This window comes from Eublepharis macularius, chromosome 3 (assembly GCF_028583425.1).
Source record: "Eublepharis macularius isolate TG4126 chromosome 3, MPM_Emac_v1.0, whole genome shotgun sequence".
Lineage (NCBI taxonomy): Eukaryota > Metazoa > Chordata > Lepidosauria > Squamata > Eublepharidae > Eublepharis > Eublepharis macularius.
This window is the reverse complement of record NC_072792.1, coordinates 83390805-83534983: the sequence shown is the minus strand read 5'-3', so window position 1 is coordinate 83534983 and position 144179 is coordinate 83390805. Positions and strand designations below refer to the sequence as shown.

Genomic DNA, 144179 nt, shown 5'->3' with positions numbered 1-144179 from the left:
AATAATGAAGTAACGGATGAGGAAATAAGCAAGGCAATACAATCTGCAAATCTAGGAAAGGCGCCAGGGCCAGATGGACTTACGGCTAAATTTTACAAGACAAGGGCCAATGAACTGGCACCATTCCTAAAAGAGGTGATCAATGGAGTTTTAAAGGATCAACGGATTCCAGGTACTTGGAATGAAGCGAATATATCACTGATCCCTAAAGAAGGCCAAGACTTGACAAACGTGAAAAATTATAGACCTATATCGTTACTCAATAATGACTATAAAATCTTTGCGAAGATACTGGCGGAGAGACTGAAGGGGTGGCTTTCGGAAATTATTGAGGAGGAACAAGCAGGCTTTTTGCCAGATAGACAAATCAGAGACAACTTGAGGACAGTGATAAATGCTATTGAATACTATGACAAGTGTTGTGATAAGGAGGTTGGTTTCTTCTTTGTTGATGCTGAAAAGGCATTTGATAATTTAAACTGGGATTTTATGTTTGCCACTATGGAAAAGCTACAAATGGGAGAAAGATTCATTAGAGCAATTAAGGAAATTTACAGAGACCAAAATGCAGCAATTGTGGTGAATGATGAAGTGACTAAGAAATTAGTTATAAGTAAAGGAACAAGACAAGGTTGCCCGCTGTCTCCGCTGTTGTTCATTTTGGTATTGGAGATTCTGATGATACAAATACGACAAGATGAAGAAATCCGTGGAATAAAAATAAAGGACTATTCTTATAAGGTCAGAGCATTTGCGGATGACATAATGCTAATTGTGGAAGACCCAATGGAGAACATGCCAAAAGTGATAGATAAGATTAAGGAGTTTGGGGACTTGGCAGGTTTTTATATCAATAAAAAGAAATCAAAGGTATTATGCAAAAACATGACCAAGCAAAAACAACAATTGCTAATGGAAATAACGGAATGTGAAGTAACAAATAAGGTGAAATATTTGGGAATTGAACTGACTGCAAAGAACATAGACTTATTTAAAAACAACTATGAAAAACTATGGACTCAGATAGAGAGAGATCTGATCAAATGGAACAGATTGAATTTGTCATGGTTGGGAAGGATTGCAGCAGTGAAAATGAATGTGTTACCAAGAGTAATGTTTTTGCTACAGACAATACCAATCATCAGAGACTCTAAGCAATTCGAAAAATGGCAGAGGAAAATATCAGACTTTGTATGGGCAGGCAAGAAGCCTAGAGTGAAAATGAAAGTTTTACAAGATGCAAAAGAAAGAGGCGGAATGCAACTGCCCAATCTAAGACTTTACCATGACGCAATTTGTCTAGTGTGGTTGAAAGAGTGGATGACGTTAAAGAATAAGAAATTACTAGCTTTAGAGGGATATAAAAAAATATTTGGTTGGCATGCATACCTATGGCATGATAAAGTAAAGGCGAACTCGAGGTTCCTGCATCATTATATACGGAGAAGTTTATATATAATCTGGAAGAAGTACAGAATCTATTTACAAGAAGGAACCCCTTTGTGGGTAATTCCAAATGAGGTGATAGACCCGAGAGCTGTTGATAATGAGCAACAATGTTTAACTTACAAAGAAATAACTAGAACTGAAGCATCTAAACTCAGAATAAAGACTCAGGAGGAACTATCACCTCATTACGACTGGTTCCAGTACAGACAGATTAGAGATTTATATAATTCGGACTCTGTAAAGGGAGGTATACGAATAGAGAATTCGGAACTAGAGCAGACCCTTCTTAAAGAGGACAAGAAAAGAATATCCAAGGTATACCAAGTACTGTTGAAATGGTATACTGAGGATGAAATAGTTAAAGTACAAATGGTGAAGTGGGCCATAAACTTCAATAAAGAAATAACAATGGAGACATGGGAATACTTGTGGAAGACTACAATGAAGATAACGACATGCACCAGCATTAAAGAGAACATTTACAAAATGATTTATCGTTGGTACATGACACCAAAGAAGATTGCGCTAGGGAATTTGAATACTTCTAATAAATGCTGGAAATGCAGGAAGCACGAGGGCTCCCTCTATCATATGTGGTGGACTTGTGAGGTAGCTAGGAAGTACTGGGGGGAAATAATAAGAGAAATGAGTGAGATTTTACAATTTCAAGTAAATAAGAACCCAGAACTCTTGCTACTAAACTTGGGAATGGAGGGAATTCCAGCCCATCATAGGACGTTGATATTTTACATGACGGCTGCAGCTAGACTTTTGTACGCGCAAAAATGGAAAGTACAAGAAGTGCCAACTATTGAAGATTGGATTTACAAATTGTTGCATATGGCAGAAATGGATAAAATGACAAGAAAACTGAGAAATCTGGACTCAGGACAGTTTAACACAGACTGGGAGAAGCTGAAACAATATTTGGAGAAGAAATGGGAGGTGGGAGGAGAACTGTGGCAGTTTGAGAACTATTGAAATACAATAAAAGCAGAGGGGGGTGACTTTACCGGGGGGGAGAAGAGGTAAAAATGAATTTCTAAGCAGTTATGTTATTAGATTGATATATATAGAATAATAAATAGAATATTGATAGAAAATAACTAATCATAAGGGTTAACTATAAGGATCGACTAACTAATAATATTTTCTTTTTGATTTTGTACAATGTACCAAACTGAATATGGTAATATGAAGGTATATATGAGTCAAATTGATTGATATCATATATAAAATATTAATGTAAACTAATATAACTAAAACAGAAAGAAGAAGATAGAATGAATAATATATAGAGTATAAGTTAAGTTGGTTGATATATATGATTGTATGGTTTATATAGTTTATATAGTTTATGTTATCTAGAAATATTTGAAAACGGAATTATGGGATAAATTGTTTATCTATTATGGGTACAGAGTATTAAAAAATAGTCAAAGAAGTATTGCTTAGAATAAAAGGAGAATATATATTTGATTAGATAGAGGAATATATAAAGAGTAAGGGAAAAGGGACAAAGGGTTGGAAAACTGTTGGAAGTCAACAAAAAGGGGGGGAAAGGGAGGGGGTTAGAAATTGGTAAATGGGAGAATTGATTGTAATGTGAAAATAATTGATACTAACCCAATAAAAAAAAATTTCAAAAAAAAAATAATTTTTAAGTCAAAGAACTGAATCGTGAGGCTTGTTGCTTTGAACAGTTTTCTGTGTTGAAACACATTTCAAACCATGGTAGTATCTGAGGTTATAATATTCCTCATTCATGCAACCACTTTTGTGAGTTCTACATTTACTTGCTGCAGTGCAGTTTCTCTTTTTTAAACAACTGCAGTTGTTTGATGTGCCATCCAGTAAAGCATCCACATGCATTAAGTTCATTACAAGCAATAGGTTTTGGAAATAGTGACATAACCGTGGAAATGGGGGTGTTGCCCTTGCTTGATTCCTGGTTCCTCCCAGGAAGTACAACATAACCAACTAGGCTACCTCCCATAATTCTTTCCCATATTCGGTTGCCAACCTTCAAATGTGGCTTGGAGATCTCCTGAAGTTACAATTGATCTCCAGGCAACAGATATCAGTTCCTCTGGAGAAAATGGCTGCTTTGAAGGGTCATTACACCCCACTGAGGTTCTTCCCCTCCCCAAATCCTGCCCTGCCCAAGCCCCACCCCAGATATTCAGAATTTCCCCAAACCAGAGTTGGCAATCCTAGTACCTCAAGAAGTTCCTCAAAATCAAAACTCCTATGCTGCTTCCACATGGCAAGATTTCTCCTCAAGGCTTTCATTGCTGCTGCAAATGCAGGGGCCAAGGGCATCACAACCTTCACAAACCTCCATCTCTTTTCCTGACTTTTCCCTTCCAAAATTGCTCCTCAGTGACTCTGCATTGATGGTGGTTAGTGTAGACTAGACATGGGCACGAACCGCATTACAAACTTCAAAAACCCACGAAATTGGCAATCGCGCAATTGCGATCCAGCAGATCGTGATTGTCCACGGCCAACCAACCAGCATTTGGAAGAAGCCTGGTTCGGTGTGTTTGGCTGCAGTTCGGGAAGCCAGACAGTCAGGCGCCATCAATCAATTCCCCTGGAAACGGAGCTGGGGGAATGCCTGAATTCTGTCTGTGCTCCTTCTGTCGCCCTGGAAACCCGAATGGAAGCCCAGCTTACCTTGATCGGCAGGTCTTCCTTCCAACCATGGAGCTGCAAAGCGGTTACAAGTTGGGAGAAGACACCTGGGGGAGGGAGGGGGAGGGGGTGTTCTGTAATCACAGGCACTCCAGTCTCATCCCTGCAAACCCTGATAGGCAGCTCTGACGGCCAAACACAGACCTCCTGTGTTGGTCTATGGGACCTCAGCTTATAAAAAGCATTGCACTCCCAGGTTGAGTTTCACTTTAAGCAAGCAGTGGAGTGCGACAGAGCTGCTGCTAGCTACTTGCTAGCCTTTGGGGAGAGAGACAGAGTATAATCAAGCTTGGATTTTGGGGATAGGGATCTATCTCCTCTGGTTCCAGGGCTGCTGCCAGGCCCTGGGGCCAAGCTCAGTGGACACCTCGGCTGAGGGCTCACATAAGTGCCTGATCTGTTCAGGTCTGTGGGAGTGGTGGGCTAGGGCTCTAGTCCCTGCTTCCCTCTGGTGCCAGGGCTGCTTCCAGGCCCTGGGGCCAAGCTCAGTGGGCACCTTGGCTGAGGGCTCACAGTATTATTTCCAGTGCCTGATCTGGTGGTCAGGCATCTTGGTGTGCTGGACTAGGGCTCTAGTCTCAGCCTCTGGTTCCAGGGATGCTGCCAGGTCCTGGGGCCGAGCTCATTGGGCACTGTGGCGGAGGGCACACAGAGTCATCTCCTTTCCTGTCCTCCTTAATTCTAGTTTGGTGGCACAATGAGTCTTCCTGTTGCGTTGGCCACCAAGGGTGGCTGTGGGGTGAAGTGCAATGACAGTCCTTCTGGTTCAGTTGTGGAAAGTAGTATTGGGTGTGGCTCAGGGGCAGCAGAGAGTCCTCCCACTCCCCACAATTCACCTGTGGGGGCTGTGGAGGAGGCCAAAGAGGTCTTTCCACAGGGGGGAGAGAATCTCTCTCAACATTTTGAGGAGGGGGTGGGCAATGGATCCCTGGAGGAATGGTATGTGTGTTATGAAATCTCCCTCCCGTCCCCATCCCAAACTCTTGGTGGTGTCCCCGCCTGCAGTCCACCCCTCACCCCGTCGTCTGTGGCCAGCTCCACAGCGCAGCCTGTAACCGTTCATCCTCATTCCCCTGGGACAGTTAGCGGTCGATGTTTCAATGCCTCCATATGGAGGCACTTTCGGGCCCTTCCTGATGACTCCTGTTTGGTGTGGTGCCGTGCCTGTGATGTCCTGGTGCGCAGGGGCAAAAACCTGAAGCACCTGTCTTTGACGGCCCTGACTTGGCACCTGAAGAAGCACCACCTGAGCCTGTCTCCCTCCTCACCCAGTGAAACATCTGTTGGGGGGAGAAAGGGGGCAACCAGCTCTTCTCAGCAGGGGTCAGTGGGAGGGTCACTTTGCCCTGAGGGTGATATTGGTGGGAGCAGAAAGCTCCGGCAGGCCGCGCTTGCGGAGGTTGTCCCCTTGGGGTCTGGGACAGCGCTGCTTAGAACCTCTAGACTGATGGCTTAGGAGGTGGGCCTTCGCATCTTGGCAGAGACGATTGCCCTACATGGCTTGCCCCTGTCCAGCATGGACTGCATGGGCTTTCACAGGCTACTAAAACATTTTGCCCCTTGGTTCTCCATGCCGTCGCCATGCACCCTTGCCCGTCGAGTCCTGTGGGTATCTCAAATAAGGGCTGGCACATTTGGGTCAGATTTAGCCAGGTCCAGTCCCACTGCTAACAGGCTTCTGAGACCTTGATAGGCCTTCCTGGCACAGCCAGATCATCATGACACCTCATTTCTGTGAAGGCAGGAAAGTGGGTGAGGCTGGAGGCTGGAGGCAGCCTCCTTTGGGCACTTGCACAGCAGCTCAGGAACTGTTGCACATGTAGTTAAGCCGCACGGTGCCCCTACCCATCACAAACTCTGAGCCCTCTGAGCAGGGGGGAATGCGTCCTTCGACTCATGTCCTTCCTGCAAAGGCAGGAAGGTGGCCAATGTCATCTGCTGCTGCTACTGTCCCATTTCTGTCTCCCTCTCTCAGGAACCACTCGCTGCTCAGGAACCACTCGGGTGAGGACCTGAGGTTGCTAGGGGATCTTTCCGCTCCACCTCCATATGTCAGACAGAATAAGACAGAAAGACAGATAGAAAGATGTGTTGAAAAGCAAAAACAAAACCATTGGAAAAAGGATGGACACACGAGCATACTTATAGATGAAGATAGAGAAAGGAATGTAGAAAACAATATAGTTATAAAAAAGAGGAAAAAAAGACAGCTAGAGATGGAAAGAAATAATAAGGGCAGATATATACATAGAAAGAGATAGTTTCAGATAAATAGTGGTGGAATCACATAGGAAGAAACAGAGAGAGAGAGAGAGTTGCAAATAGACAGTGAGAGGAAGATACAGAGAAACAGATAGAAAGGGGCACACAGATGTCAACTGTTCTAGAACTAGAAACAGAATGCGAATGCAACAAAGAGATATAGAATTGAACAGAACATGACACATCCATGGAGAAAAGGATTGAAAATCAAAAACAGAGAAAGAGACAAACGTTTCAGAATGTATAAGTAGAATGAACAATATGATAGAATGTATGTACATATATTAGAGAATGTCTGTTAACAGTGAGAGAGTGGTATATATTGGGAGAATTGAATGTAGAAAACGATAGAGATTGAAATAGAAAGAGAGGGGACATCACCCTCCTTCCGGCCTGCGCCAGGAATAACTGCACACTCCTGTGAGGCCAGGCAGTTGCAGGGGTATCTGCCCACTTACCCCCCAGAACTGTGGCTAGATAATGTCCTTACTCCAGACTACCTTCTGCAATCAGACAAAAGCCCATTGTTTTGAAAAGTTTACTGAAGAAAGAATTCATTATAGTCCACGGGCCTAGATACAATATCCAGGCTGGTACACGTGTATTGTTACGAATGACAGACAAAGCATGAGTTACAAAGTATCAGAACCCAGCAGGCCCAACCTCCCCCCATAGTTCTCAAAACAATCCCCTTGAAGCTGAGAAAGTGAAAGTTTCCCAAGGCTGGAGAAGCGATAGCCAAAACAATCCTCTTCCGTGAGATAGCTGCTGGGAACATCTTGGCACCTGGGAACAAAGCACTTAGAATACTGAAAGAATTAATATGGAGTCTCTTCGGTTACATACATACACTTCAACCCTGACATTCTGCCTCCCCTAAGATGCCCCTCCCCCAGGTTTGAGCGGATACCGAGTATGAAATGTTCTGACACGTCTGGGTGCATGTACATGTGAAGAGTGCACCCATTCATCAAACCCAGAGTCAAAGTCTTTCCATCTGATAAGGTAAAATAACTGGTTCCGTTTAAGTTTAGAGTCCAAAATTTGCTGTACTTCGTAATGGGTTTGATAATCAATTAAGGTTGGTATGGGAGGGGCCCGAGCATGCCAGTGGTCTGTTGCTGGTGCTTTTTTCAAAAGACTGATGTGGAAAGTATCATGAACGTGGCGCAAATTCTTTGGCAAATCTAAGGCAACAGTCACTTTGTTGATTACTTTTCTAACCGGAAAGGGTCCCAAAAATTTCAAAGCTAGCTTGCGGCTGGTTTGCGTTACTTTCAAGTTCTTGGTGGACAGGTAAACCAGGTCTCCTGGTTGCAAGTTCCATTCGGCTGCACGATGGCGGTCTGCGTATTTTTTGTAATCCTGTTTGGCTTTGTCTAGATGCTGTTTAATTAGAGTCCATTGTTGAGCAGCTTCCCCCCACCAATCTGAGACGTCTTTGGCTGTGGAAGTAGGAGGGGGGAGCGCTTCAAACGGGAAGGGTTTGAAGTGAAAACCATACACGACCTTAAAGGGAGTCTCTCCAGTAGATGCATGTACACTGTTGTTATAGGAAAATTCTGCGAGGGGGAGCAAATCGATCCAGTTGTCTTGTTGAAAGTTAATATAACAGCGGAGGAATTGTTCTAGTATTTGGTTAGTTTTTTCCGACTGCCCGTCGGTTTGTGGGTGATGACTTGAACTTAAACCTTGCTCAATGCCCAGAATTTGTAAAAGCTCCCGCCAGAAGTTGGCAACGAATTGTCCGCCGTGATCCGAAATAACCTTCGATGGAAAAGAATGTAGTTTTACAATGTGTTTTAGAAAGATATCTGCTAGTTTTCTAGCTGAAGGTATAGTGGTGCAAGGTATAAAATGAGCTTGCTTGGAGAATAAATCCACTACAACCAAAATACAGTTGTGACCTTTGGAGGGGGGTAAATCAGTGATAAAGTCCATGGATATTGTTTCCCATGGTCTGTTTGGAGTTTCTAGAGGTTGCAATAGTCCTGGTGGTTTGCCTTTGCGGGATTTGGCACTGAGGCAAATGGGGCAGGACGCTACATATTGGGAAATGTCTTTGCGCATGCCCGGCCACCAAAATTGGCGTTGTACTAAATGAAGTGTTTTTAAGTACCCATAGTGTCCTGCCGTAGGGGCATCGTGACAGCGTTGTAAAACTTCCTTTCTTAGACTTTTGGGTACATAGAAGCGGTCTCCCCAAAGCTATTCTCCTTGTTCAGATTGTTGCAGTTTGTCTTTGGGCACGTTCCCCCCCTCCTTTTCCACTTCAGCTTTCAGTTTTAGTCTCCACCCCTGATCTGGTTGAGGGGGTTGGGTTGTGCGGCTGCGCGTGGTTACCACACCCCCTAATTGCGTAGGCGAAAAGACGGTGTCTATTGTCTCCTCCCTTTTGCTTTTGTGCTGGGGCATGCGTGACAGAGCATCAGCGAGAAAGTTAGTTTTGCCCGGTAAAAAGTTTAAAGTGAAATTGAATTTAGAAAAGTATTCTGCCCACCGCAGCTGTTTAGCATTTAATCTCCGGGGGCTGCGTAAGGCTTCTAAATTCTTGTGGTCTGTCCATACCTCAAAGGGATGACGGGCTCCCTCTAACCAGTGTCTCCAGGCAGCAAGTGCTGCTTTTACAGCGAAAGCTTCCTTCTCCCATACATTCCAATTTCTTTCTGCTTCAGAAAATTTTCGGGACAGGAAGGCACATGGCTTAAGTTTTTCATCCTTCCCCCTCTGCCAAAGTACGCCTCCAATCGCGGTGTCGCTGGCATCGACCTGTACCACGAAGGGGCGATTCTCATCGGGGTGTTGTAGGACGGGTTCAGAAACAAATTGCGTTTTTAGGTGGTTGAACGCCTTCTGGCACTCTGACGTCCAGCGTAACTTGGCACCAGGTTTTTTGGCTTGCTCTCCCTTGTCTTTGGTTTTCAATAGTTTGGTTAGGGGAAGCGAGATTTGGGCAAAGTTCGCTATGAATTCTCTGTAAAAGTTGGCAAAGCCCAAAAAGGATTGTAATTCCTTGCGGGTAGAGGGTGTTTGCCAGTTTTGGACTGCTTGTACTTTGCCCGGGTCCATTTTCAAACCATCTTTGGAGATGCAATAGCCTAGATAAGTGAGTTCTGTTTTATGAAACTCACATTTGGATAATTTGATGGGCAATTTGTTACACATTAGAGCGGTCAGAACCTTTTTCACAAGTTCTACATGTTCTTCTTCAGATTCTGAATAAATTAACACATCATCCAAGTACACTACTACTCCTTGGTATAAGAATTCATGCAGTACTTCATTGATCATGGACATGAAAACTGAAGGGGCCCCAGCCAGGCCAAAAGGCATAACTAAATACTCAAACTGGCCGAGGGGCGTGTTAAAAGCGGTTTTCCATTCATCACCTGCTTTGATACGAACGTGGAAGTAAGCATCTTTTAAATCCAATTTTGTAAAGATCTTACCTTGTGCCACGACGTTGAGTAAATCTCTGATGAGTGGGATGGGGTAGGCGTTGCTGGAGGATACTGCGTTAAGCCCCCAAAAATCCGTACAAAGTCTTAATCCCCCATCCTTCTTTTTAACGAAAAGTACTGGAGCCGCATGCGGACTGTTAGCAGGTCTAATAAATCCTCTTTGAAGATTGGTGTCAACGAATTTACGAAGTTCTTCCCTCTCGTTAGGGCTCATGGGTCTGCCCTTGGGCAAAGAGGCGCCTGGCAATATATCCACTGCACAGTCCGTCCTTCTAGGGGGAGGTAAGGAATTGGCTTCTTCTTCAGTGAAAGCTTGAGTGTAAGCTCTGTATTGTTTGGGTATTTGGTTGATTTCTTCTTGAGTGAGAAGAGCGTGTTCAGTGAGGGTAGGATTGGTCCCCCAGTTTTGATTCCAACGGTGATTTTTACAAGTATCATGGGTGAACGTGATACTCCCAGCTGCCCAGTCTATGTAGGGGTTGTGATCCCACAACCATCTGCTTCCCAGAATCAATGGATATTTGGCGGTGGCACTAATTACAAACGATCTCACTTCCCAATGTTGCCCCATGCCTGTTATGATTGGCGCAGTTTCAGTAGTGACCGGATTCATGTTAGTGCCATCCATTTGTTCGAAAATAACTGGAGTTTCCAATTCTTTAATGGGAAGTACTAATCCATTCACTAGGGCTGGTGCAATAATGTCTCTAGAGCAGCCCGAGTCTATAAGAGCTTGAACACGGATATGCATTTTTCTATCTGGATTCACTAACGTTACTGGAATGAAGAGTATGGACCCTTGCGGTCTGTTCAAAGTGGGAAATGACTGAGGTTTGATCTGTCGTTTGGGTCCTTTTACGACAGATCCATTTCGTTTCCCGAGGTAGGACTCTCTGGATTTTCCTCCCCGGTTAGAGCTGTTGAATCATAGTCCATAATTTCTTCTAGCTCTAACCCTCTTTCGGGAGGATTTCTACGAGAAGCTCCTCTGCCTCTTGTTGTTCTAGGAGCTGGTGTCGAACGCTGTGGCGCTGGGTAGGCTTCGGGGGCTGGACGTCTTAGTTGGAGCGGAGTTCGTTGCACAGGCCGGTATGGACATTGCGCCGCAAAGTGACCGCTTTGGCCACACTGCAGACACAAACCTTGTTGCCATCTAGCATCTCTCGCTCCTCGGGTAGCATATCCAGCACCTCTGCCTCCCCTAACGAGAACTGAGGAGCGCCTTTGACCCGCATGTTGTTGTTGTTCCACTAAACGGACTTCTAGCATGCGGTTTTCTACTTCGCAAGTTAATTGAATCCACCCCAGTAAGGTGGGAGGATTATCTTGCATGAGGGGTCTATCCAACAACTTGGGGTTCATGCCTTGTTTGAACAGAATTATTTTGGTCGATTCCTCACACCTTGGGCATTTGGCAGCAAGCTGTCGGAATTTTGTAACATAGTCTCTGGCCGACATGTTGCCTTGCCTAATGGACTGCAGTTCTGTTCGAGCTCTTGTCTCCTCTAAAGGGTCTTCATATTGAGCTCTCAGTGCATCCACTAGCCCTTGAAGCGTATTTAACTCAGGGGCCCCTATATCATACAGGCCTACATACCAGTCTGCAGCTTTTCCTTGGAGATGAGATCCCAAGTGTTCGATTTGACTGGCTTCATCTCCGAATAGATGTCCCCATCGATTGAAAAATTGCAGGGCTTGTACTAGGAAAAAGCCTAATTTGGAAGGATCCCCATCAAATGTGGCTTCTAACTTTACCCATCCCATGGGTAATTCTTGCTGCCTGGCCGCGGGAGCCGGTGCCGGGTAATAATCAAGTGGTACAGGTTGCGGCTGAGGTTGAAACGGAGGCTGTTGAGGCCTCGGCTGTGGTAGCTGTGGAGGAGGGCCCCCCGGAATTGGACGTAGCAGGGGGGGTCCCCTTGGTGCAGGCAACATTGGCGCTGGTTGTAACGGTGCCGGCTGCCCCGGTAAGGGTTGGACGGGGGGCGTACCTCGCGGCGCAGGCAAGAGCGGAACGGGCTGCAGCGGGGCTGGGGACGCCCCTCTAGGCACGGGCAGAAGCGGCGCTGGTTGCAATGGTGCCGGGAGTGTCTCTCGTGGAGCTGGCAGCAATGGCACTGGTTGAAGTGGTACGGGTTGTACTGGGTGAGGAGTGTCTCTTGGGATCGGTTGTCTTGGGGCTGGAGTCCCTCTTGGCCCAGGCATCAGTAGCGGTCGAGGAGTAGTCCCTCTTCCAATCGATCCCGGTATCGGAGAGAAACGCGAGGTGGCCCCTCTTGGTAACGGCGCCAAAAGTCTTGGCAGAAAAGGTTGCCCACCTCCCTGGGAAGTTGTTGGTGGAATGTATGGCAGTGTGGTGTCGGGAACTTCTCCCAGAGGACGTTCTGGGGTACCTCTCGGGGTTGTCGGAGGTTCCTCTATAGGTATTCCCCCACCGTTTCCGTTCTCTTCCGCTTCTTCCTCTGAGTCTGGCTCGGGGCAGGGATTCTCCGGTTCAGGGCAGGGGTCTTCTGGTTCAGGACATGTATCCTCACCTAAGTTTGGATCTGTCGGCTCATCTGGTTGTTGCGGATGAACAACGTCAACCGGAAGCGGTTGAACTGGACCCCCCACCTCAGTCCTGAGGATATACTTTTGTAGGTTAGACAGGCTCTGCTGCAGGCTTGCTGGCAGCTCCCGATTTTCTTCCGAACTTCCAACCACAATTACGGATAGTAGGTGAACTGCATGAGCCAGACTCTCTTCCATGCCTGTCAGCCTTTCCTCTAAGATTTGCACGCGATTCATATTTCTTTCAGTATCGGGATACTGAGGTGGTTCCTCAGTGGCTTGCGAGGTATCCACATATTCAGTGTACGATTCCGCACAGGCAGCCCCGGGCCAAGGCTGTATCTCTCCCATACCTTGGGTCCCTGCACTCTGTTCTTCCTGGGACCTCCCTGCCAAGATCCCTTTCGCTAGTCCCGTAACCGCTGAGATTCCAGCGTCAATTGCTACGGTCCTGCTTTGTAACTGTATCCACGAGTGTTCACTGAAGTCTTGCTGCCCCGACCACGGGGTAACTTCTGCATAGTCCCACTCCACCTGGTCGGCTTCTCTATTCCAGTAGTACCAAGGTTGGCTACTAGGATGCTCGGCAATTGCTCCCAAACTCCGCCGACCGTCCATCGGGGGTTGCATGAACACGGTGCTTGCCCTTCTTTCTCTCGCGTCCCACGGCCTCGCGCCCCACTGCGTCGGAGTCGGCAAGGATATCAACGGATCTGCTGCAGCAATGGGCCGGGTATCCGTTGTGCTGGGAGCGACTGTATAGATCGTAGTAACAGCGGATCCTCTTCCCCTGGGAACAGGTCTTGTAGGTTCCAGTCCTTGAGAACCAGGGGAAGCATATGGATCAAACAAAGGGTCCCTGTCGGGAACGACTTTGGTATCCGTCTTCTCCGGCTTAGGCATTGGAAAAGGGTGATTCGTAACAAAAGGTCAGAACTGTGGCTAGATAATGTCCTTACTCCAGATTTCCTTCAGCAATCAGACAAAAGCCCGTTGTTTTCAAAAGTTTACTGAAGAAAGAATTCATTATAGTCCACGGGCCTAGATACAATATCCAGGCTGGTACATGTGTATTGTTACGAATGACAGACAAAGCATGAGTTACAAAGTATCAGAACCCAGCAGGCCCAACCTCCCCCCATAGTTCTCAAAACAATCCCCTTGAAGCTGAGAAAGCGAAAGTTTCCCAAGGCTGGAGAAGCGATAGCCAAAACAATCCTCTTCCGTGAGATAGCTGCTGGGAACATCTTGGCACCTGGGAACAAAGCACTTAGAATACTGAAAGAATTAATATGGAGTCTCTTCGGTTACATACATACACTTCAACCCTGACACACATGACAGATCCTCTCCTCCCCATCCCTTCCGGCAAGGCAGGAAGGTGGGTAGTGTTGGCTGCTGCCACACTATTCCTCAGTGGGACCCTCAGGTCAGGACCCGTGGCTGCTGGGGGATCTTCCCACTCCCCCTCCAAATAAAAAGAAATAGGAAGGGGCAGGTATACATAGAAAAATATAGATTCAGATTGATATTTGTGGAAACACTGGAAGAAACACAGAGAGATAGAAAGTAGCGAATAGACAGTGAGAGGGAGAAACAGATAGAAAGGGGTACACAGAAGTCAACCATTCTATAAGTAGAAATAGAATGCGAATGCATCAAGGAGATATAGAATCGAACAGAACACCATGCACCCATGGAGAAAAGGATTGAAAATCAAAAACAGAGAAAGAGACAAACATTACAGAATGTATAAGCATAATGAAAAATACACTAGAATGTATGTACATATATTAGAGAATGTATGTTAACAGTTAGAGAATGGTATATGGTTGGACAACTGTATGTAGAAACAGATAGAGATTGAAATAGAAAGAGAGGGGATATCACCTGCCCTCTGGCCCTCGCCGGGAATAAACGCATGCTCCTGTGAGGCCAGGCGGTTGCAGGGGGATCTTCCCCCTCCCCCTCCTCATGATGACATGTTCTCTCCCTCCCATCCTTTCCGGCAAGGCAGGAAGGTGGGTACTGTCAGCTACTGCTGCACTGTTCCTCAGTGGGACCCACGGGTGAGGACCCGTGGTTGCTGGGGGATCAGGCCTCTGTCCGAATTACATGTCCTCTCCCTCCCACGCTGGGAATACTAGCATGCTCTTCTTTGGCCTGGTGGGTGGGTACATGGGGGGTGCCACTGGCAAGCAGCCAGACCCCCTGAGGGGAGGTGGCTCGTCGCCACCTCCCCATGCCCGCCAGGCCCGGCGGCCGCCGTCATAACCCACCATCTGGCCTGCACCAGGAATACCAGCGCGTTCCTGCCGCCAGTGAGCAGCCAGAACCCCCACCCCCTGAGGGGAGGTGGCTCATCGCCACATCCCCGTACCTGCCAGGCCCGGTGGTCGCTGGCAGTACCTACCGTTCCTGCCCTTACTGGGAATACCAGCGTGCTCCTCTTTGGCCTGGTGGGTGGGTACATGGGGGGTGCCACCGGTGAGTGGCCAGACCCCACACCCCCTGAGGGGAGGTGGCTTGTTGCCACCTCCCCGTGCCCTCCTGGCCCTCCGGCCGCCGGCAATACTCACCATTCCTGCCCTTACTGGGAATACCAGTGCGCTCCTCTTTGGCCTGGTGGGCGGGCACATAGGGGGTGCCGCTGGTGAGCAGCCAGACCCCCCACCCCCTAAAAGGGAGATGGCTCATCGCCACCTCCCCGTGCCTGCCAGGCCCAGCGGCCGCCGTCAAAACCCACCTTTTGTACACTGGCCCAACGTCAACCGGTGGTTCTAATTGTATCAAGTGGGAGTTTCCTGGGGGCCTTGGATTGGAGAGGGTATAACTCCAGGATCCCTTTTGCAATCTTGTCCAAACGGGTGATGGCTGTAGGAGAGCCTGCAAAACACTCCCCGGGAGTATGGGCTAAGTGCAATGGGGGCCGTTCTGCACCCCACGAACTGTGAATCGCGAACTGGTTCGGCAACGGAAAATGTTCATTGCAGTTCATGATCTCGGGATTGTCGGCGGCACCGAACCACGAACTGCAGAGTCGTTAAATTTTTTTGGTTCGTGCCCATGTCTAGTGTAGACATCACAGCTGCCACACTGACTTGCCCTCTTTTTATTGTTTTCACACATGTTCTGTAGTGCTACTGAAATAGGTCCTTCCAGCTGAAATACTGCCTCTTTTCTTTATCTGGTGTACAAAGAAATCACTGCACATGGAGATGAAAAGAACTAGTTGCACAGTGAATTCCTACTCTCCTTCCCTTGTGCATTATAATGGGTCTATTAAAATTTGAAGACTACTATTGCAATTACTGATTTTTTTAAAAGCCCTCAGGTGGGGAAACAAGAAAAAAAGGTGGGGGACTGATGGTAGGAAAATGGTACTTATGTGGTCTCTGGCCATTGCAAGACAGAAAAATGCTAACATGCTTGGGCTGTGTTCTTTCTGAAAAGAGCAGAGTAAAGCAGGTTTGGGAAACTGCATCAGTGATGGGGACTATTTTGAAACAAGATAATCACAGCATGATGACATGTGGAAGCTCCAAGAAATGCTCTAGTTTGGAAGTCAAGGTGGAGAATGATCTCTATGCAGGTCTATGCATTTCCAAAGAACATGTAATTCAAATTATAAAAAAGATGGTTTTTCCTACCAAGTTACTATACTATGCAGAGAGGAACAAAGAAATAAAGGTTCTCTAGAAACCAGAAAGTAATTGTAATATTCTGAGTCCTGATTTAATCCAAGCATCTGAGTTCACTGTAATTCAGATTTTCTAGGTCTTCATGTGAGAATTCAGCTTGGTAAACAGAATATTTGTACTCAGTGAACATAAGAACATAAGAACATAAGCAAAGCCATGTTGGATCAGGCCAGTGGCCCATCCAGTCCAACATTCTGTCACACACAGTGGCTAGAAATCCAGTGCCATCTAAAGGACTGTCAGTGAGGCCAGGACACCAGAAGCCCTCCCACTGCCTTCCTTCCAGCACCAAGACAACAGAGCACCACCTCCCCACAAAGAGAATACCATCTATCTCCTGTGGCTAATAGCCACTGATGGACCTCTGCTCCATATATTTGTCCAGTCCCCTCTTGAAGCTGGCAATGCTTGTAGCTGCCACCACCTCCTGTGGCAACGAATTCCATGTGTTTATCACCCTTTGTGTAAAGTAGTATTTTCTTCTATCTGTTCTAACCCGACTGCTCAATAATTTCATAGAGTGCCCACGAGTTCTTGTATTGTGAGAAAGGGAGAAAAACACATCTTTCTCTACCTTCTCTAACCCGTGCATTATCTTGTAAACCTCTATCATGTCTCCCCTCAATCGTCTTTTCTCCAGGCTAAAGAGCCCCAAGCGCCTCAATCTTTCCTCATAGGGAAAGTGTTCCAACCCTTTAATCATTTTAGTTGCCCTTCTCTGTACTTTTTCCAGTGCTATGATATCTTTTTTAAGGTGTGGCGACCAGAACTGTACACAGTACTCCAAATGAGGCCTCACCATTGATTTATACAGAGGCATTATGATACCGGCTGATTTGTTTTCAATCCCTTTCCTAATAACCCCTAGCATAGCATTAGCTTTTTTTATGGCAGTCGCACACTGTGCTGACGTTTTTAGTGAGTTATCTATCATGACTCCAAGATCTCTCTCTTGGTCAGTCTCCGCCAGTTCAGACCCCATCAACTTGTATTTATATTTTGGATTTTTGGTTCCAATGTGCATTACTTTGCACTTGGCTACATTGAACCTCATTTGCCACATGGATGCCCACTCTTCTAGCCTCGACAGATCCCTTTGGAGTGCCTCACAATCCTCTCTGGCTTTCACCACCCTGAACAATTTCGTGTCATCTGCAAATTTAGCCACTTCACTGCTTAATCCCAATTCCAAATCATTAATAAACAAGTTAAAAAGCATTGGACCCAATACCGACCCCTGTGGCACCCCACTGCTCACCACCCTCCACTGTGAGAAGTGCCCGTTTATACTCACTCTCTGTTTCCTATTAATTAGCCAGTTTTCAATCCACAAGAGGACTTGGCCCTTTATCCCATAGCTACTGAGCTTACTTAGGAGCCTTTGATGAGGAACTTTGTCAAAAGCTTTCTGGAAGTCAAGATAAACAATATCTATCGGGTCTCCCTTGTCCACTTGTTTGTTCACTCCCTCAAAGAACTCTAACAGATTGGTGAGACAAGATCTTCCCTTACAGAACCCATGCTGAGTTTTCCTCATCAGCTTTTGGTCATCAATGTGCCCACTAATTTTATTTTTGATAATAGTTTCCACCAACTTACCCGGTATTGACGTCAGGCTGACTGGCCTGTAATTTCCCGGATCTCCCCTGGAACCTTTTTTAAAGATGGGGACAACATTAGCTACCTTCCAGTCCTCAGGAACAAATGCGGAGTTTAATGACAGATTACATATTTTTGTGAGGAGATCTACAAGTTCACACTTGAGTTCTTTCAGAACTCTTGGATGTATGCCATCTGGGCCCGGTGATTTATGTTTTTAAATTATCTAGCAGTCGCATAACCTCCTCTCTCATCACCTCAATGTGACTCAGGTCTTTCAAAACCCCTCCCAAAGTCAGTGCTTCCATCTAGCAGGGTTGGTTCCATAATCACTATTGCCTGGAATGAATAAATAGGGAATGAGGGCAGGGAATGTGTGAACTTCAGGGACTAGATGTAGATCTGGGTTCCGTCCGGGACATGGGACAGAGACATTGCTGGTCGCCCTCACAGACGATCTTCGTAGACATCTGGATCAAGGCGGATCGGTGCTGCTGATATTATTGGATTTGTCGGCAGCGTTCGATACAGTTGATTATGATCTTCTGACTCACCGCCTCGCCGATGGGGGGATACAAGTGACTGCCTTATAGTGGCTGTCTCTTTTCTCCATGGTCGGGGACAGAGGGTGGCACTTGGGGAGAAATTGTCATCCCACCACCCTTTGGTGTGCGGGGTCCCGCAGGGAGCAATACTTTCTCCTTTATTGTTTAACATCAATATGTGCCCCCTTGCCCAGTTGTACAAAATGCAGCGGCGCGTTATTATGAGAGTGCCAAATAAGGCGCATATAACACCATTCTTACGTGAGCTGCATTGGTTGCCAGTGGAGTACTGGATCAGATTCAAGGTTCTGGTATTGACCTATAAGGCCCTGTGCGGACTGGGACCAGCGTATCTACAGGACCGTCTCTCCCCATATATTCCCCAGAGGACACTGCGATCAGGGAACAAACAGGTGTTGGTGGGCCCTGGCCCCAAGGAGGCCTGCCTAGCCTCGACTAGAGCCAGGGCCTTTTCGGTCCTGGCTCCCACCTGGTGGAATGCTCTGTCTGCTGAAATCAGGGCCCGGCAGGACTTACTATCTTTTCGCTGGGCCTGCAAGACAGAGTTGTTCTCCCAGGCATATGGCTGAGGCTGGGCCTCCACTGGCCTGGAAAAAAGGAGTGTATAAAACCCTCCCTGTGAAGGCTGTTCATCATCTTGTTTTAAATGTGTTATTTTTAATGAATATGAATTTTTAATTGTATTTTAATTGTATTTTTAATATGTTGGTATCTGCCCTGAGCCCGTTTGCAGGGAGGGCGGAATACAAATTTGTTGTAGTTTGTGCTCTGTTTTGATTATAAACTATTTAGACTATCAGAGATCAGCACAGAAATTGGCATGATAACTGTTTGATTAGGGAAACAGCAACAAAATAAGCAATCGTTATATATATATATATATATAGATGGTCACCTTAAGAGTGCTTGGCAACATAAATCACAGCCTACTAGAATAGATAGGCAAGACTATAGTATTGTTTGGAGCATTCATTCTACTGACTTAAACAGATTTTTAAAAGTCAGTGTCTCTCTGAGAACTCTGGAAATCTCTCTGAGATCTCTGGGAATGGTTCACATGGTACAATATCAGTGACAAATCTTGAATGAACAGAAAATTCTTAGCACCTTCCCAAGTATTATTTAAAGTCTCTCATCATAAAAGTCTCTCATTTCTGGTAAAACTGTATCCTCATTTCAAATTGTTCTCTCATCTCACTAATGAATGGTAAAATGTATCCTGGGTAGAGATGTGCACTTCGGGTTTCTGATTCAGGAAAAATACCCAAATCAGACCCGATTTGTAAAGATTCGGGATTTCCAAAATGGCCCGAGCATACCTGGGCCATTTTGGAAACCCCGAATCAAAGATTCCTGAAGCTATTTTTATAGCTTCGGTAAGATTCGGGGCAAGGGGTTGAAATGTCCCTCTCCATGCAGCAGGAGGGAGAGGGACATTTAAACCACAGATCAGCTGTTTGTCGGGGTTTCCGACAAGCAGCTGAGTACTTTGAAGTGAAGGAGGATCTCGGCACAGCTTGCCGCCACTGAGATCCTCCTTCCCTTCAAAGTCCCCCTCGCTCCTCCAGCTGGTTGGGGTGCTGAAGGAAAACCCAGCCCCCTGAATCACTTCAAAATGCTCCGAATCTTTACGGAGCATTCCGAAGCGATTGAAATACCCGAATCCAAAGCGGCTTGCTGCTTTGGGTTTTGGGTGTTTCTCAATGTTTTTTTCTGCTTTGGGTAAACCTGAAGCAGGAAACCTGAATATTTTCGGGGTGCACACCCCTAATCCTGGGTCCTTATATCATGCATTCCTCTGCTCTACATTTTTGACTACCAGGGAAACTCACAATGTGACTTGTAAATACCCAGGGTGTTTCTATATGATTCCACAAAGGAAGAACTCAAGGATATGCCAACCAAGACTGCTGAAGCTTAGCATTGTTTCAGGTGGGTAGTAGTATTGGTCTGTAGTAGAAGACTAAGATTTGGGTCCAGTAGCACCTTAAAGACCAACTAGAATTTCCAGGGTACAAGCCTTTGAGAGTCAGAGGTCCCTTTGCCCAACAGAGGGAGTGGGGAAAGGAAGTGCTCCTTATAATCCAAGCAGAGAGTAGGAGGGGTAATGTAAATTAGAGTTTCAGGAAACTAGCTATAATACATATTGTAGTCAGCTTGATAGAGCCTAGGTGCAAAGTGCAAAAAATTAGCATCTATAATGCAAGAAAAATCGTATGTTCCAATTCAGCTCTGGAGGATCCATTGTTCCAAATTTGTAAATAAACTCAATTTCGGTAATCTTGTGTTGTAATTTTCCTTTGAAGTTTCTCTGCCTGAGAACTGCTAATCTTAGGTCAGCGATGGAATGTCCTGACAGACTGAAATGCTCTGCCAACGGTTTTTGAACGTTGTGGTTTTTTATATCAGATTTATGTCTATTCATTCTTTTGCAAAGGAACTGACCTCTTTGTCCAATACAGTGAGTTGAAGAGCATTGCTGTCACTTGATGGCATATATAACATTGGAAGATGAACAAGTCAATGAGCCTGAGATGGTATAGCTGGTGTTGTTAGCTCCAGTGATTGTGTTGTTGGGAGTGAATATGGGGACAGAGACGGCATCTTGGTTTATTGCAGGTCTTGGTCTCAGAGTTCATACCCATATTGGGAAGAGCATTGTTGTGAATGAGGAGATGTTTAAGGTCTGTGGGCAAGAAAAGGTTTGCCTCCCAATGCCTGTGTGAGAACAGTATCATTGTCCAGCATATATTGCAGGTCATTAATGACGCATTGAACTGGTTTGAGCTGAGAGCTGTATGTGACTACAAGTGAGGCTTAGCATGTCAATGTGGGGGAGGGTAGGAGACAAAGTAAAAAAAGGTATAAGATAGGAGAGAGAGGACTTAAAGTGGGGGTGGGGCAGGAGTAAAAATGGAAAGCTGGAGATGGAGAAGTGAACAGACATACTGGGAGGAGACTCTGCTGGAGGGAACAGAATTAAGTTGGAGGAGGAACAGGGGAAAAGGGAAAGCAAAAGGATGCCATGGTGATGGGGGTAATGGGCCTACACACACTGTCAGGAAGGGAAAGAAGAAAAGCAGGAAGGAGAGAATGAGTGGGAAAATGAGATCCCTCCTGTGAGATCTTGCACTTCCACTGCTTTTTCGTTATGTTTAGGAATCTAAAGACTTTAAAATAACATAAAAGATCAAATTAGTGCCTGTCGTTCACTCTAATGGTTTTAGTGACAGTTTCTCAGAAACAGTATCTCTACTTATTGAAGTTAGATTGTTTACATTTGTTGTTTTAGGAAATTGATATAATTTTGATTAACTCCATCTTCAATGAAATCATATTGTCCATTCCTCATGGAAAATTTATTTCAACTATTTAAGCATTATTTTATTTCCAAAATTTGTATGCCATCTTTCTGCCCAATCAAGGCCACCAAGGCATATAAAACATATAATACAAGCAATTAATACCAAAACTAAAATACATATTAAAAGGACATAAAACAGTAATTAAAAGATAGGGCAGGAAGAAGGGATCATTGAGGGACTGTCAGAAGAAACAAATAAAAAGTCTTCACCCACTGATGGAAGACAATAACAGGGGAAACAGAATAATATCCCTGGAGAGGAAGTTTCGTAGTTTTGATGCCATAGCAGAAAAAGCCCTCTCTTGGGTGGGCACCCACCTAATCTCAGAAGGCAAAAGCACTGGAGGAGGGCCTCAGAAGATGACCTTAGTGGCCAAGTAGTTTTGTGCAAGAGCAGGTTGTTGTTCAGATATTATTTTATTATAAGCAAGATTTTTTACCTTGCTTTTCTGTTCTAACAGGACCACCAAGGCACTAACAAATTTAATACATATAAATTAAAACCTCATCTTAAAAGCCATTAAAACCAACACACAAACAAGTAATTAAAACAATTAAAATAAATACAAAGCCCATAAAAGCAAAGCCCATACAGTGCTTTAAAGGTCAACACCAGCACCTTGAATTGGACTCAGAAACAAACTGAGCCAATGTAGTTGAGCTAAGACAGGAGCGATATGGTCCCTATAGCCCACTCTAGTTAACATCCTGGGTGCAGAGCTCTGTTCCAATTAAAGTTTCTGAGCACTTTTCAAAACTATAATGCACTTCAGTAATCTATAGATACTAGGGCGTGCACCGCAGTGGCCAGATCTTTTCTCAATGATGGCTCATTGATGCTGCCATAGCAGGTTGTTCACATGCATTAAAACACGGGAAAGTGGTGTAAGACACCACATATACTCCCAATATATCCACTTGTTACACAGTTTTAAAATCTGGTTTTTAAACCTAGTAAGTATGATAACATTCTTTATTCTCATTCTAAAATATTAGCTAGTGTTTAGTGTGTTAAAATCTTATCTGGTGTTTAGATTCTAGCATAGTTTTCCTAAAGTGGGAACCAACCAGAGGGAAGAAAAGAACCGTTTATCAATACAGTTTATTAGCAGTGTTCCTTGCACACTAAATGCAAGCACTTACAATCAAGGTAAGCTCAGTCCAAGTTTGATGTTATGCTTACAAATGCAATAGTGCAAACACAGATAATGAGCTGGGGTGGTACCCAGTAGCAACACAGTTGGGCTTGGATGTGGACCAACTAAATGTTACATGCAAATGCACATATAAGAGCTTTTTGTTTTAAGAAACAGCTTCTGATAACTGAGAATAGAGAGGAAAGAAAACAGAAAGAGAACACAACCCTCACATTTCCTCAGTTCAAATCATATTACAGCATGCTTTCTCCTCTTCAGGTTTTCACCTATATGTTTGCAAAGGCAAAAAACTTTCCAATAGTCTTTGAAGATTTTTCTTTCTTTCTCCACCCAGTGTATTCACAGGGTTGCCGTGAAGATAAAGTGAGACAAAATCATACACATGAACCTTTGGGGGATGGGACAAAACATGGGAATGACCCACAACACACAGTGAAAAGAACTGGCCCAATTATTTGAATTGTTTTTCTGCATCTATAATTTGAATGTAATATTCATGTTGACCACAATGGTAATTTTTAAAAATCCACTTTTCTGCCACTTTGATAACTTTCATAAGTGACATATTATAGGCTAAAAAGTGCTCTTAGCATCACTTATGAAAATGCTCTTATACACATCCATTTTAGGCTTGATGGGTCAAATATGGTTCCTTTAACCTTCTCACTGAATTGTTCAAAGTAATTTATTCCTAAGTAGCTCCACTAAAATCACTATTTGAAGCCTGAATGGTAAGCAAAGGCACCAGTGATTGCCAATTTAACTGAGGCTTTTATTAAATAAATCAGGGATGTCGACCTTCTGGAGAGCCCAACAACTTGCAAAGTACCATGTCTATACAGAAATTTCAGACAGCTGTGTTGTCTGCATAATGGTATAGTGGTTAATAGCAGCAGGAGTCTAATCTGGAGAACAAGGTTTGATTTTCCACTTGAAGCCAGCTGGGTGACCTTGGGTCAGTCACAGCTCTTCCAGAGCTCTCTCAGCCCCACCCACCTCACAGGATGATTGTCAAGGGGATAATAATAACATACTTTGTAAAGCGCTGTGAGTGGGCATTAAGTTGTCCTGAAGGGTGGTATATAAATCAAATGTTATTATTTTAAAAGGCTGTTGACCCAGTCATTTTTCCTTGATTTAATATTCCACTGCCCAAACACAAATCTATAACTTTAAAACAAATTATTTAGCAAAATACCATCCAAATTAGTAAAACTTTTTAATGAGTATATAATTGAAAACCATCAGAAACGTAGGGACCGGGATGAACCATAACATTTTTTTTTCATTGCTCCTGATTTTTTTTTAACACTGAGCCAAAGTTCTGTAAAGTTAGATCAATATTTTAATGATTTTTAGCTGCCCCCAATAAAGGTATGATACAGCCCCAGTTTGCAAATGATTACTATGGATGCCAAATGAATAGTTTTGGATTGTATTTGTATTTACACTAACCACAGTCAGATACGATATGTTTACTATGATAGATTCAGGACAGGGCTTAAAGGATAGCCTTTGCATACCCGAAATGTACTATGCAATTTGCTGTATCAGCATTATATTTGATCTTAAATAACATCAGTGAATAACATCAGTCTGAATCTAGCAACCACCCATTCGTTTTTTAAAAAAACTTACCTGCTAGGAAATGGAAACTTTAGTTGGACTTTGCTTTAGAAAACAAAGTTTTATTGTCTGTCTATAAAAAGTCCATTTTAAATTAAATATATTGTTTGCAGAAGAGAAATTCTTTAGCCATTCTTGCAAAGCTATTATGAAGAAGCAACTGGAGCTTTTTTCAAGCTCGGCAATGATTAGATCTAATTTCCTGTAAAACTTATTTTTTCAGTTAGTTAAACTATATTGAGGTCCTTTGGGATGTGAAGCTGCATTTGATTACATCTTATCAATGTTTAGCAGATTTTTCTCCCAACTAAATAATTTAGTTTGTTTAGGTTACCCTAGGAAAGTCTAATGTTGCGCATACTACCTTTGGAGGCTTGTGTGTGCAGTTCCATGCAGTTTTAGCTGCATGGAAGAGTCTGCCTTCACTCTTACCATCACCCCCCATGATAATTTTAACCTGATTAAAGATTTGGCTCTTTCAATCTTGTACTGCAATTTCTATGACACTTGAATGCTAAGAAACTTCAGTCAGGGGCCTAGATAAAGAGGTAGTAATGAGGAGACCACCAACAGACTCTGAGCAATGTGACACGGCCTATGTGAAACTCAGGCTGAGCACATCTTGGCTGTTCTGAGAAAACAAAGGGAATTTCCGAACACTGTGCCCCTACAATGGGCGAAATGCTCATTTGCATTTGAAGGTCTATCCTTCACTTTCTGTTCCACACTGAAGAGCACCCAGATGTTAAGTACCAGCACATAGGCTTGAACGTCTATTAAGCCTTGTTCTTCTGAGAGATGCATCTTAGCTTTATAAAATATTTTCTAGTCTACAAATACAGAAAGCTAAATGAATGTATAGCAGATCTTCAAATAACCTATCTCCAAAAAGTAGTGACTTTATCCTGGGAACAAGTCAATCTACCAGCGATTCTGTCATTTATTTAGAACAATGTAATGGGAGGGGGAGTGGCAACATGTAGACAGACAACAGAGTTATAACTTATATAAAAAGACAAAACCACATATTTTCTGTCATGCTAATGTGATGCTTGCCTCCTGGCCTTCCTGCTGTGAGGCTCTACCATGAAGAGCCTTAATGTAACATACGTTTAGTTAATCTGAGGGCTAGGCTCAAGCAAGCATGGTATAACCTATAGAATATATGTGAAAGGTGGAGGCACAACGAGGTAACTGTACACTGCAGTCTCTAATCACAGGAAGTTTCTTGGCTGCAATGACAAACTAGTGTCATAGCTGCAGCAATACAGGAAAAACTGATGAAGGTTCTAGGGAGCAGCTAGAAGTCAGCATGTGTAACATCCACTTTCTCTGCCTCCTCATATGGGGCCTGAGTAGAAGGAGAGAAGGCCGATACTGAGAGAACTCTTATAATCATAAAGTTTAAAGTTTGTTCAAAGACTGAGTGCATTTAATATAAATGGCCTTTGAAATATTCAATGCAGCAGCTAAAGCAAATTTCTTTATTATTTCTGTAGCATCATCTCAGTTTACAGTTAATTTCTCATGGTAACCCTATGGAATAAATTTGTTTGTTGTGGAAAGGGGATTCTTAGGTTTAAATCCTTGGTCAGCTGCTTATGCAGATTGACACTCTGATCGCCTTGGAAGATGGGTGCAATAAGAATACTGAGACCGGTCACAGGCAAGGACCTACACAAAGCCCAACTAACTGGAATTTGAACCAATGATGACACTTCACAGTCAAATCACGCAGCACCTTCATCTCAGTTTTTAAGATCCAGCCTATGCTTTAAAATAATAGCTCTAGCAAATAGTATTTTCCTTTCATTTTCAAAAATATTAGTAGTGTTTAATCTAATGAAAACATTAGAAGTTGAAGTATTTAGATAAAATGATACACTGATTTTAATGCATTATTTACACTTCTATCAATGAAACTCTTGCTTATATACTACTTATAAATGGCATTCCCCATGTACCCATTCACCAGAATCTGCTTAGCACCTTACAAAGCAAAAACAAAATTTACATGATCATATCGAAACAAAAAAAAAATCAAAAGACCAAGTCTTTAAGCTGCCTTCTGGAGAGAGTCAACATTTGTGGCACTTGAAAGGAAAATGTGGCAGGTCAGTTTCAAAGGCTTGAATTCAGCAGCTATATTCTTCCTCTGTGTTTTCGTCTGGATTCAGAAGCGTCCAGTTTTAGTCTAGAAGATAATATTGTATACAGTGGAAACAAACTCGACACAAGAGAAAACCTTCAGTCTGAACAAAGCAAGACACATGATACTGTAATGGGTTCTGCTCCTTCTCATTTCCTGCAATCAATTTGGCTCCTTTCCTAGAATAAGCTACTTCGTCATTGTCTAGTCTTTGTTTCATGGTTTACATTGCAATCCTAAGAAGAGTTACTCCAGTCTAAGCCCATTTAAGTCAATGGGCTTAGACAAGAGTAACTCTGCTTAGGACTGCACTCTTAGGGAGACTTCTTGGGACAAAATTTTATGAACCCCCTGATCTAAAGACTACATAGTGAAACATGTTGTCCAGAAATGATGCCACCGGCATCAGAGGACAGGCGTTCCAGTTACCATCATATTTGCTGAATAACCAAAGCAGCACTGCAACAGCTTAACAGGACGTGGACATGCCTTCCTGTTAAGACACAGATAATCGGATGTGAAACAAATAGACAGCATAGATCTACAATATGCACAGACTCAACTAAACTGTCATGTGGGATATGTGCCTAGAAGAACATCTGGCTAGACACTCCCAGTTCATTAACAACATGAGAAAGAGATCTTGAAGCTAGTGATCTGCTTTAATGTAGTACCTTCTTGACATTAGGTACTTGTTCTAGGCATTGGAAGAAACACTGTGATGGGCATTTCCATTCTGGGATTCATTGGCTTTGTAACTGGCCTGTGCATCATTATCAGTATCATCTGGGGATTTCAAGTCTGCCTTTTCCACCGAGTTGCTGGATGTCACAGGTTTGCAGACAAAACAAAAACATTTGAAACATACAAGCAATCCTTCTGAAATATTAGATGAAAAAAGTTTTTTGCATGGGTGGCAAAACTGGTAGAACACAAGCATAAAAAGGACAGCTATGCAATAGCCAATCAGGAGCTGCAAGACCAGCAATGGAGCACATACATACATGTAGACATCAGTCTTATACATATACCACATCAGCAGAAGAAAAGCATTCTCAAAGAATCTTAGTATGTAATATAAAGCCAGCCTGTACCAGCTCTGGGATTTGTCAATTAAATCTGAATCACCTAGCTTCAGCTGCACAGCAGACCAGCAGAACATATTAATGCCAGCATACAAAAAAGTGAGAAGGCCTAAGACAATGGTAGTGCCTACTTTACTCAAAGCCTTCTCTATGTTTTCTGGCAAAGCACACTTACTTTGCCAGAAGAGAATCCATGGATAGAAGAAAAAGGCAAAGAAATTGACAAGCACCACAGGAAGGATCCAGATTTGAAGGACTGAACTGAAGAGGACGAGAACAATAACCCTGCTAGCAATCTCAAAACTTCGCCAGAGGAAAATGCAGAGGTAGGCAGCAGGTTTCACACTGATGTCATAATCATCGTACTTAATCTTAATGGCCAGGATGTTGCAGCGCAGTGCTCCGTATACTATCGATAGGAGAGAAAGTGCCATGAAGATACCTGGGAAAAGAAAAAAAAATCAATCAGAGCTTTGCAATCAGCACCACATCACAGACAGAAATAAAGAGGCCACTAAACTGATAGTCTTTAAAGCTCAACTCATTAAATGCCAAAAACAAGAATCCCAACATGCCTGCCTAAAGTCTTTTGTTAGAAATGAGGAGATATAAAAAAAGAAGAAGAAATGAGGAGATATGAACTTGGAGATGCAACTCATAATGTTGTAACCAACCACTTTAGGATTCAAGAGAAATGTCCTGCCACTCTCAGCAGCTTCAGAAATGCTCCATGGGCTCGATTGCAAAATTCTTTCCTTTGGCAGTTTATTTTTTTTTTAGTGCAAAATCACCACAGAAGTGGTAATTGAGAGTAAGAATGGTGCAGGGGGAGGAGCAGCTTAAAAGTTTCCCAAAAAGTAGGTATGGAAAGAGTTAACCAGCCCCCCGTTCTTCTGATTTCCACTTGTAGCCTCCCAAACTGCTTTGTGCAAACCACTGAGGAAAATAATTATTTGGTTATCAAATGGTTTGATTCTCACAGACCGGTGAAATGACAACATTCTACAAAGTTCATAGAGCTAATGAGGTATGGCAGTCTGAACGTTGGACTAGGGATCAAGGGCATGTGTTCAAATACCCACTCTGCCATGAATTCTTTGGTGATCTTGCGGCTCTCATGCTCACAGTCTAAACTCCTTCATAGTGTGGTTTGGAGTATAACATAGAAGATAGTTTTAGGTGGGTAGCTATATTGGTCTGCAGTAGAACAGCAGGATTTGAATCCTGTGGCACCTCAGAGATTTTCAGGTGAGAGTCAGAGCTCCCATCCCCAGACACGAGGAAGAAGGGAGAATCATGTGCATAGCCTTGAGGTCTTCTGATGAAGGGTGGGATGAGAGAAAGACAGAGAATGCTGTAAGGGATTGAGCTGGCAGGCAGGGAGACACTTGCCACCTGGGGGGTAAAGTATAAGATAGATAACAAAAGGATCTTCTACCCACTACAGACTTTACTTTCATTACTTGCACTAGGCACAGTACATTGTGTCTTTCTCTAGAAGTGACACAGTCAGTATAAATTAGTAACAATAAAGAATCTGATTTTAGAGCCGGTAATCTCAAAATCACCAAACTCATATGTGCATTGTAAACAGGGGCAGTCCTTCCAGGAAGTCCTTCCTGAATGATTGCCACAGGTGGAGGGGCACCAGCCAGCCCCCTTTTCACCCTGCATTACAGTCTGCTATGGGAAGTGCAGCCTGGGAAGGTACCCCTGGCCCTAGTGGGTAGCTCATGGGTAGCCTATTCATCCCCTCCCCACTCCGGCAGGAGGGCTGAGGGGGTGGGCCCTCTTTCCCATCCCATTCTCACCTCCCTATGTAGGCTGGAGAGGAAGGTGTGTGATGGTCTCACCTCAACTCTTCCAGTTTGTGTGTGTGTGGGAGGGGGGGGGGAGAAGTCCAGACTCTTTCCCCGTGGTGTGTGTGTGGGGAAGGAGTGCGCGTGGCAGGCCTCAGGCTCCAAACAAAACGAAACGAAACAAAACCCTGGTGCTGGCCCTGATTGTGAAAAGCAGAAAGGTTGAGATGCTGTTGCCAATCTTTCTACATGACCATCAAGCGATTCATGGTACAAATGGATTAGAACTGCCTTTCTGTTTTTCACATCTGTATGACAAATGTAGAAGGGCTGAAAAGAGTTTGAAGCATGAATTCAGTCTCAGTCTAAAGGTATCTCAAATCAGTTTTTGAACTTGCTCCATTAGTAATAAAGCACTATATGGCTGCAGCCGAGAATTGGTAGCATGCCCATTAGAGTTACACATGATCATTTTCTTCTGTGAAAAGGAAAAACTTTGCAGGAGTGCACTGAAATTAACATTAACATATCTTAATGAACTATAAGGAAAAGCATTATATGCAAAAACAATGCAGAAAAGATATCTAAAATATATCCACATAATTTCCCCTTATTCTCAATTCTTTTCCAACATAAAATATCTGAACTGCCCTTACTGAATGCACAGGAACATCCCATAAACGGTGATTTTTTTAAAAAAAAATGAATATAAATGTGTCTGACTCAGCCACAAACTCTTAGCCTTGAATTTGTTATTTGGTATCAATTATAAGTGCCTTAATTTAACAGGTGCTGGGCAAATTAATCTCATATTAAAGATGCAGATGAGAACAAGGTCAGAACAGCTAACAAAGATGGCACAAGTTGCTTTGCACAAGGATGCCTCCCAAGTAAGCATAGAAACTTCATCTGCTAATCTGGTTCCAACATCCAGTCTTTTTCAGGACAAGGGGCTAGCAACAAGGAGCTAGGTTACAATTATTCCCAGTTCACAGATGGTAAACTGAGGCTGACAGAAAGTAACATCCCTAAGGGAGCCAGGATTTCTACTCCATTCTTGGTTCTCCTGTTCTTCCTTCTTTCAATATACATGGATACATAAACACAACATATTAATTGTATTCTAACATTAAGGAGTCAGAAGTCTAACACTTAGAAACTATAGCTGAAAACTATAAATCCACCCTTTCTGCAATTTTTCCATGACAGGAAATGCTTAATTCAATACAAATAATACAATTAAAAAATCCCCCCACCTCCCAGGGTGTTTTGTTGTGGGGATAATAATAACGTACTTTGTAAACTGCAAAGTGGGCATTAAGTTGTCCTGAAGTTGAGTGGGCGTTGAGTTGTCCTGAAGGGCGGCATATAAATTGGTTGTTATCATTATTGTTGTTGTTGTTACAATCCATTCATTTTGTTTTGATTTCTTAAGGGAAAGTGCTTACTAGATGCCAAAATAGTCAACCTTCAGTCACATTATATCGTGTAGCCATCAAGCCTCCATTTTGTTGACCTTTTTCATTCCCCCTCCACTATACTCCAGGACCAGCACATCTCTGGAACTAACAAAAAGGTGGGGGTTACTTCAGCATCTTAGTTAATGGTGTTTTCTCCTGACACACCAGTAAGGTAAACCCTTAGATGGGTCCCCTTCCTTGGATGATGGACCAATATCCTCTTGTATTGAGGACAACCCTCTGAAGTTGGGGAGAGGGGACCTTTGCGTAGTAGGTAATTTATCAGGAATATAGAGAGCACGGTCTGTGACAGGAGTTTTGGTAGCATGATGACTTAACTGCCTGATACAAGGGCAGCAGACATTACATGCAGTCTAGGCAGATATTGCTGGGGAGGAGTCAGAGGTCATGGTGCATGTAGGGGAATGTAGTCATGTGGTCTTGGAGGAAAAATTTAGGTTACTAGGCAGAAAGTGGCACCAGGAGGAAGGGTTTAGATTTGTTAGGCACTGGGGAGCTTTCTGGGACAAGCCAAATCTGTTCACTTGAACCAAAAGGGAAACACACTACTAGCACTTAACTTCAACAAGGTGGCAGAGCAGCTTTTAAACTAATCTCAGAGAGAAAGCCAACAGGAGATGGGGAGCCTCTGGTTTGGGACAACTCAGTCCAAAGGGACGATAGTGTAAACACTCAGTGTAATATTTGAAGGAGTGCAATAGAACTTGGGAGTGAGAATAGGTTGGCAAAGGAAGGCCAGATGCAGAGAAAAGGGGCCCAGGCTGATGAGACTTGTTGGGTAGGGAAATGTATTATAAGTGCTGGAAGCCCTTGAGCCATGACGGGGGAATCTGGTGCTAAATGACCATTTCGATCCAGCGGGTGTCTCAGAAACATCATGAAATGGGGAAAATCAGTGGGATATGGTCATTCCTGTGTATAAGCTCTATTGAGATGGGGGGTGGAGGTCAGGGAGGGTTGTTTTAGAGGAGGTGCTGCATTGTATATCGAAGAGAGCAATATTAGGGGAATGAACCCAAAGCAATATGGGTAGAAATACTGGGTCTTATAGGTTACTTAAAAGTGAGGGTGCTATCTCCCCCAGCTGATCAAACTCTTGAGGCTGATCTTGAGATGGAGAAGTAAGAAAGAGAGGTGAGGAAAAGCAATGTGAGGGTGACTTCAACTACCCTCACATTGACTGAGCAAACATGTGCTCGAAACATGCTATAGAAATAAGATTCCTAGATATCATAAACGACTGCACTGGAACAGTTGGTCACAGAGAGCCAAACTCTCTGTGACAGAAAACTCGTGCCCACCACGGTTTGCCATTGCTATTTTAAAGTAATTTGAAAATGTCATGAGGGCTTGATCCTGATTAGGCCTGCAATGCAGAGCTCCCCTCCATGCCTTTTAAAGTGACAAAACCACCATGGGGTGTAACACGCCTCTCCCCCAGGAAGGAAAGACTTCCCCTTTCTTCCTTACTGGGAAGTTTTCCCATATAGTAAGAACCCATCACACCTCCTGCCAATCAGCTTCTTTCTGAGTATAACCAGATTTTCCTAACCTTCCCAAACCTAGGACAACCATTCCTTTTGTATTCCATTCATTCTCACCGCCTGACCCTGTGGCTAGAATTCTTGCCCAAATCATGCTCTGTGTGCCTGGTTTTGTCTCATACTTTGGATTTCAGCTTCATTGCTATAGTCAGTCCTGCCTTCTTTGGTTGCTTTTGTGTGCTTGGATTCGTATGTTTGAGACTTTGCTTTTGACCACTTGAACTGTCACCAAAGAATACTGTGGAGGATCCACACACATATCCACATATAGGACAGGCAATCTCTGTTCTCCCCTCAATCTCTCTCTCTCACACACCTGCTTGAGAAGTATGTTACACAACACTTTTATGGGGGGTGGGGCGGTATTCATTGCTGTTGCATGCTTGATATTGGACATATTCTTGCCTAACCAGATATTAAAACCTAAATCTAGAATTGGACTGAAAGACAGTATAGGAAATGTAGTTTAGTATGTAGGCCCATTCAAATGAAACACGTGTCCAACATACACATGTATAGGCTGGTTACCGGAACGATGGTAAATGAGAAACACTTTGCAAATTATTCAGAAGTGCAAAAATGTAGATGTGTTAAATATGCTTTTGCTTTCCAGTCTTCTTGGTAAGTGAAGGAAGAATTGAGACATCTCGCACACAAGATACAAAATTCCAAATGCATGTGGAATTCATGCGCCTCAACACACTTCCTCTTTGGATGTTATAACACAAACAGGAAAAGCAAAGCACAAGAACCTCTTGCACATCCTCTTTTTACAGTTCACCTTACATCCATAGCCACTTACACTTTTGCCAGGGCGGGGGGGGGGGGATTGATCCAGCTAGCTTGCAACTGTTCCATTTATTTTAGTGCTTAGCAACCATCCATTTATTTGCTATCTTCAGGAAGCTTGCTTCACTAACCCATTGAAAAGCCAGCTTCATAGCCATTACAGTGCCAGCTATTTCAATGTACTCAACAGATCTCTTATCATTCAAGCCACACAACCTTTGGCCATGAGATTGAAAGGGCTGGAATTAATTTAAGACCTCCAGGTAAATTGCTAGTAAGATTTCCAGCACATATTTATTCCAGTCGAGGGTGCCTTCAAAAGCTCCTGCATATATATCTGTCCATGTATCTAAATTCTCAACAGAAATCAGGGCTTGCTAAGCATTACTTGAGTATTTTATATGCACGTCTGCTACAAGACATATTGGGGTAGATCCAACCAGCTTTTCTGCTAGTGAAAAAAAGAGAGGTTCCCTGCTGCCCACCAAAAGAAGGCCATGCTGCAATAATGCAATCTGATTGGACAAAAGACATGTAGCAAAGAGAGACTGTATTTAAAAAGCTGGCTGGAGCCAATCCATTATGCCTTTGCTTCTTCAGAGAGGCATTTTTAGTCACTGAGACCCAAAGTAGAGCATGGGAGAGAAATCCCCTTCAGGAAGCTTCCCCTCCCCCCCATTTCCCCCCTTTTTTTGGGGGGGGGGAACTGCACTAATCAAGGAATCACACATCAGTGTAGAGTGCTGCCTCACATGTGACACTACGTGTGTGATGGAAGGAGCGGCACCAGCCTTCACAGTACAAACTGGAGTGAAGCCCAATGAGTATATCAGTTGAGGTAATGACTCCGAATTCTCCTAAAATAGTAATTCTTTTTGAATGCCCCCTGTAATGGTAACCAACATTTAAGTGTTTCAAAACAACTATATCAAATTCAAATTTACATCTGACATTTTAGACAGTGAAATACAGCACTTTGGAGGCATTTTGCTATTACTATTCCATGTTATGATTTCCTGTCATGTGCTGCATCTGATAAAATTTTTAATTACAATTAATCTCTGCACATCTGAGACTGGAGATTACATGATTTAGTTTATCATTATGTTTTCATCTTGTCCTTCCTCTATGGAGCAAGAAGCAGTTGTCCCCCTCCCATTTTAACATCACAACAACCCTGTGAGGTTGGTTAGGCTGGGAGACAGAAACTGGCCTGAGACCATCCATTCCTCTGAGCTTTGTGGCCAAGTGGAGATCTGAATCCCCATTTCCTTGCTCCAATACCAGGCTGCCAAGTACCTGCAGAAAAAAATGTCCTCTCCTTAATGGGATGTTCTTTATGAGGCAATGTTATTCACCTCCATGCCACAAGAAGCCACAGGAGCCCATTTCCACACATTAAGCCTCTGTTAAAAATTGGCTGCTTCGTTGCTTTTTCTGCAGTTAGCAGTGAAACAACCCCCTTGGATCCTTATTTTTAACTCTTACCAAAACAGAAACAGTGAGAAAGACACACATTTATGACATACTTCTAGCTGCTGTGATCTCCTGTTGCAGGACACATATATACAGCTGAAGCGTCAGTTGAGGTGCAGAGCCCAGGAAAGCTTGGATCACTGATGCTCTACTAAATGCAGACCGATGCGTAAACAGCTTGCCCTCTGCCTGGCCCACTTCTCTCTCCACTTCTTCCGAATGACCATCTCTGGGCATCTGCCGCTTCTTGGTGATGCTGACATAAGGTTCTTCCACTCTCCCTGCATGAAAATAAATATAAAAAACTTCCACACACCTGGAGGGAAAGAGAGAAGGAATTACACAAGGTAAACTCATACACGCGTCCTGATTGTTTTAAATAGCACCTCTGATTAGACAGAAGTGAGTTTCTCTACCTGCCTAGATGGTATGACTCTACACTCACAGGCTAAGGATCCTCTTCTCAAAGCAAGGAGGCAGGCACCCAGTGCACTCGTCCCCCTGCATGTAATGCAGCTAGAAGAGGAAACAACGGGGAGCAGAGGAACTGGGAGGTGCTGCTTCACCTTTTCTTCTAGCTGCTTTTCCATGTAGAGGCAGAGAAGTAGCTGATGGGAGGAAACAATCATCCCCCTTTATTCCCATATTGCAGATTCAGGAGGGGAAGCCTGAGGCTTATACTAGCATGCTTAAAGCCACTTACTGAGTTTATGGCAAATGAACTGGGAACTTCCTGCTTTAAACACTGCTTGAGAATGTGCTGGAGTTCACTTTTGTTTACAGTGGATTCTGAGATCTCATGGTGTTATTTGCCTCCAAGTTGTAAACGTGTCTACATCTTGAAAGGGACAAAGTACCAAACATGAAATAGCCTCTAGGATTATGAATTATGTGCGTGGAGAATATATTATAAGAATAAATAAAATGCAACAGGATCATACAGAATATTCTGGTAAAGCAAAGGCCAAGATGTGTCCTTGCATGTGACCCACAAGAAATTAAGGGGGGGGGGGTTCCAATATTGTTCACGCACTCAGTATAGTAGCGTAAGCAAACAGGTGGAGTGCACACACACACACACACCCTTCTCTTCTCCCTCCCTTCCCACAGAGATAACTTCTATGTATGGGCGTGCCATAGCCATAGCTACAGGTAGCATGCAAAGCTGCACAACGCAACTGGACAGATGCCCCATATCACAGCTACAATGGATTCCTAAATCGCTTTGTGCTCAGAACCCAAACCAGTCAACAAGGAGGAGAACGTGCCATCTTGGATCGCGCGCAGCGAAGGGCCACCTCTCCCTAGCCAGTGACTCCAGGTTAAAGGAAAGCGCGAGTCATCTGACGACCTCCGGCCCGGTTCTGCTATCTCGCGCGGTTCGGCGTTCTGACGCGTGACAGCCCCCCCCCCCCGCGCGGAATCCAAGCTCAGGCCCGCCCCGCCCGCCGGTGCTCCGGGATGCCGCAGGGCTCGGCCCAGGAGGCGCCCACCTGACAATGGGCCCCAGCTGCAGGATGTGGAGCAGCAGCACAAGCGGCCTGTCCCTGCTGAGGTCGCGGTGGATGAAGACCAGGCTGAACTGCACCAGCACGCAGGGCAGCAGCGCGAAGAGCAGCGTCAGCGACTGCCAGATGCGGTCGCCGGCCGAGCGGTAGGTGCTGCTCAGGTATAGGGCCGTCGCAGTCTCGGCCACGAAGAGGAAGAGCGAGGCCAGGACCGAGCCCGGGAATTTCATCGCCCCGCCGGCCGCAGGCTGCCCGCCCGCCACACAGCCACCGCTTCAGCTCCGCCGGCGGCCGGGCAAGGCTGGCCGCACACCAGCGCCCATCGCTAGCCGCTTTCCCACGGCGAAGGCAGCCGAAAGGCGGCGCGGGGAGACGCCCGCTAGGGGGCAGGCTTGGGAGAGCTGCGGCTCCGGCCGCCCAATGGTCTCGTTCGTGGTTCCTGGAGGAAGGCTGCGGCCGAGCTGGGGGAGCGGCAGCCCAGGGACGGTGCCGAGAGAGGAACCGTCCCCCAGCCAGCGTGTAGGACTCGACCCCAGGGCCCGGGGATTAGGCGCCCTGAGCTGGGCGTGGTTGGCTGATCGGGTGTGAGGACACTCATGCAGCTGGGGAAATGGCTTCACGTGTACACAAGACATCAGGAGTAGGATCAAGTACGGATCAAGTTGTTCTCCCATTGTGGGTACATATGCACTGCCAGGGAGCCAGTTTACACTTGAATATAAAACCTCACAGAAAGTAAGTCACTTGAGCCTCCTCTGTAAGTCGTGTAGAGAGACTTGTGTTCAGAGCCTTGGTCAGCCCCGCATATATTCCATGTTAATTTGCAAAGGGACCAACAATCCTGCCTTTGCAGCCACCAGTCCTGGCTAGCTTTTCCTCCTGAAAAAAGTCTACACCTTTGACAGGCAGACATCCATCAGATACCGTTTGCCATTTTTTATTGTTGTTGTAGTGGTAAAGGCCACACGTGTCCATTTCTGCACACATTTTAGTAACCCTGTTCCCTGTCATAAAATGGGTAGGGTGGGTGGACCATGCATAATGTCTTTGGGAGAAGGGGAGAATACAAATACAATGGATGAGGAAACATACAGTATATTATGCAGCATGGTCCTAAGCACAGGTATTTCTCAAATGTAATCCCACTGAGTTCAATAAGACTTACTAAATGTGTTTAGGATTGCAGTTTTTCTAATTTTCCAAAGCCAACAAACATTGAAGGGTGGTCTGTGTGTGTGTGTGTGGGGGGGGGGAACCAATCTGGTCTTCCAAGGATGCTGCAAAGTTTTGACCCTGGCTCCTGGTGCCTCCCCCTGCTTTTCTACCCGAGTTTCCAGCTGCAATGCTAGCATAGCTTTTGTTAGTATCAACATAAGTATCAGAAAGTAGCAAGGAAAGCTTTTGAGTTCACCAAAAGTCATTTCTAGAAAGCAGGTTGTACTGGACTAGGTACCAGATTTCATCCTGTTAATTGTTACTAGTTGCTGCTAACCCTTAGCTGACACACAGCAGTGTGTGGCATAAAATGCAAACTGTGTGTGGAAGCTGCTTCGCAGGATAAGCCATTCCTTTGAAGAACCCCCACACAATGGTGCTCTCACATTATTCGCTAATACCAAACTACAAAAGAAGAGGAGGTTGGAATATTATGGTAAAAGTGCTAGAGACACATCATGAGTTGCTTTCTAAGAACAGCTGCTGATTGCATATATAAAATGAGCCTTGTTGGCAACAAGAGCATCTGCACTGCTTCTTTAGCCAGGTCCAGCCATTTTGTGGGTCTCCGTGTGAGAAACTAGAGCATGAAATACCCTTCAATGATTTACCCTGATTCAGAGATGTATATGTATATGTACAGCAGAGAACATTACAAGTAGTGCTCCACATTCAGCTATTCAATGGATTAGGTCCAGCAGTGCCTTTTTTTTAAAAAAAAAGAAGGTACTTTTGTCAGTGAAAAGGAAATTTCCTTCCAATCTTCTCCTGTTGTATCTGTCAAGTTCCCCAAAAACAGGGAACCCTCAGGAACAGAATGGGATGTAAGTGGGGGTCTGGGAGGAGGGAATACATAAAAATCCTCCCTTCTGCCAGAGGAAAATCACCACTGGATCCAACACATGTCCCTATTTTCCAAAAAGGTGTCAGTGCCACCCTAGCTTGAGAAGTGCTATCCATTCAGCCTTAATACAGCAAACAGAACTGCAGACACAGCCCTCAGCTCTGGATATGCAACTGTACCACTCATTTCACATACATACTTCCTGATCCAGCAGTGGATATCTACAGGATTCCACCCTGGCAGAAATGGGCTTACCTGGAAGTGAGTAAGTGGTTGAAAAATGTATTTGCTTATAAAGCACAGCTGTTGACCTCTTTGTCTGAGGCACTCCTTTATCCCAGACTCAGCTAAAGCAACCGGAACTGGGTATGCTTTGTCAATTTGACTGCAGTATTTAAAATGTTGGGTGCTTCTGTTAGTTGTGTGTAGTTCAATATTTAACTAACAGTCCTGCACAAATGAGAGAAATGATGGAGAAGTTGTTGTGATTGGCAACTACCACCACATCCTCCATTTTCTCCTTATAACAACCCTGTGAGGTAGGTTAGGCTGAGAGTGTGTGACTGGCCCAAGGCCACATGGTGAGTTTCCATGGCAAAGTAGGAATTTGAACCTGGGTATCCCAGATCCTAGTCCAGTACTCTAACCACTACACCACATATATACTTGAAGGGGGAAAAATCTGCCTTGTGAAAGTATGTTTTAAAGCTGTGTTTTGGTATTGTTTTGGTATTATGTTTCGGTATTGTCAAATTCAATGACTTCTACCACCATAAGTATTATTGGTTTTGTGGGACGATTTCTACCCTGAAATCTTGTTTGGGGTAGAAATTATACCCCACATGCTATATGTATTTTTATTGGAATTGTTTGAGGGATAATATTTTTATCTATTAAATTCTAAACAAATTATACAAATTAACTATTAAAACCAGACTGTTGATGAGATAACTGGAATATGGATTTTACATATCTCTGCCAGCACATTTTCTATGGCTCCAGCCATAGATTTCCCAAGCCTTTTAATTTTTATTTTTTATGCCTCAATCATTTTTCAACTATAAGTGGTGTAAGTATCCTGTTCATATATACACTGTATACTCATCAGGTAATACACTAAATGGATACCATATCTCTCCTTTGTACAATAGTCAGTAGGTACCTCATATGCCTGTGGAACATGTTCATTTAAAAAACAGGACTGGTGGCAGGGATCATAAGAAGGAAAAGAAAGCATTGGTAGGATGTGAGAGTAGGACTGACTACATCTGCCTTCCTAGGGTTTTTTTTTAGAATAAATGCAATGTCATGCAAAAAAAAAGACAGAAATCTGTGCACACCACAGCATTAAACAACTCTTTCAAGATTCAGTGGCTGGTTAGTACATTGCATCTTTTCTGTAGTTGCCATGGATATGGAAAGAAGCTCGAAAACATTGTCACAGTTGACTGTAAACTCCTAAAATAAACATGTTAAATATGCTGACATACCATAATCTCATAGGTGCATTCAACATTACTTATGACAGTTAGGTGTGGACATTTTTTGAAACTGGAATAGCATGCTGCAAATTAGTTCATCAGACAAACTTTACCATATTTGATTAGCACGATTATGGCGAGTGTGTGGATCATGGGATGAATTCACTGGGGCAGCAAACATCCCAAACCCCTTACAAACTGGTTGGCAGCTGAGCAGTAGTGTTTTTTTGCTACTAGCCTTGATCTCTGGGCAACGGCGTAGTGTGGGTTTGGAGTGCCTGGGGCAATTCCTGGGCTCCACACATGTGCTCACAAAGCGTGTGCATGCTCCTGGGACTGCACAATGACGTCATTGGAAGTGATGTCATTGCACAGGGCGCAGGAGCACTTCTGCAATTCGGGCCACTCACCTCCCCACCCTCATCAGGCAGCCCTCCATGGCAGCCACCTACGCTGCTGCCAACAGCTCGGCACGCTCTTCAGCTGCAGAACGGCCAGCTCAGCGCTCATTGGTGCAGCAGGCAGCCAGGGCATCGAAGGTGGCCTCCCGCAGAGTGCAAGCTGTCCTTGGCGTGGCACCCCGTAGCATCTCCTCAAAATTATGCTCCCAGGGCGACTGATCCTCTTGCCCCCCCCCCCCATGCTACGCCACTGTCTCTGAGCATGATTAACAGATAGACCACACACCTTGGTCATTCTGGATCTGAGAGGGAGTGTGTATGGAGTGGAGCCCAAAAGGGAGTGTTTCATAAGCAGTTGAAGTAAAATATACCATAAAAGATGCAAGTGTATTTGCTGTTAACTGTAGTTTCTTGCAGTTTTCTTTCTTTGTTGTGTGAGCAGTAGGCTACTTGGCTGTGGCTAACTACTGATGTGGAGCGGGGAAGGAGGGGGAGAGAATACAGCTCCTGTGTCCCTTCACGAAATTGTATATGTTATTCAGCAGACATGCACAAAGGCCAGTCACACATGTAGATGCACGGTTGCCCTGTAAACTCTGATGAATGGCTCAGCGAATACTCAACCTGATCATCAATTGGGGCGGTGGGGGGGGGGAAGGATATTGGCAACTGGCAACTGAGACACAATCTGAACACATAAGAGTTTGGACATCCCTACTGGACGATCGTCCAATGCATGGTTTCTCAGTCTTTTTGGTAGTAACCCACCAGTCCAAATTTTGTGCCCCAAGCAAACTATGACCTTGTACCCATCTAGTGCAGCATCCCATTTTCTTCAGTAGCCAATCAAATGCTTTTGATAAACCAGCATATATCACACAAAGGAGGCAGCACTATGAAGCAACTGAACTTCTGAAGTACACTGCATATAGAGGTTACATTCCAGCCTTTGACCACCCTTTGCTTCTCCATTGTTCCCTCTTCCCTCCAAGATTCTAAGGAACTCACTCTAGCAGCCGTCAGGAGATGTTTTACTTGATTCCTTATCTGTTATCATTCATATGCAGTGCAGAAAGAAATACCAACTAATATATGGAAGATACTGTTTCCATAGTCAGGTATCAGTGCAGGTAAATCACATGTAAAATGGCCTAGTTTTCAACATTTGTATCATATAAAAGGATTAGTGTGGTACAAGCTGAGAAAGCTCCCCTAGTTTCCATCTAAACATGGTTCTTTTATCATTGGGTAAGAACCACCATGTATAAGAAGTCAAATGTGCTCACCAGCTGTTTGTTCAAAAATGCTTAACACTGAGCATTATATCACATTTAACTGCCTTCAGAGTGCCTGAAAGGTAGACCTTTATTAGTGCTCTTTTTGTTAGCAGAGAAAAGATTTAATCCACACATCACTGATTGGCTGACTAGGGAAATTAAGAGGTCTGCATTACAGCAACGAAGTCAATCCGTAGAACATGCCAGGTGTGGGGGGAGAAGGTGTGATAACAAAGGAGCAATTTAGTATTGGTTAAAACATTTGTGTTATAAAGGCTGTTTTTAAAAGTTTTATTGGCAGCCTTAATGGTGGAGGAATAGCCATCTATCTTGAGAAAACACCTTAACAAAAAAGAGGCTTAATGAGTCTTCCTCTGATTGAAAGATTCACAAGGCTTCCCCCCCCCCACCCGTCAAATACTTGTGACTGGGGTACTCTCACTGTTGTCTCCTCCTCCACCAGCTGGACCAGAGCTGGAATTTGAGAAGGCACATGGAGGGGGGCAGAGGAGATGTGTGAAGTTGAGGAGCTGGTGTGGTACATCTCCTACAGCAGGTAGGGGACCGTGACTTTCTATGAGGAGCTGGGAAAGAGGTCACGCTGTTGAGGGAGCAGCACCAAGATGAAGTCCACATATGTGCCTCTTTCTCCTCACTTTTGTGCACACCTAAAAGAATTTCCCTCCACTCTTCACACGCTCCCCACTTTTTTTCAGCAACAACCATAAAGTCAATCCTTGCTGGATGACTTTTCCCCTCATTATTGTTGCAAAGGGAGGAAGAAGGGAGAATGTGAGAAGCTGGCAAGGAGGAAGGGGAGAGAAAGCAAGTGGCACAAAGGGCAGGCGTGGACATTAGAGAGGGCTGGCCTGTGACCCACTTTCAGAGGCTTTGCAACCCATTTTTGGTTCATGACCCATAGAATGGGAAATGCTTTTCCAGTGAAGCTTTCAAACCATAGCCATATTATCCGCCATCTTTCAACTTTTGTAGACTCCTCTGTCTCCCTATGCTCCACCACTGTAGTTATACTCATGTGAACAGGGCTTTCAGCAGGTGCCACCCTGCAAATGGGCAAAATCAATGGCTGCCTGTGGACAAGCATTCTCTGTGGTGGACCACCTTCTGGAATAGCCTGCCAGGTTCCTCTCTCCTGGCTTTCTGCAAACAATACAAAACTGGACTATTCAGGAAGGCTTTCTTACACAGGTGATTGGGTTGTGCTGTAAGAAAATGGTTCAGAGAGTTGTGTTGGTAAAGGATTAAGAACTATAAACTATATCACTTTATACTGTCTGTTGCTGTAAGTATGCTCCTACGGGATAGTTCCATGCTGTTTAATATGTCTCTCATCAATTTGCTGATGTTTTGTTTCAGCATTGTTTCTCAGTTCTGTATTGTATTTCTGCTTGTTTTCAAACTCTGCCATTCTTACCCTACTATATTTTTATTGAATGTCCCAGCTGATGTTTGTATTGTTCCCAGCTGATGTTCATAATCTGCCTTGAGTTTCAGTGAGAAAGGCAGACTATAAATAACATAAATAAATAAGCCCTCTTAGTGTGAACTCTTTCATATCAGGAAGTGGCAATTAAAATTACACAGGAAACTAGAAAATATATGAAATGTACCACAAGATTTTTCCATCAGGAAAATTAGAAATGTCTTCCAAACCATATAATTGAAAAATACATTGTGTCATGGAGTCATTCACAGAGAAAGTGGGACTGATTGAGAAACAAACTGAATGTCATTGTTAATAAATACTGATTAGCCACAACATATGTGGTTAAGTTTTAGTTTAATTAAAGCAAAAGATCACACAGGTTTTATATAAATAACATGGATATATGGAGAGTTCTTTCATGGCTAAGCCACGATTTTTATCAACATTTTAAAAGACTAAAAAAAAAATCTAATCTCTGTCTCTAGTTTTACAATATAAAACTAGTACAATAAACACACCTTGGAATATCACAGTGTTCAAAACATTATTATGTGACTTTTTTTTTTAATCATAAGGTACTATTCTACAAGAATAAATTCAACTTGATTCTAAAGAGACTCTACCAGGTTCTGGCAGTGAGCAGGTTTCACAGCTGAAAATGCAGACATTAGTTATTAATGATATGAATAACATATACTGAAATAAAGGAGCAGAGATTACAAACAGCAAGTACACAATAATATCTGTTAGCAAGCAAAATAGGGTGACTCACACAACGAGGGGGGTCTTCCTGGCATGATTTCTGACATCATCATGCCTCGAGAGCGGCATCATGGTGCGATGACATCAGAAATTGCGCCAGGAAAACGCCCTCGTTGCGTGAGTATAGCGCTATGCCGAGACATGCAGAATCACCCTAAACCAGCTCCAGTTCCCTGGTTCTTGTATATACATTACTTTAAGACAGACTTGTATAAATGTTCACCAAACAAGGACCTGGCCCACTCCATGGACCTATTCATGTATATTTGCAAGCAGTCCCCCAAGATCCAGTGGACTTCAGTGGGACAGAGGGCTTGATTATATATCCATTTCAGGAAATTATGAAATTCCTATTGATATTAATGGTGGTCCCAGAAAGCAGCACACTAACAAGTCTAGATTCTCCACAGTACTGAAAATTTCACCTCAGCGTGTGCTTAACTCTAATTAAGGTGGGCTTAACTCTGATCAAGCACATCATCTTTTACCACAAGTCAAGCTCTTTTGTGGATAAATGTGAAGGTCAACAGCATTTTTGAGAACTGATCCTGTGAGGAACAGCTCCAACTGTAGAATCGAGTCCATAACTGCTGTTCCCCTTTCTCCCCGTCAGGCATGGCAACAAAGATTAGATATGCAACTTTATGTTTAAGTTTTCTTCTATGTGAACCATAATGGTTAAAGAACTTTTTCTTTAGTTCCTGTTCTTTTTTATGCAATTTCTCCTGAATTTCAATAAGAAAATATTTTTGGTATATCATTATATAACATTATTTATGAAATATCACTACATTATAAAATATTTTTGAACAGCAATCAGCATTTTACTTTGCAAAATAGTTTTTAATTAAACCTTATCATTTATTATATTATATTGCTGTCATTGATCCTATCTGATAATGTATGTGAAAAATAGGGAATTTATCATTTTAAAATCAGAAACTACCTTCCATTCTAAAACAGCTACTGCTTATATATATAAGTTTTAAAATTTGACTTAAAATATGAATTGAGTACACAGCAGACAATTAAAAATAATAATATAGTCTGATTTTCCTCAAATCACAAATGTAAGATCTTCAGATACTGTAGATATACTTTGTCCATTTAAGCACTGCCAGAAATTGATCCTTTTCCACGAATTTTTTCAATTAACCTATTGAATATACATATTGATAGCAGTAGACAACTACTGTCAAATTTAGCACAAATTAAAAATGATTATTTAATACAAATCCAGTACAAGGATAAAAGACTGCTTAATTGATGTTGAGGCATTGTTCAAGGCAATCAAATGCTCAAGTGCAGTATACATAGTATAAATAATTTTGTAATAAAGCATAATCTGTGCTATTCTGTAGGAAAACATTTATGTCCCTAAGGAGCTGTATTGTTTCATGGGTCCTGAGTATTGCTGGATTATGGCTTTGCACTACATTTTTTTTTCTCTTAGGAACATTTTTGGTTATTTTGTATTCTTAAATTGTATTATCAACAATTTAGCCAATCTCATCCCTGCAATATGGCTGAATCCACATTACCTCAGCGCGTCCCGGTGTTGCACTAAATGTTCGCTAAACACCCGGAAGTATAGCGTCTTTCAAGCGCAATTTCGCGCTTGAAAGACGCTATACTTCCGGGTGTTTAGCGAACATTTAGTGCAACACCGGGATGCGCGGAGGTAATGTGGATTCAGCCAGTCAGTGCAATTCATGGTTTGTGACATCGAACTGGGACAGGAGTTGGCACATCTTGTTCTACACACAGTTGTTGGCTCAGCTAGCCTAAGGACCAGAATTTCACATTTTACCGCTCCAGCTAAGATTTTTCTGTTATGCTATAAATGAATGATAAGCAGCTTAGTAGCTTTATCATTCCTTTAAATGTTTCTTTACAGATATCTTCAATGCTTTAAAGTCCAGCAGATAATCACTTTGAATGCATTATATCAGGGAACTGAAAAATACACATGCTACTGAACTTGCTGATCTTTTCAAAAGGATAATTGCATATGTGAAAAACTTGATACCACAGCATAAAGATTTCCTGTTCAGTTACATCTTCTAAACTTACACTGTTGGTCTCATTTATCTGAACATTTGCGATTGTAGATACAAAATTCTGCTTCAGTCAATAATTTGGACATATTATAGACAGAAGATGACTTTTTGCCTTGGCAGAAGAAATAAGACTCTCTACACCAAGTAAGTATACTGAAGTAACATGATGTAAATGGTTCCCCTTCTCCTTCCTCTCTAAAATAGTACATGGGACAACATCAAAATGCAAAGATCAAAAGGGATAAGGTGCTTACCCAGCTCCAAAGAAGACTTGAAACATTTATAAAGAGGGTAGGGTATAGGGGGCATAAACAAAGCTAAGATCACAGTATTCCTAGCATATTTCACAGTTATAGAAAAAAGAATAGGCATTTGCTAAAACTTACAAACCAGTTACTAAAACTTATAGCTAGGCAATAATACTGTTATATTTACTTGAACTATCTTACAATACTATAATCTGAAGAACACTGCTCAAAGTCACAAAGAGTAGCTCCTTAAGCTGAAATCACCAATATACAAGATATACACACCACAAATAGGAGCATAATCTATGGCAAATATAAACATTCTCTTTTCTTTAAGAAAGCATAATTAAATATTATACTACTAAAATTTTGTATTTAAATACACATACAAGTAACCCAGCACAATTACAGATTTAATTTGGGCTGCAATCCTAAACATATTTTCTTGGAAGCAAGTGCCATCAAACTCAGATTTATCTCCAAGTAAACATGCATAGGCTTGCACTCCAGACCCCTAAAAGAGATCTTGCCTCATGTGAGTCAGTCTTTGCAGTTTTAGGAAGGTCAGTGGAGTTCTTATGTTGCATTTTATTAACACAGTACTGTGACAAAACAGAATTGTATATTACATTGTGTCAAACTGTAAGGTTCTCTATATAAGTTAAGGCAATTTCCCCATTACATTTCCTAGTGGGCAGGGGTGATCATTACATTATTGCATAAAGGAATGGATCTTTAATCTCCATGCTGTTTTTCCTCAAGACCTTAATTCCAATTCTAACAAGTTTTTTAAATATATAATTTGGGTTAGATCATAATTTGAATTAAATAGTGAAGGGTCTTGATGTTATTCAATTGATGTTTTTTTTTTAAATTCAGAGAGTGTGTCCTATGCAGGGTATGAAAAGTGGAACTTAACTCAAAGTTATGTATATTCAACTGCCCCTTTTCAATTGTATTGTCTGGTTGTCTGTTAAGGATCCCATTTTCAGATTGGTTATGCCCCTGTCCCCTCCAGTCAATTGACTCCTTTGCATATATTCTCTTGCAATGTCCTTACATGTGTCAGTTTAGGCTAAAATGGATTATGCCATGCCTTGATAAATGGACTATGCTTCCTCTAGCAACATTAGAGCAAGAAGTTCAATACCTCTTAGAGGATTCTGATCCTAAACATACGTATTTTGTTGCTTGATTTCTAGAGACTGCAGAGAAGTGCCAAAGGGAGGTGGATTTAGATATGGGCTTTATTTAAACTTTCCAGTTTTATTGTTCAAGACCTTGGTCTAAGAATAGGGGGATGAAAAGAAAAAACAATGGAATACACTTGCTGCAGAAAACAATAAGAAACAATTAGCTGGGGGATAAGAAACTGAAATTAAATTTGAAGTTTGGATTAAGATAGTTCCCTCTTCATATGATCAGCTGCAAAATCATTGTGTATGTTTGATTATACTGACTTACATTTTGTAAGCCACCTTGAGTCCTAGCAAGAAAGGTGAATTATGAACAATGTAAACAACAACAACAACAACAACATCTGATTTATATACCGCCCTTCAGGACAACTTAACACCCATCTAGAGCAGTTTACAAAGTATGTTGTTGTTATCCCCACAACAATCACCCTGTGAGGTGGGGGTGGCCGAGAGAGCTCTGGAAGCACGTGACTGACCCAAGGTCACCCAGCTGGCTTCAAGTGGAGGAGTGGGAAATCAAATTTAATATCTCTTCAAAGCAATTATCAGAGGGCTTGTTCAGGCTTTTTAAAGAAATTGTTACTTGGTATATAGCTACAGCATTATAAGAGTATAACAATTTATCTACCAGTTCTGCTGAAACCCCAAATTCCATTAAAAAGCATCTCTAGCCCCTTTTGTTATGGAGATCTAAGGTGAAAGGTATATCTCTGCAACAAAAAGGGCCAGAAACTATTTTTAAAAAATGAAGCTGATAAACGAAAGCTGGACGCATTAGTACAATTCTATAATGCTGTGGTGCTATGTCAATTGCTGATTTTTTTTAAAAAAGCCCCCGAAGGCCCTCCAGTGGTAGGGAGAAATGGCAGCTGCAGGGAAGTTGAGGCAAGGCAAATGAGGGCAGGACTGCAAAACTGTGCACCTTCTCATCCATATGGCCTACAAATATGCTGAGTACAATCTTTTTAAAAAAAGTACCAAAGCTGGTTTGGAAAAGATTACAACAAAGTAGGGTGGGGGCTGGAGACAAAGAAAATGGATCATTAGGTATGATGTGTGAATGTCACCCCCCCCCCCCAAAAAAAACCCTGCTTTGGTTTGGTCACTAAACTGGAGCAAAACCTCTGAGTGTAATTAACCTCAGATGCATAACATGAATGGAAAACAAGAAAGTTGATGGGTTTAGAAGACTCCAACATGTGAACATGATGGAAAATGTTCTCATATCAGTTACTACTGAAAGCATTCAAAGATTTTAAAATCAACAATGGGAAAGCCATTGTTGATGTTATAAAGTCATGTTATTGATTATTGACATCATAACATCATGATGTTATAAGGTTATAATGTCATTATGTTTGGTTTAAAAAAATTCCCTGACACAGGACAGCTGTGCTCCGAGTAGACATTTTTGTTTAGGATTTTCACACGCATGTGCGCCAGAGCTGGGAGGTAGAGGCTGGCACAGAGGCAAGCCAACACAATGAGATAACAATGGCATTACGATATTATGTCATAAAGTTTTCTTCATAAAAAAAGGAAGCATCTTGGGAAAAGAGGGGGAAGAGGAGGAGGAAGGGGAGGGAGGAACTGAGAGGAGGATGAAGAGAGTAATCAGTGAGATGGCCTGCAGAGAAGAGGAGGGGGGCAGAACAGAGAATGGAGGGGGGAGAAATGAATGGAAAATTCTGCATGATTGAAAAAGCTGATTCAAAACTGCATCAAGAAAAACAAGGGGAATAGGCACAGTCAGAAAATCTGAAGAGAAATCTTGAAAATGAAATCTGAAGGGAGAGTTAAGACTCCAGAATTCAGAAAAAAACCCAAAGAGGTACAGGGCCAAAAGTGGAGAAAATCGCCCATGCAAAAAAGGTCTGCTTAAGGAACAAGAGATGGGAAACAAGTATGGCTTCAAGGTGCTGGAGACAAGAGACAATGGGAAAAGGAAGCAAGGAGGAAAGGAAAACCATGAGCTCAAAAGGAGAAGGAACTGTGTGTGAATAGCCCACTGGGTGTCTAGACATGCATGTGTGCAACTGTCATTTGAAATTCTGTAGCCTTACAACCTGACTCTTGATGCATTTTTGCATGAATAAATGAATTTTATGAAGAGCTACAGAATTTCCTACTTGCCTTTTCTTGTTTGGGTTAGGAATAGGATCTAAGAATTTCCTAGCAACTTTCACAGTACACATTCCCATCACTAAAAAAATGTCCTAGAAGCACCAGATATGGTTAAAGGAAAAAAAAAAGGATGGCTCCACACATCTGTTTTGCCAATTAAATTCAAATCCTAAGATCAAAAATGGATGTGTGCACACCTGGCAGAACTACATATACAGCTAGATTTCACTTGGCAATTTGCTACGTCTCTTCCCATTGCAAATGAGCCACACTGCTGATCAGGTTTCTTTTTTTAATAATTGGTTTGCCTCTCTCAAGCTGTGGGCATTAATGCAGTGCAAACCACCAGAAAAATACTGGCTTCAGTTCTCACCTTGGGTGCGTGTGTCACTTTGTATTGTGGACTTGTTTTGATGGGAAAGTTTAAATTACAGCATACTTAGTGATTCATGACCGGGAAAACATGTTTATCCCACATAAGCACTTGCATTGAAACAAATCATTTATAACAAAATAATTTAACATTTAATACATATAAATAACACTTCGTATCAATACATTTTCTTTTGCCTGCATCCCTAAAGTCTTGAAGCATCAATATAAAAACATTTTAATTGTTAACTGCTTAACAATGTACATCAAAGATGTACAGTAGGGCTCAGTTCACATTCCTTATAAATGCAAAATGTTCTTTTACAGCAATCCTAGTTCCATAATAACAACATTTCTTAAGTATCACTTGTTAAGTACCACTTAAGTTCCACCACATCACTACTATGGAAAGCAGAACCTAGTTCAAATATTTTTAGAAAGGAAAGCTTTCTAAAGCCAATAGAATAATTCAGCTCAGGAAACAATATAAGGAGTGTCAAAACTGGGCTAATGTGGTACACCAACTTCATCCACTTGTCATAAATCAGAGGGCTGCAGATATCTGAGCTTCCTATTCTCTTCTTAAGAGGAAAAAACTTCAAACTTGCACAGTTATTTTTTACTGCATGTAAGGAGCTGCCATAGAATGATATGGGGAACTCAATTATACCTGAAAATCTATGCATTCAACCAACATGGATGATTGGGGGGAAGGCAGGAGGGCTTTTTGCGAAAGTGGGGGCTGAAATTTATTTTTTTGATATTGGTTGGGTATTGATATTTGTTGGGTATTAAGTTTCACAACTTGTCTCACTTTTTTGATGCCTTGTAATTTTAAAAAAAATGTTAGGGGGCTAAAAATATGGAAATGGCCCAGGCTGACCCTCTGAGAAGGTCCGGCAAGCCATTCTGCATGCTAGCTAGATAGCCATTCAGTTTAACTTTTGCTGTTTTCATATTGCCATCTTAAATGTAATGGTGATATGGAATACAAAGATATGTTTTAATATGCTGTGAGATCATTGTCAATTATTTAGGCTGCAATCTTTACCAATAAAATGAATGAGCATTTGCTACTGAGTTCAAGGGGACCAAGACTGAACCTGTAGAGCACAGTCCTTCCTCAAGTGGGCACAGTTCCCATGCAAGGAGGGATACAATACAGCCTTGGTTTCCCATCAGCCCTGAGCAGATGTGCAGGCAGACTGCCTAATCTATGGAATGGGAGTGAGGTATGTGAGTACCTCCATTCAATCCTCCCCTCCCACTTAGTTTTAATTGACATGACCCCTGAGTACACATAGCTTGCCCTGCTGTGCTGTTTGGGGGAAAGAAACATGCTCTGTTGAACCCTGCAGAGGTCCTTCCATGTGGAGGAGTGGCATCTTAACAGGGAAGGATTCAAGTCATTATCTGACAGGTGCAATTCCTTTTTGACAACTAAACCAGCTTGGCACTGATGTGGTTCAGTTTCAGGTACCAGATTATAATGTACACTTTTCCCTAGGCTTTAAATTTTTTTATCTGTGCAGCTCGTCTTTCTCTCTCTTGTTCATGGATAATTATAGTTTCTTTACTGTTCATAGAGGGATGTTTCAGTTGTCTGCCAGCTGGTCACTTATTGATATAGTTTAATGTGCTGTAACAAATGATTGTTTTAGTTTTTTCCCAGCTGCTTTAGAAGCTTTTGGGTGACAGGCAAGACAGAAATACTTTTAATAAATGCATCATTAAATAAATTAAATAAACATAACATTTATTTGTGTATCACTACAGCATGTACAGTAGCTGTATGATCAAAACTACTGAGGCACAGACCTCTAAAATCAATGAGATGTGCTCTAGCATGATGCTCTAATGAGCAGAATGAAAATTAAAACAGGAGGAAGAAGGAAAGGATCATTTGTTACAGGTCCAGTCTAATCACACAGAAGAGCACTCTGCAGGATAGGCCACAAAAGTTAGTAGCCAGTCAGTATACTTCCTTGCTTACTGTAAGTAAAATTATTATCTTGTTCACCATTGGAGAAGTTTTATCTTAATACTTGTCTTGCTAGCTTGTTTAGTATCTGGATACATGGTGTTTTTTATTTTTAAAAGTTATTGACTCATTATTTAAAATACGGTTTTTAGCAACAGTCATTTACAATTCGATCGTGTTTCAAATAGGCTGCAGTAATATGCATTCACAATAGGGGTATCATCTTCCCCCTGGGCTGGAAGATCTCATGCCCCCGCTGCCCATTGCCTGCTGCTGCTCTGCTGGATGGTGGGGTAAAATGCCAGGGAGAAATACGGGTGAGGTGATGGGCAACCCTGGTGCAATAACATTGCTTCTTGCATGACCTGGAAGTGACGTCATCATGCTGAGTAACCCTTTAGCATTGATGAGTTAATGCTAGAATGTCACTCCTGGCACAATGACGTTACTTACAGGTCATGCCGGAAGTGACATTGTGCCAGGCCTCCAACCAGAAGTCCCGGCCTCTCCCCATCTCTCACCAGTCGCCAGGCTGTACTGGGCGATCTTAATTCACACTTGCTTTTTAACACTGGCAATAGTAACATTGACAGTAATGCTGGCAATAATAAAATTTTCTTTACCACTGGCAATAATTTATTTCTAAAAATAATGATAGAAACATAATTCACTCTCCATACTGTCACTGTACTGTTACTGATCTGACAACACTACCTTAAACAGAAGTCAGTGGACTTATAATTCTGTTCAGGAGGGCACTGTGACTCTTCTGTGTTGTTTTTGCTTCCCCCTTATTTAGGAGACTAGTTTGTAAAGGATTCTTAAAAATAAGTTCTATCCTTCACCTGATTTACTTGGAGAGACGGCTGTATTCAATTCTTGTTTACAAACGTGAAATACCATGTAAGTGGGGGTCATATAGGCCAAAACTTAAACAACAGTTCTCAAGTAACAGTTCTGAAATGTTAACATAATGGCTCCCTCAAAAATACACACCAAAAAATTGTTTAATCTTTCCTAATGAATTTCATAGTGAATTCAGAGACTAAATGGAATATATTGTGGCATTTATCCATGTTTATTTTGATTATGTATATGGTCTGGCAATCCATGACTGGATGTCTAAGAAACTGTCTCCTGAGATCAGGAAAAAGGTTTTACCAGCAGGGAGACTCTTATCGTATCTCAAGAACGGTGGGTTCGATCCAAAGGTACCATTCCTGTAGCATAAAAACACTTACTCCTGTGCAACAGCACATCTCCCAGTGGAAAAGGCCACGTTATTTTTGATAATTTTACCCCTCCCTCTGCTGACATTCACTTTACTTTTGACCCCAAGGAACAATATTTCAGGCAACTCAGAGGCTGTAGCAGGAGTGGGGAGGTGAGAAATACCAGCTCCAAAAGCTTTGCTCTGTCTGAGTGATCTGCTTCCAATCCTGTGGCATTAGAGGCAGGCTTTATTTCTAAAAGTATTAACTACACAACTTGTATGATAATTAAAACTGCTTGGTTTAGATGCTTCTAGTAAGCGTGGTAGTACATACAGAAGAATTAATACATCAAAGATGGATAACTTTCTAAACATATTGCTTGCCTTCCCCTAAAGAATTTAGCTAGTTGATTATTAGTACAATCCTAAACTGCACCCTTTCAAGTCAAGGGTGTAACTCTGCTTAGGACTGCATTGTATGGGTGTTATCCTAGAGCTCCATGCAGCTAACTGTGGCTCCTTTGTTTGATGCAAGAGGCTCTTCTGCCAGCAGAAGACCCTAGGGTTGCCAGTGTTCGCTGGGAGTGGGGGATCCCCTGCTCCTACCCTCCACCCCCACCCTCCTTACCTGGCCAGCTGGGGGGGGAGTGGGGGAGCACTCCCGGCTGGTGTGGCATGCTCCCGTGCTCCACAGTGGGCTGATTTGGGCCCCGAACGGGTTGAATCAGGCTTATCTGGGGCCTCCCGGGAGCACTTCTGCACTCCACAGCACATCACATTGTGCCTGCTTGGGGCAGAAATCAGCCTGCTGCAAAGCATGGAAGCAGTCCAGGGCCCATCATGCTGCCCTGGCAGCGCTCCTGCGCACTGCAGCAGGCTGATTTCAGCCCCAAACAGGTCTGATTCAGCCTCTTGCAGAACACGGGAGCACTGCCAAGAGGGCCCTGGAGAGCTCCTGTGCTTCACAATGCGCCAATTTTGACCCCAAACAGCCTGATTTGGCCCTGAATGGGCCAAAATTAGCATGCTGTGGAGCGCAGGAGCACTCCCAGGGGCGGAATGAGGCCTTGTGTGCCATCATCATGCAGCCCAGGAGCGCATGCGAAGACAGCAACCAAGGTGAGTTCCAGGTCTCTCACCTCCTGCCTGGAGGGGACTTGGTGATCCTAGAAGAGCTTTTTTTGTCAAAGCAAGGCTCTTTGCATAGGAGACTGTTGACCAAGTGGGGTGTCAGCGGATACATTCCTATGTTTTAGATGCCTCTTAAAAATCATTGTCATTTTGTTCCCCAGTTGAACAATCCGAAAATGCAAGTTAAAGTTTGTCTCCTTAACAAATCCACATCTTAAAGACAGAATACTGTTTTTTATGAAACAAACATTTCAACTTTTCAGCTGATATTTGTCCTTATGAAAAACAATGCATCCTTTCCTTTGTTTAAATTTTCTACTTTTTAAAAAATTTAACCACATGCTCCCCTTTGTAAAGACTTTTATCTGCTCCCCCACCCCCAGCAATGTTAAGGCAGGCTCATTAGTGGTAACTCTGAAACAGATGTATTATTTTTAAATAGCCTTCCTTAATAGTGAAGTGAAACTGCAAGTGGTTGTCCCGTCATGGCATTGGAAAATCTTTCTCTTTACACAAAGACACTGAAAAGAGGGAATTCAGCCTGGTTAGGTTGTAGCAAGTCAACCAAGAAACACACCATCCCAGAGAAGCCTTCAAACAGACTGTAAACACTTTCCAGCATGCGTGAACCAGCCTTAAATTCTTCAGTGAACAAGAATTCAGCAAACCTATGAAATAAGCAGAGAAAAAAGCACACATTCATAAATGACTAGGTGCTATTAATTGCTTATTTTAAGATGATTTCCATTTAGTTCTTAGTTCAGAACAAACCTTAGCAAATTACATCCTCAAACATGAATGGAATCCCGTGTTCATGGCATCCTACATATTCCTGAGTTTGTGTGAATGGAATTATGCACAATACCTGCTCAGCCATGTAGGCTGATGGTTTTCTGACCACCTGTGTTATCGGCCACAAAAAGAACTTAGTCCAGTTATGCCGAATGGCGGCCTCAGTCATCACCTGCATCACCTACATCGCCACCACACCTGTAGATCCCAGTGCTTCATGTATTTTTTGGAAAGAGCACATTGTGGTTTGTTTGGTGGGATTTTTGGAAGATTTTTTTAAAGTCAGAGTTTCGCAAAAGTCAGCTAACAGCCTGGCTCTACTTTCCCTACCAAAAAGTAGTAAACACAACGACCAGGGAAAAAAGGCCGGATAGTGGAAACTATAAACTGAAAGTCCAGGAATACACAATAAACCAACCGTTCTTTTGTCTATTTTTCTTTTTTATATATGCTATATTAGTGCAAAGGTGCAAAAGTGCAAAGTGCAAATGAATAAATACAATATACAATAAATACAATTGAATTCCTTGTTTCTTCTGTCCAAGTCGTTATGATGATACCTGAATCAATGTCCAAAAGGGAATATAATAAAAGCCCACAATGGGGACTCGACAATGAGCAAGCGGAAAGTCACAATGTTGGAAGGGGGGGGGTTTACCCCAGTCCAAGCTGAAGGAAAATCCAAAATGTGCCGACGGGATTATGCGTGCATATTATACAATTCCCGTTTCGTATATATCATACTTCTTCCTGGGCACAATTAAAGCTGGAAGGTCATCAATTTGCTAATTGCTCCAATGTGACTACCGACCATATTCTTCTCAATTTTAATACATAACGAACATACCTCTAATGACACGGACAAGAAACATACAAGAAATGGACTCAATTTTTATTCATTTGCACTTTGCACTTTTGCACCTTTGCACTAATATAGCGTATATAAAAAAGAAAAATAGACAAAAGAACGGTTGGTTTATTGTGTATTCCCGGACTTTCAGTTTATAGGCTCTACTTTCCCAGCAGAGGACTGTGGCTGGGGCCATGGGGCCTGGAAGACAACCTGTCCGGCGACGCTGGCCTTTTGTCCACCCTGACCACCAGCCCTGCAGCAGCAGGCACCCCCTTTAGGCCCTGCAGCACAGCCTCTGGCAGTACCTCAGTTGCAGGAGCCCCTACAGGCCTCCAGGCCTCTCTCACACTTAGGCCAGTTGCAGCCGACACCCAGGCACAACTCTGGGGAACAGCCTGCAGTCACTCAGCAGACTCACCTGTCTCCTGCAGTTGCCCAGATGGCTCCACTTCATCCAGGCTCACAGGAGGTTGCCATCAGTACAAGTCAGGCAGGCGCAGGCCCCAAGATGCCAAGAGAGCCACTGGGGAAGGTTCAGAAGCAGCAGGGACGAGCCAGGCAGAGAGCAGACCAAATGCCCCACCCTAGGTGGGGATGGAGTGGGTGGGGCCAGGAGACTGCAGAGTCTACCCAGCCCTCCTATCAGATAGGCTGTGAGCAGGGCCAGTCAGGGAGATGGGATGACGATTGGGGGCAGAGCCAGGGAGGTGGGGCCAGGGGAGGCCTTTAAATTCAGGTTCCTGTGAAGGCCGAGGAGGATTTTGCAGGGAGAGACAGCTGGAGCGTGCTGCTACTCCCAGGGCAAGAGAAGGAACAAGGTGGTGCAACCCCCCTTCCCTGCCCATCTGAGGCCGGAAAACACCTGCCTGGAGAGCTGGTAGGATGGCAGGCTGTCAGGAGAGGGCGCCAGTGAGGGAGGATCCTCACACAACCCTTGTTATTTTAGTGTGTTAAGAAAGCATTGGTGCTCTTGTTAAGTGAATACAAGTTGTTTGTATTTCTTGTACAGCAGAAAATGCCAGGCAAAGGGTGGTGGTGGATGGATTACATTCCACCATCCCAGTTTTAGATTCTGTGTCAGCTTGCCTGGCAGAATGGGAGTTGGGGGCGGGTGGGGGAGACAGTACAAAGCAAGAGGGGGCATCTTCAGTTTGACTTGATATAGCCTTCTATAGATTATTTGAAGCCAATGGATAACATAACCCTGTCCCAGATGCGTTTTCTGCAAGGCTCACAGGCATAAGTAGCAGCTTCTTTTGGCTTCTGTTCAGACTCTGCTGTCTAGCCCTCCGTGAGAGACCATGCAGTTCCAGCCAAAAAGCATACAAACCCAAACTGCCTGATAGAGCAGAGTGTTTCTGCTTTAGATAGTACAGGTGGGTGGATATGGAGATTTTACTTTGGCTTCATTAACTATTCTTGCAAATACACACTTTAGTCATTGTCACAGAAACATGCTACTTCTGCCCCATTACAGATCCTAACACCATTTCATCACACTATGGATGCACCCAGTTACACATGCAATAACCCGTATCAGGACAGGCTATGCGAAAATGCAGTTATGGGAATTCTGATGACTCTACATGGTACGGAATGCTGTGGCTTGATTACTACCAGGGCTAGACAGAGCATGCATGTTACTCCCACTCTGCGGTCACTCCACTGGCTGTCTATCAGTTACCAAGCTCAATTCAATGTTTGGGCTATCTCATACAAAGCCCTTCATGGCCTTGGTCCCTCATATCTGCAGGGGAAATGGCCATTTAAACCACCCCTTTACAACCCAAACGAACCAATAGACAAGTTTGTGTAAGTTCGTGGAAACGAGCTTCCACGAACCAGCCTGGTTTGTGCATTTTTTGGGGTTGTAATTCGATTTGTGCCCATCTCTACTTCAGAGAGATCTTTTGCTAAAGGGATAGAGACAGTCAATTACACTCCTGTATATTGTCTGTTGCTGGAAGTATGTTCCTACTAGGTAGTTTCTGTGTTGCTTAACATGTCGTGTTTAATTGCTTATGCTTTGTTTCAGCATTGCTTCAGCTTTGTATTGGATTTCTGCTTGTTTTCAAATATCTGCAATCCGTATGCTATTGCATTGTTTATTGAATGTCCCAGTTGTTGATCATATTGACTTATGCTGTAAGATCAGCCTTGAGTCTCAGTGAGAAAGACAGAACATAAATAACGTAAATAAATATATCATAATCAAGAAGAACAAGACAAGAGCTGTTTTCAGGCCTACAGCTGAATCACCAAAAGATCCTTACCAAAGTCTTTCTAGATGATAGAGCACAATTACCTCATCAACTTCTAAATAGGAATTGATCATCATCAATTCCGTTTGGTGAACCAGTTTGGTGTAGTGGTTAAGAACGTGGTTAAGAGCGAGGGACTCTAATCTGGAGAGCTGAGTTTGATTCCTCACTTCTCCACTTGAAGCCAGCTGGGTGACCTTGGGCTAGTCACAGTTCTCTGGAGCTCTCTCAGCCCCAACCACCTTTCAGGGTGTTTTCTTGTGGGGATAATAATGACATACTTTGTAAACTGCTCTGTGTGGGCATTAAGTTGTCCTGAAGGGCGGTATATAAATCGAATGTTATTATTATTATTATCATCATCATACAATATATAAATAAAAACCCATTAAACAAAAAATGAACAGTTATAACTAGAGATGGGCACGTACAGCAATACGAATTAAAAAAAGCCACGAACAACCCTATCTGCTGTTCACGAACAAGCTGTTTGTGAGGCCCCATTCTAAATGAACAAATGGTAGTTGCAAGCCTTGTTCGTTGCGTTCGTCAGCCGTTCGTCAAGCCAGACAGTGTGGCACCTTTCAATCAATTCCTCTGGCAACATGGGCATGGACTGTCTGAACTCCTTCTGGCTTTCCTTCTGGCTTGTAACAACGAACAGCGTGTTCATTTCCCCCCCATTCATGCCCATGTCTAGTTATAACCATCAGCATTAAACCCAAGAGTCTGGCAGTAGAAATAAAAGAAAGGCTTCCAACATTTGTCTTCCATCCATCAATCTTCTAGTTATTCTAGACAATTTAACTGATTGACAAACATTCTGGATCCATGCTTCCATAGGCTTTTACTATTTTGCCAGTTCTTCACTATTATTATTTTTGCAAAGATCTAAAAAGATTAAAATTAGGATGGCTTCTGCATGGTTTATCTTCTCCAAGTTCAATGCTTAAGGGAATATGAGGTTCCCATGGGGCATTCATGCTCCTCTGGAGCTTTCTCTGACTTTTCTTCAATCTTTCTTAAACCTGCTTTGCTCCAAAGTTTTGGGAAAGATTGTAGTAAAGGCAGTATAGTTGCTATGTAGGTGGGGAAATTTAGATTATCTGGTCCACATGGCCCACAATCTGCTATTTCCTCTGCCAATCCCCAGGGAACTTTTTATTTATTTATTTTTAAATTGGCATTAGAATATTATGATATATATTGTTGTAAGATCAGGTTTAGCTGGTTCTTTGAATTCAAAGCTTTCATTTTTTTAAAAAGGAAGTCTCTAGCCCCTTCCATTGCAGAGATATGAGGGGAAAGGCCTACATTCACAAGGGAAGGGGCTAGAGACTTACTTTTTTAAAATGAAAGTTGGGAATGGTATATTGCTATTGCAATGGTATATTGCTATAACAATATTCTAGTGTCAATTTGTTAAAAAAAACTGCAAAACCCTGGTGGCCCAGGGGAAAGGGTGTGGTTGCTGCTGGGGGATTGATGCAGGGAAACTGTCAGGAAAACTACCATGTGGAAGTCACATGGCTGCTGTGCTTTATCTGCAGCCACACCACCAAAGAGGAAACCACAAAAAACACACCTATGTCTATTTTAACAGTTAGTACATATTCTCTTAGCATTCCTAAGAACAAAACATTAGCTTTATTTGGGATCTTAGAGGTCATCATATATTCAGTTTCTACAACCACTTTAATCTGAATTTTTTTGACGAGAGGATACCACATATGATGGAAGTCTGCTGAGGTTATTAATTCAGGCTGCAAGTATAGCTTAGTGTCAAAACCCAAACCAGGGATGGAGGGATTGTAGAGGGGCACGCACAGGGAGAACTCCTTGCACATGTGTGGAGTGTGCATGCATGCTCTGGAGCACTTCAGCGTTAAACCAGGAATGATGTCATTCCCAGGGTGACACAGAAGTGGAGGGTTGTGCACAGGGTCCATTAGATAAAAATCAGCCCCCAAAACTAGTGTTCAGGGCCAATTTTCATCAAATCGGCCCAGTGCAGGGAGGGGGAGGCTTCACTTCCTTGTCACGTTGGGAATATCATTCCTGGCACAACAAGCAAGTGCTCTGGATGTCAGGTCTGACTATGTTCTTTGTATGGATTAACCAAACAGACTCCATTTTAATCCTGTCAGTGTTTTAAGCTCTTCTCTTGCAGGTGACAAGCAGCCCAGTAACAGTTATCTCAAAGAAGAGGAATGTTATGACTACAGCCTTTCCAGCCTTGGGAAAGTTTCACTCTCTCAGCCTCAAGCCGTTTGTTTTGAGAACTATGGGGGGAGGATGGGACTTGCTGGGCTTTGCTATTCTGTACCTTAACTTTTGCCTGTCATTCGTAACAATACCCGTGTACCAGCCAAGATATTGCATCTTGGTCAGTGGACTATAATGGTTGTTTATATTCAGTAAAATCTTTTGAAACCAATGGACTCATGTCTAATTGCAAGAGATAGGCTGGACTGCAACTTTTAGTAAGCCACAGTCTGACACTGGAATGCACAGTGGGGCTCTGGTCCCATTCCCCACACCTTTCCCCCTGCCAGCCAAGTAAGCGGTGGAGGAGGTGGAGGATGGGAGTGGGGAATCCCCTGCCCGACCCAGGGAGTGGGATCCCTAGTCAAAGCCAAACTGATAGAAGTCCAGAAAGCAGTTGCCGTCCAGTGGCATCAGTAGCTACAGTATGAATGCTTGAACAACAACCTTACCCCATAGCAAAGACTGGAGGCATAGTAGCATTTAGCTAAAATTTAGCCACAGGAAAAAAAGATATGCATTTTCCCCCAGAGCCATATAACTGGCGTTTAGATTATCCTGCACCCCTGAATGTAAATAAAACAATTAAAGTCTGGAATATTTATTGAGTTATAAAGTGATAACAACTACTAATTTAATGTGCATTCAGAAAGTATACTGAATGATAATTTCCCTCCTTTTCTCTGTTTCACATAGCCCTTTTTTGAAACCAGTAAACCCCACCAGTACTAACCTTTGTGCTCTGTAGATGTATTTAGAGTTTCCAGTTAGCCTGTACAGGAGCAGGAACACATAAGCACTGCCAGCCACCCCATGACATATCCCAGGTCCTTTCTTCAGTAGCCCTTTCTGCCAGGTCAGTTCTCCACACCGGATACAACTGTCTAGATATTGGGGCTTCTTGGACACCAAGTATGCTTTTGCAAACATGTATGCAATTCCTACAAAAAGAGCAAAGAAATATAATATGAAGAAAGAGTGTGTGAATAGATATGAATTCTCCTCTGCATACTGCTGGATTTAAACTATCTGATAAAAATTAAAACCCATTCCTTTTAAAAGTCCACCGCTCTCCACAAAGAAGCCTCATTTTGTGATCGGATAAACGAACTTCCCAGCTACCTTCACTAAGTTCATTTGACTCTTTAGTCTGATCCCCTATTGCTTTGTAATGGTGATTGCTGTTACTACTGCCACTTCTCTGATTTATTCTCCATAACTCTGAAATATTCCTTTATTTCTCATATCCTCCATCAATTGTCCCCCTGCCCCAATCTGGTAGCTACTGCTAAAACATTTTTTTAAACCAACAAGAGGACTCCTCCAGGGACTGAAGACCAACACCGAACGAATAATCCCAGAGTACACAATATGAATTATTACTACAAATTTTATAAATTTTTATAAAGTGCTATAAGTGCAGAAGTGTCTAAATTCATAAATACCTATATATACAATAAATGCCAATATATACCAACATTTCCTACAAAATATTTGTAACAGTACAATTTCTTACAAAATATTCATAACAGTTAAATTTTTACAACAATCCAAATGATGGGAGAATACACAAAGGTAATTAATTTGTCAGTTCATTTATATCAGTTCATTCATAGCGGTGCACGAAGGCACTCACACCAATCAAAACAGAGGCTGGAGCTGTAGAATAGCTTGATGGAATTTATGACGTGTCAGACCATCAGGAGAATACCGATATGGTGGCGTGAGACTGTTTGAAGCAATTGCTATAGAAATATGCCTGTGAAGAAGTGGTAATACGAAACGGGATTGGATGAAATATGCTGGCAAAATCCGTAGGCGTGGCAATTGACAACTTTACAGCTCTGCAACTTCTGTAAACCTTACAGCTTCACTGCTTCACTACTTCATAAATTCCATTAAGTTGTGTTTCATTAATGATGGCAGCCTTGTCAGTTTTGGGGGTCAGAATGGCATGCTTGCACAGCCTGTCCATGGACTTCTCTATGATAGTGATGATATCAGGGTATATCGTGGCTGTTAGGTCTGCTAGGTTCATCACTACTGTGCCCAGGCCTGCAGGACACAAGACTTGCTGGTACTTGGCCACTGCTGCTCAGTGCACCGCACGAGTACGATGTGCATATTTCTTTGCTGCATCTCGAGTTGCTTCCTCCTTTTAGCATTGGTATATCTTGCACAACATCTGCCAGGAGGCTTCTTGGGGGCAGTAAGAGGTGATGGCTGCAAGAAGTGTGAAGTGGAGTTGGACTGAGGGAGGGGAGGTGTGGTGGGCCTTTTGGCAGGTTCATCTGAGAGGTTCACATTGAAATGGCCCCTAGAAAGGTTGTGCCCCATGAACATTTAAAAACAGCTGCCATACTGACTTTTATATAAAATCCCTTTTCAGGAATCTTGTACTGTCTTTCTTCAACTGTCTGCAGTTTCCTTGACCTAATTTTTACCTCAGAACACAGTTCCAAAGCTGACCCATCAGCCTGCCAGCCACACCGGAAAGCCAGGCCCCACAGGGAGATTGGTAACCCTAGAGGGGAGGTGTATTTTTACCTCAGGACACATTCAATAACTGGGAATCATTAAATGTGTCCTAAGTACTGCATGTGTCCTGCATACTGTTTAATGTTGGGATGATGACCAATCAAGGCTGCATATGCAAATGACCTCAGGGCAGAGTGGCTGAGTTGGTAGTTGGCAGGGGGAGGGGGATGAGCAGCCTCCCAGACACACAGGGAAGCTGTATTCCTATGGGAAAACACATTTTACCCCTTTTTACCCCCTTAGGAGGCGAATTTCTTAAAATCCCCTTAGTGAGCCTCTACACCATAAAAGGAACGTCCTCCCCAAACTTCACATTTCTAGGTCCAGGGGTTTGGGCTGGATGTTGATGAGTCAGTCAGGACACTTGCCTTTATATATATAGATATAGGTATTTATGAATTTAGACACTTCTGCACTTATAGCACTTTATAAAAATTTATAAAATTTAAAACATTTTTTTTGCCAAGAACAATGGTCTGTTACTTCGTTCTCATTTTACTTGAATATACTACGGTCTTTAGCACAATCATTCACAATTAGTTGGATCCTACAGTTCCATGACCTCAAGGTGGGGATTCTTTCTTATCCTTTCCTTCCTCCAGCAGACACCTGTGAGTGCTGAAAATGCTAATACTGTGGATTGAAGGGCCCATCTGGGCAAACAGCTATGTAGCATGGGCAGCTGCACTGAGGAGGGGGAAGCTGGTAACGCTTTGCCTCCGCCCTCATGCTCCAATGGAGCCTCTTCTGTGGCAGGTGTAGGCTACACCCTCCTGTTCACCATTCTCTCCACTCTTGTGATTTCATAGGTTTAGTTTCCATCTGTTGTGCCTCCATTGTTATTTTTGTAATCTGTTTTCATATGGATCTCCTCTTGAGTAAATTCAAGTATTCAGCTGACCTGATATTTATGCATGTGCTGAATTCTGCATTATAGATTTTTTCTTGATATGAGTTCTTTCTCACTACATAATTCTGTTCAAATTCAGCATGTCAAAAGAGGAATCTCATTTTTTCCCTCCCATGTTATGCTTTCATTTGAATCTTGCACAAACATCTTGGATTTATCCTTAACATTCTTCATGACCTTTCTTCTCCCGCTCATCTGTCTTTTCCCCATTTCTATATTCATTCTTGTTGTCTTTCCCTCAGTGATGCTTACTTGCCCTTCAGGGGCCTATTCTTTAAACTGGCTCCATGCCTGCCTTCCTCTGTGCCACCTTTCATTGCTGGAACTTGCTCTGCAATCTAATTTCTTTTCTTCCCAATGTCACATTTAAACCTTTGTGCAAATTCTTTCACATTTGGCTTTTCTAATGACTTGCCTTTGTCCCTTGGTTCCTCACAAATTTCATTCCATTCTATTTACGTTTTGTTAAGATTTCTTTTTTTCCCATTCCTCTCCCTTTTTTCTTCTTCTAATTATGTTGGCCTATGTTGCTTGGAAGCTAAATAAACTGTACAAGAAAAGATGAAGCGAGAAGGAAGGGCTGAATAAATGATACTGGAAAATAAATTGGTAGCAGATTTACAAATGTGACTTGAGACTTTGGTTACTTTTACTTGGGGGGGGGCATAACCCCATTTTGCTCTCATTGCCTCTGCACAGCTGCAGGCTTCTGCACAAGGATCATCTCTCTGCTTTCCCTCATGCCCGTTAGAACCCTATAGTGGTACATCTACTGCTAAAAACAAAAAGTCTGCCAGTGATGGAGGAGGAATGGCAGTTGTAAAGGGCAATGGGGAAGAAATGGCACCAGATCCACAGAATCTCATCCACACTCTACCAAAAATCACTTTGAGTATGACCTTTAGGAGAGATGATACCAAAGAAGTTTTGGGAAACTGCTGAGCACAGTTGGGGGAAACCCCTCTAGGTGCTATTGCCAGGGAGGGAGTGGATTGTGGAGCAAAAGCTCTGCATGGAAGCAACCTTTGTGGAAGAAATGGGATTTAAAGGAATACTTCAGTATGTGCTACCTGCCTTTCTGCAAACCTATGTGCTGCTTTTACCCTTGATATGCAGCAGTGTACAATTATCCTTGCAAGTGCACTATGATAACACACACTATTTTTACATTCTGACCCCCACACAGGAACCAATAGTGCATGCAAATACTAAAGGAGAAGAAAGAGTATCTATTTACGTCTGAGATTAGACTCAATTACTTCTGGGAGCTACAACAATGCTGCTCCTTTCCATACCCCAAGGGTAATGTTGGAATCCTCAGACCATCCTCAAGGCAATGATGGTGGAAGGAAGAACTCTAATGGGGCTCCTCCCATGTGGTCCAAGGCTTTTTACATTACCCTAGTGGTGCTAGTGGTGTGGGGTGGAGTAGCTCTGAAGCACCTATCATGATGCTGGACTGACATAAGAACTCAGTCTCGTGGCTGGGATCTTATAACAATTTAGGCTGATTTACTGGGTGTCACAATTTCTGGAGAAATCTAATCTGGCCTAGTGATTTACATATTAGAGTACTGTTGCCCACCCTTTGTGATGCTGCCCTTGAAAATTTCTCAGACATTTCAGCTTCAGGGTCTAATTTGGGGCTCTGATTTTGACCTTTAAAGCCCTAAATGGATGGGGACCAGATTATCTCTAGGATTGCCTTATTATGTACATACCTACCTAACCACTGAGATCATCCAGAGAGTACCTGTTATGTTCCCGCCCCCCCCAACCTTCTGAGCTGCTGCAGGTGGTTAAAGAGAACCAGGCCTCTTCCATGGCTGCCCCTTTATTATGGAGTTTCCTTTCCAATGAAGTTTATTTTGCCACCATCTTTGATAGCCTTTCAGGAGGTGGTAAAGATTGTATTGTTTAAATGGGTTTTTAATTTTGTTGAAACCTGTTCTTGTGCTCTGTTCAGGATAATCTATACTATGGTATTTTTCTGTTGCTGAATTACAGTACTCTTATAAAAGTAAGAACTAAAACTCTTCCCCTGCCCCTCCGCCAGACACTGAAACGTTTTAGTAAATAAATAGATAATTGGAAAATGGCATGACCTGGGCCACTAACATTCTATCCACACTTACTTTGAAGTAAGTCCTATTGATTTCAAAATAATTTATTGTCAATAAAAATATATACTTCTGCAGCCTAGGCACTTAATTTTCACACCAATTTTCTAAATAACTATATTTTCAAGTGTACATTTGTCATTGTTTCTGTGGTTTGATGGGCATATTCCAAGATTAATTTGACATGGCCCCAAACTAGAAAAAGCCAAAGCCAGTCTATTGTTTTCTTTGTCTCACTACAAACTCATCTACACCTCTAAACCAAAGGAACAAAAGATTGGTAAATTTTAAGTTCCTTCAATATGGACCCAAAAGACATGATGCTGAAGAGTTGTGTTTGATTATGCATACACAGTATACAGCTCTTTCTGTTCAGGGCTGCAGTGCTGTGGAAGGTCTTAATGACCCCTTCCCCCATTTCTGTGATAAAAAATGCCCTGGTCCCACCTCAGGATAGGATAGTTGGTTGTTATTGTGGGCCAGAAAAGAAAATACAAGCACAATATCAATGTAAAGGAAGAAAAGAAATTTGGAAAAGTCAAGTACAATATCAATGGAACCCTAGGAAGAGAACCCTTTTTAGGTCTATTGAAAATGGGCTTAGAATAGGCTTGCCAGCCCCGCACTGGGGGCAGAAATCCACCAACCCCAAGTGGTGTTGGGAGAAATTTTTAAAAGATGATTGTCAGGCCAATGATTTGACATCACATCCAGAGAAAACCCAGAACTGGCCGCAGTCCTCTCTAGGAATTGGTGGAAATTCAATGATTTTACCAAAGAGTTTCTGGCAATTTCTAGACAGGCATGATATCACTTTTAGGTTTCCCCTAGAAACGCAATCTTAGAAGGGCATAACCTTTTTTAGGTTCGAAATGTATGGTTACCTGTATTTTCCCTGGTGGTGGAGAGAACCCTCAAGTCAGAGTTGATTTTTGACAACTCCTGGTGGAGTTTTCATGGTAAGAGACTAACAGAGGTGGTTTATTACTGCCTGCCTCTGCAACCCTGGTTTTTGTTGGAGGTCTCCCATCCATTTACTAACCAAGGCCAACTCTGCTTAGTTTCTGAGATCTTAGGCTCACCTGGTCTATTCAAGTCAGGGCGTATTTTTCCCTACTACAGCTTAAAACAGCAGGGGGTGGAGGAGTTCTAAACTTTTTCCAACACTGAGATTGTAATCCAGACTTGGCCCTTGCAGCCACTTCCTGCAGCCCAATTTCATATCCAAACAGGGATCCCTAACATTATGTTTCTTTGGGCCCTTACAGGGACGTTACAACAATATCAATAAGCTACACTGTGTTCATGTATGTTCACTGCATTGCTTCTGGATTTTTAATGTTTTCTGTAACAATGGTACATCCAAGTGTTCTGAAAGCTCCCTTTATTGCCTGCTATTCCAGTCACTTTAATAATTGTAAAAATATTTACAGAAATATGTCACATTTTTAACATTAAAAATATGACTGCCTCACATAAAATGTTATAATCAGATGAAATCTGGCTTGGTGCTATTTTTCTTAGTAAATTTATATTCTCTGAAACAGGGAGCAAATAAGTTATAGTATCAGACATTGACTTCACAGAATCTACACAAAGAAAACCTGGAGCTCCGTGACACCAGTGAACAAGCTCATTTTCCCGTTCAATTGTCTCTCCTAGTTCTGGAGGCCAGTTGGAATTTTGTTCTTGATCCATAAGAAAATCAACACTCTGCCACACTAGTTCTTGATCAGCAGGTTGGAGATATTCATAATAAGAGAGCAGCATCTGTAGGATGGATGAAAGTCCATGAGCAGCCCCTGTGAAGTACAGAAATAGTTAAAATAAATGGTGTATATGTTGAATTTTCATGGAGTTTGGCTTTAGGAGTGAAAGTCAATATTTGTGTGTGTTGGGAGACATAGCTCTCACCCAAACAACAAGCCATTCCATTTAAAACATTTATTTTATGCCAAATTTACTGTGTGATTCTTGCTTTTCGATATTTGCCAAAATCAGGGGAGCAGGGATTGCTCACCTATCATGTGTACATCCCTCTGTTGAACGTTTCTAGATATGACTTTTCTAGTGCTGTACAGAGCAGTTCTTACAGAGCAGTTTAGAGCCTGGTTTGTGGTAAAGATTAGGGATGTGCAATTTGGGTTCGGTATTCCTTTAAAAATACTGAATTTCATCTGATTCGGTGAAGTTCGGTATTACCAAACTCAAAAGGGAATATGAATCATACTAGGAATTCCTGAACTCAAGTATACTGGATTAATTTGGGTTAATTCAGTAAACTTCAGTAACTCCGGCTAAGCTGTTCCTTTGCTGTTCCTTTGCTACAGAACAGCAAGGAAATACTGTTTTCTGCCTTTTTCCCAGATGAGAGGGAAAGGGCGGAGTGAGTGGCCAATCCTTTCAGGAGCTCTCCTTCTCTAGTCAATGTGATTCACTAGAAGGAAAGTACCTTTTTAAAACTGCCCTGCAAGGCGTTAAATAGGCAAGTGTTAAAGAATTTTTAGGCCCCATTTCATAAAATCTTATTCTAGCATACAGAATATGTAAACCAGCATACAGAAAATGTAATACCAGCATACAGAATATGTAAACAAGTAAGAAGACGTTGCTCCAGTGTCAAAATCTTGCCTCTGAGATATCCTGCTTGTCAGTGGGTGAGACAGGTCACTGAGCAAAGTATAAACATTTTTTTCTGTTTTGGTTATTCTAATTAGATAAGTAAGATTTCAACCTTGTATGCATTCTTTCCTTAAGAAAATATCAGATATATGGCTCCAGCTTCTCAAATGTTTGCATAATTAATCACTTAAGCTTTTCACATGTTATGTTTTCTGGGAAAACGCATCATTCTGACAAGGTGTATGTGTCAGTTTAACTGGGATTTATCCTAACCCTCTTGCGGGGAGGGCGGAATAAAAGTCTAAAACAAACAAACAAACAACCTTTGATCTTTTATTCTGTAAACAAATAGCAATGATCCTGCAAACAAACATTATTGAGGGTATATCATATTCTGTGATCTGACTGGTCTTTACACTTTTCTCCATGAACTGGAGGAGGTGTCATGGGTTTATCAATATAAAATAAACCCATATTTCTTTGAAAATTACTGCTTTGATGTCTTGATTTGTGTGAAGTCAATGGCTGAAAGGGGATAACAAATTAAAATACAGCATATTATATATCTATAAATTGAATGTTGTCATTGTCGTTGCCGTTATTGTTATAATAATAAATTAAATCCTCTTTCAGCAGGCTTGCCTCAGAACAGCCTCCATTTTGTGTAGTATGTACTCTGACTGCCTGGAGAGATCTGAAACACTGCCTGCCTGCTGCTGTTTGTTGGCTTTCTCTCTATGGTCTGGCCTGCTTTAGACTCGTTGACTGGATCCTGCAGCTCAGTGGATTCTGGCTGCTGCCTGCTGTGACCTGCACCTGGAAGACTTCTACTGCTGCCTGGTTTGAGAGTCATAGACTCACTGGTTTTTTTCTGTCTTTGCATGGAGGGGGTTGGCCTGGTGTCTGGGAGAAATACGGTTTGGGAAGAAGGAAAAAGTTTTTGTACTTGGAGTTTTAAAAACTAATTTTTTTTGCTGTGTGTATGGGTGCTTTCTTTGGGCTTTTGTCCATGTGTGGGTGGGTGGGGGGCTTTGATTTGAAGTTGGTTGTATTTAATGTTCATTTGTCTGATTGTTCTTCTGGGAGTGGCTTTTTTGTTCTATCTTATTATAGGTGAGTTTTTGTTTGATATTTCCAGTTAATTTTATTGTTGGAGCTTGGGGTGCTCTTTCTTTATAGTGTTTTTTGACTTGGCGCTTTTTGTTGGCTTCTGTTTTCTGTTCTCACTGAAATTTGATTTTGTGTTCAATTGTTGGTTGTTCTTCCGAAGGGGGAGGTGTCTGCTGGGGGTGCTTGGATCAGTTCGTTAACTTAAATTACCTAGTGGTTTTTGGGTATACTATTAATTTCTGAGAGGGTTGTGATTGTTTAAAAAGTTTTTTAGATAGGCTAGTTGTTCTTCTAAAGCAAAACTTAATTGGTAGCTTTTAGGGACCAAACAGAGGTTTTTTCCCACTTTAACAAGCTTGTGTAGGAATTGAGAAGTGTTCAGATTCTAGACAAATTCTATAACTAAATAGGCCGCCACTTGTGATTTTTTTTTTTTGCACACCCCTAGTAATGACAGCTTAACAGATCTCTTCTGAAATCTAGGTAGGTCTTTACATCAAAAATCTCCAAAACTTTGCAAATCAGAAGTGATTGTATGGGCTTGTTCTCTAGACTGGTTTTTCAAGTTCTTCCCTGTATGTTCAGCTATTCTTTGCTGATATCTTGAATTTTGTATGTCTATGAACTGGAATACTGCCTGCCTGTCACCTAGAACTCTCTATGAAACATTTAGTGACATCTTAGGAATCCCTTCCTCTCTGGTTCTGCTCTCCTTGTTTTTTGTTATTTTTGTTTAAAACCAACAACAACAACAACATTCAGTTTATATTCTGCCCTTCAGGACAACTTAACGGCCACTCAGCGGTTTACAAAGTATGTCATTATTATCCCCACAACAAAACACCCTGTGAGGTGGGTGGGGCTGAGAGAGCTCCAGAGAGCCATGACTAGCCCAAGGTCACCCGGCTGGCTTCAAGTGGAGGAGTGGGGAATCAAACCCAGCTCTCCAGATTAGAGTCCCACGCTCTTAACCACTACACCAAACTAAAATATATTTTATGTCTTGAGCCTCTTTTTTTCCACCTGGAGATTAACTGGCACTCAGTGAACATGGTCCTCTCCCAGACTGGATTTGTGAACGATTGCAAACCTGGGCTTTTGTATCAGTGCTTATGTATACCTAAGCAATCAATCCTACATTGAGGAGCAGGCCAGAATTCTGGCGTCCATTGGAGACACTCTACACAGTTGACTGAATTCACATAGTAAGCAGCTCACATACATTATGGATGCTAGATGAATCACCACCATATGAAACTGTTTTTCAGTGGCTTCCACATGAGATATGTAATATTTGAAAGCACAGACAAATGGAAAGTAACAAGCAGAGGCATTTACAAGGGGGGGGGGTTGTAAAAGATGGATAATTTATAATACCATAAAAAGTTAGGAAACTGCATATACTTGGCATGACCCAATGAAACACTGAATTTAGCTTACAGGATAGTATCGTCAATGGGAAATTAAAATGGTCTGTTTTCATTTCCCATAAAAGAGCCTTTATGCATTTGTTGTGAGAATGAGTGGCCAGCTTTACTCATTAAATATCTTTCTGCAAGGCATCTGCTTTCTTACAGTGGCCACTGTAATCTGGATGGCAAAGGCTGTCTTGTAGGGAACCAGGAAAAGGGGATCCTTCCTTGGAGCAGGGAGGTGGGCTAGGTGTCTTGTAGTTCCTTTCCAATTCTACAATGTAAAATTATTACTGGAATAGCCACTTGATCATTATTCAACTGAAGAAAACCAAGCCAACACATATTAACTACTTGATGTTTGTGTGGTATTTCTCTAGTTGATATTCTGGTCCTTGACCCTGAAACATTTAAATAAAAATGAAATAATATACATATTTGAAAATAATTGGAATTCTCCTTAGGGTTGCCAACTACAGATTGTGAGATTCCTGAATATTTTGGTGGTGGAGCCTGGGGAGGGTGGGTTTTGGGGAGAGGAAGGACCTCAGTAGGATATAATGACGTATAGTCTACCCTCCAAATCAGCCATTTTTACAGGAGAACTGATCTCTGTCTTGGAGATCAGTGGTAATACCAGGAATTCTCCAGCCACCTCCTGGTGGCAACCCTAGCTCTTTCCTAGTGAGAGACCTTGACCTTTTCTCTACTCACCTAGATACTCTGTTCCATAGTAAGAGTACATTAGTGGAACTGGCTTCCTCTTCCGCAGTGCATACTGTTTGCCAGATTCTAAAATTGCCTGACAAATTGACTTGATTTGTGCTGGAGTCAACACCTAAAGAAAAACAAAAACAAAAACAGAGAGGTATTCATAATAATTTCCTAAAATATCCTGTAAGAATCTAATGATTTTTCATTTCCCACACAAAGCCACTATGGTTGCCAATAGCCCTGGAGAAAAATGTCCAGTCCCTTTAGAGGCTTAATGTGAGGAAATGAGCAGGTGAATCTTTTCATGGCATAGCATCACCTATATACAGTATAAGCCTCTATTAAAGAGATAGTATATTTTTTTCCTCTTGGCAGTTGATACCCTGTGAATCATCCAGGAATCACAAATGTATTACTTTGAGTGCTGACCTGTACCTGAAAACTTGTATTAAAACAGGCTTTGAAACATTTATATGAAACTCAGGTCCACTTGTTTAGCTATACCTTTATCCCTCGGCCCTGACCATGGCTTTATCTCCAGTCCAAGCAGACTTCCATGTCTTTCAAAACAGCTGAACCGACTGCCAAGCAAGACTCCATGTCTGATTCTTCCTCCTCACTAATACAATGTCCTTGAACACTGGCCATTTTCACACTGCTTACTGGCTTTGGAACATCGCACCAAGCTCCCGGAATGACAGCGTCTTCCTGGCGCGATTTCATGTCAGAACTCTTGTACGAATTCGCGCCAGGAAGACACTGTCATTCCGGGAGCTTGGTGTGATGTTCCAAAGCCAGTAAGCAGTGTGAAAATGGCCTAAATGTGTAATCAGAACTAGTAAGGAAGGAAGTTCTTAGGTGATGGGACCTGGAATCCTAAAAATCCTTTCATGAGAGTAAGCCCCACTGAATAAAGTGCGGGTTACTTCTGAGTAGACCTGTTGAGGATTGCTCCTTGGATCTTTAGCTTGCAATATAAGGTAGCTGACAACTTCTGAGCTTGTCTTTTCATTGTATATTTTTAACACTTTGGGTATTTATTATCCAGCTTCTTTTCAGTAGGTTTTTTTATTTATTTATTGGACTGCAATGCTGCCTCTTAGCCTTAAAGCTTTCCAATGTAACTTGGAAATGTTTCAAAGAAGCTATGTCATTAGGCGACTTCTGGTTCGGGGTAATGGAGAGACCGACGTGATTCGGAGCTCCGGATCATCTGTGGTGCTGTTTTTTGGGCTGGTGGGGCTTCCAGATCGCCCACAGCCCCCGGGTTTTAGTCAGAAATCCGGCAAGAACGCTTTTAGCCCTGAGAGTGAAGGGTCTTCGCGGGTGGGAGGCTCTGAATTAAGGGCTTCTCCCCCAAGCCTTGAGATCCTCCTCGGAGAAGGGCGGTCAAAATCTCTGCAGCAGCTTCGGGAGTCATTAAATTGACATAGGCTCTTTGTTCCCCGAGCCTCGGGAATGGATTTGAACAGATTTGGACGTTTGAAGCAGTGAGTACATCCCAAGAAGTCTGTATTAAGTTAAGATTACTATCTCCCCCAACGGACCGTTTTACTGAATAAAGACTTAAATTTTAAAAGAACTAAAGACTGAGTTACCAAGCTGAAAAAGTATATTAAAAGACTGAGCAATTTAATTGGAGTTTTAAGAACGAGAAAAAGCTAAAAAGAGCTAAGAAGAATATTGTTTTGCATACCTGTGGTTGGGAAGATAGCGACGCAGTGGGCGGATCGTGGGAACTGGAAGGTGTGCCGTGAGACAGGAAGTGGAGAACAATAGACGGAGAGGAGATAGAGAGAAAGAGTGGCGAGGGAGGTCAGGAAGAGCAGGAGGACCCGGAAGAAAAACAAAGATGGAAGAGGAAGTGAAGTACCCACCATTGAAAGTAAGGGAAAGGAAACGGAAGTAGAGGATTCACCATTGAAAGTAAGGGAAGATTATCAGTGTGACTGTATTACCATAGAGAAAGATCGCCCAACATTTTGAACCATAGAAAAACATTGCTCGACATTTTAAGGGCAAGGGAAGCCTCAATTGCCATTTTAACTGAGGGCAAACGTCAAAAACTTTTGATATATAAAAATAGAGATTTGAATTAAAAAGAAGACGGAGCTAAGAAAGAGAGCTGATTCGTGGGGACCTAAGGCAAGTCTGATGGCCTCCAAAAAAGAAAAGGACTGGCAGGCTGCTATTGAAAATTTGGGTAAGAAAATAACAGATGGAAATAAAGAGATTCGGGAGATGATACAAAAATTACAGCAAAATCTAAGGACGGAAATGAAAGAAGCAATCAAATCGGAAATTATGGAAGTTAAAAAGGAGATGGAGGCAATAAAAACAGATTTACAGAATACTCAACAAAAGGTGCAAGAAACGCAGCAGTTGGTGCAGGATGGGGAGAAAAGAACAGAGGCTATACAGAATGAGACCATAGGTATGGGCGAAAGAATAGTGATGATGGAATGCAAAGCAATGGACAGACAGATTCGCATGAGGTCGGTTCCGGAAAAAATGGATGGATCTGCCCTTAAACAAGTAGCTGAAATACTGGCAAAATTTTTGGGGCAAACAGAGGCGGAAATGATGACTCATTTGGATATCGCGTATAGAGTCAATTCAAAATATGCGGAACAAAAGAACTTACCAAGAGATATTATTGTCCAATTGACCACAAGGAGAATGAAGGAGGAAATTATTAGAAGACACTTTGAAACTCCACTGGAGGTAGCCGGGACACGGATTCGAATTATGAGAGAAGTACCACGTAAAGTACCCCAGGATCGGAAAAAGTACAGAGACTTAACACAAAAGCTAAGGGCAGCGGAAATCAGATATAGATGGGAGCTACCGGAAGGAGTGACTTTTGAATTACAATCAGGGAGACAAGTGATCAAATCGAAATATGCAATGGATCTCTTTCTGATGGAAAATGGAAAAGACTTTCCTAGCTCAACCAGATTATAATTATGGAGTACAAATTAATTTCATGGAATGTTAATGGACTTAATTCACCCTCTAAACGTAAAGCTGTGTTACATTGGTTAGCTAAACAAAGAAGTAATTTGATTTGTCTACAAGAAACTCATATTAGGGATCAAGATGTTAAATATTTGATTAACAAAAAGTTAGGAAAACAATTTGTCTCGACAACAAAGCAAAAAAAGAGGGGAATTGTTATATATATAAAGGAAGAGCTACAACCCAAATTAATTGTGTCTGACAAAAATGGAAGATACCTGGCTGTGGAATGTTTATGTAATGTAAAGAAAACTATGGTACTTGGATTATATGCGCCAAATGGCTCCAAAGATATATTTTTCAAAGACTTACGAGAACAAATGGAGCAGTGGACTTATGACCAGGTAATTATAGCTGGAGACTTTAACGGCATGGTAGATTTGCAATTGGATAAAAGTCTATCAACAAGTAAAGTAAGGACGGGGAAATTACCGGAGTCTTTTTTTGAAAATCAGGAACAAGAAAATTTAGAAGATGTTTGGAGAAAATATAATCCTAAACTGAAGCAGTATACTTTTTTTTCATCTAGTCACCAATCTTTTTCGAGAATAGATATGATCTGGGCATCTAAAGAACTGGTAGTGTTTACAAACAAGACTGATATATTACCAAAAGTTAGCTCGGATCATAATCCAGTGATGTGGAGATTTGGAATGAAACACAAGAAAAGGAGATGGAGAATTAATGAGGATCTTTTGAGTGACCCAGAATGTGTTGAGGTGTTGAGAAAAGAAACAAAGTTTTTTATTCAGTCTAACGTGGATAAAGAGGTGCCAATGCACATGGTCTGGGACACATATAAAGCCGTAATTAGAGGTGTTTTGATGGACTTAAATGGCAGAGAGAGGAGGAAAAAAGAAGCGAAATTAAAAGAGATACAGGAAAAAATTATTCAAGTTGAACAACAATTGAAAAAGAGACCAGGTAAAAAGAAATTGTTGTATGAAATAAAGTTACTGCAAGAACAGATTAGAGCTATGGAAAATAAAGAAGTGGAGTGGGAGTTGAAGAAAATGAAGCAAAGAACATTTGAAGGAGCTAATAAACCAGGGAGATATTTGGCGTGGCAATTAAAGAAAAAGAGAGAGAAAAGAGTAATAAGTAAGATTACAGAAGAGGGAAAGGAACTATATGATCAAGGATTGATTGAGAGAGCATTTTACAAATATTATGCCAAGTTATATCAGAAAAAAATAGTGGATCATGAAAAGATAAGAGACTACTTTGACAGGATTGACCTACCAAAGGTACCGGAGAAGTTGAAAGAGAAGCTTAGTGCTGAGATATCAATAATGGAAGTGTTACAAGCAATACAAGCTACTACATTTGGTAAAGCTCCGGGACCAGATGGAATTACTGCAAAATTTTACAAAGTGATGGCAGAGGACTTGAAACAACTGATGCAAAAGATGATGAATAGAATATTGGAAGGGGTCGAGATGCCAGATACATGGAATGAGGCTAATATTACATTGATACCGAAGGAGACATTAGACTTAAGTAACGTTAAGAATTATAGACCAATATCTTTAACTAATAATGACTATAAAATATTTGCAAAGATACTAGCAGAAAGACTTAAGACTTGGCTAGTGGAATTTATTTGAGAGGATCAAGCCGGCTTTTTACCGGAAAGGCAAATAAAAGATAACTTACAAGTGTTGTTGAATGCTATTGAGTATTATGCTCAAAATCCAGGGAAGCAGGTTGGTTTTTTCTTTGTGGGTGCGGAGAAAGCGTTCGACAATTTGAACTGGGATTTTATGTTTGCAACAATGGAGAAGATGCAGTTGGGAGAGAAATTTATACAAGCAATAAAGGCAATATATAAAAACCAATCTGCAAATATAATTGTTAACTCGGATGTAACCAAAAAGTTGGAAATAAGAAAAGGAACAAGACAAGGGTGTCCGCTTTCCCCTCTTCTGTTTGTAATGGTACTGGAGATTTTACTTAGGCAAATAAGAGAAGACAATTCAATAAGAGGATTGAGGACTAAAGGATTTGAATATAAAGTAAGAGCTTTTGCTGATGACATGATGGTGATAGTGGAAGGTCCAATAGAGTGCATGCCAAAATTGATGAAGAAAATGAAGGATTTTGGAGATGTAGCGGGTTTTGTAATTAATAAGGTGAAGTCCAAAATACTCTGCAAAAATATGACTAAACAACAACAAAAGGAGCTGATGGACAAGGTGGAATGTGAAATAGTAAACAAGGTTAAGTATTTGGGAGTGGAAGTGACAGTGAAGAATATTGACTTATATAAGAATAACTATGACAAGTTATGGCAACAAATAGAGAAAGATATGATTAGATGGAATAAAATGAACTTGTCATGGTTAGGTCGTATTGCAGTAATTAAGATGAATGTTCTTCCAAGAATGATGTTTCTACTACAGACAATACCTATTGTTAAAGACAGTAAACAATTTGAGAAGTGGCAGAGAACGATGTTAAACTTTGTTTGGGCTGGAAAGAAACCCAGAGTTAAAATGAAAGTACTCTATGATGCGAAAGAAAGAGGAGGATTACAATTACCAAATTTTAAATTATACCATGAAGCGATATGTCTGGACTGGGTAAAGGAATGGATGACATTGAAGAATTTGAAGTTGTTAGCATTGGAAGGATATAATAAACTATTTGGATGGCATGCATATCTATGGTATGACAAAGTAAAAGCAGACTCTATGTTTCTACATCATTATGTCAGAAGAAGTTTGTTTGCTGTATGGACTAAATACAAGAAATATATAGAAGAGACTATACCAATGTGGATCATCTCTGCGGAAGTAGTAAATCCAAGAACAGAATATGCAGGGGAAGACTGGTTGACTTATAAAGAAATTCTTGAGATACAGCAGAATAACTATATGCTTAAAGGTAATGAAGAATTGCCATTCCAATATGGATGGTTTCAATACATGCAGATAAAAGACCTATATGAGAAAGACAAAAGAAAAAATGGTTTTAGGCTACAAAACTCTGAGATTGAGGAGTGTTTGCTTCATGGGGGGAAGAAAATAATTTATAAGATATATAAGATATTATTGAAATGGTTTACAGAGGAGGAAGTTGTTAAAGTGCAGATGGTAAAATGGGCAATAAATTGTAATAAGGAAATTTCAATGGAAGCTTGGGAAAAGGTTTGGAAAAATGTAAAGATTTCAGCATGTACCACTGTGCGTGAAAATGTATATAAAATGTTGTATAGATGGTATTTAACACCGAAGAAGTTGGCCAATGGTAATAGCCAGATGTCTGATAAGTGTTGGAAATGTAAACAGCATGAAGGTTCATGCTATCATATGTGGTGGACTTGTGATAAGGCTAAGCAGTTCTGGGGGGATATAGTTAAAGTTATGTCAGATATTTTACAAAGGAATATAAATAAAACCCCGGAATTGCTGTTATTATGTATGAATCTAGAAGATTTTGATAAAACGGACAGAGTTATGGTGTTTTATATGATCACGGCGGCCAGAATGTGTTATGCACAGAAGTGGAAGACTCAGGAGATACCATCTATGGAAGATTGGATTTTGAAAGTTTTGAACATGGCAGAAATGGACAAATTAACAAGGAAATTGAAAGAACAAGAATTAGACTATACATCAAGCTAGGAAAAATTTAAGAAATATGTGGAAAAAAAGTGGGACATGAAGGGGAAATTGTGGTCTTTGGAGAAGTAGGGGAGATAGAAACTTACTTAAGCTTAAAAAGGGGTATATTTTACTATATGTTATGGGATTAGTATAGTATATTTACAGGGGATATGTATGTAATTTTGTTTTACTTAGCATATGTACTTATTACTTATGTAATCTTTATATTTTTAACTAAGATAGGTAAAATAGTTAGAGTAGATAGTAGGTATAATATAGATATATATTACATTAGTATTATAGATTTTATGAATTTATATGATATACCTTTTAGATTAAGTTGGGTATGGAAAACTGCGGGGAGTCACCAGAAAAGGGGGGGGGGAAGGATGGGGAAAATGCAATGGGGTGAATAATGATAATGATTTTTATGTTTATGTTTGTAAACCCATCCAATATTTTTTTTTAAAGAAGCTATGTCATTAAACCCACCTTTCTTCATCTCTTGCTCTGAAAGTCCCATGAGGGACTCATGGGGTCACCATGAGTTGGTTGTGACTTGACAGCGTGCACACACACACATCAATAAATTCTAGCTTACCTATCCATATAAGCATGATGTTATTTATAACTCCAAGAATATATATGGTATAGCAGTAGCATTTGCAGTGTGTTTATGTGTATGCGCCGTCAAGTCACAAGCAACTTATGGCAACCCCAGCAAGGGGCTATCAAGGCAAGTGAGAAGCCAAGGTGGTTTGCCAGTGCCTGCCTTCCTCTGCAGAGTTTTCTTTGGTGGTTGCTCATTTGATACTGACCCTGTTTAGCTTCCAAGATCTGATGAGACTGCACCATATCATGCTGTCTTCCCAGTATTTGCAGTACAGGAGCTTTATGCTGCCTTTAATGCCTTCAGTTGTTTAAAAATAATGTGACCAATAGCACAAGGCATGTTGCACATAGGAATCATATATGACAAATGTACACTGCCCATGCTGAAACCACTTGATGCTGTTCTTAAAGGTAACACATATTAACAGTATTCACCACAGTTAGGTGAATATATCATACTATGAGAAAACATAGGTGACAGTTCCATGTGATAATACATCAAGACACATTCCAAATAAGTTATTTCAGTTTCAGGTGGGTAAGCTGTAATTCTGGGAGATTTCCAGGCTTCACCTTGAGGTTGGCAACCTTATTAATTGTAGTGTAGCAGCAGTACTTACCTTGCCGCAAACAGAGAATCTTAGCTTCCATTGCAAATAGCACCGAGAAGTGGGAACCGGGGATACTCTGGGCCAGGATATTCCAGTTCCCTTCATTTTTGGCACTGGAACTCCCACAATCATCCTGAAACCGGTGTCCAATTTTGAAACTCCTAGCTTTATTTTCTGATGAGTTATGCCTGCCACAGATGGATGGGCAGACAGACAGATTGTTTTATTATTATAGATTCCTGGAAACAGCAAGCTGACTTGCTTTGCTATGATATTTGGTTTAAATCAGGGTCCTATTGGGGAGCCCAGATGGAATTTTTGTCTGGGGGCCAATAGTGGCTCTTGGCAGCCCTGTAAGCAAATTCTCCAGAAAGATGTTTCATAAGGCTGCCAAGGCCTCAGTGGGGGCAGGGAACCTCCCTGACCTTCATTCCCCCCGCCCCCCACACTGTTTAGAGTAGCAATGGGAGAAAAATAAACAACAAAATGGCCATTAGCCCAACAGTATGATGTCACTCGGGGCAAACTCAGACATGATATCAGTCCTCTCTAGGAATCACTGTTTTACTCTGGTTTCACCTGGCAGCGACGTCCCAATGTTGCTGACAGCACCCGCCAGGCTCCTGCCCCCTGTCTCCTACCGATTGCCCTAACGTTTCAGGATGTGATTTGTGACTGTCTTAAAATGGACTACAAAAGGTGCATGGAGATTGTACTACCAGCATCCCTGAGACCCCTCTTTCAGGATCTTTTGCTAGTTAGTAAGAATTGGTGCTGCATTGTACTAAAAATATTATTCTGTTGCCATGTTTTATGTTGAAATCTGAATCTTGTCTAATATTTCCCTTACTGATTTGAATATAAAATAAAAAATGTTTTTTTAAAAAATCAAATACCAGGCACACTCCAGAACTATGAATACTGCATCCAGAAGAATGTGTAATTGAGCTGAAGGACAGCGTGCCAAGCTCTGGAGTGATTTGAACCAATAAATAGGACCTTTTGAGCAACATGCATCATACTGCGTTTTCTTGCATCATTCATAACCCTTTTTTCCCTGTACAAACAACTTTTAGATGAACATCAACTTTTGTCGTTTGTGTTTACAGCTATCCATAAATGCATGTAAAATATTCAATGCTACCAAAATTCTTCATTAATGTTTGTATACATGCATTCTTTTGCAAAACTCTGAATTCCCTACAAAATGCATTAAAAAGCACACACACAATGTAAGAAAATCTGCTGCATATATAGTTCTCAGTCTAAGTTTCTCTCTGAACAAACACTTTAATGTTATTTATATAAATCTGTTTTAATAACTTATAACAACATCAATAGACACATATTCCAGGATGGTTCACAAAGAACAGCAGAGGGAGCTGTTGCTGCAATAGCAGTATAAATAAATGCCATAAAATAAAGACTTTATTTTGTATTCAACAGGTTAACTTACTCCAGCATACAAATGGGCATGGATTAGTCGAATAGGTTTCTAGTAGCATGCTGCATTGCAGCACACCAAAGATTTCCTGTTTTTTGTTTGTGGGGCTTGTAGGGATACAAACTTGATCCAAGATGCTCCCAGGGAATGCGGCTCTCCCAGCGCGGCTGAACGCCGCTCAAGCTGGGAGCCGTCCTTTGAAGCCCCGCCCGGAGGAAAGAAGACAGTCTCCCTTCCCGGGCATACAGGGCTTTGCTGGGGGGGCGGAGCCAGGAGTTGTTACTGGCTGCTCCGCCCATTCCCAGCCTCAGTCTTTTCGAGTGCTCGGAGAGGCAGGAGGCGGCTGCAGTGCACAATACAGGCCAGGGCTTCAGGGCCTGTTGGGGCTAGAGTAATTGAGCAGTATAATGGAGCAGGCTGGTGGGGCACTGGGGTGGCGGGCAGCTAGGCTGTATTGGAGGGACTTTGGCCCAACTTGGGTGGCGTCTCTCCCCTTAATAGCTGTCTTGGAGACAGTGGGTGGTGAGAGCCCTCTCCCCCCCCCAGTCACACATAAACCCCTCTTCCTGCCATAAGCCTGTTTGTTTCCATTTAGCCTCCCCCCACCACCGGCAAAAAGTAAAATAAAGTAACTTAAAAAGCAGAGCCGGTGTTCTTCACTTTGGTTTACTGGTAAAGCAGCACCTGAGCCTATATTTTTGTGGGCCATAAAAGAGGGCCTGTCTCTGCCTGATAGTCATTCTGTTGGCAGGCAGATTTGCTCAGGGCTGTGCTCAGCGCCATCTTGTGGTGGAGAATTACTGGTGGCCTGTCTCTGCCTGACAGCCATTCTGTTAGCAGGCAGATTTGCTCAGGGCTGTGCTCAGCGCCATCTTTTGGTGGAGAATTACTGGTGGCCTGTTTCTGCCTGACCGCCATTCTGTTGGCAGGCAGATTTGCTCAGGGCTGTGCTCGGCGCCATCTTGTGGTGGAGAATTACTGGTGGCCTGTTTCTGCCTGACAGCCATTCTGTTGGCAGGCAGATTTGCTCAGGACTGTGCTCGGCTCCATCTTGTGTGGCAGCTTGGTACTGCTCCTGGCAATTGCTACTTTTGCTGGGGCTTAGTGCTACCTGTCAGGGCTAGCGTCAACAGTTGGTTAAGGGGTAAAGCTGTGAGCCAGTCCAACACATTATTAACGGCTGCTGTGTCATCATTTGGGAATGTTTATGCTGCCCAGAAAAGGGGGTGTCCCATCAATGGGGAAGTGGCCTGTAAACGGCCAGTGCCGCGGAACCCCACTTGGGCTCTGTCTCCCTCAGACGAGGATGATGGCCCAGGCAGGCAGGAACTTATGGAGCGCATTGTTGCTCTTGAGAGGGCTAGGAGTGGTACAGCATCAGCTATTGCACCTGTTCAGCCACACAAGGGTACTAAAAGAATTACAATTGCTGCTTTTAATAAGGATTTTGCCTCTTGTCTTTCTGCCCTGGAGGGAGTATCAGGAGTGGTGGCAAGTGATGGAGGCAGCAGCCAGGACCATCCTACATCAACTGAGAGTGTGGCTGACATTGACCAGGAATGGTCAGCTGACAGTGGGCAAGTTGCCATAGCAGTGGAACGACCCATGCCTGACGGTACGGATCCTTTGCCCAAGCAGAGTGCCACTTGGCCCTGGGGCTCTTTGGGGCAGGAAGCTGCTACCGGCGCTCCTGCATCTTCTGTTTTGGAGACATATCCCATGCTTGGTTGGCCTTCTGCAGGCCCAACTATTTGGCCTAGTTATGCCAGACGCTCCTTGCACCTCCAGCAGGTGCAAGTACTGCCTGTATCGGGCTGTGCTACCAGTTGGGATGGATAGGCCTTCCCTCTGTCTGTGACTGGGTGGCCTTTTGGTTATGGCAAGCAGATGGGCCTGGCCCCCTATGGACCCCAGGGATATGGCATGGTTCCTTATGGGACACTTCCCCAGGGAGATATGGCATTGCCTGCGGGGGCGGGGAGAATATACAAAGGGTTAGTACATGGATGACTTTACCCTTCCTTCAGGGAACTAGAGAAGAAGGATATAGATGATCTGTATGATAGGGATAAGGAGAAGATCCGCTGTAGGCAGATTGTCAGGAACTGGACTCATTGGTTGTCTGGGTTCCTGGTTTATGCAGGGGTATTGGCTAGGGCACAGCCAGGTAGGGCTCTCCCCCTTTTCCAATACATGAATATTATATACAGGGGGTACATGGACTTTGAGGGGGTGGGTTGGTTGATACAGCTGTGGGTGCAGGTCATGGCCCTTGCCAAGTCCAACCTCAGGAATAGGAGCGAGAGTGATCATATGATTATTCTACCCTCTCAGGGTTCAGGTTCCCACACTTCTGCGGGGCAGCAGGTTTAATTACAGCTGCTTTGTTGGGACTTCACGTCCGAGGAGCTTTGCAACAAGAAAGTGGGCAAGTATATGCGTGACTGCCCTGCCTGCATGGGAACCCACCCATAATCTGCCTGCCCCAAAGGAAGACAGGGTGGGAAATGCTTTGGGGGCAGTGGTGGCCAACAAGGGCCTGGAAAAGGGGCCCAGCCCAGTAAAGCTGAGGGTACTTGAATGGTTTCTTCAGGTCTCCCCAAGGCGCAGGGTGCTGACTATTCGTCCATTGTTTAGATGACTTTTTGATGTCTGGGCCAGCCGGCATGGGGCAGTGTGCCAGGCTTTTGGCAGGGGTCATGGAGTGTTCAGAGGAACTGGAGGTTCCTTTAGCTCATGAGAAAACAGAGAGACCATTTGTTGTCATAGCGTTCTTGGGAATAGAACTGGACACAGTACAACAGACCTTAAGGTTGCCCTTAGAGACGGTGGTAGATCTTGGTCTCGATTGGAGGGCTGCTTGAGTGGAGCCTAGATATCTCTCCTTGAGTTGCGGCAATTAGTTGGCCATTTAAACTTTGCCTGTAAGGCAGTTGTGCCTGGGAGGGCTTTCCTCAGGTGGCTGTGTGATTCTATGAGGGCCTTACGGTTGCCCCATCAGCGTTTAAGAATTAATAAGGACATGCAGGATGACCTTTTGGTGTGGAAGGAATTCCTTTACACCTCTAATGAGGTGACTTTTTGGAGGGAGAAGCTTTTGCTAGAAGCCGAACTTCAAATCACCTCTGATGCCTCCTGGTCTACAGGATTTGGAGTCTTTTATAGGGGGCATTGGTGTGCTGACCAATGGCCCGCTGATTGTGTAGCCCAGGGATTGTCCAAAGAACTTACGTTTTTGGAGTTCTTTCCCTTGTTAGTGGCCATGGGGCTTTGGGGATCACACACTTTTGGTCTGACAACTTGGCTGTCATGCACGTGGTCAAAACCATGGCATCTAGATCCCCCAGGGTGATGAGGCTGGTAAGGGCCTTTACATTGAAATGTGTGCAGATGAACATTTTGTTCAGGGCCAGGCATGTTCCAGGTGTTAATAACGGTGTGGCAGATGCTTTGTCTTGCGAACAGATGGAATGATTCTGGCAGCTTGCCCCCTGGGCTTACAGGCAACCAGCGAGGATGCCCCAGGAGCTATGCGAGCTTGGATGGCGGAAGTAAATAGAGCAATCCAGCTGTCCATTGCCCCCAGTACACGCCAGGCCTACAACCAGGCGGTCGGGCAGCTTTACCAGTTCAGGGTGTTGGCGGGGCTCCAGCAGTAGTGGCTCATCCCACCTGAGTACTTGATGCACTTTGTGTAGTGCAGCGGGGCCGGGGCCTTGCAGTGAGGTCCATCAGGGGTCAGTTGGCTGCTTTAGCCTTCGCCAGCAAAGCACGTGGCTTACCTGAATTCACGGGTGTCTTCAGGATTAGAAAGATGCTGGAAGGCTGGGCCAGGGAGATAAAAATGCCACGTGACCCGAGGCAGCCCATCTCCCCATCAGTTCTTAAGGGTCTGGGGACCGCATGGGCAGAAGTCTGTTGGTCAGCGTTTGAACGGAAGCTTTTCCACGCTTCTGCCTTAATGGCATTTTTTGGAGCTCTGCGAGTTAGTGAGCTGATGGCCTCATCGCGTACAGATGCGTCTGGCCAGGCACTGAATGCCCGGGACATTAAATTTGTTGGGGATAAAGTCTCCATTGGGATCAGACGGTCCAAGACTGACCAGTGACAGCAGGGGAGCCCCTTGCTTTTGGGCCCCTGCTCTGAGCAAGAGCTGTGCCCTGTTAAGGCCCTCAAGGAATATGTCACGCTTCATGGGGATGACCAAGGGGTTTTATTACACCACAAGGATGGGGCCCCACTGACTAAATATCAGTTTGGGCGGTGACAGAGAGGGCCCTTAAGAATCTTGGCTTGTCAGGAGTCATGTTTGGAACCCAGACTGACCAGCGGCAGCGGGGAAGCACCTTGCTTTTGGGCCTGAGCTTTTGCTCTGAGCAGGAGCTGTGCCCTGTTAAGGCCCTCAAGGAATATGTCACGCTTCGTGGGGATGACCAAGGGGTCTTATTCCACCACGAAGATCAGGCCCCACTGACTAAATATCAGTTTTGGGTGGTGACAGAGAGGGCACTTAAGACAATTGGCTTGTCAGGGGTCAAATTCGGAACCCACTCCTTCCGGATTGGTGCGGCCTCCACAGCAGCTGCTATGGGATACCCTCAGCAGGCGATTCAGAGAGTGGGCAGGTGGCGGTCAAGGGCGTTTCAGTCCTATGTCCAGCCCCTGCAGCAGTTTTAAATGGCAAACTACTTGTTCTTTCCTCAGGTGCCGTGTCGGGCCAGGAGAGGAAGAGAATCCTGATTTGTGGCCACAGCATGGTGTTCTGGACGGCCAATCAAGCCAAGAGAACACAGTTTGGATCCCAGCTGGGCCTGAGCGCTGTGGCCACGGTGGATTGGCAGGGCAGGCGTGGTCTCAGATGGCCTGGCCTGCTGCCTCTCCTGTTTAGGGGACGGAAAGGTCCTCCCCCACACATTGTGGTCATTCACCTGGGTGGTAATGACCTTGGGTTGGTACAGGGCAAGGCCCTGTCGATGCAGGTAGCTGAGGACCTTGAATACATAAGCAGCCAATGGACGGGTGTGCTTATAGTATGGTCAGAGATGCTACAGTGATGGGTTTGGCGGGAGGCCTTTGACACCAGGGCGATAGAGAGGGCCCGACGCAAGGCTAACCACGCCATTAAGAGGTCTTTGGGGCAAGGCTTGGGTATTTATTTGCCATACCCCAAGATTAGGGCCGAATTTGCCCACCTCTATAGAGGCGACGGTGTCCACCTGGCACCTGAGGGCAATGATATTTTTCTAGATGACCTGCGGCAAGGGCTTCGGGTGGCTCTAGGCCACCTGTGGGGCGCGAGGGTCTAAGCAGAGGCTTGACCCTTGCGGTGGCAGGAGATTTTGGGAATAGGGTGCGGGCCGGTGAGCCCCTCTGGCATTTCCCCATGCGTGGGGTGCAGGGTCTGCCAGGACGGCGGGATGCTTTTGACGGCTCCTTGCTAGGAGGGCAGGCGCCTGAGGGGATCCCCAGGAGCAAGGCCCAACCTCATGCTAGACGGCTGGGGCGTAAAGGGTACTTGGGGGGGGATCCTAGGCCTGGCTGCTGGGTTCCAGCCATTCATGGGATGGCCTATACCCGGGGCAGGGGGGCTCGCCCAGACAGGCAAGGCGGTGGTCAGTGGTATGACCCCAGGGCTTGACCTGTACCGCTTAGATAGCTCTTGCCGTGCATTACGTTTATGGTCATTTAATAAACGGCCCTTTATTCCAAGCCTGTGTCTGTCTCTTCCTTCTGGCTGGGGGTTCAATGCGGCTCTCCCAGCGCGGCTGAACGCTGCTCAAGCTGGGAGCCGTCCTTTGAAGCCCCGCCCGGAGGAAAGAAGACAGTCTCCCTTCCCGGGCATACGGGGCTTTGCTGGGGGGGGCGGAGCCAGGAGCTGTTACTGGCTGCTCCGCCCATTCCCAGCCTCAGTCTTTTCGAGTGCTCGGCCCACCCACCTCACCCTGTGTTAGTGCGGGACTAGCCGGCTGCTGTGTCCAGAGCCAGGTAGGAATTTTTCCCCTTTTTCCCTGATTGGCTGTTGGGAAGGAGGGTTTTTCGCCTACCTTGCACTAATGGCAGTGGTTGAGTCATTATTGGATTGTCCTGTTTAGTTAATAGTTGGCAGGAGATTTTGGGAATAGGGTGCGGGCCGGTGAGCCCCTCTGGCATTTCCCCATGCGTGGGGTGCAGGGTCTGCCAGGACGGCGGGATGCTTTTGACGGCTCCTTGCTAGGAGGGCAGGCGCCTGAGGGGATCCCCAGGAGCAAGGCCCAACCTCATGCGAGACGGCTGGGGCGTAAAGGGTACTTGAGGGGGGATCCTAGGCCTGGCTGCTGGGTTCCAGCCATTCATGGGATGGCCTATACCCGGGGCAGGGGGGCTCGCCCAGACAGGCAAGGCGGTGGTCAGTGGTATGACCCCAGGGCTTGACCTGTACCGCTTAGATAGCTCTTGCCGTGCATTACGTTTATGGTCATTTAATAAACGGCCCTTTATTCCAAGCCTGTGTCTGTCTCTTCCTTCCGGCTGGGGTTCAATGTGGCACTCTGTACATTCACAAGACTGACTTTTATAAAAACTGATTTTTAAATTAACCCAAGACATGAAATCATGCCTGATATATTATCATTGCACCAATTTCATAGGTGGGCCAATTAACTTCTTATTAAGATACTAGACTCCAAATAATGCAACACTCATTTTTTCCCATAAGAATTAGGAGTTACTTGATTTTGTTCCTACTGTCTGAGCTACTAAGTGAGAACTGTTTCTCTGAATGGCTTTGCTTCCTTTCCTGTACCAACTAGTTCATGCTACACAATAATGATACATAACAAGTTTCAATATTAAGGTTTGCTGAATCAGCAAATAAATACTGACTGTGGAGGCAGGAAGCTCAACTGGGGGCTGTGGGGAGAGGAGCAAGGACAAGGTCATGCCCAGGGGCTAAAGCAGTAGACTGCATCAAGAAACAGGCCTGAGGAGAAGTCCAGCAGAAGCTGGGGCCTCATGAGGCCTTGGTACGCAGGTAGAGCAGTTTCTTAAACTCTGAGGAAGAATGGACAGGAGAAGGGAGGACCCAGCCAGGAAGGCCATCGGGTAGGGTTGCCAGCCTCCAGGTGGTGGCAGAGATCTCCTGGAATTACAACAATTGATCTGCAGGCAATAGAAGTCAGTTCCCCTGGAGAAAATGTCCGCTTTGGAGGGTGGGATCTATGGTATTATACCATGATGAGGCCCCTCCCTTCCCTAAACCCCACCCTCGCCAAGCTCCACCCCCCCAAATCTCCAGGAATTTCCCAACCTGGACCTGGCAACTCTACATCGTCCCAGATTCTCTTCACTCACCTTTGGCCCTAAAGATTTTTATTTTTATTTTATTAAATTTATATTCCACTCTCCCCACATGTGGGCTCAGAGCAAATCACAAAAAGAGGGCATTGGGGGAGCCCAAGGTCAACCCCCCCAATCCTATATTGGGCTGGCTTAGGGAGAGGCAGTCAGGCAGGAAAGGACAGACTGCTCCCAAGATGTCAGTGGAGAGCAGGAGGGCTTGAGAAAGAGGGTCTAGGGTACAACTGAACCCTCCTCCTCTCTGTGTCCTAAGGTTCATCTGGCACCGGGGCTTGGAAAAAATGATGCTAGAGGGTGCTGCAGCCCCAGTCACCAACCCTTCTGGGGAAAAATCTGACCCCCCCCCCATATCTTATTTTAATTAATTTACAAATCTATTTTATTCAATGCCTCACATTCATCAGCTTTATAATAAAATATAAAAACAATCCAACTCATATAATACAGCTTATAAAGGGCCTGAATTAAAACAATGGCTTAGATTCTAAACAGTAAAAGAGGAGACACACTAAAGCAAGGCGACTTCCCTTCTCCCCCCACCCACTGTAGTCTTTTGTGTTGACAGAGTAGTGCTTTACAAAAGAGTCAGCTGAGGATCACATGGCAGGCTGACAGATGCCTCAAAGAGGGATGCCTCAAAGGGGGATGCTGAGGCTGAGGCTTGTGCCCTAGTCAAGTGTCCTCTGATCACCATGGGGCAAGGGATCTCTGCCTTTCTGTAACAGAGCTTAATAGCAGCCACTATCCATCTGGATAAAGTTTGAGAGGACTTGGGGAGACCCTTACGATGTCCAAAACAACACACAAAAAGGGATCTGGATTTGCAAATACCCCTTGTTCTATCTAAGTAATACAAGAAAGCCCTTTTCACATCCAACTTGTGTAAGATACATTCTGCTTCAGAAGGAGGATTGGGGGAAAAAAAGTTAACATAACCTTTTGTTCTAAGTGAAATTTTGATACTACTTTGGAGAGAAACTTGAGGCTGGTATACAAGACAATTTTCTTCAGAAAAAAAATAGTAAATAGAAGGTTAACCTGAAGGGCCAGGAGTTCTCCCAACCGTCTGGCTGAAGTCATAGTAACCAGAAGCGCCATGTTCCAAGATAATAGGGAAAGGGGGCAAGCACGCATGGGTTCAAAGGGTGGTACCATTAATTGAAAGAGAGCTAGAGGGAGACTCCATTGAGGAACTGGTGGGGTTCTTAGAGGAAAGGTATTAAAGATACCCTTGAGAAACTGTTTAGAAATGTGGCGGGAGAAAACTGTCTTGCCATCAGCCCTCTCATATAAAGCTGATATAGCAGCTAAGTGAATTTTAATGGAGGACACGGACAAGTCCTGTTTTTGAAGTGATAGCAAGTGTTCAAAAATAATAGCCAATGGGCAAGAGACAGCTGAGAACCATTTGAGTTCTAACTATGCCATGAAACGTTTTGTGGCATAGTTAGACATGGACGTGGCTTTTGTGGACAACTTCTGAGCATTTAAAATGATTTGAGTCACCTCTTTGGAGAAAATGAGTCAGGTGGATTCAATGGCCACACCGTCAATTTCAGTGTTGTTCCATCGTGGTACCACACCTGATCCTTGTGTAAGCCGATAAGGAACCATGACAGTATTGGACTTGCACCTCCTTGGCTACTAAGGAAGATGGGTGAGGATGGTTAAATAGGAAGGGGCAATTCTTCTGCTTATGTTTGTAATACTTCTTGATCTTTTGAGAAGTAGCAGGGATAGAGGATGGATTTTCCCACATGCTGTGAGCAATGTCCAAGAGATCTTCTACTGGTGGGAAGGCTATGGAAGCAGGAGAGTCGGAATACAAGGCCTGCAAACACCTTACTCTTGGGGTTTGGGGTAGATGCCAAGAAGTCCAACTCCAATGCCCTGGCCATGCACATCATCTGCTCCAAGAAGAAGCAAAATAGTCCTCATTGGGGGAAGATGATGTGGTATCATCTACCACCTCCTCCAGTGATGAATGTGAAGCTAGTTCAAATGTAACATAGGAAGATGAGACCACATCCTTGTTGTAATCTGATTCTGAGAAGGCAGGCGATTGAAGACCAATGAGTTGGAATGGCTGGAGCTCCAGAAATGGAGGTCGTTGGAACCAAAGACATCAGAACTGGACATGGCACTGTGCCATTGGCACAGGAACTGACAAAGGATCCAGAACAAATGGAATTGGAATGGACTGAAACCCCTGAAATTGTGGGAACGCAGAAGCAGACTGCAGCCAGTTTACAAAGTCCTGCCAGTTCTTTACAGGTGCCGGCGCTGGAATTGCAAACCAAGGCGCACACAATTGTGGGCCGGTGAGGAGGTTGCAACTTGTGGTGGCCAAGTATTATTATTATTAATAATAATAACATTCAATTTATATACTGCCCTTCAGGACAACTCAATGCCCACAGAGTGGTTTACAAAGTGTGTTATTATTATCCTCATGACAATCACCCAGTGAGGTGGGTGGGGCTGAAAAAGCTCCAAGAAGCTGTGACTGACCCAAAGTCACCTAGCTGGCTTCAAGCGGAGGAGTGGGGAATCAAAGCCGGTCCTCCAGATTACAGTCCTGCTGCTCTTAACCACTACAGCAAACTGGGGAGGCCCTTGAGAAGTCACAGAAACCTGCATCCATTCCATAGGTAAGCGTGGAGCAGTAAAGTCATCAAATGTGTCATAGTCCCCTTATTCACCCAAAGAGATGGAGTGTGAGGTGGTGAGAAGTTTGAGATGGATTAGTGACCTCCTCCTTTATAATAATGGATGGAGCCAGGATTGGGGAGTAGCTATTTTTACTCCAAATAGTTGACATCGAGTGCTTTTGATGTTTAGGCTTACTTTTTGCCTGTTTAGCAGATGGTTCGGAAGTGGCACGTTCCAGATGAGTCAGACTAGTGAGTGACATTTTCTGCGTTCAGGTGAGGGATGAGGAAAGGGATCACTCATCGTTGAATGAGAGTTCGATGGGAGAACAGTTGGAACTGACGGTTGACTCTTGTTCAGATCTGAAGAGCTGGCCCTGGGAACTGACAGTGACAGGGCTGGTGGCTCTACTGCAGCAGATGACTTCACTGCTGGTATATCCAAGCTGAAGAGAACTTTCTCCCATAACGTGGCTTTGAGCCAAGAAGCTCTGTCGCTTTTGGCTTTCAGCTTGATCCTCTGACAGTACCTGCATCCCAATACGTTATGGGCTTCACCAAGACAAAGCAAAGATCATGTTCATCAGTGTGAGGCATTTTTGTTTCACAGTGTGAACATTTTTTAAGCAGTGATTTTTGAGACATAATGAGTTCCAGGAGTGAAGAAATCGAGGAAAGTGAAGAGAACAGCTAGGAAGAACCTCTCTTGTTGATGAAAGAATTAAGGGAAATGGGGGCACTCCACCTACCTACTTGCCTTTTGGTGGGAAAGGGGTGAGCACATGCAAAGTAAAGATGGAGTGCCCCTTTCAGACTTTTAGAACCATAAAATCTCTCTCTGAGGCTGGCCTGCATCTGCGTAGTCCCAATATAGGACTGAACAGAAGAACGATGGCGAATAGGTGTGTTAGATGCCTTCAAAATGAACACAGATTCTGCCAGATGAGGATTTCTTAGCTAAATCAATATGTATACTTGTGTTTAAGCAAGAAATTATTTTTAAACAGTATGTTAATTTTTAAAGGCATCCATTAAACAGAGCATAGTATCTGATAGAGATACTATCAGAGTTATGCATAACTTCACTCCTTGACATTTTGTGTTGGCTTCTCTACCCCATGGCAGCCATTTTGTGGTTGCATCCACCCCCCCCCCCCCATGTATCAGAATTCTAAAGGTGACCACAGGCTGAAAAAGTTTGAGGAGTTGTCTTCAAAAGTAGTTCCATTTAAGAAATGGGACCTGGAGGATATGTTACTATGTCTCATACATAGGTGCTTGCAAAACAAAACAAAAGATACTAATCTATAACACAGTCATTGTAATGATTACAAGATACAAGAGATGAAGGCTCTGAACAATTTGAAGATTTATATACATGTTAACTATTAAGCCATGAATTTAGGATTTAGGTATTGACTAAACCATGCCGTTCATATCTCTTTTATAACTCAGAATAGCATTAGAGAAGGTGTGACATGTGTATGAACATAGGAGGAAGTCTGTTAATGAAAATGTAAAAAACATTTATTAAATGGAGCAAGCCACATAAAATACACATTTAGCAACGTTATAAAAATTAAGCTGATCTTTTTCACAAAGCATCAGCATTCCTATACTTCCACTGGCACTTAATAAGCAAGCACAACAGAAAAGGACTCCACATTGGCAAAAGGCCATTTTAATTTTGCTTGCTGATTTGCAATTTGTTCTGCATAAATACGACTATGAATGGAAGCATTACCTCAGGCTACAACAGAATGCTGATAGGTAAAAGAGAAAGATCAGGTGAAGGTTATGAAGCCTCCTAAGTCATGTTAATTTTATTTTACTCTATCACCCCTTAAAGACTGCTAATTATTTTGCACTAATAGCCTCCATGCAAGATTCATGCACAACAGCCTGGGTGCTTCCATATGAGGCACAAAACTGCACCATTGCTGAGGCAGTAGCAGTGAGTGGTGCTGAAGCAGGCAGGAAGGGCATGCATGCACCCCATCCCCATTGTGCCCAGTGCTGCATCCCACCTCATTCCTTCCATTGCATGAGCACAGAAATTCCAATGTCAGTTGTGTCAAGAAGACCCTGCATGGCCCAGTAATGGTGCCCTCCAGCTAATCCACAGTACAAAGCTGCACCACAGCTCAGCTGAAAAAAAAAAGCCTGTTGAAGGAATAAAAATTGAAGACGAAATGCAGAGCTTAGCTTGCCCCCCCCCTCCCCAGATTAGCTCCAGGACGTTCTGCCAGTAGCCATCCTGCACTTCCTCATTTGATCTGGCTCAAAGGGAAAAGCCCCAGGAAGCCCACCACAAGTCATGTTTGGAAGGAGTGTGACATTATGTAGATGTTAGGTTTAAAAACAAGGTTATGCTGCTGTGAATTCAGGGGAAAATCCCTGTGTGGAAGCAGCTCTTAAGCTCAACACACACAGAGATACATTTTCTGAACTATAGAAGGGTGTCAAATGAACCTCCTATGGCATAAAGACACAATTGGAACACTGTCATGAATCTAAGTACAACACAAGGTACATTGCAAATGCAGGCATCACATATGGCTTGACATTGCTATGTTCCAAAGGGGAAAAAACCATCCCACAGCCAAAAGAAATGAGAAATAATAGTCTAAGTAAAAAACACATTCCTACTGTTTAAAATGTAGGGATGACAAGTAGGAAGGTAACTTTGCCTCACTGAGCATTTGGCATTTGAGCCTTAGATGCAAGCAAAGTGAAAGTAATGTTAGTCTGGTCTTTCTATGCCTCCTCCTCAGCTGTCACTGCATATAAAGTAATATTCCTTTGGGGAGGAAAAGATAGTCTTGTCAGAAAATGTGAGTCAGAATACTATTAAAAATTCCCATTAGGAAAGAAAGGATTTCTTCCAGAGAAAAGACAGCCCCCAGCATTATCAAAATGCTTAATATACAAGATATATATTTGTAAATGCAGTTTCAGGTAGACTGTAGAAGGGCAAGATTTGACGAAGGGAGCTCTGACTCTTGAAATTTCGTACCCTGGAAATCTAGTTGGTCTTTAAGGTGCTTCTGGACCCAAATCTTGCTCTTCCCAAAGTGTTACATTCAGACTGAAGGTGAGGACTGAATACTTTCCAAAATAAAACTCTCTTCAAAGAAAACTAGATGTCACAGGAAAGGATTAGAATTGAGTCTTTCTCCAGCTATGCTCGTTTTTCATGTGGATGAGTTTTACCATGATGATGACGATGATTATGACTAATATTGACATTTAATAGAAACTCTCAGTAACTTTGCTGGACAATACTACATTTGTGATCATTCAAAATAATTCATAATAGCTTCTATAAGCAGTTAGGGCTGCCACCTTCCATGGGGACAGAGTTCTACCAGAATTACAGCTGATCTGCAAACAGAGATCATTTTCCCTGGACGAATCATAGAATCTAGGAGAAACAGAAGCTCTAAGAGCAGATGAAATTGGCTGATAGTCACTGTAGAGACACCAAAGGCTAGAGACAAGCTGGAGATTGAGAGGCAGGACTGTTGTTGGCTGGCATCTTCCTATAGGTCTTGTAATTGTGGTGTTCTGCTTGAGAAAGACTTGAAGGGAATTATGAGGCAGGCAGGCTGAATGATATGAGGCAGAAAATTTTGTTTGGAAAATTTGACCTCACAGGAAGGGAGAGGAGCTGACTTTTGACCTGTTGCGACATCACATGATGTGACATCACCCCTCACTGAGCTTCCTCCTCTCCTCAAACTCCACCCTTTTGAGGTACCACCCCAAATATCCAGAAATTTCCCAGGCTGGAGATGACAATTGTAAAGACAATGATATATATAAAAAAATCTTTCCGCTTATGTTCTGACAGCCTGAGTAGAGTACTGGATCCCGTGGACTGCATAATGTGCGACTCCAAGGGATCTTCAAACTTACATTTTTTTAACCATTAGCCTCCACACCAGATGGTGTATTACTTTTGAAACCAAGTGGAGTTTCCAAAGCAGTTTGTGATGTGGCATGGAGATTTGCTATAAAAAAGAAGGGAAACAGTAAAAAAAAAAAGTTTTTTAAAAAGTAAAAAATTCTGCTAGACATAGGCCATTTTCACACATCTTAGCGTGGTACTCACGGAACAAAATGGAATCGTGGTGCGATGATGTCAGAAATTGCACCATAAAGACACCCTTGTTCTGTGAGTTTTGTGTTATGTAAAGACATGTGAAAATGATCAGGGTCAAGTCTTTGGGATGTCTAAAAGTTCTTTGGTTCCCAACCTTAGATCTTTTCCTAGACTATCTGCTCTGTATTTTATCCTACATTATACTATCACTGTGAGATCCCAGCACAGCAAAATTATTGTGCCAATGCTCAGTTTTAATAATCTCTGTGTTCTTATTGTGCACAATTTAACAATATGTTAGGCTTAGAGAAAATGAATGCATTCCACATCAACTCAGGCATCCTGGCTCTAAAGGTATTACTTGAAAGTAAATTCCATTGATAATAATAGGGTTTACATCTATCAGTGTTTGAAATATGAAGTGGCATTAAGAAACAGAAATAGAATACAACCTATACATTGTGTTTATCATTGGAGATAATCCCATAGTACAGTGGCCCCCAATTTGGTGCCCATGGGTACAGTGTCATCTAGCAATTTATCCCACCTCCTCAAAGAATCTCTTCCCCAAAGCAAAGAGCCAAGCCTGGCTTTGCTATACCCCACTGGAGCAAGAGGTGCTTCAGGAGAACCCAGGACACTTCTTTGTTTCTGCAGGGAACACCTCATTGGAAACAGTTGTCTCTATCATATGCTTGGCTTTGAAACTCAACATTTGGGGAACTTATCAACTTTCTGTAGTTTGCCCTGCCCCCACAACAACCATTACGTGTTTTGTCCTGCCTTCCATGGCAGCCACTGTAGTGCTTACTGCCCATTCTCAAAATTCCAAAAGAGCTCTCAAGCTCAACAAAGCTCTAGTGAAACCACTAGTGTATGTCCTGGTGCTGCTACCAAGTAATTGGTGGGGAAACTTGGGCTGCTGTCTGGGTTATGGCAAAATGTAGAGGACATCTTTTCAAGGTTATACAAGTTATCCAAAGGAAACATGTACTATTATACTATATACCATAGTACCTACCTGATGGCAAGAGGCAAGTCATTATTAAGTGAAAATATATCGGAACAACTACATGTGCAATGTGAATGTGAAATGCAATTACATTTGACTGTCACAAATAACTTTTGGAGTAAATACCAGAAACTCTTAATTTCACCTTGCAGTAGGTGTCATATGAGCAGCAGTTGAAGCAAAAGAAGGGGGAAAACCCAAACTAACAGTGAGCTTCCTTCTTCTGCATACATATTATTTTCTGTATCCGCAAAGGGACACTTTCAAAGCAGCCTGTTCAATTTCAATTTGCAGGTCTGTTGCCCTTTCAGCACAACACATCAGCAAAGTATAGGAAAAAAGAATGTGAAAATAGGTTGCAAATGGAAAGGAAGCATGCTAAGAAGACACCAGATTGGTGATACCCCGGGACTGCACACAGCCAGAAGAAAAAGACCAGGAGGAAACAGGCAAACAGCATGTGACAAAACACTAAGCATAGTATGCAAATATAAATAATACAGAAGACGAAAAAGAATCAGATGACAAAGGTTTCTCCAGATAATGTAGGATGATAGAAGACTGTGATGCCATATTTTTTCAGTAAAATATAAAAATAATCAAATGAAAATGCTTAGGAAATCCAGGAAAAATCAACAAAAGAAACTCACAGTGACATCCTAAGCAGAGTTACTCCAGTCTAACCCCCTTGATTTGGTTTAGATTGGAGTAACCCTGCTTAGGATTTCACTGTCAATTATGTTAGCAAAAACTCCCCCCCCACACACACACCATTTATGGGAATGTGCTGCTCTCACATACTTCCCCTAGCAGTGTGGCTATAACAGATGGAAATTTAGTTGAGAGTCTGTCCCTCGTGTGTGTGCATGATGTGGGTGTGTACAGGGAATTGCTGGGAAGCAGCCAAGAGCATTCATTGAGTGAATGCTGGGGAAAAGATTTCTATCTATTAGCTATGAGTCGTAGGCCTCTGATCTTTATGAAAATCCAGAACTCCAGATTTTTATCCTTTCTGTTGTGCCTCACTTCCATCATGACTGTGATAATGCAGCATCTATGAACAGAGTTATCTTATATACTAATAGCCAAGTGCGCTTGATTCTGGCTGGGTGGAGAAGGGGCATTGCCACCTGCTTTGCACTGGATTCCAGAAGGTTGAAAAGGGGGGGTGGGCATTGCCATCTGCTCCACTCCTGATCCCTGTTGGGGGAGACATTACGTTCTGCTTGGCACCTGATCCAGTCCAAGTGAAGGGGGATGGGCATTGCCTCATGCTCCGCTCCTGATCCCAGCTGGGTGAAGGGGACGGGCAGTGTCACCTGCTCCTCGCCTGATCTCGGCCAAGTGAAGGGAGGCGGGCATTGCCACCTGCTCCACTTCTGAACCAGGCTGGGTGAAGGGGGTGGGCATTTCCTCCTGCTCCACAGCTGATCCTGGCCAAGTGAAGGGGGCAGGCATTGCCACCTGCTCTGCTCCTGACACCAGCTTGATGAAGTTGGACGTGAGTGTTGCCACCTGCTCTGTGCCTGATCCCAGCTGCGTGAAGGCAGGGCAGGCATTGCCATCTGCTTCACTCCTGATCCCACCTGGGTGACAGTGGGGTGCACGCACTGCCACCTGCTCCACTCCTGATCCTGGCTGGGTGAAGGGGGGAGTAGGCATTACCACCTGTTTTGCTCCTGATCTGAGCTGGTGAAGAGGGGATGGGCATTTCCACCTCCTCCATTCCTGATCATAGCTGGGTGATGGCAGGGGACAGGTATTGCCACCTGCTCCACTCCTGATCCCAGTTGGCGGAGGGTGGGTATTGCCCCCTGCTCTGCACTTGATCCCAGCTGGGTGAAGGGTGGACAGGCATTGCCACTTGTTCTGTGCCTTACCCCAGCTGGGTGAAGGTGGTGGGCGAGCATTGGCACCTGTTCTGTGCCTGATCCCAATTGGGTGAAGGCAGGGGCAGGCATTGCCATCGGCTCCACTCCTGATCCCACCTGGGTGATGGTGGGGTGCAGGCATCGCCACCTTCTCCGCTCCTGACCTTGGCTGGGTGGAGGAGGAGCAGTCATTATCACCTACTTTGCTCCTGATTCAAGCTGGTGAAGGGATGGGCATTTCCACCTGCTCTACTCCTGATCACAGCTGGGTGATGGTGGGGGGGGGGCATTGTCACCTGCTTTGCTCCTGTTCCCAGCTGGGTGAAGATGGGGAGCAGGCATTGCCACCTGCTCCACTCTGGATCAAAGGCTGTGAATTGAAACCAAGGGTAGGCTTCCGTAAAACTAAGAATCTTAAGGATGTATTAGTTAGGGCTGATGTTTGCAGTGAGACCAACTTATGCCGCCTCCCTAAGGGGAATTTCAAATGCGGGCACTGCCAGATTTGTGATCTGTTTGTGGAGGGTAAAGAGATCTTCATCAGGGGATTTAAGCATAGTTTTGGCCATTTTGCCAATTGCCAGAGTAAAGGAGTGGTTTATGCTCTGGAATGCCCCTGCAACTTGTTTTACATCAGCTGCACGCTCAGACCCGTCAAGGTCAGGATACTGGAGCACATGGCACGTATTCGGAATAATGTCATAGAAGCACCACTGACTCAGCACTTTAAGGAGCAAAAGCACCAAGCTAATAGCCTTAAGATTGTAATTTTAGAAGTGGCTGCCAAGGGCGAACGAGAGGGAATACAATCGTGGCTTCTCCAACGGGAGGCTTACTGGATATTCAAATTTGACTGTGTGAAACCAAAGGGCTTGAATAATGAGCTGTTACTGAACTGTTACCTGTAAGTTGCACATCATAGTTGACTTGTATTTTGTAAGCCTGTACCTTTAAGTTGTGAGTCTCCAATCAAGGAGTAGAGATAAAAAGGTCTAATGAGGGGACTATGCACGCGTTAAAGAACAGGCAGCAGCCAGACTCCAGGTTGACTAATTAGTAATCTTTATTGTGAATAAGAATAATGGATGGGATATGTGAGTATGGAAATGAATTGGGAACAGTGAGAATTGGGTTAGGTTGATATATTGAGGAGAGTGATTGATATAATCTTTTTCACGATAGAAATCACGCTCCTGATGAAGTGGGCACGAAATCTGTGATTTGCAGCCGGCCCCAGATTGAGCGTGGAGGAAAAAGGTCTTAGCTTCTTATATATCCCTGTTGGAAGAATATGGAATAAAGGACAGCAAGAATATCGTCATTAGGAGGGGTTTACCTCTGTAGTCTGTGCATACTTCTGGACACTTTCTGTCTATGCTGCTATAACTACTACTGTAGAGTTTATCTGAATGTTTACAACTACTACTGTAGAGTTTATCTGAATGTTTATGCTACTGTATACGAATGTAATTTGAATGAATTTGATACTTTTCATGTTAAAAGTTTGCACTGTATATTGCACTGGCACTTTAAGAACTTTCAAAGTTTATTAACTGATTGGTGTTTTGTTTGGTTTCCGTGGGGGTTTCCCCTCTGTGCTGCTCCACTCTGGATCCCAGCTGGGTGAAGGCAGGAGGGCATAGCCACCTGCTCCGTGCCTGATTTTGACCTTGGCTTCCCGCTGTGGCACGCTCTCTGGAGGTCTGGCTGCCTCATTTGCGCTGCCCTCCACAGCAGCTCCCTGTGAAAGTGCACCAGGGTAAGAAGTGAGTTGTCTTGAATATGCTTAGCCTTTTATATAGTAGGATACAGAAGAGCTCTGCATTTTTCACTATGGGTTTTCCTTTCGGATGTGAACTCCCCAAAGTAGGGAGCTTTTCTCTATGCATTGATAAAGACAGAGGGAAGACAGCTAGCTACTCCACATATTGTCACTGCTGGGCAGGGCTGGATCTACAGGGGGGCAGGGGGGTCACCAGCCCCCAGCACCGATGAAGACGGGGCACTGGGCGTGGCTGCCAGCTGGGAGTGCGTGTTGCGGAGCTGGTGGTGGCAGTGCTGGCAGCTGAGTGGGAGGGCTGGGAGGCCGCCTGTGTGCTGTCCTGGCTGCCTTCCATGCCAATGGCCGCACCTGGCCCACAGCTGCTGCGTCTGGCCTCCCAGCCCTCCCACTCAGTTGTCCTGCGCTGCTGCCACCGCCAATGCACACTCCTGGCCAGGTGCAGCAGCTGTGGGCCAGGCTCAGCAGGTGGCCGGGGCGGTGCATAGGGCAACTGAGCAGGAAGGCTGGGAGGCCAACCACGCACCTCCCCGGCTGCCTGCCGCACTGATGGAGTGGCTGGCTTGCAGCGGCATGCCCTGCATGATGACGTCACGCATAGTAACGTCATCACGCAGCCTGGGTGCACGCACACACAAGTGCTTAGGGGCAGGCAGCAACAGCCCTGGAGCTGCCTTGGATGCTGGCGATCCTTGCTACAGTCCTGATGCTTGGCACACACTCATGGCTTTATTTGTAGGCACAACAGAGCCAGAAGCAGAACAAACAGAATTGCAGAAGAGACTTCACTGCAACACTCTCCACTGGATGGGTGGAATAATGTAAATGCCTCTATTGCCTTCTTCATCAGGTGAGTCTCCAACACAGGCACAGAAAACTTCTGATGGTAAAAGGGGGAGATAGGAAGAAACATTTTTAATTTTTTAAAAAAAATTAAATGAGGGGGGGGGGAAGGAAAAAATTAAAATAAGCATGATAAACAATAGAAATACAATATGGCAACAATAATTTCCAAATATCTAAAAGTCCACCCCCAATTGTTGTCTATATGTCATACATTTGAAAACAGACGAAGTTATAAGGTCCTCCATCCATTGAATTATGGGAGGTGGGCATCTGTCTCTCCAATGTTGTAATATGGATGTCCAAGATGGTGGCTGACTGAGAGACACATTTCTGTGGGCTCTCGTGCCAGTTCTATTTCCTGGGCTTACTGCCAGGCCGGGTTGGGAAATCAACCCTTCTCCTTACTGACAGGAGATGCTCCAGCTGTCATGTGCCAGAGGGTCTATCGGGGGATTTGGAGGCTCTTTTTAATTAGAGAGCTGAAGAATTCTCTGTGTCCCAACAATATGAAAAATTCAAAGCAGGAACAGACTCAGTTCGGGCAGAGGCCAGTATGTCTGCCAAGGACTATTTGTATATACTTCTCTGGACCGCACTAAGATGTCTCTTTTCTCTTCTCCCTTCTCATAAGAAACTTTGATTATAGACTGAAAACTACAGACTGTGTTTTACTTTCCTGCCTGAATGAAAAGAGCTCTACAGCTCTCTATAAAGATGTAACTATCCATGTCTTATTTGGACTATGAAGATTCTTTTTTATTCTATTTCAGCATTTTAATTGACTATTAAAGAAGTAACTCTAAACATATCAAAGAATTTCAGAAACTCCACCAAGATCTGGACATTATCTTTTATTTTTCTGTTCCATTTAGTTTTGATCTCCTGCTCTTTTGCTTTTTCAAGAAGAAACAGGATAATATAACTGACTTCGAACTGTTTTGTTTGTTGGACTAACTCAGAATAAGTGGAATAAGTTTGTTATGTTTTGGGGATTATTAAGCATCTATTTTAAATTCAATGTTGCAATATAAGTATTTTAGCTACAGTAATGGCATGGAGGATCCCTTTTTGTTGACCATCTGTTAGGTTTCAAGTAGATCATTTAAAAGTACATAGGTTACAGGCAAGTCGTTTATGTACTTTTAAGAATCAATGGGTGTTCTAAGAGAAAATTAATATGAATATTAACTTTCTTCCAAAAAGATCAAATAACTGGACATGTTCAAAGCATACGCTTAAGAGACATGTCTTGTAAGCTCCAGCTCTGGCAATTTGACACTGTGTTTGGTCATTTACTAAAAAGGTGCTGTGGGAGGGGGAGACATGTGGAAGGGGAGACCATCTAGGAAGCGTTAGCTTCCCCATTCTCCCTCTACTTATGAACCCATAATGTCAGGAAATACCCAGGTACAGGTGCATTCTCTATGGTGGCCCCCACCTTATAGAATGGCTTGTCCAAAGAGGTCGGGAAAGCTCACACTCTCCCAGCTTTCTGCTAACTGAAAAACTAATTATTCAGGAGGGTTTTTTCCCCCTCAGGCAATAGGGCTGTACTATAAGAAAGTGATTCAAAGAGATGCATTGGTATTGGGATAGAGTTTGTAGACTATACTGCTCTGTACTGTCAGGAGCTGTAAGTATGCTCCTACTGGATAGTTCTGTGCTGTTTAAAATGTCGTATCAATCTACTTATGTTTTGTTTCAGCATTATTTTTCAGCCCTGTATTGGATTTTTGCTTGTTTTCAAATTTCAAATACCTTACTGCATTTTTATTGAATGCCCTAACCAATGTTTGTATTGACTTAATTATATCTCAGTGAGAAAGGCATACTATAAATAAAATAAATTTTCCAAGTAAAAGCTTTTGAGAGTCAAAGCTCCTTTTAGACACAAGAACTCAGGATTTCTCCACTCCTCCCTGTATCTGAAGAAGGGAGCTTTGACTCTCAAAAGCTTACACCCTGAAAATCTTGTTGGTCTCTAAGGTGCTACTGGACTCCAATCCTGCTGAACTCATTCAGTGACGGTCCCATCTGCAGCTGCTCTGATAGGTCATTCCAGAGGAGCAGACCTACCTCAGGCCAAGCTTGTGACTTAGCTGTTGACATATGTACAATGGCACCACAAAGAGGAGAATGCCTGAAGAACATAACTGGCACATGGAAGGCCATAAATATAAGAACCTAGGATACAAAGGGCTTTAAAGGTAATAACCAGCACTTGGATTATGTCTGGAAGCAGACAGGCCTGGAAGCTAATAGTGTGTTCCAAGTAGACATGGGCACGAAACAGGGAAAAAAACCCGAACAGGCTGTTCGTTGTTCATTGCTGATGATGAACACAAACAGCCAACCAGAACCGAACATGTCCCGTTAACGAACGTGTTCGGTGTTCATCGGCATCAGAGCGGCCCCCTTAGCAGTTAGAGAGCCCATATTCACAGGGAATGTGCAGCAGGCTCTCCTCCAGCCATCACCCAAGTTTGGTCAAGATTGCAGTATGGATCTCATAGTTTTACATTCCCAAATTCGACGCCACCAGAAAACTCCCACTCAATACAAATGGAGCCACCCTCCCCAGTTCACATTGGCCCCATGTGGTGGACCTGAAGGTGGGCTGCCTCCCATGTAGGGGGTGGGGGGTCTGGCCGCTGGTCGGCGGCACCCCTATGTGCCCGCTCGCCAGGACTCCCTGAGGGAACTTTCTGCCAAGGCAGTATTGTGGGTCATGCCTGCAGCCACTGTGTAACCAAATGACCCAGTAATAGTCTGCAAAGAAAACCCTCCAGCAAGACATGACGGCATGCGCGGAGGCCTTGCACACACAAACACACACCCTGGTGGGTCAGAGTTGAGACACCAACACACGTCCACCAGATCGGGGTCGGAGCGGTTCCAGAGAGGGAGAGGTTGAAAGAGGGAACGTCCAGGACCTTGCCAGGGAGAGGAGAACAACGGGTTGCCACTGGCTGCATTATGGTGCAGGACTGGGAATACCCCTTAGCTGGAGAGCCATGAGCCACTGAGTCGCGGGCTGGCGGTGGCAGCAGACATGTCCCACCTTCCTGCCTTCGCGGAAAGGAAGGGATTGACAAGACAGGAGAGGTTCATTGGGAAGGGTCGGAGTGGTTCCAGAGAGGGATAGGTCAAAAGAGGGAATGGGAACTGGGAAGTTCCTGACAGTTGCAAGGCCTCCTCCGAGCAATCTGCTGATGCACTCAGTGGCGGCAGCTCACATCACCCACCTTCCTGCCTTTGCAGAAAGGATGGGATGGGGATGAGCAGGACAGGAGAGGTTGTTGGCGAGGGTCGGAGTGGTTCCAGAGAGGGTCATTTTCATAGACGGAGGGGGAGCTTGACAGGGAGAGGAGGATGAGGAGGACCCCAACATCCCATGTTGGATCGCGTAGACTGCTCCAGCAAAGGCTTGTCCACCCCTCCTGTGTCGCAGTGGATGCTGTCACTGGCAGCACCCACTTTCTTGCCTTCACTGAAAGGGTGGGAGGGATCCATTCCCCCCCCATGCCCAGAGGGGTCAGCAGGAGCCCATAGATAGGGCAACACAGGGCCCTATCATCATCAGCAGCAGCAGAGCTGTACCTCGTGGCCAAAAGCGGCGGCAGCTGACATCACCCACCGTCCTGCCTTCATGGAAAGGACAGGAGGGACAGGACAGGAGAGGTTATTGGGAAGGGTTGGACTGGTTCCAGAGAGGGATAGTTCAAAAGAGGGACTGGGAACTGGGAGGCCTCCCCTGAGCAACCCGCTGATGCGCTCAGCAGTGGCAGCTCACATCACCCACCTTCCTGCTTTCATGGAGAGGATGGGAGGGAGATGTTGTTTGGAGGGGTCAGAGTGGTTCAAGAGCAGGTGAGGTTCGAAGAGGGATGGTGAACTTTTCAGGGAGACAGGGACAGAGGGTTACCACTTCCTGGCTGCCTTGTGGAGCAGGACTGGGATACATCCAAAGATTTGGGAGCCTTTGTCTTTGAAACTCACTGATCTTGTCAGCAACGGAAGCAGCCATCACCTGCCCTCCGGCCTTCATGGAAAGGATGGTATGGACAGGTCATGAGAGGTTGTTGGGGAGGGTCGGAGTGGTTCCAGAGAGGGTCGGTTTCATAGAGGGATGGGGAGCTTGATGGGAAGAGGAGGACAAAGAGGACCCCAACATCCAACGTGTCGGATTGCACAGACTTCTCCGGCAGAGGCTTGTCCGCCCCTCCAGTGTCGCAGTGGAGGCTGTCACTGGCATCACCCACCTTCCTGCCTTCATGGAAAGAACAGGGTGGGCAGAAAAGGAGAGGTTGGGAGGGGTCGGAGGGTTCCAGAAAGGGAGAGGTTGAAAGAGGGAACATCCAGGACCTTGCCAGGGAGAGGAGGACAATGGGTTGCTTGTCACAGCCGCATCGCAGAGCGGGACCAGGAAGGTCCAAAGAAAGTGGCCATAGTGTGGTATTTCCCCGTGCCCAAAGGTGGAGACAGCTGACATTACCCACCTTCCTGCCTTTGCGGACAGGATGGGATGTACCGGACAGGACAGGAGAGGTCATAGGGCGGGGTCGAAATGTTCCAGAGAGGGATCGGTCGAAAGAGGGAAAGTCCAGGACTTTGATGGGGAGAGGAGAGTATGGGTCGCTTGTCACGGCTGCATTGCAGAGCAGTACTGGGAAGGCCCAAAGGTGGCGGCAGTGCCATGGTAGTCCCCTGTGCCCAAAGGTGGTGGCAGCTGACATCACCCACACTCCTGCTGTCGCGGACAGGACGGAATGGGCAGGGCAAGTTGTGGGGTGGGGCAGTATTGGTGCCATACAGAGAGGGAAAGGTTGAGAGAGGGAAGGGGAACATGTCTGGGAGAGGAGGGCAAAGGGTTACCCTACAGAAGACAGCAGTTCCACAGAATCTGCTCCAATCAGAGACAGCTTATCTATCAAGGCAGTTCAGGCAGGCTGCTGCCAGCATCACCCACCTTCCTGCCTTCGTGGAAAGGACAGGTGTTGCGGCTGGGACCCCCCCCACTCAGAGGGGAGGGGACAGCAGGTGCCCATGGATGGGGGGGGGCCATGCTCCACAACTACATGTGCAATAGTTCCTGATCTGCCCCTCATGGCCAAAAGCAGCAGCAGCAGACAGCACCTACCCTCCTGCTTTCGTGGAAAGGGTAGGTGAGAGGGCCCTATCCCCCCCACACCCAGAGGGGTCAGCGGGAGCCCATAGACAGGGCCCCCCGGGCTGTGTTGCCCTATCATCAGCAGTGGCAGCTAAGCTGTCCCTTGAGGCCAAAAGCAGTGGCAGCTGACATCACCCACCATCTGGCCTTCACAGAAAGGATGGGATGGGAAGGAGAGGTCGTTGGGAGGGGTCGGTGCGGTTGCAACCACAGACAGTGAAGATGAAAGAGGGACCGTCCAGGGAATTGTCAGCTAGAGGACAGGATGGGCAGGAAAGGTTGCGGGGAGGGGTCGTATAGTTGCCATCAAGAGAGGTAGAGGTAGAAAGAGGGACCGCCGGGGAACTTGTCTGGGAGAGGAGGACCAAAGGTTGCCAGCCATAGAGGCAGCCCCAAGAACTGAGGAGTGCTGGAGCCCGCTGCACAGCACCTTGGCCGAGAGCCACAATAGACTTGGGGAGGATCAGAGGGCCGATAGGTCCAGGTCCAAGGAGGGATGCCCTAGGAAGTTGAGGTTGACCTTCACGAAGGTCAACATGTCCACCAGGTCCGGGTGCAGATGTGCATGGCAGGGATGGAGGAGGTCTCTCAGGTGGGCGAACACCTGCTCACACTGCACGCTGGTGGGAGGGCAGGACAGGATGTTGGTTGCCATGATGGACAGGTCTGGCCATTCGGAAGATTTTCTTGCCCAATATTCCAAGGGATTAGAGTGGGGGGGGGGCTTGGTGGGCTCCACCAGGTACTCTCGCACCATAGCCCCCGCCGAGTCCTCCACCGTGAGCGATGCACCCATTGTGCTGCAGCCAACCACGCAGCCCTCCGACGAGGCCCAGAGATCAGATGAGGCCGTTTGGGCAGGTCTCTCCTGGCATGGCTCTCTTCCCAACTCCCCCTGCCCCTCCTCCTGCTCCTCCTTCTCCACTGCCCGCCCCACGCCCCTGCCCGGTTCCCTCAGGCCAGCCTTCTCTTTCTGGTAACAGAGCACCGCTTTGCGGAGCTCCTTTTTCCAGCACAGCATCTAACCCATCCGCATGGCGATGCTGCTCTTGATCCAGGGGTCACAGAGGGAGGCCATTTGGTATGGCACCTCATGGCACAGAGGATGCAAGCGCTTGGCCACACACGCCTGGATCCTCCTCACAAAGTCCTGGACCCTGGGGAGCAGCTCTTTCTCGTGCTCGAGCTCCTTGGCCAGGAACTGATCGAGCCCGTGGAACAGGGAGATGACCTGACCCAGGCTGGCCTCGTAGGAGCAAAGGTGCTTGGTAGCTTCCTTAAAGGGTTTCAGCATCCAGGACATCTGGGCAAGGACTCTCCATTCCATGGAGCTGAAGCTCAGCTCCCCTCCCCTCCTCAGAACGTCCATGGATGATAGGATATCCTGCAACGGGCCCCTCTGCTTCACCAGACGACATATCATGTCATAGGTAGAGTTCCAGCAGGTGGCCAGGTCCTGAAAGAGTTGGTGCTTGATTGAAGGCGCCTGAATGTCTGGTTTCCCAAACAGCAGCCAAGTGCAACGAACGAGGCTTGCAACGACCACCTGTTCGGCTGGAATGGCGCATCACGAACAGCCTGTTCGCGAGCAGCCGAGCGGCCTGTTCGTTGTTTTTTTCCGTTTGTAATGCTGTTCGTGCCCATGTCTAGTTCCAAGTAGCTGACTTCATTCAAGAGTCTCACTCTTCCATTTTGTACCAGTTGAACCTTCTGATACATTTTCAAAGGCACACAGAGTGCATTACAATAATCCAGTCTGGAGGCTACAGTAGTGTGGATCAGCATGGCTAGATCAGCAGAGTCTAAATAAGGGGCCAGATTACGAGCAAGATGTCATTGAAAGAAGGTGGTCCTAGCGACAGCACCAACCTGTTTATCCATCAATAAGGCTAGGCCTGAGAGCACCTCCAAGCTCTTAACTTGGTCTACCAAGGAAAATTAATCCTATTTAGGGTCAGACCTATAGACATTGTCAGGTCTAGTTTGGCCCATGACTGAAAGACTAAATATGCTGCCATCTTCAAAGACCTCTCTAACCTTGATCAACGTAAAAACAGAACAGCATGCAGAAATAAACATACAGATTTCCGTACTGTTTCTATTCTGCTGATAGGCAAGACTTCAGCACTCCTTCTAAGTGCATCTGCTAGAGAGACACTGATAAATCTCACATTGTCAGAGATGTGCTGACGTAGTACTAGTGTCAGGGAATTTTGAAGAACACAACAGAGAAGATAAAATATTAGAGCTCATAAAGAGTTGAGAGTGCAAAATACTTTTAAAAAATGGTGCAGATTATAAACGTACTCCTCAAAGAAAAAGTAAAAGAAAAAGAAAAAAAAAGCTGCGGAGACAGGGATCATTTACAGTCCTACAAACTTTACAGACAGGAGTGCTGGCTCCATTTGTTTACACTTAAATATTTTCAGATGATTAGGCAACTTTTTAAATTACTAACTTTAATATTCAATAGACCCACTTTCAAGGACTTGGTCATATAGAATATGCCCAGGTATGGTAGCCAAGCCTGAACTGGCAACCAGAGGGAGACAAGGTGGGATAGAAACATGGTGAGTGGCTTTTGGTGACACCATGACACCACTTCCAGGAAAACTACAGAGTTTCTGGCAATTCCTAGAGAGACCTACCTGATATCAAGTCCATTTTTTTCTGGAAATCCTGTCACATCATTGCCAATGGTAACTTAAAAAAAAAAGTCTCCTGCTGGCTGCTAGAGGGCAAGGCTTGCTGGGAGCAGGAGATCTTTCTGAGAACAGGCACATAATCCCAGATCATGCTTGATTAACCTGTGATCCAGCACCGGCAGCAGCCAGGATAAAGACCTCTGAGCACCCCTGCAAAATGTCCCAGATACAGCTGTCCATATCACAGTGCTACAATGATACAACTTTTGTGATTGATTGATTGATTGATTAGATTTTTAGCCCGCCCTCCCCGCAAGTAGGCTCAGGGCAGGTTACAATCATAAATAAATCACAGTAAATAAAACCAATAAAATACATCTCAGTACCAACATGGATTTCAGCATTCCAGATGGTGCACCCTTCCCCCTGTCCCTGCCCACCATTAGAGATGGGCATGAACAGCAATACGAACTAAAAAAAAGCCACGAACAGCCCAATCAGCTGTTCGTGAACAAGCTGTTCATGAGGCCCCATTCTAAATGAACAGGTGGTCATTGCAAGCCTTGTTCATTGCTGTTCCTCAAGCCAAACAATCTGGCACCTGCAATCAATTCCCTTGGCAACCGGAGGCAGGGACTGCCTGAACTCTGTCTGAACTCCTGCTGTTGCCCTGGAAACCCCAGTCTAAGCCCAATTTAGTTTGATAGGCAGGTCTTCCTTTCAAGTGTGGAGCTCATTACAAGGAAGCAAAGAGCAGGGGGGAGGGGGGCTCCAAGCTTTGGTTTTGCAGACAGTGAGGGAGAGACAATTGCTGTTGGCATTTTGAGAGAGAGAGACAGGGAGAGTGCATTGGAGCTTAAATTTTCTTTGTGTATGGTGGGATAGGGATCTACCTCTTCAAGTTCCAGGGCTGCTGCCAGGCTCTGGGCCAAGCTATTATTTATTACTGGTACCTATCCTGCTGCCTGCTCAGGTAAGGTTTCTGGGAGCGGTGCAGTAGGGATCTACCCCTTCAGGTTCCAGGGCTTCTGCCAGGCTCTGAGGCCAAGCTATTATTTATTATTGGTACCTTTCCTGCTGCCTGCTCAGGTAGGGTTTCTGGGAGTGGTGCGGTAGGAATCTTGATGGCTGGAGGAGAGCCTGCTGGCCCCCATGAACGAACATCGAACATGTTCGTAAACAGGTCATGTTCATCAATGTTCGTTGTTTGTGGATGGCAACGAACAAGGAACACCATGTTCATTTTTTTTTCTGTTTGTGCCTATGTCTACCCACCATACACAACTCTATACAACTCTTAAAGGGGCAAAATTCTACTCAGGATCTGGAAAATTGTTCCTCTAGAGTTCCTCTTTTTGAGAGATTTAGCTCACAAAAAGTGACAAGAGAGGGGAGCATAGAAGCTAGGAGGAAAGTTGGTCAGGAAGCCAAGAAAGCATCCAAACCGAGCGGGAAAGGAAGATGTGATATATGACTAGCTTCAAGAAAAAGACAAACACTTATGTTACTGACTTATCACTGATGGCCCTTTGTCATCTTATGGAGCGTAAGGGAGGAATTTAACTTGGTTTAATTCCCTGAAAGCACCAACAGAGTGAATATAGAAGTAAAATCACATGCAACAAGAAGGTGGCAGTGAATCTGTGCACTAACAATGCAGAGGAGTTAGCCGTGTTAGTCTGTAGTAGCAAAATCAAAAAGAGTCCAGTAGCACATTTAAGACTTATGCTACAATAAAGTTGGTTAGTCTTAAAGGTGCTACTGGACTCTTTTTGATTGTGCACTAACAATGTGCAGGTTATCACCAAGCCATGCTTGGGATAAGAGCTCTGGTTTCTATTACTGACAGATAACGACCGCATTTAGAATTGTAAACGTAAATAAAATTTTTGTTGCTATTCATCTAAATTCAGATAAGTTGTCACTAACATGGCCCTATTTTACCAGCATATGAGCAGCCCATACGCATCTGCATCATCATCACTGTCAGCATCATCATCTCCTAAGCATAGTGAATTTTGGGAGAGATGTCTCCAGTTTGACATCTCCTTTCCTCATTTGACACAGCTCATCTCTATATTTCTCCTTTTTTAGGCTGATCAAGTCTGAGAGCATATGTCTTTCTCTTTGAAGGCACCACCACTATGTAATTCTTTGATTTGAGAGGCCCATCTTCACTTATTACTTTGTAGTTTTAGAAGGAAAGTGAACACTTCTTTTATTCTGATAGAGATTACAGTTTTAATAGGTTATTATTGATCTTTTGCTGTCTGCTTTAAGATTATTTTATGAACTAATTTATGATTGCCTTTCAACTTATTACTTGTAAGCAGCATTCAGTACCATGTGACAGAAAGGCAGCCCATCCATCCATCCACCCACCCCAATGACCTCTCCATGGGCATATTTGTGTCCAGCAATGTTTCCTGAAATCCACCCCCCCCCCAAAGCAAAAGAGACCACCCTGACTTTTCTTTACTTCACTGCAGAAGGATGTGCTTCTAAAGAGCTAAGGAAGGATCACCTTAGTGTCTAAAAGGAGCACCCATTAAGAAAAAGATGTTTTCATCATAGGAGGACACTTTTCTTGGAATGTCACAATATTTTGTGATTGGCTCCAGCCATGATGCAAGACATTTTGTAGCTGCGTATGCCTTCCATGACTTCTATTTTGTTGGGGTGCCCACAATGTTCCCAAATTCCAAAGGTGTCCTCAGGCTCAAAAAGGTCAGCGGCTCCCTAAAACATGCTCTCATACAACTTACAAGTGATTGGAGGTATGTCCTTTTTTTGAGCTTTGTCTTCCTTCTTTTCCTTATAATGTACTACGCATCATTGAACTGTTCCTTTGTCCCAAGAACACAAGAAATGGCTAAATACATAGTGCTAGCCTCATCAGTGTCCAGAATAGACAGATGAATACAAGAATACCAAATATGTGATATAGCATCCCAAAATATAGAACAACATCCCATAAAAGTAAACAAGCTTTAGTTATACAGAATTACAGATGCCTATGCAGTATCCTCAGGTTATTTAAACACCATGCCCAAGCAGAAACACCAGGTTGCTGCAATTTGAGAGATCAGTTCCAACGTGTCTGATTCATACAGTAAGTAAATCAAACAGTTCTGTCTATGCAACTGAACACTGCAAGGCTTGCATTGCGACCCAAACTGTACATTACACAAAAGTTCTGAGATGGGATCTTCTGACATTTTAATTTTTATTTCAAAGCAGTCAGGGGACATTCTGAATTTAACCAGAGTGGTTTACAAAGCATGTCATCATTATCCCCACAACAAAACACCCTGTGAGGTGGGTGGAGCTGAGAGAGCTCCAGAGAGCTGTAACTAGCCCAAGGTCGCCCAGCTGGCTTCAAGTGGAGGAGTGGGGAACCAAACCCGGCTCTCCAGATTAGAGAGAGGAATGTCAATTCCATTCTTTTTGAGGTGGAAAATTGCTGTCTGCTTTCCTAGAAAATGTTCACGTAAGTCAGATAGGCACAAGAAGGCTTACCCTATAACCTTTCCAAAGAACATATAGACGTCTATGCTTTTAGACCCTCAAGGTACTAGTTTGAGAAATACTATGCTAGAACGTAAAGTTCAAGGAAAGGGAGCAAAGTAAAATGGATTCTGAATGCTGATCATTCTATTGGAAACACACCATGCATTATTTCTAGAATTATCATCATGAACCACCTGCAGAATTCACATGAAATTCTTACATCATCATCTTCAAACTTCGAAGTACCACTTAAATAAACTAATACCTCAGCTCACACCAATCTATACTTTATTTTGTGCAAGTGTATCAAGCCTGGCATAAGTTCACTTTGTTTCCACTAATTTTATTTGGAAGAATTTTCTATTTAAGTAGTTGTTTAAATAGGAAAACTTTTAAGACGCTTCTGAAGATTTATTCTGTTAATCCCCCAACCCAAGATTTGTAGATCTTGATAAAATCAATTTATTTTTAACTGTAAGTGATGTCCTGCTTGAGCATCTCTCAAAGCAGGACTATGGTTGTGTCCATTTGCCAGAAAGTAAATTTCACTGAAATGAATGGGATTCCAATGTGTTTAGGGCAGAGGCATGGTAGCACCTTAATGAATCTGTATGACTAACCAATTTTATTTTATTGTAGCATAAGCTTTCGAGAATCAAGTTCTCTTCATCAGATGCCTGATCCGAACTGTTCGGATCAGGCATCTGATGAAGAGAACTTGATTCTCGAAAGCTTATGCTACAATAAAATAAAATTGGTTAGTCTTAAAGGTGCTACTGGACTCTTTTTGATTTTGCTACTACAGACTAACACGGCTAACTCCTCTGGATCTATGAATCTGTATGGATTTGGTCTTGTAATTTTGAAGGGTCAAATCAAAGAAGACAATTCTTTATTATACTACCCAAAACAGAATTGCTGGGTAGCTCAGATTTTATTTATTTATTAAAATATTTCTATGCCACCTTTCCAACCAAATAGGGTTCCCCAGAATTTTCACTCTCTTGTTTTAAGGCAAGGTTCCCTTTCAGAAAATCACCATTTTGCTTTTTAAAAGAGAACGTATATTTCACAGATCCCCCCTCTCCATGACTAGTCAGTTTTACTAAGATATGAAAATTGCATCAGGCAAGTACCAAATTTCAGCTAAAATTGACCCTTGGGACTAAGAAAAAAGAAAGCAGTGAATCACTGTCTCTGACTCTACTCCCTTGTTCCTCACTCCATAGAAAAGGATGACATGAGAGTACTTGTATGGATTAGGGCAAACCCTTAAGGGAGGGATGGCTAATTCACACACACCCTCTTGAAACTCTACTGGCCCTTGAGGAGGAGGCAACAACTGTGCCCCCCCCCCCCAGCATTTAACCAGATATGCTGGGGAAGGGAGGAGAATCCTTATCTATAGCAGCGAAATAACTTAAAGGAGCATCCCTAAACAGCTTATTCAGAGGTAGTCCCATGTTTCTCCTAGAACGTGACTTTAGAACTACAGCCTAAGATGAACGCATCAAACTATCCCATCCTCTCAGCAAAGCGGGAGACAGTGACAGGGAGAGAGGGGAAGAGAGGGAGGACATGGCGGGGGTGAGAGGCGCGGCTACCTCCATGCCCAGCTTCTGCTTCAGTACCAGGGCGGCGCACAGGTAGCCGGAGCGGCCCACGAAGAGCTCGTCGGAGCCGCACTCGAGGAAGGTGATGGGGGCGCAGATGTCGCACAGCTGGCGGAACTTGCCTAGCGGTCTGGCCCAGTCCGGCAGCCCGAGCGCCTGGTAGACCAGCGTGGCCACAGCGTAGACGCCGGCGCCGCCGAGCAGGAAGGCAGCGCGGGTGTCGGCGTCGGCCTCGCCCCAGTCCTCCTCGTGGCTCACGCAGGCGTCGACCAGCTGCTTGGCCGCTCGCAGGTAGGAGTCCCGCGCCTGGGCGAAGAGCGGGCAGCGGGCGACGTGGTACAGCATGTAGGCCACGCCGGCCACGCCGCTGTACAGCCCGCCCTGGCAGCCGCCCTGGCCCCCGCTCAGCGGAGGCGCTTCTTTGAGGATGCGGTCGATGGTGGCCGTCACCAGGGGCATCACGGCCGCCTTGCCCTGCCCGCCCAGCAGGCTGCCCTTGTAGTCGTCGAAGCGGTTGGCGAAGCAGCGCTTGCTGTCCATGTTTGGTGGGGCCCGCCGGGCTGGCGAGCGGGGCCGGGGCGCTGGCTGCAGCTCCTTGCGCGCCTCGCCTCTGCGGCGGAGCGCGGGCTGGCTGGAGAGCGGAGTCCCCGGAGGAGCTCCGGCAGCAGCCTCCTCCTCTGCCTGCTGAAGCGGAGAATGAGACCCGGCAGAGCCAGGCGCGGACAGCGAGGTCAGGCAGTTCTTCTTCAGCCCCAGGCGAGGCTGTCTCTCTCCGCAACGCCGGCTCGCGTTCTCCCGCGCGCTGGTTCTGGATGTTCCCTTCGCCGGACTCGGGTGAAATATCAGCAGGAGCCGCCCGCCCCTCCTCTCACTTCTGCGCTGGGGAGAAAAGGCAGCCGCTCTTCCCTGCCTCTTGTAAGCGGCGGCAGCAAGTGTAGCCTGTGTTCATCCCTCCGCCTCCCAGTTCCCCATTTCTACTCTCGAAAATCTCTCTGTGTCAAGAGGGGTGGGGGAGGGGGGAAAGCAACTTCAACAGAGCTTATTTTAAGGGCTTGCTACAGTAACTGCCTCCCTCCCAAATGAGGGTGCAGGTTTTGTCAAAAGCGCCAGTATCTATAATTTTTAATGGGCCTTATGCAATCAATCTAACTGAAGAGCGTGGGAGTGGACACTTTTTTCTGATATCCAGGAGGTATCTTGTTGTTTTAATGTTTTAGAAAATGCATAAAAGTATTCCACTGTTTTTATGGCTGTGCTAATATTTTGAGAAGTTTTTTACATTTTATTTTTAAATCAGGCAATGATCATAATTTATAAACGAACAGCTTAATCCCATGCATGTTTACTGAAGAAGTAAACCATCCATTTATTGATGTATTGTCGAAGGCTTTCACAGCCGGAGAACGATGGTTGTTGTGGGTTTTACGGGCTGTATTGCCGTGGTCTTGGCATTGTAGTTCCTGACGTTTCGCCAGCAGCTGTGGCTGGCATCTTCAGAGGTGCTCTGAAGATGCCAGCCACAGCTGCTGGCGAAACATCAGGAACTACAATGCCAAGACCACGGCAATACAGCCCGGAAAACCCACAACAACCATCCATTTATTATTATTGGTTTTTATTTATATAGAAAGGAGTCCAGTAGCACCTTTAAGACTAACCCACTTTACTGCAGCATAAGCTTCCGAGAATCACAGTTATCTTCGTCAGATGCATGGAGGGTAAGAAGAAACTGGTCAGATATATAGGTGGAGAGGGGAGGGGGGAGTAGATGCAATCCGTGGCTTCTGATAATGGGATCAGTTTGCTGCTGATAATGAAATCAGTTGCTTCTGGTAATGAGATAACCATTCATAGTCTCTATTCAATCCCAGCCTGACTGAGTCAAATTTACATATGAATTCCAGTTCAGCAGCTTCCGTTGGATTCTGTTTTTGAAAGGTTTCTGTTGAACTACAGTGACCTTTAAGTCCTTGATGGAATGTCCTGGTAGGTTGAAGTGTTCTCCCACTGGTTTCTGGATGTTGCCATTTTTAATGTCAGATTTGTGTCCATTTATTCTTTTGCACAGAGGTTGGCTGGTTTGTCCAATGTACAGAGCAGATGGACATTGTTGGCACATAAGGGCATATATCACATTAGAGGATGAGCAGCTGTAAGAGCCAGAGATAGTGTAGTTAACGCCATTGGGTCCCGTAATTGTATTTCTTGGGTAGATATGAGGGCAGAGCTGGCATCTGGGTCTGTTGCAGGGTCTGATACCTGTGCTGATGACTCTGCTAGCTGATTCATGGTTGTAAGAGAGAAGTCGTATAAGGTTGGGGGGCTGTCTGTAGGCAAGGAGAGGTCTTTCACCCAGGGCGCGTGAGAGAGAGGCATCATTTTCTAGGATGGGTTGTAGGTCACTGATGATATGTTGGATGGGTTTGAGCTGAGAACTATAGGTAACAACCAGTGGTGTTCTGTTGTTAGTTCCTTTAGGTTTGTCCTGGAGCAGGCTGTTTCTGGGTACTAGTCTGGCCCTGTCGATTTGTTTCCTCACTTCATTTGGTGGGTGCTGTAGCCCCTCAAATGCTTTTTGTAAATCTCTTAAGTGGGAGTCCCAATCAAGAGCATTGGAGCAGATACAATTGTAATGTAAGGCTTGGCTGTAGACAATTGACCGAGTGGTCTGTTTAGGGTGGTAGCTGGAGGCATGTAGATATGAGTATCGGTCGGTGGGTTTCTGGTATAAGGTGGTATTTATCTGTCCATTATGTACAGATATTGCATGGAGGAGGAATAACATCCTAGGTAAAACATTTATCTTGATAGCTGATATCCTCCCCAACAAGGACAATTGTACTCTATCCCATCATAACATATCTTTTTAAATTTCTTTTCATGTCTTAACATACTTATTTTGAAATAGTATATAGTTCATCCTCGTCAGCATGATACCTAAATATTTTACCTTTTTTCAACCTTATAACCTATTATTTTCATCAATTCTTCCAGGTTTTTAGTATCCATAATTTTTATTAACATTTTTGTTTTCTGTTCATTTATTTTGAAACCTACCAGAGTGCCAAACTCTGTCAACTTCTCCACCAATATTTCAATTCCTTCTAATAAGTCTTCCAGGATTGAAACTAAAGCATCTGCAAAGGTTCTTAATTTGTATGACTTTAAAAAAAAATTACGCCTCTAATCCTTTCCTCCTGTCTAATGTCTCTATTCAAAATCTCCAACACCAAAATGAAAAGGAGTGGTGACAATGGACATCCTTGACCTGTTCCTTTTTGAATCTCACATGGTTTAGTTAATTCTCCATTAACAATAATTTTAGCATTCTGTGAAGTGTAGATTGATTTCACCCATTTTGTAAAATTTTCCCCAAACTTCATCTTTTCTAAAACTTCAAACAGGTAAATCCAGTTCAAATTGTCAAAGGCCTGCAGAAGACCTGTTCAGATGAGCAAAGCTGCCTTGGTGGATCATAGGGGGAGAGGTGGTTTTGCAGGTGTGAGGGGCCTAGGCCATGAAGGGCTTTGCATGACCTTGAATTGAGCCTGGAAACTGATGGGTAGCCAATGAAGTGACTGCACAATGGGAATATGTATGTTCCATCTAACACCTGAAAGTAAATGAGCTGTAGCATTTTGCACCAACTGGAGTCTCCAAGTTGACTTTGAAGGGAAACCTATGTAGACTGAATTACATTAGTCCAGTCTCCATGTTACCGTGGCATGAATCCAGGTGGCTAGATGTTGAGGTAAAGGGCCATCTTGCAGGCTATTCTAAGTCAGGGAAAGGCCTTTTTTGCCACTGCATTTACTTGTTTCTCTAGTAGCAATGCTGGATCCAATATGACCACTGGGCTTTTCACTGAGTCAGCCAGGGTTAACTGGACCACATCAAAGGTCAGAAGCACAAGTCCTTCAAGATCTCTGCTTTTTCAATGAGAATCACTTCCATCTTGTCTGGGTTCAATTTACGTTTGCTTTCAGCCAATTAGCAGCTGTCGAGCAGCAACTCAGTACCTCTACAGTATCACCAGGGGCTTTGGATAGCAATTCCATAGCTAGGAATGATTATTTTCTAAAGGCTTTATATAGAGGTTGAATAACATGGAGTATAAGATTGCGCCTTGTGGAATCCCACAAGATCATTTCCACGCTGAGGATAGCTGGTCTCCAGCAGCAACCCTGGGCTATCCAGGTCAGGGCTGCAGAGACATATTGTCCTCTTAAGGAAGAATAGAATCTCGAAATAGCCTTTCGGTACTCATGGCTGATCTTACAACAGAATTCAAATGTACCACTTCTCAGCCTTTTGGCTAAGATCACGTGTAGTATCTTGGATACTTATTTGTGCTTGTGCCTTGCAAGTTCTTTGTATAGGTTTATAAGGGAAAGAATGACAACCATTCAAAAAATGTGGAAATAAATATGACTGCTCTGTAGCTTTAAGATAGACAAAAACAGACTGGCTGTGCATGTTAAAATTCAGAATAAAGAACTAGCAAATAAAACCTTGCATTCAGTTGTATTATTTCTGGGAATAATACATTTCTCATAGGTAATGGTTTTCATTCCTGGTATGTGCTGCATTTTGTATACCTATGTCTTAAACGCCTACCTCCTTTTCTGATTATGAAAGACACTTCCACTTGTGGAAAAAGGGAGGGTGACTTTTGCTGATTTCCACCTCTCACTGCAGCCCTCCCCTTCACCCTTCATGATGTTCCCGGGGCCCATTGAGCCACAAAGACACAATCTCAGGGGACATAGAAGACTGCAAAGAGAGGCAGAAATGTTGTTGTTTATATGGCACATCTCTGTTTGCATCACACATAGGATTGTGAACTTTGGGTTGACAAAATCCTGGCGATCTGAGTGTGGTGCCTGTAGATGGCAGACTTTGGGGAGGGGAGGATGCTTAGCAGGGACATGATGCTATAGACTCTATCCTCCAAAGCTGCTATTTTCTCCAGGGGAACTGAACTGGAGGTCGGCAACCTTAGTTGCATATGAGCCAAACTAAGTTTCTCTTTAAGGCCTCCATAAGCTGTAATTGTTAACTTCTCCTTGATTCCTCCTAGGGTTGCCACCCTCCAGGTGGGCCTGGAGATCTCCTGTAATTATAACTGATTTCCAGCCTACAGAGACCAGCTCTTCTGGAGAAAATGGCTGCTTTGGATGGTAGACTCTATGGCATTATACTCTGCTGAAGTTCCTCCCCTCCTCAAACTATACTCTCCCTTTCTTAATTCATTAAATTTCTGTATTCCCTCCTGAATTTACTTTTTCTTCTTATATTGTATGATTATTCTTCAACACCTAGTTGCACCTTTTCATCAAGAGTAAATAAATAAAAAATCATGCATATTCATATAAAACATACTTGTAAGAACTTTCAGACTTAGAGATTCATTTTGATCCATTTATAAATAAAATTTGGAATTGATTGGAATGGAATGGAAATGGTTGGAATGCCTATGAAATTTTGTAATTTGTTATTAATCTGCATGTCACACTGCAGTTTTTATATTACAGCAATGAATTTCTTACTGATGCATACAAAATAACTGTGTTTTAGCTGCTTTAGATATGCCTATTTTTAAAAATCCAAACCTGTTATTTAGCATCACTTTTGTAGGCAATTCAAATTAATCAGCATTGAGAAGAAAGTGCTATTTTTATTTCTAATGTTTACCTGGATTTTTCTCCTCTGCACTTTCTGCCTTTGTCTCTTGGCATCACAGCCAGCAGTCACTGGCACAGGAAATGTCAGCCTGTTAAAATATATTTTTACATGGTGTCCTTGGGCATTGTCTCTGCAAACAGTGATCTTAAAAGTGCCATTTTATAAAATGGGTACTAGACTGCTAAATTGATATGATCATGCCCAAAGCAAGCTGATACAGAAGTGTGCCTTTTATCATCTCTGGGTCTAGAAACTGACTTAAATAGAAAATATACAACTTGTGAATGCTCTATCCTAATAACCACCATTGTAAAAGCACTTATTAAACAGAGATGCTGAAATAACACTTATTCTGGCTGAGCAGTGAATAAAGCTCAGTTTAAAATGCTGACATGACAGGATTATTTTATTAATCTCCTTTCCCATGCCTGATTTGTAGTCAAATGGCTTAATTTAACATCAGATTTTAAATGTAGATGGGCTCTCAGGGGACATTCCAGTCCTCAGTCCCAAAGCATTCACAGTGTTCTCTCTGCAGGTTGTGGACATGCTTGCCATTCAGAACTTCTGCACACTTTCTGAAATGTCCAGCGAAGGGTTTTCCATAACAAAAAAATGATGTTCTTGTCCAGTAAGAAAAGCAAAAGATTTTACCTGTTTTGTGAAATGGAAGAAGGGGGAAACACTAGGTGTAAAATGTTTTGAAGAGGCTATATTTTGATGATTCACTGAGGTACATTGAATGTACAGCACCATTATCTGAATCTGGCTGAAGAAGAAGCAGTCATGGAAGTACCGTCATATATTAATAAAGTGATAGCACAGAAAGTTGATATATTTTCATGTAGCATTCCCCTATTGTATCTCTGCTGGGTGAACCTGGTTAGTTACTCCTTCTCAGCCTTGTTGCTGAAGAGGGGAGAAAGATGTTGTAAGTCCCCACCATGGGGAAAAGTGGGGAATGATTGAATGAACGAATGAACATTAAGGAGAGTTATACTTTCCTAAATTCATTGACTTTGATGGATTTAGAAGGTTGTAACTCTGCTTAGGACTACATTGTTAAATTCCAGCATAGTCTGTGTACTTAACTACATCCAAGTCACAAGTAGAAATATATTTCTAGTTATCAGCAGTGTACATGGCTGTGTAAGGAAGGAAGGTGCCTTTTCAAGGTGGAAAATGATTAATACAAAGCTTCTGTGTCTATGAAGGTTAAAGAGGGAAAAGATGACAGGTATCATTTCCTACCCTGCTCAGGATCAAAAGAGATACTTGAATATGCTTGCAGCTAGTGGCATTTTTTTCTTCTGAGCATCAGGCTCTCATGCTATATCATAAACTGCTTTTCAAACTTTCCTCAATGCCAGAAGTTTACCGTACAGCATGCGACACTGGTCTGAAGCCCCTATAGCCACACAAACTAGATATGAGATTCATAGATTGAAATAATGAGATTTAAATTGGTGTTAAACCTCTCCAGCAGCATTGATGAGAATGTGCAATCACTGGTTATATAACATAGAAAGTGGAGAAAAGGCATCATGCTACTACGATAAGTTTTACATGTGCATTACAAAGCAATTTTAGCCCATGTGGTATTTGTATTTTAATATGGTTTTATTTTAGTTTTGTATTTTTAAAAAACTGAAAATAATTTTAAAGTTCAATTTGATGGCATGGTAGAATAAAATTCAAAATAAATTTAAAATGTTATCATATGTCATATTATCTCTATCTTTCAGTAAACTGGATAGCTTATCCATTTCCGCTGTGTCGAGTATTTTTTCAATCAAATTTTCTTGTGTTGGGACATCTGTCATTTTTCTTTCCACATTTGGGACCATTGCTCCAGGTCAATTGTATGTCCCGCATTTTCTGCCCATTGTATCATCTTCATCTTTAACTTCTTCCCTCTGTAATTTTACAGGGACCCCTTCTACAACTGGATTTAAAAGTGCTTCCAAGAAACTTAATTCCTGGATAAGCTGAAGACCTTTATGGACAGTGCAAAAATAAATGGAAAAGCTGTAACAATGAGCCGACCGATGGACTATAAAAAGGACAATGAGAAAACATTTTTGATTGAACGGTACAATGTATTTGAATGAACCAATATGTATTTCTTTCCCCTAACCCTACCCCTCTTACTCTATACTTTCCCAGCTATTAATAATAATAATAATAAAAATCACTTACAAAAAAATAAAAGAATAAAAAATAAATTTAAAATGTTTTCTCATGAAAAGAAGATGCAGTTTTGGTGGATCGCTGATTCTCAATTCTCCTTGCCTACTGTCATGATCAGGCAGGGCTGCTAGCATCGCCGGTGGTGAGGTGGCCGTCATGGCCCTCTTGTTTGAGCGGGTCCATCCCCTTTCCTGGCCCCAGCCACCTGTCCAGCTGTAGTCACAAGTGTCCCGAGGGCACGCAAGGGCTCCTCCCCACTGGCCTCAGAATAGGTGTCCCGGGACTAGGCCCTTTTGACTATCTGTCCCCTGAGCACCTTGAGGTAGCAGTCTCTTCACATCAGAGACAGACTCCCTCCCTCCATCCTCCCCGGCCAGGGTTCTAGAGCCCTCTTTTATACCTCCCTCTATTCCTAGCTCCAGCCCTGCTCCCAAGCTCCTGCCCCCAGGGTAAGGCCCACCACCTGAACCAGGTGTGGCCACATGCTCGGGCCATGCCCTTGCCTATACTGCCTCCCGGGTTCGCCCTCTCTCTGCTTAGCCGACTTCCCCTCGCTGGTGGGTTTGCCTGGGCCTCCCTCTCTCTAGCCCAATCGCTGCCTGCCTCTGGCTCGGTGGGGGTGTGCCCAGGTGTGGGTCCTACATCCTGGACCCAGGTGAGGTCGGCGTCGGCCTGGGAAGTGTGGCTCTGGTCTGCTGCTCCTCGGGGCATTCGGGAGTTGCGCCGCGCCGCCATGCCTTCCCCATCTCAGCTGTTCAGTGGGTTGCTGCTGCCACCGCCACGGGAACCTCAGTGGCTGGCCGTGCTGGGTGGTGTTCATCTCCCCGACTCAGCCCTCCACCATCCTCACAGGGACTCTGTCCTTACCCAGTCTGGGCTCTCCCCGGTAAGTGCGCTCGGGTGGGGGAGGCAGGCTGTCGCTTGTCCGGGGCTCTGCTGCAGCGGCCGCCTCTGGACACCTTCAAAGATACCTTTTAGTAACTGTGGCCTTCCAAAGACCTATGAGAAAGCCAGCGCAGGTGGAAGAAGCAAATCATATTAAATCTTTGCCTCCTTGACTTTCCCTAAGCTAGTGCTGTTTAAGAATTTGCATTAGTTAATTATTGGCTTGCTTGAGCAAGGCTGTGAAATTGAAAATTAAAATTTACTTGAATTGCATTAACAGTATGAACATGAATTGGTTGTTTTCAGTGGAATTTCAGTGTGTCCTCTTCGTTTATTCAACTCAAGTCCATCCACAATGGCTTCTTCTTTACTTAGCAGTTTTCTCACAATAATTACATTTAAAAGCCCCTCGCGTGAATGCCACCCACTTCACAATTAAGAGGAGCCAAAGTACTATGATGTAAATGGATAAAAAACGTAATCCTAAACATGCATTGTCTACAATCCAGACAAAGGATTGTACAAAGGAATCTCAAAGCCTGCAAGGACAGAAAAGGATTTGATAGAACAGTGGGCTTTTTCCATTTCCATACCTGACAAGGAAAACTACACTTGGCATGTGGATTAGCTCAGCTGAATATTGTGTGGCTATAAAGATCTAGGTATGAAAGTACAGTATTCGTTTAAGTTACTTACATGCCCTTCTCAACACACTGATGCTAGCACATTGGTGGATCACCAGTGCTGCTAGTCAATATCTTGAGGATATATATAAAAGAAAAACCCTTTGCGAAGGTTCAGACAGCATAGCAATTGCACATAGCAACCATGCCACATTCACAGTTACAGAACTGGATTCTATAAATATGCAAATGACACCCAGCTCTATCTCTTTCTATTCAAATCCTCTGGTGATGCAATAGAAGTCTTAAGTCGCTGCCTGACAGCTATGGTCAAATGGCTGAAAGTGAACAAGTTGAAACAGAACCCAAACAAGACAGAAGTGATGCTGGTTTGGAAGGTGGAGATATTGAAGGACACTGTGCTCTCCACTTTTGATGGGATTCAGTTGACTCTTGAAGGCTTTGTTAAGAGCCTAGGGGTGCTACTGGATCCAGAATTGCTGCTAGAGAAACAAGTTAATGCAGCTGCAAAAAAATCCAGTCTAGCCCAGAAGACATGGCCAATCTGACCACCAGGATCCATGCCATGGGAGCATCAAAACTAGACTATTGTAATAAAGGGAGCTATAAATAATGTAAATAAATGAACCCATTAATCAACCATTCATGGATTGGCGTGTCAGTGATGCTGCCATGATAAGCAGATGGAAACAGCTAACCAGTGCATGCTGGCACAGCTGCATCTCCTGATGTCAGGCCACTGTCATCCACATGTAGAACACAATAAGGGAGGGAACAAAGAGATGGCAGCAGCCAATAGAAAGTATTATGGAGTGACTAAGAGGTGACTTGTGAGTGTATTCTATGGAGCTCTGCAGATGACAATTTCAGTTCCCTCCTGCAACCAAGTTTCCTTTTGCCAGGAGAACACACAGGGAAGGAAACATAGCCATTCTAACCACAGCATTCACACATTTCTGTAGCTCATTCAGAATAGACAGTGTTACTAGAATGCCCGAGACCTCTCCTGCACAGCAATTTGAGTCTTGAATAGGTGAGACCCAAGAGCACCAGGTGAGGCACATGCAGACACTGGGTCAGCAACAAGGGAACATGTAACTATAAATTTACAAAGGCATCCTTGTGAACTTTCCAACAGATCCCTGGGCAAAGGGCCAGTCAGGGGGCGTGGGTGTGGAATGGATCCCACTAAAGTGGATGCTCACCTTTCGAATAGCAACAGGCTAAGCAACAAGAGAAAATTAGAAGGCTAGACTAGAACTCACAACTCAGCCCACACACTGGGAGCAGTCCTTTAATCATACACTCAACCGGGCACAGATGAACAGGATACCAGTCATAATTTTATGGCAAAAAAGACACTAGAAAAAGGCACAGTTCCTCAGGGTGTTATCCAGCATTGCTGATTCAAGAGCTGCCTATAGCTAGGATTCCAGGCAGAGCTGAGATTTTGCTTTATGGACTGGAAGAGGCTGCTTGTGTTGATTGGCTTCCCCAAACTCCCTTAATTATGGCTGGCAGTCTCCAAGCACCATCTCCCAGCTTACTGATGAGGCAAAGTACCATGACCGGCTCGCATTCATTGCAAGAACTTTTGTGTTGCATCCATATCTGCTCTATCTCACATCATGCCATTATAAGGGTTCCACAGCTTATCAGATACAAGCATCTGATCAGGGGAAGTGTGCAACCTGATAAGCATCCCCCTCCCTTTGCAGAAGCGTACCTATGCAAATATAGACCATACCCTCAGCCCCTCCTAGTTGTTTTAAAGCTACGTTAAGGTTCCTGCTGGTGTAACGTGACATGAACACCAGGGGTGTGATAAGGGCTGGAGACGCTTAGGTTGCCAACTAAGTCATGTTCCTTCTATGACACACCCCTGAAGCTGCCCCTTTCATACACTGGTGTGGGTGGTTGCACAGGTCCAAAGTTAGCTTGATGTCCTGATACCTCTAGAAATGCTTGCATATCTTTGAAATATGTTGGCGTAGGGCAAGGGCATAATTAACCTCCCAAACTGTTCAGAGATGGCATTTGAGATTGTATGGTTAAAATCTCTTGGACAATCACCTCACATACGTGTAAAGCACTGTAAAATATATCAGCTTCAGAAGTTAGTAGTATCTTGATAGCTGTGAAACTTAGATCTCTGAGTTATATACATCCTTAAAAACATCTAGGAAGAGTTTGAGTTCAGATAAATGAAAGGCTTACCTGGGTGGATGCCAAGAACATTGCCAAATCATTTTTTGTCCACATTTGTTTACTATTCTTACATTTAGCACTCTATTTCAATCCCATTTCTAAACTCTAATATCCTGTGTCTAACCTGTCAAGGACCAGGAAAAGGTTAATCTAAAATTATTATGATTGATATTATTTCACTTGTTCAGCACTGAAATAAAATACAAAATCCCACTTACTCTGAAAAGCATTTTGTGATGGAAATTGCTGCGTTTACTAGCTTGGCATTTTACTTTTGTAAAATATGACAAAGGATATAAATATCAGGGGTAGTAAACTATTAGCAGATAATGGTCAAGCCTGTGCTCCCAGAGAAAGTTCACAGAAGCCATTTTCCCCTGCCTTCTTCTTCCCCCAACAGGCCCTTCCCCAGCTGAAGGTTAAGAGTTTCTTCAGGACGTGCTGAGTGGCATAGGAAGCCGCAGCGTGACAGAACAAAATCATTGATTCAATTCGGCCCCTTTGGTGTTATATATTGCTGTCCGATCCACCTACCGTCAGTCCGTGAATCTTTCTGTTGCAAGCGGTGGGGGAGTGTGTTGTGCGTCTATGGATAGTGAGTACATTTCTTTGATTGTACTTTCATTGTATTATGAAATGTATATGTATATCTGTAATTGAATTATTCTATCCCTACAGTGTTTCCGGTCTGATTATGTTTATGCCCAGGATGAAGTGAGTTTTTTTCCACTCACGAAACGGGTAAATAACATTTTGCCTGCAAACTCCCGTCGGCGTCTATTAAATAATTATTTCTACTCTGGACCGTGAAAGAACAAACAACTTGCACAAGTCTCCCCTCCCACCGGCTTTTTTCATTATATTCAGCATTTGCACTTTAAAAGTTCCATACATATTCCGGACGGTGAAGATTCAGTTCATAAATGGATGGACTTTGAGATTTTGAAATTATGACGACTTTGATGTTCTATTGGATGGACTTTGTATTTTGTAAATGTATTCATGATGCATGTTAAACTTACTTAGCACTTTTGCACCTTGCACTTTGGAAAAATATACATTAGTAATTTCTAGAATTGTGGTTCCCCGGTTTGTTGGCGTTTACTAGCTTGGCATTTTACTTTTGTAAAATATGACAAAGGATATAAATATCAGGGGTAGTAAACTATTAGCAGATAATGGTCAAGCCTGTGCTCCCAGAGAAAGTTCACAGAAGCCATTTTCCCCTGCCTTCTTCTTCCCCCAACAGGCCCTTCCCCAGCTGAAGGTTAAGAGTTTCTTCAGGACGTGCTGAGTGGCATAGGAAGCCGCAGCGTGACAGAACAAAATCTCCTTTGCTCACTCATGCATGAGAGAATGTGGTAACCATGTCCAATGCCCCCCCCCTCTTGTTAGGGCTCCTATGCTGCAGGGCATATGTTCTGGAGGACTGCCCCCCACCTGAACTTCAGAGTGGTTTTACAGGAGGTATAACATACTGCAGGGAGAAGGGGGGGGGCGAAAGATCTACATACTTACATTGAAATCTATTGTTAGTTATTTTTTTTCTTTGCAACAAATTCCTTGATTTTTTTTTTTTTTACATTTTGTTAACTCAGTCACCCACCATACATGTGAATAACAGCAACAAGCTGTGTGTCTGAATAGTCTGGTGTCTACCTTCCTTTCCTTTATGCGCCAGGCCTAAACACTTCTTTTTCTCAGGATTTAACTGATGAGTTCCATCTTTTAAAGCTATTTTTATGATCTGCCTCTAGCCTAAAATATCTGACCTGGCTAGTTTTGATGACTTGTTGGTTTTGTTTTATTGTTTTAGTTGTGAGCTGCCTCAAGCTGGTCTCTGGAAAGGCAGCATATAAATCTTCTAAATAAATAAATTTATAGAGGAGTATTATGTATTGTGATTTCTGCTCATAGTGATTTCGGCTAGTCAGGATTTCAGCTCATAACAACATCTTTATTGAAGATCAGAAGCAGACAGACACCAAACATGCTCATGGGAGCCAAATATATACCCATAAGCCACGCCCCCTGTTTACATAACAACCAATGAAAACACAGCTAGAATCCTTAATTTGCATTAACTATATACATAATAACATATTTACAAGATTGTGATTGGCATTTCAAGAGGATCGGTTAGCTGCTGCCAACAAGAAACCACTAATAGGATTGGAGACTTTAGGAGCCTAGCAAGCCCAATACATAACACTCCTCCCCCTTAAACTTGGGACATCCTGTTCCAAACATAGTCCCCAAGATAGGCTGGTGGATGGTGAACCCTCTGGAACCAGCACAACCCTTCAGTGCCAGAGGGCCCCGTGACAGAAGGCCCAGTGTCAGTTACTGGCTCTGGTTCAGGGGTAGAAGAGTCCCTTGCAGTAGCGTGGTTCTGCTTGAAGCCACTGGTAGGCTTCTGTTGCCCTTGGGTGTCCAGTCTCCGCAGTCCTTGGCTGCCGTGGCTGGTTCAGTCTCTGAGTCCATAGAGTGAGGGGGAAAGTCCCTGTCCTGCCCCTGCTCCCGTGGCAGCTGCAGTTTCAAAGCTGGTTGATGTGCCGGTGGTAGACCTTGCCGGCATAGTCAGCCACTTCGTATGAAAGGGTTCCGTGACTCTGGTGACGGTTGCTGGAAACCAAACAGGTCCGCTCCCATAGTTTTTAGCATACACGAGGTCGCCTGGCTGGAACTTTCTTGGCAACCCTGATGCTCCTGTCTCCTGCCTGATGTCTGGGGCAAAGACTGGATGGAGTTGATCTAGTAGGGTGGTTAGCCTTCACTCCATTAACAGCTCAGTGGGACTCCGGCCCATGATGGTGTGTGGAGTGATATGCTGCCATAGGAGGAGTTCCGTCAGCTACAGGCTTAACTCCTCGTGACTGAGCCTGTGCAGTGAGCCCTTCGTGGACCTCACCATGCGTTCTGCTTGTCCATTTGTTGGAGGATGGAAGGGTGCTGACGTTACGTGCCAGATGGTGTTGTTGTCCATGAACGTCTAGAACTCTCGCGATGAGAATTGGGCACTGTTGTCCAACACAATGGTGTTGGGTATCCTGTGAGTGGCAAAGAGGTGCCACAGAGAGCAGATGACGACCTCTGATGTCATGGCTGACACAGGGATGATTTCCAGCCACTTGGAGAAGGAGTCCACAACGATTAGGAATGTGTGCCCTTGGAAAGGCCCAGCAAAGTCTATGTGGAGCCATGACCACGGTGTGCGCTTTGTCTCCCAGGCTTGTACAGGGGCCTGCGGCATGTTAGGGCGAGATTTCTGACAAGGCTGGCAATTCCGGACCCATCTCCCCACTGCCAAGTCCATTCCTGGCCACCACACATAGCTGTGGGCCAGGGCCTTCATTTTCACGATCCTCGGGTGCCCAACATGAAGCGCCTCGAGCACCCACTGATGCAGCTTGGGGGGAACTATGACTCTGCTTCCCCAAAGGAGGCATTCCTTGTGCACTGACAGTTCATGCTGGCAGGAGCTGTAAGACTGGAACTCAGATTCAGCCCTGCTGGCAGGCCACCCATTCCACACCCAGTTGAGAACCAGGGGGATGGTGGGGTCCTTGGCGGAGTGTGCAGCAATGTCTGACGTGAGGAGGGGTGGTTGAGGCAATTACTCTAATTGCATGACCCCATGTGCAGGAGAGGGGTCAGTGGCAGGGCCCGGCAGTGGTAGACGGCTGAGGACATCAGCATGCCCGATGGCTTTGCCCTGTCTGTAGGAGAGCTGGTAGTCATAGGCTGACAAGAACACTGACCAGTGCAGCATACGAGGGGACATGACTTGCAGTGTTTGCTGGTCCGACGTGAAGAGGCCGAATCAGAGGCTTGTGGCCAGTTGTGATTTCAAATGGGCGATGTAGACGTAGTCATGGAATTTTTTCACTCCCACGGCCAAGGCAAGGGCCTCCTTATCAATTTGCACATAAGTTGCATTCAGCTCTCGATGACGTCCTGGAAAAATATGCAATGGGGGCCTCCCGCCCATCTGGCATCCAATGACTCAGGACAGCAACAATTCCGTACAGCAAAGTGTCACTAGCGAGAATGAGCGGCTTTCGTTCATCAAAGTGTGTTAACACAGAATTGGAGGACAGGAGCTCTTTGACAGCCATGAATGCAATGGTGTGCTTCCGGCCCCAGGTCCATGGAGCATTCTTTTCTAGCAAGCAATGCCGGGGCTCCGCTAGCGATGCCTTGTGCAGCAGGAACACATAGTAAAAGTTCAGGAGCCCCAAGAATGCTTGTAGCTCTTTGAATGAGGTGGCGGTGTGTCGGTGATAGCTTGCACCTTGCTGTCTGTCGGGTGGATGCCGTCGGCATCGATGAGGAACCCTAGGAACTCCACCTGGGGGATGCCGAACTGGCACTTCTCTTCTTTAACTTTAAGCCTGGCATCCCGGAGATGGCTGAGAACTTCTCAAAGATGGCTGGCAGGTTAGGTGGAGGATCTCCCCACAATCAGGAGGTCAACAAAGTAGGGCATAACTCCTGGGATTCCCCTTAGCAATCCTTCCATAAGTCCCTGGAAAATGCCAGGGGCCACGCTGACTCTGAACTGTAGCCACTTGTCCTTGAATGCTCCGCGGTAGGTCACAATGGTCTGTGTTTCCACGGTGGTGTCATCCACAGGAAGCTGCTGATATGCTTGTGCCAGATTGATTTTGGCAAAAAACTTCCCTCCTGCTAGAGATGCAAAGAAGTGCCTGCCTTTTCCCACTCATTGCCAGTAATCTCGTTTGTCTTGAGGTGAAATTGGAACCATGACACGTATGAGTCCCAGTTCTCAGCAGCAGCATCGAATGGCTCAAACTGGACCTTGGTGGCCATACTGTCTATTGCTCTGAGCAAATGAGGGACGGCAGAGGTGACAATTCCTCGCCAGTAAGTGATCCAGCTTAAGTGCTGCAGGGCTGCCTACCCGCCTGGCGTGATTCAGCTCTGGGTGCTGTGGGGCTGCCTACCCGCCTTGCATCCCATCAGACACCGAATAGGCTCACAGGAACCAAATATATACCCATAAGCCATACCCCGTTTACGTAACAACCATGGAAAAAACATAGCTAGAATCCTTAATTTGCATTAACTATATACATAATAACATATTTACAAGATAGTGATTGGTCTTTATTCAAGAGGACTGGTTGGCTGCTGCCAACAAGAAACCACCAATAGGATTGGAGACTTTAGGAGCCTAGTGTTTATTGAAGCTAGCCCAATACATAACAGGAGTTAGTAGAATCTGTGCCTGGCTGTATGTTTTTTATTTTTAAGTGCATCATGCTGTCTCTCTTTTTTTTTAATGCTGTCTCTTAATGTCCTCTAAGTCAGAAAGTAAAATAAAAATAACTCATATAGCATCATGAATTATGTAAGAAAACAAACCATTCTTCATTACTAAAGTAAAGTGTTCACATACTGTGACTTAAAGCTTTGGATACGATGCTAAAATCTTTCTACAGACAGGCTCTTATCCAATAAAGCACTTAAGTCAGTCCAATTAATTTGCTCAAGCATGATCACAGTGTTTTCCCAGCTTCTGATATTAGAGATCCATTTTTTTTTAGTGTTAAAACTGATAGCTGCTTTAGATGACACTATAGTGTTGGGGTATCCAATAACTTTTTTTAAAAAACCCTTTTTTCCTTTGAAAATTGAAGGGATAATTAATTATTACACTTATTGGGTGATAGCATAGATTATTGACTGTTCTTTTTCCAGCGCATAAGTGAAATTAACTTACCATAGCTCTTTTATACTATCATTCTATATCACTTCTATAATTTTGATTAATTACCACATTCTCCATTTCTAATGCCATTACAACATCTTGCTCTCATCCTTGAGTGCTAGTGCACTCAATATAATGTTTGCTAACAATATATTTTCCTAAAACACTTGCAACATTTGAAAAATAAATAACATTGAGATATGCTCCATGCCTAATTTAGATAAGAAGTGTCTCAAGTGCATATGTTTCAACTGAACAGTGACCAACAACAAACTGGGAAGTTAAAATAGTCTGAGTATGAGCAGTACTCCAAGGGCTACTTGTCTCAGACTAGGGTTGCCAGGTCCCTTTACCCTCCCGTGGGGGGGGGGGGCTGCACTCACCTTCTAGTCACTCCTCGCACTTGCCTCCTTGGAGGCATTTCTTTTGTCCTGAGTCTTTCTCTGCTGTGTCTCTAGACATCTCCCTTATTTTTTTCAAGGAGCTACCTCAGCTCTTAGACCTGGGAGAGGGCATCTAGAGGCAATAGTGTCAATTGCCTGGGTAATTTCCTCATTCTAGAAGTAGACATGGGCACAAATGGGAAAAAAACAAAACAAACAAGCTCTTCGTTGTATTGTCGAAGGCTTTCACGGCTGGAGAACGATGGTCGTTGTGGGTTTTCCGGACTGTGACATTGAGAGATCTCTGTCTTTTGGTGCTACACCTCTGAAGATGCCAGCCACAGCTGCTGGCGAAACGTCAGGAACTACAAGACCACGGCAATACAACCCGGAAAACCCACAACAACCATCAAGCTCTTCATTGTATTGTCGAAGGCTTTCATGGCCGGAGAACGATGGTTGTTGTGGGTTTTCCGGGCTGTATTGCCGTGGTCTTGGCATTGTAGTTCCTGACGTTTCGCCAGCAGCTGTGGCTGGCATCTTCAGAGGTGTAGCACCAAAAGACAGAGATCTCTCAGTGTCACAGTGTGGAAAAGATGTAGGTCATTTGTATCTTCTCAGGAGGGGTGGGGTTGAGCTGAGTCATCCTGTAAGAGTTTCCCAGGGTGTGGAATGCTAATGGCGGGAGGCTTTACTGTATCCTGAGGAGGTTCTTTTGCATATGGATTGGTACTTGATGTGCTAATCTTCTCTGCAGGGCTATTGTCGGGGATAGAATGTTTTGTTAGCCTGGTGTTTTTCAGAACTGGAAACCATGCTCTGTTCATTCTTAAGGTTTCTTCTTTCCTGTTGAAGTTTTGCTTATGTTTGTGAATTTCAATGGCTTCCCTGTGCAGTCTGACAAAGTAGTTGGAAGTGTTGTCCAGTATTTTGGTGTCCTGGAATAAGATACTGTGCCCTGTTTGTGTTAGGCTATGTTCAGCCACTGCTGATTTTTCAGGCTGTCCAAGTCTGCAGTGTCTTTCATGTTCTTTTATTCTTGTCTGGATGCTACGCTTTGTGGTCCCGATGTAAACTTGTCCACAGCTGCAGGGTATACGGTATACTCCTGCAGAGGTGAGGGGGTCTCTACTATCTTTTGCTGATCGTAGCATCTGTTGTATTTTTCGGGTGGGTCTGAATACTGCTTGAAGGTTATGCTTTTTCATAAGCTTTCCCATCTGATCAGTAATTCCTTTGATATATGGCAAAAACACTTTTCCTGTAGGAGACTGTTTTTCCTTGGTTGTTTGATTCATCCTGGGTTTGATTGCTCTTTGGATTTCATTTCTGGAGTAGCCATTTGCCTGAAGTGCGTGGTTTAGATGATTAATTTCCTCATTGAGAAAGTGCGGCTCACATATCCGTCTTGCACGATCCACTAATGTTTTCATTATGCCTCTTTTCTGTCGGGGGTGGTGATGGGAGTTTTTGTGTAAGTACCGATCAGTGTGAGTTGGTTTCCTGTAGACCTTGTGACCTAACTGAAAGTTTGCTTTGCGGATGACCAAGGTATCCAGGAATGGGAGTTTTCCCTCGATTTCTTTCTCCATTGTGAATTGTATGTTCAGGTGGATGTTGTTGAGATGATTCAAAAACCCCATCAATTCTTCCTCCCCACGGCTCCAAATGATAAATGTATCATCCACAAACCGGAAGCATACACTAGGCTTGTGGGGTGCTGATTCTGGAGCTGTTTTTTCAAAATGTTCCATGTAGAAGTTTGCTATAACTGGGCTGAGTGGGCCCCCAACCCATGCAGCTATTTTTTCATATGGTCCCATGACACAGGAATGATCTTTCCAGGGAGTTTGAAAAAATGGAGAAAGAAATCGAGGGAAAACTCCCATTCCTGGATACCTTGGTCATCCGCAAAGCAAACTTTCAGTTAGGTCACAAGGTCTACAGGAAACCAACATCTTTTCCACACTGTGACACTGAGAGATCTCTGTCTTTTGGTGCTACACCTTTGAAGATGCCAGCCACAGCTGCTGGCGAAACGTCAGGAACTACAATGCCAAGACCACGGCAATACAGCCCGGAAAACCCACAACAACCAAAGCTCTTCGTTGTTTGTTGCCATCCACAAACAATGAACAGTAACGAACATGACCGTTCACAAACATGTTTGTTGTTCGTGGCCCATTAAAGATCCCTGTAAACTATCAGCTGGCAGGTGGCAGGGGGAATTCCTCTCTGCTGCCTGCCAGCTGATAGTTTAAAGGGCCCTTTCCTGCCACGTGTGAGGGGAAGGGCCCTTTAAACACCCCACAGACTGACCTTCCCAATGTCCAACATCCACCAAATTTGCAGGGGATATAGTCCTCACTGTCCTCTGAAGACCCCCCAAGTTTCAGAGAGATTGCATCCCGGAAAAGGCACGATCCATGTGTGCCCCCCTTTGCTGCCATTTTCTGTTCACAGTGGCAAAAACGGGACTTCCTGTTGGAAGGCAGCTACAAACTGACCTTCTCAATGTCCAATACCCACCAAATTTGCAGGGGACATAGTCCTCACTGTCCTCTGAAGACCCCCCAAGTTTCAGAGAGATTGCACCCCAGGAAAGGCATGATGCATGGGTCTCCCCCTTTGTTGTCATTTTCTCTTCACAGTGGCAAAAATGGGAGTCTCTGATGGAAGTACTTTGAAGGGTTTAAGCCAGAAGGAAAGCCAGAAGGAGTTCAGACAGAGTTCAGTCCCTGCAGTTGCCAGGGGAATTGATTGAAAGGCCCCAGACTGTCTGGCTTGACAAACGGCTGACGAAGGCAATGAACAAGGCTTGCAACGGCCACTTGTTCATTTCAAATGGAGCCTCACGAATGACTTGTTCGTGAACAGACGGGCTGTTCGTGGTTTTTTTCGTTCATAATGCTGTTCATGCCCATGTCTATCCAGAAGTCAACTAGGTCATCAACAAGAAAGCAAATTATATCAGCAGGAAATCTGTCTGAAAATGAAGTGGATCAGGCTTCAGGGGGTGAATCAGCTTAATCAATCCCCCACCCCATCTGTAAACCCCAGCAAGTAGTGATCTGACCATGACCAGAGGACCATCCTCAATCCCACTCCCCTTCAGATTACTTTCTTCCTGCCCAGAGCAAAACCCCAGAACTAATGTCTTCCAGGGCATCAAGCCACTGGGAGTATTTTTTAGTAAGTTAAAGAGCCAATCATGACCTGAAAGTAACTGCATTTAACAAATTTGCCAACTCTTCTCCATTAATACTATTCATTGGGTCTACCTCAAGGCTAGCCCCTCTTGGAGGGTTGTCTGGGCATATCTTCTCTGTTGTTTCCAGTTTGGGTGGAATATCCAATGTATAAATCCAATATATAAATAAATATAAAGAAATAAAATATATTTCACTATGCGTACAGAATGAGAAGCCATGGACAACTTATAAGAACCCAAGCATACTATTTATTGTTGCCATGATGAGATATTATTTATCTATTGGGCTGCTTCCCCCAAATGGATAACAATATTGCTGAAATGCAACATATTGTGTTTTTTAAAAATAAAAACAAAAAACCATAAAATAAACAAACCTATGAAAAGAAATGTGCATGAGGGGGAAAGAACAAACACACACACAATTTTAAAACACTAGATTCAAAAGCAAGAAATCGTCCTCGGAAACAGTGGCCTGTATCCAACCATGTGTGCATGGAACATGGGAGTTTTCTTGCAAACCTCTCTGGTATTGGGTTCTAGAGGGACCTGCAGAGGAGAGAAGGTAATTTTATTGTATTTCCCCATCTTACTCCAGCCCCCAACCCATGCAGCTATTTTTTCATATGGTCCCATGACACAGGAATGATCTTTCCAGGGAGTTGGAAGGGGCTGTAGGAACAGAAAGGAATGCAGTCAAATGACATGTGCATAAATGGTTGAGTACAAAACACTTCCTAAACAAATAAACAACAAACATTACAGAGAACAGCTAGTACCTTTGAAAATGGGAGCAGGCAGGGAAGAAATAAAACTGGCAACTCTCAAGTTGACTCAGGATTTGGGAGTAGGCATATGAAGGTGTTTTATCCTTCTCCCTCCCTTAGCTGTCTGTCACAGGGCAGTGGATCTTACACAGCCATTGTGTGTAGGAGGGATCAATCTAGCCAGATCAGGAGACAGAGTCTTTTCTGCCCTCCATCTATGCATTCTGCCTTTTCATCTAACAATAGACTTTTGTGGTTGCTGGTGTGTTGAATGTCAGTATGTTAGACATTTCATGAATCTGTGTATAGAGAAAATGGCATAGGGTTCACATCAGTCAGAAACTGTGAAAAACTTCTTCATGGTAAGGGTTGCACCTTGAGTCAATGACAGGGAGGTAGCAGGTGTGTGCATTGCACACTTGCATACACTTTCACACCCTCCCACCATGTCTTTCCGGATCAGTAGTCTACATGGGAAGACCAATCTGGTCAGATTTTTTTGTTTCTGCTTGTCTTCTGCTGCTTTCTCCTTCTTCCTTTTCATTCAACTCTGGGTTAATGGTTTTATTTGGAAAGGGAGACTGGCAGCCAGCAATCTGTCCAGACTCCCACTTTTACTAGTAAAAAATACCGGGGGGGGGGGAGCAATACTCCCTCTACTACCCTTCCAATGAAGGAAAAACCCTAGCCCTCCCTTTCTGTGCACTTTTATGCACAGTGCAAGGACAGACAGGCGGCAGATTAGGGAGCAGAAAATTAGGGAGGAGGATTTGCTCAAATGATCCTTCGTTGTGGAAATGAAACTACATGGCAGAGGGAAACATGGTTTAACAACAGGACCCCAAAGTAAAATTTATTGGCCTTATGACTAAAGCAGGATTTAAAAATTTTGTTCCTAGGCTGTGCCAGTTGGCCATGGAGTGCTCACCTGTTCATGTGCTGCTTTGTCAGTAACTTTCCCACCATTTTGTGAGCCCAGCTGCAAACACCAGCCTTCCTTGGGGTCCACTGTTGTCTGAGTTTTCATCTGCTCAAGGAGAAACTCATTGGATTGATGGGTTTTTGAACTATGCGGGTTTTGGTTAAGAGCAAAGAGAGCCATGTTTCTCAAACTTCCCCCTTTGAAAAGAACAGTGTGTTCATGTGTGCGCGCAGCTGTCCAACACTCACCTTGATGAGCACCTTGCTCAAGCATTCCTTGTGGTCCATAAACATGGGACCCTGTTGCTGCGTGCTCTGAAACTCGGTGCATCAATGGTTTAGAGGGAGGACTGTATTCTGTGCAATTTTGGTTTAGTTGTGTGCAAAAACAGCTACTCTAGAGCCTTATTTCCCCACCCCCTTGAAAAGAAGAGAGCATGTTTGCACATGCGTAGCCATAACATGCAACAGACTGAATCTCATGAAAACAAAACAAAAACCCAAACAGATAAGTTCTAAGCTGGCACTGCTCCATCAAAAACAAACCAGTAATAGAATGGAATTATTCTGGAAGCCATCAGAATCGAAACAGAAATTGAAACTTTCCCCATGCCTCACTTATAGGTGAGGTCTGCAAAATTTGGATGTGTTCCCTCTTTCTGCATGCTTCATAAGCAAAGTGACTTTGTTTTGTCATTTAATAAGAATGAAGACATTTGGAAATCACTAAAAATCAAATATATTGCTGTTATTGGATTTGTTTTGTTGTAGGTTTTTCTAATCATATTTAAGAATAAATGCTTTCCTCAAACCTATTTTTCTTCTTCTGTCAAGCAGAGGAGAGTCTAGCTTGTAATCAGTTTTTCACATGTTCTGTTCAGATGCTGATATTTTGGTGTTGGCCTTTGACACATTTTGAGACGATCAGTGGTGAAACTGTACAATGCCAGCTCACTTTGGGAGTATGGTAAAGCAGCCATATTACTCCTTTACCATGTGCTCAGGTGACCCTGAACTTCATCCAGTTAATGAATGAGGCATGTGTCATATGGCAGAATGGTATTATGAGAACGTAAGAAATATTCAAGGCACCACCAAAGAAAGATGTATGTTTTTTCATAGTTGTTGTACTTAAAATTTTGGTTTCTCTTTATGAGAGTGGAGCTCTTGATTCTTGCATCTCAAAGAAATGTAAAGAAATTTAAGCATAGCAGATCATAAAAATGTAATGCTTGAGACAGTCAATCAACTCTCAATTCCAAAAGTTTTACTCAAGTCTTTATGATAATAACTTAGATGCTTTGAAAACAAAAACAAACACTCCTGCAGCAAGTACAGCTGAGTCTAGTTTAACAAGAATACATGTGAATACATGTGGGCTCTAGTCTATGAGACCTTATACTAGAATTAAAATGGATTAGTCTTTGAAGAGCCATATGAGTCCTGCTTCTTTTTGCAGCAATACTCTAAAATGGCTGTCCCTCTGGAAGAATACCTTTCAGTTCAGAGAGGTAGGATACCAGGGCTTTCCCTAGAAACTGTAAATATCCCTTTGATACAGTTGACCTGCTTTGGTAATAATTATTCTTAATTTTTCACTACATAATAAAAAAAGTCTTTCCATTTTTTAAAAATTCTAAGATTGTTCTGTTATGTACATAAGAGGTTAATTTGCCCATAGGCACATATTCATACAATTTGTTCATTCACTCAGTCACATCTGGGCAACATTCTGTCTTCTATTTTGCTGCATATAGTACTCCCACTGCCATCACCATATATTTAAATTAGTTCATTGTATGCTTTTGCAATATTACTGGGTAAAATAATATTTTACTCAGTAAAAATATTTAATAAAATATTTTTAGGGTTCAGCTCAAAGCAAAACTTTAATACCTTTTGCATCTCTTCATGTAGTTTTGTCCAATACTTCTTGCCTTCTTACATGTCCACAACATATGATGATAATTAATAACAATAACAATCAATTTATATACCAATTTTTTTATAATGATCTTTATATACATTATCTTTTTGTCTCATTATATTTATCCCCAAATATTTAACTGGTTTTCTGGTTAGAACATAGTTTGTTATTTTTTCTATCTTCTCTTGTTCCTCTCTGGTTGTTTTTTTTTAAAATTTTTTATTGGAATTAGAAATATTTTGTCATTTATAACAATCAAATTACTTTAATATTCCAGTTCTAACCCCCTCCCTCCCCCCCCCCCGTTTGTTGACTTCCAACAGTTTTCCAACCCTTTGTCTATTCTTCCCCTACTCATTTCAACTTATTTTGTCAATTAAACATATACTTTCACACTCTTCTAAGCTAGTCTATTATAACACAGTGCTAAGTCAATTTCCCTTCACTTATCAACTAACTAATACATTCCTGGCATGTTATTCAATAGTAATAATACTGGTAATATTCTCAATATCCTGTACTCTAACTTATTCATTCTAATATCATCAATATGGGACAAACAATTTATCCCTCCCTATACATAACCTGAGTACTCATAAGTGATGAATACATTTATAAGTCAACCAATTCAACTTATACTCTATATGTTACTCTTTGCTTCCTCTTATATCTCTTATCTTTGTAACATAAAGTCAATCAATTTGACTCATATTCTACACATTTCTAAATATACCTATAAACACAATATACATTCGACATAAGTCAATCAATTTGACCCATGTTCTGCACATTTCTAAATATCGCTATAACCAAAAATACCTTCAGCATAAGTCAATCAATTTAACCTATATTCTATATGCTACTTCTCATTCCCCCCCTTCTTGTATTCATGAATTTTAATTCTTTTAATTCTCAATTACACCCCTATCTGCCAGCAACATAATTAATTAATTAATTAATTTCTATTCTTATATATCACATAATAACTATTACTTAATACTGTATAAAATAATCAAATAGAGTAATTGCTTAGTAATTCTTCTTTAACTCTCCTCCCCCCGGTATAGTCACTTCGCTCTTCTTTTGTTTTTCTTCAATAATTTTCAAACTGCCACAGTTCTCCTCCCACCTCCCATTTTTTCACCAAATATTGTTTCAGCTTCTCCCAATCTGTGTTAAACTGTCCTGGATCAAGGTCTCTTAGTTTTCTTGTCAGTTTATCCATCTCCGCCATGTACAGCAATTTGTGAATCCAGTCCTCGATAGTTGGCACTTCTTGTACTTTCCACTTTTGCGCATACAAAAGTCTAGCCGCTGCTGTCATGTAAAAAAGCAATGTCCTATGTTGTGCTGGAATATCTTCCATTCCCATGTTCAGTAGCAGGAGTTCTGGGTTCTTATTAACTTGAAACTGTAAAATCTCACTTATTACTCTTATTATTTCCCCCAGTACTGCCTGACTACCTCACAAGTCCACCACATATGGTACAAAGATCCTTCATGCTTTTTACATTTCCAGCATTTATTAGACGTGTTCACATTCCCTAGCGCAATTTTCTTTGGTGTCAGGTACCAACGATAGATCATTTTATAGACATTCTCTTTAATGTTAGTGCATGTCGTAATCTTCAAAGTATTTTTCCACAAATATTCCCATGCCTCCATTGTTATTTCATTATTAAAATTTATAGCCCACTTCACCATTTGCACCTTAATTACCTCTTCTTCAGTATACCATTTTAACAACACTTTATAGACCTTTGAAATTTCCTTTTTGTCTTCTTGTAAAATTACTTCCTCCAAGTCCGAGTTCTCCATTCTTATCCCTCCCTTGGCACAATCCGATTTATAAAGGTCTCTGAGCTGTCTATATTGAAACCAGTCATAATTTGGAGACAACTCTTCTTGCATCTTTATTCTTAATTTAGAAAATTCTATTCGTGTTATCTCCTTATACGTTAAACACTGTTGTTCATTATCCACAGTTCTCGGATCTATCGCTTCATAAGGAACCACCCAGGAGGGAATTCCTTCTTGTAGGTAATCTCTGTACTTTTTCCATATTGTGAAGAGGCTTCTCCGAATGTAATGGTGTAAAAACATAGAGTCCGCTTTTACTTTATCATACCATAAGTATGCATGCCATCCAAATATTTTTTTGTATCCCTCTAAGGCCAGCAATTTGCGATTTTTAAGCATCATCCAGTCCTTCAGCCAAACCAAGCAGATTGCCTCATAGTAAAGTCTTAGGTTGGGCAGTTGCATTCCGCCTCTCTCTTTCGCGTCCTGTAACACTTTCATTTTCACTCGAGGCTTTTTGCCTGCCCAAACAAAGTCCGATATCTTTCTCTGCCATTTCTCAAACTGCTTGGAATCCCGAATAACTGGTATTGTCTGTAACAAAAACATCACTCTTGGCAGCACATTCATCTTGACTGCTGCAATTCTTCCCAACCATGACAAATTCAATCTATTCCATTTAATCAAGTCTCGCTCTATTTGAGTCCACAATTTCTCATAATTGTTCTTGAATAGATCTATATTCTTTGCAGTCAGTTCAATTCCCAAATATTTCACCTTATTTGTTACTTCACAGTCTGTTATTTCCATAAGTTGCTGTTGTTTTTGTTTAGTCATATTTTTACACTGTATCTTTGACTTCTTTTTGTTTACAAAAAAACCTGCCAAATCTCCAAATTCTGTGATTTTTTCTATTACCCTTGGCATGTTTTCAATTGGATCTTCCACAATTAACATTATATCGTCTGCAAATGCTCTGACCTTATAGGAAAAGTCTTTTATCTTTATTCCACGGATTGCATTATCTTCTCGGATCTGTATCATCAAAATTCCCAAAACCATTATAAACAACAGTGGAGACAACGGGCAACCTTGTCTTGTACCTTTGCCTATAGTCAATTTCTTAGTCACCTCGTCATTCACCACAATTGCTGCACTCTGGTCTCTGTAGATTTCTTTTACTGCTCTGATAAATCTTTCTCCCAACTGTAGCTGTTCCATAGTGGCGAACATAAAATCCCAGTTCAAATTGTCAAATGCTTTTTCAGCGTCCACAAAGAAGAACCCAACCTCCTTATCACAATACCTATCATAATATTCAATAGCATTTATAACTGTCCTTAAATTGTCTCTGATTTGTCTATTCGGTAAAAAACCAGCTTGTTCTTCCCCAATAACTTCGGATAGCCATCCCTTTACTCTTTCCGCTAAGATCTTCGCAAAGATCTTATAGTCATTGTTAAGTAAGGAAATAGGTCTGTAATTTTTGACGTTAGTCAAGTCCTGTCCTTCTTTAGGGATCAATGATATGTTAGCTTCACTCCAAGTATCTGGAATTCTTTGGTCTCTCATAACACCATTGATCACTTCTTTTAGGAATGACACCAGTTCATTGACCATTACCTTATAAAGTTTAGCTGTGAGTCCATCAGGCCCTGGCGCCTTACCCAGATTTGTTGACTGTATTGCCTTCCTTATCTCTTCCTCTGTCACTTCAGTATTCAATTTATTTCTCCAATCTTCCGAGATCACTGGGAGCCTCATTTTCCCCAGATATGTCGCTATTGAATCTTTATTCACCTCTTTTTTATTATACAATTTAGCGTAAAATTTGTAGAAGGCTCTACTAATGGCAATCTGTTCCAGATATACTTTATTATCCTCACATATTTTATTTTTTGTCTTCTTCTCCTTTCTCTTCTTCAATTGCCATGCCAAATATTTCCCAGGTTTATTTGCTCCTTCAAACGACTTTTGATTCATTCTCTTCAGATTCCATTCCAGTTCTTTATTATTCATTGCTGTCAACTGTTCTTGTAAAATTTTAATGTCTTGGTAAACTTTCTTCTTCCCTGGTCTTTTCTTTAGTAGTATTTCTTTGGCTTTTATTTTCTCTGTAATCTCCTGTCTCTTCTCCTCTTGTTTTTTCCTGGCTCTTCCGTTTAAGTCCATTAGTATGCCTCTAATTACTGCCTTATAGGTATCCCATACCTTGTTGGTTGGTACTTCTCGATTCATGTTGTATTGTATGAAGAACTTAGTTTCCCTTCTCAACATCTCCAAGTTTTCTCCCTCTTGCAACAAGTCCTCATTTATTCTCCATCCTTTCCTCTTAGTTCTTTTCCCAAACTTCCACATAATTGGATTGTGATCTGAGCCTACCATAGGCATTATTTCCACCTCTTTAGTCCATAACACTAAGTCCTTTGAGGCCCAGATCATGTCGATTCGTGATAAAGTAGAGTGTCTTGCGGAGAAAAATGTGAATTGTCTGCCCTTGGGATTCTGTATTCTCCATACATCTGCCAAAGTTTCCTGCTGCATTAATGCAAAAAAAGTTTTTGGTAGTAGTCCTCTTTTCTTTTGTGCAGTTGCTGATTTCTTGTCCTGCTCCAAATTTGTAACTCCATTGAAGTCTCCTGCAAGAATTATCTGGTCGTAAGAAAGTTCATCTAATTGCTTCTTCAAATCCTCAAAGAAGCTTTCTTTTGCTCCATTAGGTGCATAGATTCCCATCACCAGCACTTTCTTTAAATTCCATGTACATTCCACCGCTAAAAATCTGGCTTCTGGGTCCTTAAACACTAACTTTGGCTGCAGCTCCTCTCTAATATACAAGACCACTCCCCTTTTTTTCTTTTTTGTGGCCGCTGCAAAATGAGTGCCCAATTTGCTCAGTTTTAGATATTTTACATCCTGTTTTCTAATATGAGTCTCTTGTAAACAAACAATATCACATTTCTGTTTTAATAGCTAGTGAAAAGTACTTTTTCTCTTATTGGGTGAATTAAGTCCATTTACATTCCAAGATATAACCTTACATTCCATGTTCATAGCCTTGTTGCTGGTAAGTCCTTTTCATTGTCCCTCATAAACTTTTCCATTTCAAATTCAGATCTGATGCGCTTTTTCACTCCTCCAAACTCAAATGCCAGTCCTTCCGGTAATTCCCATCTATACCTTATTTTCATGTCCTTCAAAATTTGGACTAAGGCTTTATATTTTTTCCGATCAACACCGATCTAGGTAACTCCTTCATAATAATCACCGTCTTGCCATCAACCTCCAATGGGTCTTTCCCTCCATCTCCTGCAAACCGCGAAACCTTAGCTGCTTTTCCATATACTTGCTCTCCGCAATAGCCATTCTGCCCCTCATCGTCCTCATATCTGTCTGTTGCGTGTCTGAGAGATTCTCCATCGCCTTCTCCACCACGTTAACTTTTTGCTGTGTTGCTTCCATTCCCTTTTTCATTTCTGCCAATTCACTTTTAACTGTCTCTTTAACTTCTTTGATCTTTCACCAGCTCCTGCTGGACCTTTAACATTTCCGAAAATCTTTTGTCTAAATTTTCCATAGCCGTCTGCCACTCTTTTTTCGACATCGTGGGGCTTGACTTGCCTCGCTCCCACGAATCTGCTCGTTTCCTTAACTCCGTGGCGCTTGGCTAAGTGTCCCTTTAATTTAATTTAATTCAAATGTCCCGGTTTCAAAAGGAAAAGAAAAGCACTTACAAAATCCAAAATGCCAAGCGTCTTTTCTCTATGGTTTTTCTATATTTTTGTAATCTGATATGGCATACTTCCTCTTCTGCTGAAGCCCGTGCCCTTCCCTCTTCAAAGATGGCGATTGCCCTTTTCCTGTCTGCCTTAGGGCCGTCTCTCTCCAGCAGCTCTATCACAATTACGTACTTCCTGTTTCCCGTCTCCTCACAGCAGCTCTCGCGATGGTAGAAGCTTTCTCACAGTCTATTATCTCCTCACAACCACAGGTATGAACAACAATCCTCCAATTTCTCTAATTACTTCTTTTAGTTTAGTCCTTTTACTAATCTGTTTCTTGCCGAGTCTTCCTCTACTTTTAATCAAACTGTTGCAGTTTAAAAGTCCTTTAATGCTTCTTTACTTTAATTAATTCGTCCCGTTTCAAGAGATAGTGATCTTTACCTTTTCAAACATCTTTCTGGGTTGTAATCACTGCTTCAAACTCAGGTTCTCTTTCACCTTCTTTCCTCCTGTTGATGCTTGGGCATGTAGATCTTATGCCAGCCGTCACTGGCCCCAGAACTGCCGCAGAGATATAGGCCGACCTGTCTTAGGGTGGGACCTCAAGGGACGGGGGAGAGTCCGTTGCGCAGAACCCCCCCTCGCCCGAGATC

General features: G+C 43.5%; 2 protein-coding genes across 2 annotated transcripts; both read right to left on the bottom strand.

Annotated features, from left to right (window-relative positions):
• Positions 1-26424: 26424 nt before the first annotated feature.
• XK (X-linked Kx blood group antigen, Kell and VPS13A binding protein) lies at positions 26425-36493 on the bottom strand. The gene is made up of 4 exons (XM_054974175.1): positions 36249-36493; positions 34809-35071; positions 27842-28108; positions 26425-26626 (listed from the first exon to the last, which is right to left on the bottom strand). Exons 1-4 carry the CDS (start codon positions 36491-36493, stop codon positions 26622-26624), a joined length of 780 nt encoding a protein of 259 aa, XP_054830150.1. The 3' UTR covers positions 26425-26621.
• An 18033-nt stretch (positions 36494-54526) lies between these two features.
• Positions 54527-113986, bottom strand: LANCL3 (LanC like family member 3). Its single transcript, XM_054975029.1, has 5 exons — positions 113438-113986; positions 71616-71739; positions 67362-67559; positions 60923-61130; positions 54527-54686 (listed from the first exon to the last, which is right to left on the bottom strand). The coding sequence occupies exons 1-5, from the start codon at positions 113984-113986 to the stop codon at positions 54527-54529; spliced, it is 1239 nt and encodes a 412-aa protein (XP_054831004.1).
• Between the last annotated feature and the right edge of the window lie 30193 nt (positions 113987-144179).

Excerpts from the sequence above, each read along its gene's own strand:
- LANCL3 (XM_054975029.1), bottom strand. The coding sequence starts at position 113,986 with ATGGACAGCAAGCGCTGCTTCGCCAACCGCTTCGACGACTACAAGGGC. Across the intron at positions 71,740-113,437 it reads AGCAGAAGCTGGGCATGGAG|GTGTTGACTCCAGCACAAAT; the intron begins GTAGCCGCGCCT and ends GTTTTTCTTTAG. Across the intron at positions 61,131-67,361 it reads CTGGTGTCACGGAGCTCCAG|GAATTGCATACATGTTTGCA; the intron begins GTTTTCTTTGTG and ends CTCTTTTTGTAG.
- XK (XM_054974175.1), bottom strand. The coding sequence starts at position 36,493 with ATGAAATTCCCGGGCTCGGTCCTGGCCTCGCTCTTCCTCTTCGTGGCC. Across the intron at positions 35,072-36,248 it reads CAGCTGGGGCCCATTGTCAG|GTGTGTGGAAGTTTTTTATA; the intron begins GTGGGCGCCTCC and ends CTTTCCCTCCAG. Across the intron at positions 28,109-34,808 it reads GGAGATCACAGCAGCTAGAA|GTATCTTCATGGCACTTTCT; the intron begins GTATGTCATAAA and ends TTCTTTTCCCAG.